Source organism: Marmota flaviventris, chromosome 6 (assembly GCF_047511675.1).
Source record: "Marmota flaviventris isolate mMarFla1 chromosome 6, mMarFla1.hap1, whole genome shotgun sequence".
Lineage (NCBI taxonomy): Eukaryota > Metazoa > Chordata > Mammalia > Rodentia > Sciuridae > Marmota > Marmota flaviventris.
In genome coordinates, this window is record NC_092503.1 from 58,352,318 (window position 1) to 58,496,496 (window position 144,179).

Sequence of the window (144,179 nt, forward strand, 5' to 3'; positions counted from 1 at the left end):
CCCCTTTTAAAGTTTAGACCCCTGGAAAACCCTAGGCCTGGACTACATTACTTCTACTCTATGAATAAATGCCTAAAAAGGATTATGATTTGATATATAGTCTTGAATTTTTATAAACTCAAGGGTGTTTAGCAACAAGTAAATAGAGACTACTTCTGCATGTTTGTAAAAACTTCTATTGAGCATATCACTATTCTTTTCAACAATAAATTGTTTTCAGAGTTTGGAGTTTAGGGAAAACATCTCTACTGCTTAAACATGATACTTTCTATAGTTAGGCATTAATTATACAGAGGTAATTATGTTTCTATTTCTGTTTTATAATCCAGGAAACTCATGGGGCAACTACTAGGGCCACTTTTTGTTTTAGAATGATTTTATTTTCTAGAAAGACCCTTTTATTTATCTTTGTGGTAATGGTTCAAATACACTGCTCGGTTCAATCAGGAGTACATAGGTGAATAAGACAAGGTCCTTGAGCCCACAGAGTTGAGAGTCCATAGGAAAAATAAAAACAGGTTTCACCATAAAACAAATTGCTGAATATGTAACAGAAGAGCATATAACATAAACCAGAGATGTTATAAAGAGGAGGTCACATCTGAGCTAAACTTTGATAAATAAGAGTACATCACATTAATCTGGGAAAGAGAATATTCTAGGTGTGAGAATCCATGAGTAAAATAAAAGCAATGTGAGAGTGTATGATAGGAAATAAATAACAGTCCACTGTAGGGAGAACTATGAGGATCTGAGGAATGTTTGTCTGGAGACTCATTGTAAAAATGTACTTGGTCTTAGCTGTAAACCCCTGACTACTCTGATAAGCGTAATTGGATGCTACCTAGTTGGTTCCTACGTGTTGCAGATATCTAGCCTTGGAAAGTTAGAGTTAGAAATAGTTCTCCAAGCTCGTTTATAAATGGCCACAATTTCACATGTTGAGATACTGACTGTCCTCTATCTGGATGTTGACTGATTAGCTTGTGGCCATATCCTCTTTACAGACTCACCAAAAGCTAAAAATAAGATAAAAGTATGTGAGGCATTGTGGAAAGAGGCACCCGGTTGGACATTTTAATCTTTTTACCTTTGCTTTGATTTTTATCTGTTTTGCTCATGACATGAATTTCTAAGTTACTATGGATAAGAAAGTGGGAAGTTTCAAGACTAATTCTCATCTGAAATATTTGCATAATCTCAACTCTATCTGCATAGTGATACAGAATATAGAAGCAGATATAGCTTGGTTGTGGTGAGATTTGGCCAGTTGGTTTGGTACAGAAAGCATTGTATGACTATTTTCTACATGACTAATTTTCTAGGCACTTTTCATTCTTGAGAATTTATATTCATTCCTAGAAGTCCAGCAAAAATATTTTTTCCTATTTTAGATACCTTAGCAACTGGTAACCAGTATTCTCTGACTCTGTGAGACATTAAAAATAATCAGTGTGCATGCTGGGGATAGACTAACAGCACAAGAGCAGTGTGGCCTATTGTTTCTAACCATTTGCAAAATTTTTGGCACAACTATTGCTGGCATCTGGAAACAAGGCCAAAGCTGGAATGGGCTTGGAGCCTATACTGCTTTTAGGCGCTGGCTGAAACATAGTCTTTAAATCACACTCCAAAGTACAATTCTCAACAATGAATTGATACATCATAACAATGGCGGAAAGCAGAAAGTGACTTTAGAAAAACAGAGTGATCTTTGGAGATAGTCTGCTACTCCTAAGAAGCTCTGAGAGCATCGTCTTGGGAAAGCTCCCTACATGAAACTGTCACCCTTGATTTTACCTCCTTGCCTCTAGCTCCAGCTAGCACACCTCCTTTTACTGTGACTATTCCATAGAGAAGCAAAATATTGCTTTATTTTTTCTTGGGTCTGTTAGGATCCTGGTTTAGCATAGACATAGCAGAGTAAGTCTAGTTTCCAAAGACCATTCTGATTTCTTTGGATTTCTAAACCCACTTGATTATAATCACAAAGGAAAAGACAGTGATGCACTGTGTTGGTTCTGAAGAAGAACATCGACCAGACAGAAAGTCTTCCCCACAGCCAAACTCAGCTATAATGACTGTGCTTTTTATGTCTCCCAGGAAAGAGTCATGTAATTGGTCCCTGTAATACAGTAACCAGTTTGTTCATTCTTTGTTCAGTAGAAGATGTTTATTTGGGAGATATGTCTCAGAGAATAAACTGGCTTCAGAATAAGGACTGGGAATTGTTTCGTTTCTAAATAAATCTCAAATACATTGGTAAAATGAACACAGTAGGAGGAGTAAACAATGTGACCAGGGATATCTTAAATACATTTACATATGATAATTAACAAGCGATCATTACATTAGAACACTGTTGGGCTGATTTTTCTCAAGGGCATTTGTGTGAAAAATGAACATTTTCTGAATTAGAATTTCTGTCATGGAATAGAAACATGTTTTCGAATATGCAGTAAAAAGATCCCCCGCTCCTCTGAAGCTGACACTGACATTCATCTTAGTACATAAAAGAGAAAATATGCTGAGGATTGGAAATGCAGGAGTAGGAGCTATAACAACAGCTGCAGAGGTGACTGTAATTCTAACGGATTGCTTGTCTGTGACATCGGGACACCACTGAATTTGGCGGGAAAGTAATGCACAGAATTAAGACAGCAGCATGAGTGCTGTGTTCTCTTATTAGAAAATGTCAACAGCTCATTGCATGCAGGAAAATTTTAGGGATTTTTATTTTGCAAGAAGCCAATGTTGTAGCTGCAAAAGTAATATCACCAAAATGGAATGCATTAGAGAATGTGAGCAGCACAGGTTGGTACATTAGTTTGAGTTATTCAGCTAGTTCTGAAAAGGGTAATGTCCCAGTTGAATGATGGGCAAAGTAATTCAAAAGGATAACAGTCATTGTATTTTTTTTTTTTTGTTATTGTTATAGTTGCTTGTTCGTCGTTTTAAAATTAGCTGTGAAGTTAAGGCAGCATTTTAAAGCAGTTCAAATGTGGTTTTATACTATTGTGAATCTTTACTTTTTCATTCATGAATTTTAAAAGATGTATCCTGTATGTTGGACAACCTGCTCAAAACAGAGAAAAGTAACTTGTACTTTAACGAGTAAGCTCATTGTAAGACATCCTTGCACATTAAGATGGGAAAAAATATATATAAACAACACTTGATAAAATTGCAAGAACTTGTATTTAAATTTAATTTTCTCTGCAAGTGCAGTTAGCATTATATTTTTTCCCCCACTGGTCTCTGACATACTATTTTTGAGGGAGGAAAAAAAAATGTTTTTGCTACCATGGCAACAGTATCCTTCTCTTGCTTTCCATCACAAACCATAGTTTCTGAGCATAACTAGGAAAATTGAAATGTGGGTAGCTCAAAATGATAAGGCCAAGCTTGGTAAGCATTCATCTAAATGAATATTTGTGTCATTGTTCTTGCACTCATGGGAAGACTGGAACTTTCAAGGTCAACATATTTGTTCATAGTGTTCACAGCGGCACTCATAAAAGATTATTGCCACTTACTGGGCAACTACTCTTTTCACTAAATGTCTTATTAGCATGATTTTCCAAAGACGATAGGAAATTAAAACACTCCATAGTGCAGTTTATTTTATGGTGTTAGGAAATGTATTACAAAGAAAGGGCACACATTCTAGGTTTTAGGAAAGAAATGATCTGCTACTTGACCTGGAGCGTGTGTGAGGAGGGAGCACAGCAAAGACACTGCTAGAGACACCGATTAAGCTAATTCTATTATTTGTTTCAGGGGTGATTTCAAAATGGTGCTTCTTTGTGATGCTCTTGCAATAACAATATTCTTTTTATTTTCCTTGATCTTTCATAGCCTGTGGATATTTCAGCTTGCAAGGTAAAATAATGTTTTTGCTCCATGGCCAGATTTTTAAATCCTCCCTGGCTTTGCCATGACACTAGATAAAAAAAGAAAACAACAAACACAAAAATAAACTTTGTTGACCATTGGCACTGAGTCACACCTCCTCTCTCTTCAAATCCCCTTAATTTCTCTCTACACTGACTTTGGTTTGGAACCCTTTACCTAACCAATTTGGAAGAGCAATCAGATTCCCAACTGGCTGGCCAAACTTGCCTCAAGTAATTGAGTTTTATGAACATAGCACACCTACTCGTGGTAATCTTGGAGATACTAAGTGTTCTCTCCAGACATCTGGGACATAACCTGCTGGGCTCCATTGTGCTTTCTGAATTCAGCTTGTCCACCCAGGAGACAGAGAGATGCCCTGTGGGCTGCCAGCTGACAAGGACTTCCAGCAGAGTCGCTTTCTTAAGAAGATGGCTGTATATTTGTCTGCCTCATGAAGAATACCTTACTACGTTTGGAAAATTCAAGACAGAATGGACAAACCAGGTGTAAATTGGAGTTTACTTAATTGCCCTTCACTATACTCCGAGTTCAAAATAATCATTCAATTCCACTTCAATATGTTAACTTGTCCGGGGAGGTTTGTTGTTCTTAACTCTTGAATTGATTCTCTATGTCAGAAATAAAGGGGTACAGAGCTCTCGTGTGAGGCTTTTGGTCATCTGGCTTCAGGAATTGACTCTACATGGCTGATTTAATGGTCCCAATTAGATCTTGCTTTGGGTCACACTAATGCTTAATTGCCATATCTGTCACTTACTAGGTGTATCACTTTGGGTAAATAATTAAGTTCTTTTAAAATGGAGCTCTGTAACTTATACCAGACTAATCTGAGATGCAAAGGGCATAACTACACTAGAGCAGGATTTAGCATAAAGGACACACTCAATGCATTGCTTTCTTCTAAAAGGACTGAGAGGGGTTTGAGGAGAGCTGCAGAGCAATTGTGTTGACGTGCTTCTCTTCCTATCAGAGTTTCTTCCAGGTAATAAACTTTTCTTACCCAAAATAGAGCATATAGCAGATGCTCAAGTTTTATTGGTCAGACTTATTAAAAATCGAAACAATTTGATTCTTAATTTTCACATCAAAATTGCTTAAGCAGATGTGGAAACTAACAAAACACAGATATGATATGAGAGACTGAAAAAACAGAATGGGGGTGGTGACCTTGTTTTTTTCCTTCCTCTGGCCTAATAACTTTTGAGGCAGAATGGGGCATGTCTATGGATGTGAAATGGCTGGCCTATGGCACGGCCAATCCATTCCTTTCAGCCTTCTAAGAATTGATTTGAGTTGCAGCCAGATCAATTTGGCTGTGGCGATTGGTATCGATTGTGTAGACGGGCAAAAAGAATGGATTTGCCATGTCACGGAATAGTTCATTTGCCTCTTGTAGATACTATAGTAGTCCATGAAAAATTGCACAGTGGTGAAAATCAGGAAATGAGGCCTTTTCTTCTGATCCTTTCTTATCCTCATCTTGTCCTGTGTGACCATGAGCTACAGAGCTACATGTAGATACTCCCATGGAGCATTTCAGCCTGTTCCTGAACTCATCTTCTCTCTAAAATTACTTCTTAATTTTCCTTGGGCACTATGACATACACTTGAATGGTCAACATTCTTTAGCTTCCCTTTCATTCGCCTTCTTTCCACCCTTACTTCTGTTCTAATTGTGTACCAAATTTTGTTCATACTTAGGAATTTATCTTAAATTTCTCTATTTGGGTTACTTTGTATGGATGAACATTTCATCTTTACTTTCTTGGCTGACTTGGTGTGGCACAGATGAAGAACAGCTCATCAAATTGCATGTTGTTCCTTCATAACCTAGAGTTGTCACTGAGAAATAATAGCTTAGCTGGGGGCTGCATTCTCTAATTTCTGTTTACATGTAGATGAGGCCAGGTATATAGTTCTAATTAATGAAGTGTGAGCAGAAATGATGTCTGTTCCAGGCCAAGGTGCTTGAGAAGTGGATGTATCTTCTTCAGTCTCTGTCTCTGTCTCTGTCTCTGTCTCTCTCTCTCTCTCTCTCTCTCTCTCTCTCTTTCTTGCCCCCTGTGGCTAGATGAGAAGACTGAGGCTTTGAGGGACAGTGGAACTCGCAGGTGGAATGACATTAGATACCTGAGTCACCATGTGGAGGAAATATACCAATATACCTACTAGGAATATCTGCATTGAACTATTATATGAGCAGGAAACAAATTTGATGGTTTTATACCACTGGAATTTTGGAGCTCGCTGCCATCATGCCTTTCCCTATGTGTTTCTATCTTTCTAAAAGAAAAACAACAACTTCCTTATTTCTCTGTACTAGTCTCAGTTTTACCATACATATAGATTCAGTTCAAGCTTTATTGCTAATTAGACTTTCTTAATTATCTAAAACCAATTTGTTGTCTCCAGTTGTTGAATTTCTTCACTACTTATTTTCCATATCCTATTCAACCCTTTTATGTAATTATCTTTTTGTTCATTGTTCCAACAATTACAGAAGTAAAAGTCTGCTATGTTCCCAATTACTACTAGATACAAAGTTGAAAACTATGTGTGTCCTTTCCCCTGGAATTTAGCATGAACTTGTTAAAAGAAAAACAAGTATAATGTCTTTTATTTTATTATAGTCTCCACAGTGCTTCATGTGCAGGATATTATTATTAAATGCTGTACGGTTTTATTTCTTATAGTTATGCTAATTAATTTAAGAGTACTTTTAGTATCTTAACAGAAAGGTCTACAAAAACTCTAAGGCTGTGATACCCCAAATCAGTAAGAGTGCTGTCTATCATATTGAAGGGAAGGATCCATTTGTATCATTTCTATGGAGCAGGCTTGGGAAATTTCCAGAAATCCATCTTCTGGTTTCACTTCTAGGTAGAATTTACCTACACATGTCTAGGAAGCAAGATTTAGCTCTCCCCATCCTCACAAAAAAGAGTCAATTTTTTAATAATAGAAGATCCATATTTTTCCACCCTTAGGCAAGATAAGTACTAAAACATGAAAAGTTGAATTTTTAACTTAGAGTTTTAAAGGATTAGATGTTTTTCCTATTATTAAAAATAAAGTAGGTGGTAAGAAACATGAGAATGTTGGAGACTAATTCTTTCTTTATTTCATAGTTTTATGATATTTGGATACCAATGAGCTCACTTCAAATGACTAGATAATGACTCACATTTCCTTTTTATCCTTAACAATATCAATACTCTTCTTTCTCCTTTTCATAGATTTTTTTTTCAGTTTTACTTTTGTTGTTGGCTGACATTGAAGAATAATTTCTTTTTCGTACAAAGAACAATCTGAACTTTTGTAGCATAAATACTATGTTAGAAAAAAAAATGCTGTGATTTAATAACAGAGAGGCTGCACCAAGTAATACAAGACTGAACAATGGTCTTGCTTGAATTAGGATAATCTATGTCTCCAGATAGGGTATAAAGAAGTACAGAAAAGTCAGAAAGATATATTTACAATAAAATTGACTAATGGAGAGAATGGAATTTAAAGTAAATTCAGCTTCACTGTAACCATATTGGTATAAAATTCTAATAAACTGGTCAAAAAGGAGATAAACTTGAGATCATTACCTCATTAGAAAAAATAAATTCCTCATATTTTTGTTTTAATTAAGATAATAGCAGCATTATGGATTGCAGCAGTCATTTTGAAGTGGAATGACCAGAACAGATTGTGATACTTTAATAATCTAATAAGGAATGCAATGGAAAGATCTTTGAAAAGACAGCTAGCTGCCTGTCTATGAACTGATGCATTCTAAAATGAATTTTATCTCTGATGCCAGAAGATGTGCCCAAACATAAAAGGGAAAATTAAATTTGAGGAGGAGGGCATCCCCTCTGAAATAATGCCCCAACTCCATTTAGTTTGTGGCACAGTTCATCAGAATATTGAAATTCTCAAATGTATTGTTTACACAGAATTTATATGGGCTGGAGCATGGAAAAAAATTGTTTTTCTGTTTATCCTGTGTAAAATTAAAAGATGGCAAACTTAATTTTTGAAAATAAGTTCCAAAACAAGGAAAAATGATTGTTACTGAGATTTAAAAAGAGAACATCAGAAGCGTCATTGTCAAATTACAAACTCCTTTTATGAGGACAGGTATAGAACGAACTTAGGCTGCTGCTGGTAAGATCAGAAACATCACTGGAACATACTGGAATAATCACCTTTTGGTAGAAATCATGTCCGTCTTCCTACCTGATACTTGTAAAAATGAACAAATCTGCTGTGCTTGAAAGAAAAATAACAATGATTCACATTCAAAGCTGTGTGCCGAAAGTATTGATTTCTCTCTGGTATGTTTTCTGTAACTCTTTACTAGATGTCAACATTTGTTTCATCTTCTAATTTTTATAACCTAATTGTTCCATAAGGCACAATAAGCCTTCCATGACTGGAGTCTTTGCCTAACGATCTCTACTGCCTCCAAGGTGGACCCACCATTCACCCCCCACCATTCACTGTCTCATAGCTGTGATGTTTTTTACTTAGGTATTCTCCAAAGTCTCTTTTTCTTTTAAAAATCATACATTTTCAAACCTTGCTGATCTGGTTCTTGGATCATGGCTCTAAGTCCCTCAGTTAATGTGGTAAAAGTCAGTTTTGAATACCTTAGAAACTTTCCCATTCATCCTGAACACAGAATTATTTCAAAAGTTCCATATAATGAAAATATTCACAACAAATATTTATCCTCTGGGCAAGGCAAGATTTTTCAAGTACTCTCTCACCAACCAAATTTTTTGTCAATCATGGCTTAATCACAGAAGTAGAATATATACAACATATATGTTATTTAATATATGTATACACGCTCTTATGAAATGCATTTGTTATTATTTTGGCTGTGGGCTGTTGTCTTTTACATGGGAGCTTAGATCCACAGGGTAAGCAGTTAGAAAGGGAAGATCACCAACCAGCTGGAACCTATAACATAAAATGGAATCCCACAAGGATGACCTGAACCCTGCTTGTTCCCTTCCAGGGAAGGTAGATCAAGATCAATGGTGGTCCAGATATTGCTATGTGTCAACGAGGTGAGTCATGAGAGCAGTCGCAGAAGTGCCTCATGGTTCCTTCTTTGCCTTCATTCACTCGAGTAGCTCAAGTGGAGACAAAGTGGTGTGTGGTTTATATTCTCAGCACAGCATCATCCTATAGTGATGGTGTGCTTGGTATTCAACACGTATCTCTTGAATGGCTCACGTGGCCGTATCCTTCTTTTAGAGAATGCATGTTTGCTCATTAGTGTTATACCTGTGAATCTATCACCATCCCGCATTTCAACAGTGGTTAAAGCATGTAGATTCTAGCACATACCTATTTTTGTTTTCAGATAGGTGAGTCTTGATATATCTTACAAAAATTAATAGTGCCAATAGATTAATCACTAATAAGTTTCACAGTGGCCTTTGATAATGTAGCTTAAATTTAGGGACGGATATCTGGAGAAAAAAGTACAAATGGAATTATGAAAAGTAGATGAAAATTTTTTGTTTAGCATAGAAAATATGAGGAAAGACAGAGCCATACTGTTATAGCTCCTGCTTCCAGTAAATCTCATTTCTTTTAGCCGTAATTATGAAAATCCTCTTGAGTATTTCAGTCTGTTGTAAGCTGCTTCGCTGTTTTTCACAACAGAGACAATTTCAGTTATCTTAGAAATCTGGAGCTGTCTTCAGCTCGATGCCCAGAAGAATCCGCTAGTACTGTGCTCAGGGTCAATTGTTGCTTAAACTACTTTTAGAGTCTATTCAACATGACAAGCAGATCAATCTTTTCAATTCAGAACTGATGAAATTCTACATTTTAGAAAGCATTGCCTGGAGAGTATGAATTCAATAGATGCTTTTTAGGACCATTTGGTATTTCTTTTGGCTATTTTACTAGGGCTTCTCCAAATGCAGAATGGTAAACTCATTTGGAGCTTTTAAACAGGCTTCTTTATCTCCATATATACAAATTGTTCCAGAGTATAAGGACTAATTTAGAGCCTCATCCTATAGTATAACCAAGTATTGATGTTTATTTTAAGTAGTTTGTGTAAAATAAGGAAATTGACATTGCTTTTGTATTTATACTTTATTTTGAAAACTTTCTCATCATATGCTAAGGTATGCAGAAAATAAAAAGCTAGGCTAAAATATACTATTTCTAGGCCATGGCAGGTAGGCTGGAAACTTAACTTGGTTTATCCATGTAAATTTGTATTACAATCAAAGTACTTTCATACTAGAGTTATACTAATTATATTTGGATATATATTGGTAGAAGAGCAAATATACTTTAGACAGAGAGTGGAAGAGAAATAGACAGATGCAGGATGAATGACTGTACTGTAACCAAAAGTAAAAAAAAAAATCAATTTTTTCTAAATGTTGCTAAAATAATGATTTATCTACTGAATGAAAGAATTTGCAGAAAAAACTGGATTTTTTGTTATGTTTCCTGAAATTGCTGAATTAATTGACTTTTTGATAGATTAACACAGAGTACACTTATCTATTTTCACCTGGAAGTTGAGACAACAATGTGAGATTTCAACACATGAATACAATGTATAATGATCAAATAACATGACATTTTCTTTATTCATCTGTTGATGGATGTGTTGATTCCTTTCTATTTCTTGGTTATGATGAATAGAGCTGCTGTAAAAATAAGTATGCCCAAATCTCTTTGACATACTGATTTTGTTTCCTTTGGAAATCTACCCAGGAGAGGGATTCTGGATTACATGGTATCTATATTTTTAGTTCTTTTTGGAAACTTCATATTGTTTCTATAATGGCCATATTAATATACCTTCCCACCCAAAGTATATGTGTTCTCCTTTCTCTCTTCCATCACCAGCATTTGTTGTTATTATTTTTTTGATAATAGCAATTCTAAATGGGAGAAGATAATTTTTCATTATTATTTGATTTACATCTCCCTGATGACTCAGTAGTGTTGAGAATTTTTCCTCCAGATGCTTTCTGATCATTTGTGTATGGTCTCTTGAGCAATGTCCATTCAGATCATTCATCTATTTTTTTTTTTTTTAAATCAAATCGTTTTGTTGTTGAGATGCAGAAACCTCTTGTCTTAATAGCTGCTGATTTGAATATCAATACCTTTATATATTTCATTATTTTTCACAGAGTTGCTGTTGTTTGCTTTCCATTATATGTAAAGTGTCATTAGGAAATGTTGAAATATGTGTCCAACAACCCTCTGCCTGTGGATGTATCAGCCATGTCACTTAAACCTGGTGGCTGGCAGAAGGGAATGCTTTGAACCGTTTTTTTATACTCTGCCTTTTGATTGGTTGATGATCTGCCTTCTTTTCAGGCTGCTGAGGCTGCAAAAGGAGTGCAGAGAACCAACCAGCCACTAAATTTTGAAACACTGAGGAGGTCAGAGAAGCTGAGGTTATTATCATCTCTCAGCGAGCATGTAAAGCATTAAACTTTTTCAGCCTCATTTTTGCGACAGAGATTTTGACAAGAACATAAAATAAAAACCTCACAAATTCATGCTGGTGACAATGATTATAACATGACCGGGGAATGGTATAAATGTCAACATTTCTTGAATCATTTGAAGATTGTGATCTCGCAGACCTCTGCAGACACTGTAAATGACGAGAGTAGAATTTCCCCACTTATGATTATATTATTGGAAGAGGTGAAGGGATTTCAATATAACACCTGACAAAAAAAGAATTTTAAACTCGCCACCAAATTCAAAGGAGTAATAGATCTTCACAGAATTGTGACGCTTATATCTAAATCCTCCGGCAATGTACATAATGCAAGCCTGATAATTTTTGAAGATCCTCTTTCATAGAGCAACATTTTGACTCAAATTTAATGTTGTGATATTTGTTGATTTAAAAGTATTTTACCACACTTCTCTGTAGCAATTATGTATGTTATTTAAAATGTATAGTTAGCTTCTCTTTACCAATGGTTTTTTTAATGGAGTCATTTTTGGTTATAGAGTAATGTTCTTTGTGCAGAGTAGCCACACCTTTTCTGGCTATTGCAATGAAATGGATTCTTTTAAACACTGTAACAGAATTACCAGATTAACAGAAGTCAGTGTTGGGGTGAAACTTGAACCAAAGAGAAGCTAAGTTGCACATAAAACAAACATGAGAAAGCAAAAATCATTCATTATCCTTAATATTGACATTTAAATTTCTTGAAAATGAGCATTTTTTTTTTTTTAACTGCTCTTTTCTGATCTTGGAATGTTTATCTGAAAAATCAAAGGAACCACTAGGTGTTGCTCTAAGACAGTCTCCTATCCACAAACCAGCAAATAGCTTTATGGTCTTGAGATTTCATCGGTCATTATGATTTCCTTAAAAATGCTAAGATTAAATCTGAGGCTTAGAAAATTAGCCTTAAATAGTATCATGATCATCTATTAAAATATGAATTGCATACACACATGTACCCCTCCCCCATGCCTCTGAGATGCTTTATAAATGCAAATCAAATGCAAAATCCTGGGCAACACTGATACTTTGGTATTAATTTGATTACCAAAACAACCAATTTTGACCAAAGCAATCACCTATTTTTTTTTTCCTTTTGGTTTACTTAAGCAGGCCTCCTCAGTTGATTTGGTTGTGAATTACTGGCATTCCTGAGTTGAGGACTTTTTCTAGCATTTTTGTTGTAGCTGAGCTTTTTTATCCTATCAAAAGGGCTTTTGGATCTGGTAGTGTGACACCCATTCTCTTTTCTCCGTTCTCCTAATAATCCAGTAACCCATCTGGTACTCTGTGACACTTGGCACACACGCGAAATGAGTTTTCTTGCTTCACTGATGCTTCTCCATAGCTGAAAACAACTCTATGCTGCAGTCTGGCAAATTTAGACTGATCATTGCAAAATCCAAGACTAGGTTTTTAGAAATGTTGCAATATAAAAGGGGGACGAACTAGAAGAACTTTGGGGAATGATACTGAATGATACCTGGCTCCTGCACAAAGTTCTTGTGGGTTTGCATTTTACAGGGATCTCTAGTGTTGTGAAGGAGAAAAAGATGTCTGTGCTAGTCTGGTAAATAGCACATGAAGATGGCATTAAAAGTGAGCAGTAGCTGTCTCTTTGAATCAAATAATTCATGATTTCTTATCTTTTAATTAGTATGTCAAAATATAAAAACTAAACTATGGTGAATTATGCTTTTCTTTCCATTCCATTTTTTATAAATACCTGGGTAGGCTGTTTACCAAAAGAGCTTGTGGAGATCCTTCCTGTATCATTTTTGATTCCCATATTTGGCTTAGATCAACAATTGAATGTATACATGAGGACTTTAATCTTTTCCTGTCAAGGAAAAAGGCCTATTGATCTAATACTTCTTTTATATCATCAGTGATTATATTGTCCAACATTATATAGATTTCTTGAAGAATTGTAAAATAAAACCTTTGCAACTTAAAATTTATTAGATTCTTATTTTGGGGGGATCATTTTGCATATATAGTTATTCCTCAGTAAAATATTTACAGTGAGTCTGTATATACCAATACGTTTGGTGTGAAAACACTTTAATAGAGAAAATGCACATTTCTTATTTATCTTGAAAGTTACCAGTGATGGATACTAAAAGACAGGAAGCTTGTCAGTTATATAGTTATTAAGGAAATGACTTCTAGAATTAGGGAGCTTGGGATGGAATCCTAAGTGCTATTTTCTAGTAAATTAATCCCTGTAAAGCTTCAGTTTTTCAGCCGTTAAACTGGGAAAACAATAGCACCAGTCTCATGGTGCTATTGCAAGAATGACAAGAAATGAAACTATTAGAACCTAGCTCAGTGCCCATATGATGGAAAATGTCCAATAAATATTATCTTGAACTCCATCTCTCTGTGGATCTGTGTACTTGGTCTCATGGAGAGTCACAGTGTTCCCCAGAAGTGACTGTTGCAAATAATTGAATTTTATCTCCTTTAAAGCATATTTTCTGTTTTACTCCTTACTATTGAATCTTTTGAGATATAGTACATGTTTGTAAGGTTTGCTGTTCTGTATAAACTCAGCACAGTTCAAGCATTTATAGATAGCTCAGGACCAACAGAATGGAGAAAGTTTACAATATTCTTGCTTTAGTAAGATTTCCGGCATTCCTGCACAATAAGGTATCTTTGCCTTCCCACCAGCTCACACCACGTTGAGGTACTTTTTTGTGTTCTTACATCTGCTTTGCAATATTTTCCTCTCTTTTTACTATGTGGGAATTGGAGATGGAGAGGGGAAGTGGGCCAATGTGTTGAGTGGATACAATAGCCTCTGGGGAACCATTGCTCTCTTTAGAAGGCAGGTCAGGTAGAAGGAGAGGAACTAGTTCTTAGCATCCGTGTTGGGTTCTGCCGTTCTCCGGAAGATCTTCTCAGAGGTAAGGCCAGGGCTTTATCTTCCTGGAGAGTGGAGAAGGGAAAGGAGAAATAGAATTGCATTTCCAAGTGCAGTGTGTAGGTGTCTGGCATGCTCAGCCTCTCACACCTAACACATCTACAAGAATCTGTGCCTTTAGCATTTGGTGCATGCATTTTTATCTATTGTCACTGATGCTTTAGGCAGTTTTTCTCTCTTTTCTGGAAGTTGGCTGTGTTCTGGATGATGGGGTTTGGCAGGTTGATAGCTCTGGGTCAGTGTGGTGTCTCATTCTCTTCTTATGGACCAAAGGTGAGAGACTTGATGCCCACATACTGATTGAGAAGACATTGTCATTGCCAAGAAATGCTACACCTTCATCTTCACTCCTGTGTCCCCTTCTTTGGAACCTCTTCTTTCACCACTGAGCTCATCCCACTTCTGTCTCTTCTCAAACCTCATTGAAATTCCAGAGCATTGACCCTTCAAGTTTTCTTTGTTATCATCTTCTTTTTGTTTGTTTGTTTGTTTTTATTTCCTTACTAACTCAAGCAGCCTGCATGGTGTTGCCATAATTGCACTATTTAAAAAATTAATCTCCTATCTTTTCCATATTTCTATTTCACTCACCTAAACTATTTCAACAGTATTTCAGTGTAATTGTTTTGACTCGTTATTGAACAACATCAGGGTGAGAGTCTGAGTGCAGGAAACAGATCTAACAGATCCAGCTAACTGTACAGGCCGGGGACAGGAAAGACACCCCTACAAGGAGCAGTGATTCCCTTATTTGTCACCAGCAGCCAGCTGCTGTTCCACACCACCTGTCACTGCTCTTGTTTGGCTTCCTGGCCTCCCACAGCCTCTTCATCCTAGCAAACCATTTCATCTCCCACCCTCCAGAGAACACAGAGGCCATTACATGCTTCTTAACCTCCCAAGTGCCGCCTTGCCCCATCCATTTCCTTTAGTTCAATGGTTGAGAGTTCTCTTCCCCTGCCTGAAAGTGTTCTTCTACCTGTGCTCTACACACCATTCCCTTTTGCTCTGTTATGGTTGAGTGTGTCCCCACTAGTTCATGTATTGGAAAGTCAATCCCAACTGAAGCAGCATTGGGAGGAGAGGTCTTTCAGAAGTAGTTAAGTTGTGTCCCACCATCAGGAATGGGTTGCTATTACTGTTTGGGGAGTGAGTGAGTTTTGGAAAGCATGGGCTCGTTCTAAAAGTAACTTTACCCCGCCTTCTCTCTTATTCTCATAGTGTCTTTTGCCATGTTATCACACAGAAAGAAAATCTTGGCCAAATGCAGTCCTTTGACTTTGAACTTTCCAGTCTCCAGCATTGTGACCCAAATAAATATCTATTCTTTAAAACTTACCCCATTGGTGGGATTCTGTTATAGCAACACAACATGGACAAAGACACACTCTTAAGCACCTCTGTTCTGAGTGGTATTCTTTCTTACCTCTTTCATCAATTCTTCCCTACTGAATTTCTTTTTTTTTTTTTGCTCTTTTTTTTTTTAAAATTTCAATATTTATTTTTCAGTTTTCAGCGGACACAACATCTTTCTTTGTATGTGGTGCTAAGGATCGAACCCGGGCCTTCTCATGGTTCTCACTGGCCAAGACTGGGTCAATTGGAAAATCAAATTATGAGAGTGACCTGTAGAATAAAATAGGAATTCATGAGTTCAAACTGGTCTAAGAAAATGCATGAAATAAATAAATAAATTGAGAAGAAAAAGCTCTTTCTTAGATCAACAAGTAGAAAGCAAAATTAAATTAGAAAAATCAGAATTTGGTAGCTACCTTAGTAATTGTTTCAGGTAAAGATCATCTGTGGATGAAAAAATCACTGGGATAATGTTCTTAGGAATAACAGTATATTTATGTAGTCCCAAGGAATTTTTTTCTGCAAGACAAAAAGGGAAAATTAGCAACATTACAGAAAGGAAAATGGGCAGATTCCACCTTAACTGAATGATCACAGCTAACATGGCCACTGGTGGAACAGATGGGTGTCTGTGCTTGCTTCTAGGACCCAGGGAAAAAGACACGCCTCACTGCTGCATTTTTTCTGTTCAAAATGCAGAACCTGAATATAATAACGAGAAAACCTCATATAAATCTAAAGTAGGGTGAAGTTTATAAAAAGAAATGATCTCCAGTCTTCAAAAGAATCAAAGTTGTGAAAGAGAAAGAAGGGACTTCTAGATTAAAGGAGAACGAGGAGGCATGACATTTAACTAAAACCTCTATGCATTTCTGAGTTGGAGTCTGAATCAGAATTAATTTTTTTTCTAAAAGCTTATTAGTAAGACAATTGAGATCAATTTGTATGAGTTCTTTAGCTTTGGCAATAAATACAGTGTCACTGTTAATGTCCTGATTTCAATAAATGTGGTTAAGTAAGAGAATTTTTCTTTCTTATGTTTTTTTTAAGGAAACACATTAAAATATTTAGAATATTTTGTGTCGAAGGGGTATCATGCCTGCAAGTTACTCTCAAATGGTTCAGGAAACTCACTACACATATAATAAAGCAAATATGAGAAGACGTTAACATTTGGAAAATCTATGTGGAGAGTAGGGGGGATACTGTGTACTATTTTTACAGCTTTACTGGAAGTCTTCAGTTGTTTTGGAATACAATTTTTAAAAATCCCTACTATTCTACATTTCTCTCCAGATACTACACATTTAATACATATTCTCTGAATAGCCCAATTTTTTGAGAAATGTGTTTTGTTCTTAAGGCATCTACCTCTTTATGGCCACAGTCTAGATAGCAACTGTAAGCTTGTGAAATTATTTACTTCAAGGTAACCAGAGATCTCCTAGCTGCAAACTCCAAGGAAAACTTCTCAGTACAAGTCCCACTTCATTCCTTGATAGAGTTTCCTTCTTGAAGACTTCATTTTTTTTTTTTCTGAACTAGATTCTTGTAGTTAAGTCTGCATGTACTCCTTCCATAAGAATCCTGTCATCAATGGTTCCAAACTCAATGTGTCCCTTTATCTTCCCTCTCTAGTCCCTACCTGCCTAAATATTTCTCTTCCTTCTTTCTGTACTGGGGAGTGATATTGAAGTTCATCCATTTACAGGATCAGAAACCACTTCCCCCTTATTCCATATCAAGTTGGTCACAATTCCTAACAATTCTTCTCATGTCTATCTTTTTATCTTTATCTTTATTTTTTTGTATGTCTATTGTTTTTAAGTTGTTTATTTTCTTGGCTAGCTTACTTAACTATATGAGAGATTTTGTTGTTGTTTTGAAAGTGACATGTCTTTATTGGCTCAGTCTATACCTGGCTGGGAGGTGGCCTTGGGTCTAGGAATTTTGGGTTGTAGATTTTGAACTCAGAGGATTTTGACTTGGGGTTCCTACCTCTGTAAAGTCAAGTGGGACACTGCTATGATCTGCATGCCTTGTGAATCCCCTAAATTTATATTTTGAAACAGTCCCTAAAATCATGGTATTTGAAGATAAGAAATTTGGAAGGTAAATAGGTCATGAGGGTAGAGCTCTCACAATAGGGTTAGTGCCTGGGTAGGGGGAGCCCTAGAGAGAGCCCTTTCCCCTTCTGCCATGTGAGAACTCTGCAAGAAGATGCCTATCTGTGAACCAGGAAGCAGGTCCTCACTAGACATGCAGACCACTGGCATCTTGTTCTTGTACTTCCCAAATCCCAGAAAGGTGAGAAATAAGCTTCTGTTGTTTTCAAGTCATAAGGTCTAAGGTATTTTGTGTAGCAGACTGAATGGTCTGATAGTCCTCATATCCCTGAGATGCAGATTTCCTTGTTTGCCACAAATAAGTATAAAAATGCATACGAAAGGACTTTTGTGCTCTTCAGATGAGATAAGGAATCATGGTCATTGTGGAGGATTATGCCAGTCCTAGTTGCTGTATTCTGCTGACTGATCTACATTCTGAAGTGCACTTATTATACTGGCTCTTTGCATTTACTAAGTACATCCTGTCACTGTGGTAGGAGAGAGTGAGAATATAGCCAGATATAAGGAGTAAGGATATTCTGCTGGTTCAGGTAAAATGTCTTTCTCTGAGCACAGAGATCACAAATGTGCTCATGTCTACCACTTGGCATTAAGTAGTCAATAACCATGTCAACTACACTTTTATTTACAATAATATGTAGCATCAAACAGGACCTCTACAACTCCTTTCTTGTATTGTATGAAAGTAGCTCTTCAGCTCCTTAGCTTTTTCACTAGTTTACCAAGGAACAAATGTGCCTTGGTGGAGATTCAATAAAATCAATTAATTAGGCAACCCTTTTAAGCAACAATGGAAACAGGAATCAGGAGCTGTGTTAATGCCTTGTCTTGGGCAAGACAATGCTCAGCACTTGCTCATGTACTAAAAGCACAGTCATAGGTCAGTATTATGTTTGCTGAGAGACTGAATGGTTATTTTACTGAATGGATGTTGCAGCTCTTGTGTCAGGTTTTATATAGCTAATTTAATCGTCGCCAATGGCAACAGTGGGGGTCATGTCAGCTGCTGATGCCATTTATGCTGCTGAAGCAAAGTCTGTGCCAGCGTTTCCATTAGAAATCTCTGTTTAAAAGAATTATGACTGGATAAAGAAGCAAATAAAAAGAAAAGCTTTAAGAGTTTTGAAGATGTGTACATAGGACCACTCGTGAGTAAATTTGCTCATTCATTTGTTCCACAGATTTTTACTGAACACCTGCTATGTCCTAGCCACTGTGCAGGTTGCCAATGAACCCAGATCTCTGTGGAACTCACAGTCTAGTCTGGAAGACAAACACTGAGTAAATAGCAAGTTAAGTAATACAATACTAATTGTGATTAAGAACAATGAGGGGAATAGCTGCTGGGAGAGATTGAAGTGAATGAAGAGATGGAGGCAATAGATAGAAAAGGTCAGGGAAACCCTCTCAGATTGTGATATCCAGACTGAAAATTGAAGGTGGAAAGAAGTTGTGAACGGTGGGTGAGTCCTAGGCAGAGACTTGCATAATGGAAGCTTCTCAGCCTAGCAGGGGTTCTGGAGTGTTCAGGGACACACTGAGCTGGCTTGATTGGCAGCACTGGGGGTTCATTTTAGTGGACATGAATTTATAGTGAAGCCAGGACATCCAGTTGTTTGTCTAGCTTATTTAGAAACCCAGGTATAGGCATGGACAAGATGGAAAGACAGTTGGGTTCATTCAGATTTTTTAAAAAATTATTTTTCTTTAGGTAAGTGTGATGGCAAAGAGAGAGGTAGGAATTTGAGGGAAATGTAAGGAAGGGCAAGGAATAATTTTATGAATCGATCTTAGGATCTAAAATGAAGGAATGAAAGCACAGCCAGGAGGTATTGTATACATTGAGAGTAAGCAGCAGGGCAAATGAAATGATGCCCTTGGCTGGAGAGGTAAAGACAAGAACCAAGAGGAGGCCATGAGACAGAAAGAAAGGAACATTCTTGGTAACGAGAAGTCATGATTATGGACATGTATATAAAATAAAGACTTAGAGGACCTAAGGTGATGGTGTGTGTCTTTTTGCAAGTCTGTCTACATACCAGTAACTTGGGAAGCTGAGGCAGGAGGATTGCAAGTTTGAGGCCAGCCTCAGCAACTTAGCCAGATCCATCTCAAAATAAAAATGAAAAGGAATGAGGATATTGCTCAATAGCTCAGTGGTAAAGCACCCTTGGTTAAAAAAAAAAGTCTGTCTACATAAGTGGTTTTATTTTCTCTACATTTGTTCTAATCCTTTCATGTGCCCTTATATTTTACTGTTGAGGATTCTGGCCACCCCCTCACAATCTAGTACTGAGCTCCATCTGAGTCTGTCCTTCCAAACCTTGAAACCTTTTCAGAAAAATCCATTCTCATTAACACTTGTTTCTTTGCCCTGTTCCCTGGATCCTTACCAGCTGATATGTTAGTTAACAAGAGAAACAAATTCAGTTAAATATTAATTTGGGATGATAGTTTAATTTGTTATTCCAGATACCACATTTGCATTTTAGCAGAGGCTTTTAATAACAGAAAATTTCATCTAATGTAGGAATTCAAGCCGGAGAAAGAAATATTTTGGTACAGAACTTTTTTGGCTTTATGTCAAACCATGGAAAGAGTTACTGAATTCATTTATGTGTAGGTTTAATCCTGAAGATGATCAGATATAAGGGTGTTTGTTTTAAAGCTGTAGCAGAATTGAAAACATACTAGAATTCAATTTCTTTACTTTTTTTTTTTGTGGTAAGGGAACTAGGCTTAGAAAACAAAATGAGTTGCCTCATCTAGTTAACCAGGCAGCTGTTTAGACATTTAAGCTCCAGTATATGCCACATAACACTATGTGTATACTTCTCTATCTTATCTACCAGAGGTATTCAAATCAAACCTACCCAAATAGACAAAAATCCTACAGTCTTCTAAAAAATGCCCTGTATAATGTTTATAAATCTGTAAGGCCAGGAAATTATCCATTACAATTCAGTAGAAGGTAGTGGAAAAAGCACCAGTTTTGAAATGAGACACGTGTCTGATCATGGTTATGGGTGATGGCCTCTAAGATGGTACCCTGTGGCCCTCACTTCCTCCTCTTCACGCCTTTGTGTAATTCCCTGCCCTTGAGTGTGAACCCAGGGACTTGCTTTTAATGAAGAGAATACAGAAAATATGGAGGAATGTCATTACACTTGAGGTTATGAAGACTGTGACTCCCATCTTGGGAACCCCTTTGCTCCCTGTTGGAGGGCTTTCTCTGGGGAACCCAGTTGCTAATTTGTGGAGTAGCATGGGGAGAAGTCTACGTGGTGAAGAATGAAGGCCAGCTAACAACTACATGTATGAATTTGGAAGTGGATTTCTTTTCTTTCCTCCACCTGTATCTATTCCTCTGAGCCTTCAAATGAGATTGAAGCCCTGGCTTATAGTTAGTTAAGCTTGAGTGGAACCTCACGAGGACCTTGAGCCAGTGGTACACCATAAAATTGTGCCCCTATTCCCAGCCCACTGACACTGTGAGATAATGAATGTTCATTGTTCCAAACTGCTTTAGTTAGTCCTGGCCTTTCTGGACTTCAGTGTCTTCATTTATATATGTTCCAAAATTGTACTAGATCACCTTTGAAGCCATATAATTATCTATATTTCTTGTGCATTACCACTTTTATCAATTCTATCTTCAATGATGATGATTAGCCACAATTTTTCTAAAAATAAACTTTGAAATAGTAAAAGACTTTAAGAAAGTCTGTAGCCTCCCCTCTGATACATTGTGTGAAAATAATCTGAAACTCTTGATATCTAAGATTTGATTTTAGCTTATTATTCTCTAATGCTAAATTTACTTAATTTCTTTGAAATTAAGTGGAAGTTTTGCAAACACTATCATATGAAAGTGTATTTTCCTTGCCTCTGCTTAGGGCTGCTTCAACAGGGAACAAAGCATAGAGAGTGCACGGAGATCTCATTGAGTAACACTACATTGTTAAACCCTGTTCACTCAACATTTTATTCTTTATAAAATGCTACAAGAGAAAACTGTATAGATGCATTTTTGCCAATACAATTTGACAGTATCTTTGTAAAGTTTTAATTTTAAGGATATGATTGGTTTGTATTTGACAAAACAATCACAAAGACTCAGGCTATTTACCTCAGGAAAATTGAAACTTGAAGATTATTTCAGAAACTTGTTTTCTTTGTCTATTTGGACCAGGAAATTCTGACATGGGGATGTCCATATTCTCAGAAATTATTTCCCCTAAACTTGCAGAGGTCTTTCACAAGGCACCCACTAGATGGCCAATATGGTCTTATTGATTCATTGATCTAGGTCCTGCATATGTTTTCTAAATACAACAGAACCACTCTGTTGGCATGCTGGAAGAATGATGCCAATTAGCTCTCAGAGAATCCTGGACTCTGTTCTGTTGTGGTAGTTCTATATGACAACTCATTAAAAATAATGTGAGTGCTATGTAAAACCTTCTCTGGGTATTGATTTCTACTTCCCAATATGTTGTATTTGAATTGGAGCCCTTATTTTCTCCACTTTGTGGGATACTGCTTTATCTGTAAAGCCAAAGAAATGTGTTTGGTTTGGTGTGTGCGTGTGTGTATGTATTTGTGTGGCATGGTGGCTAATTTCCAAAGACAGGGTTGTGATGTCTCATATTAGCTTTGCCATTTCTTTGTGTTATTAAACTCAGGAAGTTAGCCAGGGATGGGGATCACATTATAAAAAAAAATGTTTATAATTATTAATGCCAGAATGGTTTCAAAACAGATATTTCAAAGCCAAAAAAATATAAATACAGTCTGTTTTTAAGCAGTGTATACACTGTTCTTTATTCTCCCTCCTGTGAGCTCTCCTCATTTTCAGTTTTCTGCAATATGTTAAAGATGCTAGACCTTAGCCACCAGGGTCCCAAATCCTTTTGGTTGTTCAAGAATGTGCTTCTGACCATCAGTGGGTGCAGAGTGCTGGGGTGCCCAGCAGGCCTGCTTTCTTCCCACCCTGTGCTGTCTCCACCATGCTTCTGTGCCAGCTCAGGCTGCTCTTGTCCTTGACAGAGGCCGTGGACTGAGAACACTAACTGCTTGCTGTGATGGCTCTGTGGGTGATGAGGTCACCTGTGGCTCAAGGCTCCTCGAAGACCCCCAACTGCTTTCAGCTGGGTCAGCGACCAGCTGTCAGCTGGGAAGAGTCTCCTGTCAATGCCAGCTTGGGGGAGAGTCAGAGTGCTGACCCAGAGGGGAAAGGGCAGAGCTGCCCAACACTCGCCCTATTTGCATCCTAAAGACAGAGAGTGAGGTGACTTTGGGAAGCAGCCCTTCCCCCCCACTAAGAGGCAGATGCATTTAAGGGGGTGGCAGCACCAGGCAAGGCAGAATTCTCCTCCTCTGTTGATTCACTGCCTGACTTTAATGCCGCTCTAAATGCCGAGGCTTGCCTTTATTAGGAATTGCGGCGAGGGCTTAATGCTGCACTTCGTTGATTTTTTTTTTTTTTATACTTGGTCTCATGAATCCTTCAGCCTGATAGGTAATTTGGAAATAAGAAAATAAATAACTTAGGTTTCTTTGCAGAGATAGAAAGAGGCTTTTAATCCTATAATGTTTTCCTCAGTCACCACCAAGCCTAGGGAAGAGAACAGCCTTAAAGACAGAAAGCTTTTGCTGTGATTTGGCAGCATGTGTCGGAGGGAGAGAGCCTGAGAGCATCATAAACAGGAGGGGAGAGGTGCTCCATAAATATGCGGGTAGTTATTTATTACAAAATAAATTATGTATTGACATGAGGAATTACACCATAATTTTCTGTTTGAGATGGTACCAAAGTAAATTGGTTTCTATCTAAAAGGTCACATGGAATGCTGGCTTTGTGTTCCCGTCATGACATTTGCCTTATTGGCATTCAGGTGCATTCCCTCTGCTTCATGCAATCACTGTCTCCTTTCACTGTGTTTACAGATAATCCAGCAACTTTGCAGGCCAAATGGCTTTCTGAATATGAGCCCACAAAGCATTGAATCAAACAGCCTCCTGCTTAGAGAGTTTTCAGCCCAGTTCAGCCATAAGGCAAACATCAATAATTGCTTTAGAAGGGAAAGTGACAGGAAATTGTTCATAATTTGCCATCACAATAATTAAGAGTGGCTAGGACTATTGCAACCACTATTTAATTTCCCCTTCTTTAAAATTAACTCTGTTATCATCACCAACTGCTCTGTGGTGAGACCCATTAACATTGTTTGTCTGAGGGCTTCTATTCCTAGGAACAAATCATTCACTCACCTCCATGTGGAACCTAGGATGCATTTTGATCTGAGCTATTTTACTTTTACAGTAGGGATGTACATGGGTTTTAAAAGAGTATCCTGAGTGCTAAGCTATTTTTGAGTACTCTGCAGGCCTCTCCTGAAACATACAGTCCTGCAAGTGGCTTAGAACAAATAGCCATGAGACTTAAAGCCAGGGTGAGAAAAGAAGGAAAACAAAAAATGTTTTAACCATTGCTCAGTGGTCTTCATGCCTGATTTGGTAGGTAAAGGTTATCAGAAAAGTCAGTGCAAGTGTGCTTAGAAAGCTTAATGACATCTCTCAACTCCCTTGGCAGGCATCTCAGAAAGGGAAACAGGTTATTAGGGGCCAAAATTAGAAACCTCATCTTTGGTAAGTGAATTAATTAGTGTCATCCTGGGTTTTTACTGCCCATAGCTAGAATGGCTGGACATTCTGTCCTGGATGTCATACTTAAAGCACCATCTGAGGACTCCAAAGTCACACTGTTCTCGGTACTCCTCTCAGGGTGCAGCATATCCTGCCCCTCATTGCACTAAATTGTGCGTCAGAGTCATCTATTTTCCAGACTTTAAGTCCCTTGAGGTCAGAATTTTGAATGTTCATAGTGCCCTGCATGTAGCATAAAGCAGTTGCTGAATCAACATTTGTTGACTGACTGATTGAGTGGGGATGATTGACAGTGCTAACATAGAAGCTGGGAGGAAAAGGCTGTCCTTTCAGTGTGGTCCAGTGGGCTGTAATCAACTGTCCCACCCAGCTCATAAGCACATTGACGGCAGAAAAGCAAATGAGATTCTATTAAAAGAATAAGGGAGACTATTATTATTAAATCAAAGTTTTTCTAAATTCCTCATTTATTAATTTAACACGGTTTTTGAGGGCCTAGCACCTGCTGGGCTGTGTTTCAGTTACTTGAGATTCAAGGTGGGCAAAATAATCTATGCAGCTAGGGAGTTTAGATTTTAGTACAGGCAGGCAGACGATTAATAACAAGCATAAGTAAATTGAATAGTATGCTAGAATGTGACCCATGGATGAAAAGAATGAGGCAGAGGAAATGGGGTTGGACATGCCTGTAATCCCAGCAATTTGGGAGGCTGGGGCAGTAAGCTTGAAGCTGGTCTGGGTGACTTGATGAGACCCTGTCTTAAAATAATAAAATAAAAAAAGAATTGGGATATAGTTCAGTGGTAAATCATACCTGGATTCAATCCCTAGTACAAAAATTAAAAAAAAAAAAGGAGTAAATGGGATCAGAGTGCTAGAGGTGGATGTTGTGTTGGGTGCTGATAGGTCTTACTTTTAAATAGGGTCATCAGGGTAAGCCCTATTAAAGCATTTGGGAAAAGACTTGAAGTCAGCATGGGAGTTGCTATGAGGTGGTAGAAGAAGAGCAGGCAAGATGTGGGAACTGCTTGAGCAAGACCCCACATTGGTGGCAAGCTGAGGTGTTGCAGTAACAGCCAGGACACTTGGATTGAGGTCAGAGGGGTAATGGAGCGCCTGATCAAGGGCTTGGTGGACCATTGTAAGGCCTTTGACTTTTACTCTGAGTGACAGAATTAATTTAATTCACTCCCTCCTTTGGACTTGGAACTCCCCTAGCACATTTGTACTTATATCTATTTCAGCCAAGTAACACATCATGTTAAACGGTTTGTGTCTTTTTCCCTTGCTAGACTCTCAGGTTCTAATGTTATTTTCCAATCTCATTCTTCTCTGTTTCTGGCCCAGAGAATGCATGCACATTATAAATGCTCCATTATTGTTTGTTGAATTGAATTATAACAACAACCAAATCATAGTAGCAGGAATCGCACAATGTTATAAAATGAATATGACTCAAACTACAGATAAATTCTGGGACAAATGAGTTGGTAGAAGAATGCATTTATATTCTTCAGCTATACAAATGCTTTTCTGATAAAGTCACTCTTCTTTCTCTTTGGTGCTGTTCCTCACCACTCTGTTTTGCAGCATTGGCTGCAAATACAACATAGCCTCCACCCTTCTCCCTAGGAAACCTCTGGTGGTTAAGTTGCTGGCTTCATGAGGTAGACCTGTGGATCTCAATCTTGAGAGGAGATCACTGGAATTACTGGAGAATTTTATAATATGCTGTGGCTTCATCACACAAGCAATTGAACCAGAAGTTCTGGGGGTGGGACTCAGATGTGAGTGTACAGATGCTCTCCCACTTATGATGGGATTATGCCCTGATAAACCATCATAAATTGATGATTTATGCCAACAATGCCAACAATGCATTTAGTACAATTTAATGCCAACCATGCATTTAATACCCTGAAGATAACAAACATTGTAGCTTGGTGACAACTGCGGAGACTTGGCTGGAAAAGGGCCCAAATTCAAAATTCAAAGTATGGTTCCTACTGAATGCATATTGCTTTGGCCCTATCATAAAGCCAGAAAAAAAAGTAAGTTGCATCTTCATAGGATGGGGCACCTATATTTTAAAAAATTTCCAGGTGATCCTGATGTCCAGCTAGGGTATAAAACCATAATCAGGGGCTGTTGTAGGCTTTTGGATGGGATGCAAGCTCTCCATGAACACCTTAAATACAACAAAGGGAGTATTCAAGTTGCTGAAGCACTTGATTTCTGGTAGAGACATGGCTTTTGCATCATGGTGACAACTCAAGAATGTCTTGTCATGTAGATGTGGAGTGAGAGAGGAGAGGTTTGAAAAAGGTTTTCTGTTTTCTAGGACAGTAATGTATTTGTAAATTAAACTACCTGAGATTACTTACAGAAGTTGTCTTAGGTCTTCTCTGGGAGGAACACACAGTTGAGTGGTCCTGTCAAGGTGAATATCTATTCTGAGAAGCAGCATTACTGGTCTCATACCCTCATGGATGATTGAAACAATCTTGTACCTCAATCGAGTACCTGCCACAGATTGAGTACTCTTCCCCAGAGGTTTAAAACATTCTAGTCTAAGGGTTGGGAAGGTATGTTGATGTCCCCCAATGTAGGCAACTTGTGCATCATCCAGTCACCTTGGACTTGGTATAAAGTGTCAGCTACTCCAGTGTAGCTGGTTCTCAGCAGCTCTATGGTCTTGCTTTGTTTTAGCCTGAGAGTGAGCCCTATGGTCTTCACTGGCAATCTTGTTCACACATATATTTTCTCCTTGCAAAGTGTTACAGCAGAATTCTAAATATACCTGGGAGACATTGTCCTTAATATACTCATAGTTTGAACAATTATTCTTGCCAGAGTAGGACCATGTGTTATAAGGCTCTGTGATTATGTGATAAATTAATTCTCTGATATCTTCCGTTTTCTTTTTTGTTGTCACTAACCATTTTAGAGTATCTACTATGTACTCTATTATATCTTGATAACACAAGAGGAATAATCTTCTTTCAGCTTACTTTCTAGGCAAGGAAATGGACAGCAGAGCAGATATTCAGAATATAATACACGAGATAACCAAACAGGGTGGGAGATGGGCAGTAGAGGAGGGTCTTTTAGCCTATGGCTACCATGAAAAGCAAGGAGTTAGAAAATGCATCAGGGTTTGGAAAACAAAATATTTTTGAAATGGAGGGAGTAATGTGATGGAGGTAAGTCTAAAGGCATAGATCAGAATTAAGTTGTACAGTGTCTCTGTGACATGTCAAGGAATTTGAACTTGATTCTGGAAAGGTAAGGTGGTGTAAATGAAAAAAGAATTACACACTTGAACTCTGTAGTCAATCTGATTGAATTTTGGTGCTGCCATTTTTATGTAATATCGTGCTAGTGATTACAAATAGCTCAGTTTCTGTTTCTTCATCTATAAAAATAAGCATGACAATACCTAGCTTTCAGGATCAATATGAGGGTGAGATGGCACAATTCTCATGTGACAGTAAGGGCAGCTGTATGGTAGGTTCTAGAGCCTTGCCATCCAAATACAGGAGAAACTACTCACATATGGCCACTTAAATTAACTAAAATTAAATAAAATGAAAGGATTTATTTCTGGGGTGTGGCAGCCATATGTCAAGTGTGTGATGGCCATGTGTAGCTAGTGGTTGTCATTCTGGAAAGGTCTTATATAGAACATTTATATCGCCCCAGAGAACTGTATTAGACAATGCTCTTTTTTGGAGAGATGTTTCCATTGCCTTCCTAAAAGTGTCAGTATTCTAAATTATGTAGTTAGTCTGTTGATAGTATGTATTTTATAAAGTTTTTAAAAAGCAGTTTGGAAAAATAGGCTTAGATTAAAATTGGGTTTTGCTCTGAGTTGTCAGTCAAGAGTCAGCACAGAGTGTTCTGTTGTCATGCACCAGCCACCCCTAAATCCTTCCTGCAGCCGTGCTGCCCATCCTGACTCCAGGCTTGGAATTATACTTGGCTGTCTTGGAAATGGTCAGTGAGGCAAGCAAGCTGCTCCAGAGCTGAGACACAAGTTTCTCCAGGGAACTTACCCTGAGATCTGAATGGTATTCTTTATGGGATTGCCCATAGGAGCGACTCATGCCATTTCAAATAACAGCTTAATACATCCTGTTCCCTTTACTGAGGTTTTGTAACCCAGAGCATCAGGGATGATGGCCATTTCTGGTGACAGCTAGACACCTGCACTGAATTCTCAATTCACTTCAACTTAGATCACTTGCCCAGAAAGAGTGTATTAACTTCCAGTTTCTAGTTAACTTTGGTATTGCTCAGGGAGTTAGCTAAAGGTATAAGCACAGATCCTATTTCCACATGGAACAGTTATTTTCAGGATTAAAAAAATTCAGAGGGATTGTTCAGAGGATCAAAGGTATAAAACTTGGTTGGTCAATTAAAATAAATAAGTAAATAAAGGTTTTCTTAATCACTTTGGGGAAAAAGAAGGGTTCTTGCTGGCAATTGTATCATGGTACTATATTACCGCATAATTTATTTTGTGTACATAATTGACTGTTACTTGGGAAGTAAGAAAGCCATGTGGAAATATTAAAAAGAAGTCAAGTGAGAGATCAGCTGGGAGAAATTAAATCCATCATTGTGTAAATATAATAAAGGGAAGGGAACCTGGCATTTATTGAGGCGTTTATATGCAAATGAAGTTAGCTGCCAGGAGGGAAGTTCTCTGCACCCTGAAGTGACTTGGGGAATTTTGAAGAATTGGCAGAGCTTCATTTGGCTATGAAAAAGTGGTTGGGAATAAGGTAAGAAGTTGGGAAGGGTTTTGGACACAGGGAAGATTGGCAAGGTTGCAGAGATGCAAATGTACATACTCTAATGGGAAATGAGCAGCATATTCTTAGTGAAGGTGCCTGTAGGATGCAGATGGCAATGAAATGTGAAGTAGGTTTAGATGTTCAGCTCTGACTGGCTAGAAAGGCACAGGCTTTGAATACTTAATTAAGTAATAATTAAGCCTAAATTGGTTTACTCGTGTCCTGGGTCAGGAGATGGACTAATATTTCTTATGTATATTATTTAATTTAATTCTTACAATAATCCAGTGAGTTAGATTTATGTCTTCTTTCAGCCTCTCTGATTCTGTGACGAACTAACAGGTTAGCTTGCAAATAGGGTAATGTCTCAAGTTATCAGAGTTCTTAACTAAACATCTACCAAGTGGTAACAACTTTAAAAGGCCTCAGAAGTCAACCATTAGGTGATAAGGGCCTGTACTAGAGCTGTGTGAAAGGAAGAAATAGAAAGAAATAAATAGAAAGGAAGAAACAAGATTAAGATGAAATATTTTGGGATGTAGTGTAGAACAGAAAGTATAAAATATCAAGAGACTAAAATTCTGACCTTGAGCCAATGAAAGCAGTGATTAACAAAGCGAGTAACAACTAGAAGAAATTCTTGGAAGAACAGGTGGATGATTGTTTTGTGCATTTTAGAATTTTACATCTCTGAAGTTAAAAGTTGGATATTTAAAAATTCTTTGCTTAGGATCTAGCAGAGAAAGCCTGCATAAAATACATCAACTAGATCTCTGCTCTTCTTATCTCCTCTTGACTCTGGGTCAGTAGAGCTGGTGAGAGGATGTAGCACTTATCTGGTTACTGTTAGCGTGTGTGTGTGTGTGTGTGTGTGTGTGTGTGTGTGTGTGAGAGAGAGAGAGAGAGAGAGAGAGAGAGAGAGAGAGAGAGAGAGAGGTTGCAGAGAGGAAGGGGAGAGAGTGGCTGGACCAATGGTCCTGATACTTTTGAGGCCATGCCAGATATTTTCCAGCCAGTTGAAGGCTGTGTCTGTCTCCCAAGGAAAAAGCTTGGTTCCTAAGCACTGATAATGTGTTAGTAGAAATACATCCAGCACCAAAGATATGCTGAATGAGTGCTTTCATTCTTATTATTTTCATGGGTGAACTTTTTAATAGTAAAAGTACAGAATATCATCTAGAACTGCTCCTGCAATATACCTGTGATGACAAAGGTTTAAATATTTTCTGTCTTTGTGGCCTATATACATAGGCAATAAAATATTTTCCAAGAAACAACAAATGACAAATGAAAAGAAAGGCAAACAAACTCCATCTGTGTGAATATGATCATTTCCCAGGCCCTTGTCTTAATCAATTGTCAGTACAGAAAGTCATATCAGATTGTATTTTAAATATAAAATATTCTGCCAGAGAGTTCAAATTGATGGAATCTGAGGGCCACAGTTGCAAAATACAGTGTATTGTATTCCCTAAGGGAAAAGAAAATCACTCAGTATTTTTTTATTTCTGAATCAGTTGCCGATGCTTATTGAACTTTGTCTCCTGCCACACATTCCCTTAGTGAGTGGCAAATTGTGCAATAACAAGATTATGTTGCTGTCTTCCCCAGGAATTCCGTGGAGGCAACACTTTATGCATCTCTGACTGGAGCCCAGGTGATGAGGGAATGCAATGCTATCATTTAGTGGTAAAATGATTTTAATCATTAAAACAGATGAGATTGTCTTTATTACATCATTTTAAAAGCTGTAGGTTAGTCAGCCATAAATGAACTCTGAAGCTTGAATCGGGTTTTCTTCCTTCTTGTTTTTTGTGTGTATCATTTTTAATATCTCTTGTGTCTGTGGATACCAGGTTCTCAGGTGAGTGCTGAGCATGTCACTGAGAGCCCAGTGGAGTTAAGTGTGCAGAGTCGGTCTGGACATATGCTGTAATGGATTTGACCTCAAACATTCTACAAAAAGAAATTGCAGATAACCATCTGAACTGACTTCTGAAGCTTGTAGTTCTGACACATCTTGAGATACCAAGAGAAAAGGGAGACCAAACAGATTGGAGAGAACAACTCAGTGAGAGTGGAGTGAAGATGTGTCTGATTTTAAAAGTAAACAAAGTTACATAAACCAATGGTTTGCTCTCTAGCGGTTTTTCTATACACTTCTCCTTGATTCCCACAAAATGTCCTTGAAATAAGTAATTCGCAATATGTTATGCTTTTCCTGATCACACTGGCCTCTTTTAAAATGAACATTTGATCATTATGTAAACAAACATGTCAAATAGTAGATCACTGAAACCTTAGATCCTAAACTGGTGTTGTACTGTAGAGGTGATCTGCTTTACCAAGGCAAAAATATTCCAAACAGTTTAGGTTAAGCCTTGAGAGATTCCTGTGATGGGCACTTCAATTATTTATGATTGATTTTGCTATAGTGCTAAAGACAAAATGTTTAAACTGCTCAATATTATCTAAAATTGCAGGTATTATGAAATATTATATTGAGCATTACTTTTTATTTTAATTAATTAATTTTGGTACCAGGGATTGAACCCAGGGCGGGCACAACCATTTCGCCAAATCCCAACCCCCTTTTTTTCCAATTAAAAAATTTATTTGTTTTAATTAGTTAGACATGACAGTAGAATGCATTTTGATATATTATACATAGATAGGATATAATTTCTCATTTTTCTGAGTGTATATGTTATAGAATAAGATTGGTCATACAGTCACATATATACATAAAGTAATACTGTCTGTTTCATTCTACTATCCTTCCTATCCCCACATCCCCTCTTCTCCCTTCCCTTCATTTCCCTCTATCTAATCTAAGGTAACACTATTCTTCTCTCATACCCCACCCCCCGCCTTATTGTGAATTAGCATCCACATATTAAAGAAAAGATTCAGCCTTTGGTTTTTTGTGATCGGCTTATTTCGCTTAGCCCGATATTCTACAGCTCCATCCCTTTACTGGCAAATGCCATAATTTCATTCTTCTTTAAATCTGAGTAATATTCCCCCAATCCTTTTTATATTTTATTTTGAGTCAGGATCTCACTGAGTTGCTTAGGACCTTGCTAAGTTGCTGAGGCTGGCTTTGAACTCAAAATCCTTCTGCATCAGCCTCCGAAGAGGCTGGGATCACATGTGTGCACCACAATGCCAGGCTACATTGTGTTTTATAACCAATGGCTAGTATTTTTTATACAACTAGCTGGGCTGGAGGCTGAGCATGTGATAAGGAAACAGCTCTGAACTCAGTGGCCTGCATTGAGTTCATATCTGTAATCTTTATCTTGTTATCCAGGCCTATAAACAACATGTTCTAATCAGATAGGCCATAGGAATTTTATGTGCATACTTTCACACATATGAATGTAAACACAAACAAGACCTCCCTGTTTGGAAAATTATTCAAATGGTTTTAGAAAAGTGACTACAGAAATTATATAAATTATATGATTTTTGGATTTGGCTATAGTGTGTGTGTGTATATATATATATATCAAGATTGGTATATATATGGCAAGATTGCTAATAAAGGAGGAAAAAATAACACTGTATATACGCACACACAAAATAGCCAAATCCAAAATCATATATATATATATATATATATATATATATATATATATATATATATATATATAAATACTAAGGAATGATGGGAATAACAGAGCAAAAGTCCACTTGCCATAGAAGACAGTTTTTGGCCAGACAAGGTGGAGATATATTAATAACATAGATTAAATTTGAGGTGACAATGAATTTTGACTTTTATCTTCCTTTTAGAATTTTTTCTCTAGTAGTGGAATGTCTGGGTTTCCACAGGAAACATTTTTGAAAATGCTTCTACCTAGTTGCAGCAGTAGTGTCAGATGATACACCAGTGATTATAGTTGCTATGCTGAACAGTTATTTCTAAACAATGCTTGCAAAATACTCTACTGTGTAATTTGTTGGTATAGTTACAAACCTACTGATGGCACCCTTTAGAAAAATGTTTCTTTACAATTAACTCCCACGGTGAAGATGGAGCAAAATGATTTCCAAGTTGTCTTGTGTTGTACTTCTTTTTTCTGCTTCTTGAGGTTTTCCCTCCTGTTGTTTAGAGTCTGAGATCAGCGCAAATATAAGATCATGCCAGAAGTGTGATGACTGTCATGAGGCACAGTTGTATGTATCCTGAATGTCAAGCCCTAAGTCACCAGATTTGCATTTTAGTTCATAAATGGTCAGAGCCAAAATGCTGAGTGTACTATGGTGGGCCTGAATTTTCGGTTGCTAAAATAAACAGATAAGCTGGAAAAAAGGGATAAGATAACCTGGAATAAAGGGAATGTTTTATATAATTGCCAACAAAAATATTCAATGTTGTAAAACAGCAATGTGAAGGCACACATATTTACAACTAATATCGTTTGGATAAGTTGTGTGTGTGTGTGTGTTTCTTGGTCTGCTTTGGTGACTCAGGGGCAAAGAACCAACAGTATGTATAGAAACATCTCAAACTGATGGTTTATGATTGTGTTTGGTTTTTTTTTTTTGCCTGTCTGAGAATGAAGCAACTCAGCTCCAATCATTATAGTTTTGCTGGGTTTTAAAAGTGGTTTCCCTTGTTTTATGGAATACACCAAGCTGAGCGCAGCAGCATGAGTGACTCTATGTCTGTGGGGTGGGAAGTTGAAGCCGTTGAACATTCTGAATTTGCCCAGAGTGTCTAGTGGCAGAACCCCTTGTGCTAAGTGTGTGTGTGCTGTTCCACTGAGAAAATGCAATGTTCGATAGCTCTCTGCATTTCTCATTTCATACCTATGGAGAAGAGGCTCAGTGGCTGCCTATTGAGTTTCATTGTGAAGCACATACAGATAGTCTTGTTCAAGGTTCTTTAAAAGGCACAGAGGAAGAAAATTATGTTTCTGCTTATTTTTTCCTATTTTATATGCATTTTTTCCTTAAAAATGTATATTTTGTACAATTAGTCCAATGTGATTTTGTACTTTTAATGCAGGTAGAACACATGAAAATTTTCACAGAGGAAATGTACCTGAAGACTCCTCTACGCCACTCAAGCAGTATATATAAATTAACTTGTCATAGTCTTTCTAGTGTCTTCTGAATAAGTGCTGAGTTTGGTTCATATTTGAGCCAATAATAAGAATATCAGGCAGTCACAGAGTTGCACTTGCATATTATGTGTGTGTATGTGTGTGTGTGTGTGTGTGTGTGTGTTTCTAAACACTTCTAAGAGTCTTTTAATTTACTCTTTTGAAGGCATTGTCATTGAAAGTCTTAGTCTGTGAAATCTCAAATTAAGGGACTAGCAGAAAGATAACTCTACAAACAACATTTTTAAATCCTTCAAAACATTAGGAAATGTCTTTGGAATAATTAGCTTACATTTCATAGCACATTTGTTAAAATGGTTAACCACTAAATGGAGAAACGTGCAGATTACTTCATAAGTGGTTTTTGGCAAATGATTTTGCTTCCTCACAATTATACTTTTGTCATTGTATAGAACAGGACATATTTTACAATATGGTTTTAGCAACTAAGAAAGAAGGAATCTCTTTAATCATTAAGTGAAAGGATGTCTTCTGTTGGAAGCAGAGAAATTATATGCAACTTTTCTTCTTTTATGTGGTCTCTCTCTCTCTCTCTCTCTCTCTTTCTTTTTGTACTAGGGATTAAACTCAGGGCACTATACCACTGAGACTTCCTCAGCCTTTTTTTTTGTTTTTTTTATTTTGAGTCAGGGTCTCACTAAGTTGCTGAGGTTGGCCTCAAACTTGTGATTGTCCTGCCTGAGCCTCCCAAGTCACTGGGATTACAGGCATGTGCCATTGCACCCAGTGACATTAACTTTCTTGCAAGAAAAATGTAATTGTGTATCACATTACAGAGTATTTAAGTGGAGTTACTTGTGAATGCAAATTATGAATATTACATGAACTACAACTGACTAATCTAAGAATAGAAAGGGAAAAGGGAATGTACAAACAATGTAGAAGTGGGGTACAGCTTTAAATGGAGAACCCATTGTAGTAATGCAAAGCAACTTATACTGAGTCCATGTCCTTTCTGAAAATAACATTCAATTTCATATGTAATTGCTAAAAATTAAAAAAAGATATTATGTTTTGTCCCCTCATTTCAGAGGATAGTCCAAAATAAAAGATGGATGAGAATGAGATTTTTTTTGTATAGAAGAAATTTGACTTGAAAAAAATCTGTGCTTATAAGTACAGTTGAAATTTGAGTACCTTCATACAGAAGTTTCTAGAAGCCAGTTGCAGACATTTTAACCACACCAATCACCATTTACAAAGTGAATCATAATATGCTAATAGATTATTTATAAGTCAAGATTTACTAATAAAGAAGGAAATAACATTTTGATAATTGATGTTGATCATTGGATATATGTCCCTACCAACTTTGAATTACATTTGCTTTAAAAATAAGCAAGAGTAGTAAATTAAAAAATTTACATGGATAAATTAAAAAAAAGAATGCAGATGCCTGGATAGGAATGAACAGTATGAAAACAAATAAACAAAAAAGGCACAGCTTATCACAAATAAATGTTAAGATGTATGTATCTGACTCTTTTTAGATTTTCCTGATTATTAAGTCAAATAATTAAGCAGATTTGTGAATGTAAGCATAAATTACATTCATCATTGTGGTACTTTTGTGAGAGAAAAAATGCTGTTATGTTCCTAGGTTATGTTAAGAGCAGATGTAAAAGGAATAAGCCAGAAAAATATCTTTTCTAGATTAGTCAGAAAATTCTTAGGATATTGTGCTCCATCTTGTTTCTTGTGCTTTTAAAGTTATGTAGATAAAGCAGTAAGTTAAAAAGAGAATTTCAAAGAGGCTTAAGGTTGGAAAAAGGTCAAGTGAACTGAAATTGTAAGGTGATATAAAGGTTTTATGTGGTAAATGCATGATAATTTTTTTTCTCTTATCCATAAACCAAACTTACTCATGAGTTCATAGAACATTTATGAAAGTCTAATGTACTGGTACTTTGCCAGGCATTGTGCAGGGTCCAAAAAAATTCTCAGCTGTTCCTGTCCTAGAAGGAGTTTGCAATCTTGTCAAGGAAGACCAATATAGCAAGCATTAAATAATTAAACATAAAAAGCATGTGTTATTTATTATAAAAGCAATAGGCTTTAAGAGAAAGGTATATTAGAGTGATTTGTTAGAGACAGCTTCTTGGAGACTGGCTTATATGGGGTTTCAAGATGAAGAAGATTTGGAAAGACAGTTGAGAATAGAGCTTTTTGGAGAGAGATGCAAAGTGGAAAAAGAATGTGTGTGGCAAGGGGACAAGAGCATGGTAAAATGTTTGCGTTGATTGCAACCTGATATAAACACAGCTCTTAATTCTGATGTTTCATATTTGTTTCTTTGGGAATTAATGTATTGTGCAGTCAACCAATATGTTTACCAATGCTGAATTTTTAAATGAAAAAAAAAATGCTGGCCTTAATATATTAGAATTGAAGATGACTTAAATATGTGTTATTTTCTTATTTTACATATGAGATTTAGAGAAATTAATTTAACTGATGAAGGAGATCCACCTTGTTAGTCCTAGGGTAGGGACTAAAAGTCAGATCTCCTGGGTCTAGGCTAGTATTCATATGGTTAGAAACTGCTGGGATTCCTTCAATGAAGTGAAAAGACAACTTTGATTCTGTTTTTAAAGACTCCTTGGGTAGTTTCTAAGAAAAGTGATGAAATTTGCAAGCAATTGCTTGCTGACTGAGGGTGTTTATGAACTTAATCCACTGAGATTATTCAGGGTGAAAGTTCCTTCTGTTGTTAGTAAAACTCTTAATCAAGCATTCTGGAGGTTGTCATCAGAGCAAAGAAAAACGAATTTTAGATTTTTTTTTTTATTGATACACATTGACTTTTTAACCCTACTGATTGACAAAGTCATTGAAGGTATATTCTTTCTTGCATGGCTCTGGCCCTGGCTGTGTTCCATAATCATGTCAAAGGTGCTTTACATTCTGCTGCAGCTGCCATTTTTCACTAGCTGGCAATGTGCTTGCCTGTCCATTAATGTTTTAGAAAATGATTAATCAGCTCTCCCATCCCATACTGAAAAAGGGGGAGTTTCAAATTGTTCATAAATGCACAGGGAAAACATTATGAACAGGAGGGCTGAGTGACCTCTTTTGCTCCAGTATCCCCATTTTCACATCTACTTCCACCTGAAACAGAATCAATTTTTCTTGTGATAATGTATATGAGAAAATGCAAAATTAAATGTCACTTATCAATGTGTGTACTTACAATTTAATGTTATTTTTTGCAATTCAAATTAAGACCAAGAGATACAATGGACTACCTTTTTAAGTTTTTGAGTGGATTCAGTTTTTAAAAATTTATGTTAATAATGTCAAATGCTATTCTAAGATTCACTCCCTCTGAGTCTGCCCATCTGTTATGTGACAAGAATGACCTTCCTTGTTTCTTCTTCATTGGTAGAATTTTTTTCCTCAGTTGAATTAAAGAAAAAAGAAGGAAGAAAGAAAGAGGAAATAAAAAAAAACTTTCTTTCATTTTAAATGGTTAACAGACAACTTTAGTTGTATATATACAGGGGAGAAAATTGTTCTTTTTACAACATACTTCATATCCTTAATTAGTATTATAGGTTACTTTAGGGCATTGATATGTATATTGCATGAAAAGGGTAGAAAATAAAAGGTAAAATTATAAAAATATGGTCACAAATTGATTTCAGAAATTATTTAAAAATATTTTATACTTTAAGGGAATTTTTAATTATGCTAAGTAGTTTAAAATCTTTACTACTGAACAATTGAAGAATTGCTATTTTTTAATTAAATGCACTTCAGTTGATAAAAGCACTTTGTTGATTATATTCTTTATAGATACAATAGTAGTCACCATTTGATTCTGTAATAAATCCCATGAAATGGATGAGTTGGGTCATGTAAAAATTACTGGTGAAATGACAATATTTTATTTTTGAATTGATTTTTTTGGTATTATTTTTATTCACATTTTAGTTTCTTTAGAAAGAGAGTGATATAGAATAGATAAATTTTCAGGCCAAGTATTTGGGTTTTTCTATGATATTTTCTTTAGTTTTCTGGGAAACATTGTAAATTTCCATTACCTCAAGTTTCCTATCTGTAAACTAAGAGGAGAAAGATATAAATACATAAATACATAAAAATACACATGTAAAAGATTTTGAAATGTAAGATATAAGACTATGTATGCACTGTCAGTATATGTGTCTGAATTAATTTTAGAACATTTTTCTAATCATTCAATTTTCAGAATTTTTTTCTTTCATTCCTTTTTTTTACACTCTGAAGTGCCTCTTCTCAATGTCCATATTTTCTTTCTTTTATTTCCTGCAACCACTTTGTGTCCTGCCTTTGGCATTTCTTTTGCCATTGGAAGCTATGAAGATTCCCTCTCTATGAATGTTCTACAGCCTCTGTGATCTTTGCCCTCTTCATTGACTTAGATAGTCACCAGCATCCTTAAGGATAGCTTTTAATCTCTTTGAATGACAGTGGTGTGTCTGGACTTAAAATTTTGTCTTTAGATTATCATATAATACCATACATTTGAACTTCTTTTGTGAGTATGCATCAGGTCTAACTGTGATATGTGGGTGCAGTTGGGGAAGGGGAGTGTGCTTTACGTAAATGTGAACATTTACATGGGACATTATGGGTTTGGTAAAATGCATTTTGGAGTTCAAAGAACCAAACTGATTCTATTTATTTAAGTAACATTGTGAAATTATGATGCTCTTGAAAAATCTAGAAAGCAGAGTCAGGTCTAGAGAGTCTGGCTCTTTTGAAACCCTATGAACAACAGGCACAGTGACTTTGCATATGATGCCTTATCTTTGATCTATTCTGTAAAGGAATTCAAGATGTCTGACCCATCTGGGAGAGGCACTGAAGAGACACAGGGAAATTAAAATAGAGATTTATTCTCAAGGCAGCTCTTACTGAACTTGTGGCTGCCCTGACTAAGCCTAATATTTTTATTTGTGAAGAGCTGCTACAGATAATTCTTTCACATGTTCTTCTATTTGCTTATTAATTTGAAAATATCTATTGAGGACCTATGATAAATAAGTTACTGCTCAAGGTGCTAAGGATATAGCTATGAAAAGGGAGGCTTATAGTATAGAATCACGTAGGAGATTATTTCTGATTTTTTTTTTTTTTTTAGGGAAATTGTATTTCACATCCATGGGAACTTTGCAACTCTATTGTGACAAACAATTTCTGGCAGTGGATTAAAAAAAAAAAAGGAACTGTTTTCTTGAATTTCTTGATGCATTTAGAATCCACAATAAAATTGCATTTAAATGATTTTTGAAATCTTCCTCTGTGAATTTTTAAATTTGTATACTTACAATTTTCACTATGTAACATTTAAGAGCTACAAAAATACGTAGCATTTTTATACATTATTAGAAAAGCACAATAATAAATAACTATGAACACATGCATTGGGGCTGATCACGAGTGGATGCATACTTTACTGTCTGCTCCAGTTGTTTCTGGCTGTTTCTGTTCTATTTGACTTGGGATTTATGTCCTACTAGTTTGCTAAATACTTTGGATAACTCCAACATCACCACTCAACTCTTGAGCAAGGGCATCATCCGGTACCATTAGATATATCTTTTGCTCTTTCCCTATGCAGATTCCCTTACCTAGAGGTAAATACTGTCCTGAGTTTATGTATATGTAATTTCTTTGCTTTTTAAAAAATGTTTTGCAACATAGGTTGTATCATCCGTAAAGCAAAGGGAAAACCATGTCTCTGAATGTCTCTCTGTTCCCCCAAAGCTCTCCAAGTTAAGGGAACAATGAGAACAGCTCAGATACATACTATCTTGCAGAACACTGGCTCTCTCTTACGCACACTGGGAACTAGGGCAAATTAGTGTTATCTGTAGAAGCTAATTTCTTGTACATATGCTGGGACAGTTATTACTTGGCATACTGGTCACACAAGCTAACTAAGCAAGCTAATTGTGATGATGTCACTGCTTGTGCAGCATAAGATATAAAAGTCCTCTTTGAGTGGAGATGGGTGCACAATTGGAGTGGAGATGGGTGGCAATTGAGGCCACCGTGGAAAAGAGATATGTGTCAGTTTTCTAGCTGGCTGCCACTGGACAAAACAGCATGAAGGAGAGGAGGCACTACTTGGCAAAGCACCATAAGCGTCATGAGGGTTGGAGGTGCTGTCAGCCTGTACCACTGAACTCTTGGAGCAGTATGTAATATTTTGTAAGCTTTCCTCAATTAACCTTATGGACACCTGGCCTCTCTATAACTTACCCCACTGCTCTGAGACAACTGGGCTGTTGACAAAACAATTATATAGATCTCCAAACAAGGAATTTAGTTTTATTGTTTTGAGTTTATAAAAATTGTAAGTCTTGTATATATCTTAAGCTGCTTGCCATTTTCACACCGTATCCTGAGATTCTCTGGTATTACTTGGTAGAGTAGTTCGTTCTTTCTCACTGTGCTCGGCAATGACACTTCTGCCATAAATCACATTTCCCTACACCTAAGAGTCTGTTTCCGAGCTTTTTATTCTAATCCACTAGGTCAAAATTTCTTTGAAATCCTCTGCTTTAGATTATCATAATTGGCCTTAAATAAGTGTTGGAATCCAGTAGGGTAAGACTCCTATTTTGTGCTTATTTTCTCAAGAATATCTTTGTATTTTTTTGAGCTTTTGTTATTCCGTAAAATTTTCAGGATCAGTTTCTCAAGTTACTTGAAATCAAAATTGGAATTTAAGTAAAATTTAACTCAATCCAAAAATGATTTTGGAGAAAGTTTATGCTTTATAAAGTTTAGCCCTCTTTGTATCAGTCGGTATCCAATCAGAAAAACAACCACCAGAAGATATTTACTAAGAAATTTATTGCAAAGAATTGGCTTACAGGGTTATGGGGCTGGAGAGGCAAGACCAAATCACAGGGCAGGTTATCAGGAAGGGCAGCTGGTTCTCTTGAGACAGGCTGAAGACATTCTACATATGGAATTTCTTTTTCAGAAAAGTCTCAGTTTTACTCCAAAGGCTTTTGAACTGATTTAATCAGGCCTACCAAATCATGTAAGATAATGAATCTCCCTTACTTAAAGTCAATTTATTATGGACTTTCAAAATTTCTTCATAGAAGTACTTACGTTGTTATGTTTTATTAAATAACAGTACTGTAGACTAGATCATAAAACTCACCATCATGCTGGTCACTGACATGGCTTCTCCATTTATTTATATTTCCATAGTTAATGCTTTTTCTTTTCTTTTAAATTTTTTTTTTGGTTGTAGATGGATGCAATACCTTTGTTTTATTTATTGATTTTTATGTGGTGCTGAGGATTGAACCCAGTGCCTCACACGTGCTAGGCAAGCACTCTACCACTGAGCTACAATCCCAGCCCAGTTAATGCCTTTTCTTAGACTAATTTTCTCTATAAAGGTCTGTTTTTAAATTTGTATTTTCTAGTAGTAACATTTTTTGGTGCAGGAAAATGCAATCAACTTTTCTATTTGGATATCATTTTCAAAACTTACATATTTTTGAGAATTTTTCTGAAGATTCTTTTGGGTATTTAAGCATATATTTATAGCAATTGTAAGAATAACAATTTTCTGTTTTCTTCTTCATTGCTTATATATATTTTTTAAAATTACCAAATTACATTTGCTAAAATTTATTCTTTGTGGTAGACAGTTCTATGACTCTTGACAAATGTATGAAGTCATCTGTTTATTACTACAATAAAAATAAGGAAATGTTTCCTCACATTCCAAAATGTCTCTGTGCCACACATCTGTACCAATTCTTTGCTTCTTCCACAAATCTTGGAAATCACTGATCTGTTTTCATCTCCAAGTTCTACCTTGTTTAGAATGTTACACAAAAGAATCTCAATCTATATGACTAGGAGTTATTGCTTGTCTTACTGAAATGCCTATGAATGTTTATTTTACTTTATTTTTCATTTTATCTTTTTAGTTATACATAATAGTAGAGTATATTTTGACATATTTATACAAACATGGAATACATCTTATTCTAATTAGGATCCCAGTCTTGTGGTTGTGCATGTTGTAGAGATTCACTGTGTTGTGTTCATATATGTACAGAGGATTTTCAGATTTATTCCACTTTCTTATTCCCATCCCTCTTGCATTCCCTTTATTTCTCTTTGAACTTCTATTGTATCATCCCCCACATGTTGTGTGTTAGCATCCACATATCAGAGAGGATATTCAACCTTTGATTTTTTGGGATTGGCTTATTTCACTTAGCACAATAATCTTCAGATTCACCCATTTACCAGTAAAAGTCATTCTTTTTTTATGGCTCAGTAATATTTCATTGTACATATATATACCACATTTTCTTTATCGAGTCCTATGTTGAAGGGCACCTAGGTTCGTTCCATAGGTTAGCCATTGTGAACTGAATTGCTGTAAACATTGAGGTGGCCACTTCACTATAGCATGCTGATTTAAAGTTCTTTGGGCATACACTGAGGAGTGGAATAACCTGGTCAAATGGTGGTTCCATTCCAAGTTTTCTGAGGAATCTCCATAATGCTTTCCAGAGTGATTGCACCAATTTTCATTTCCCACCAGCAACATATGAGTGTACCCTTTTTCCAACATCCTCACCAATATTTATTGTTACTTGTATTCTTAACAATTGCCATTCTGACTAGAGTGAGATGAAATCTCAGTGTAGTTTTAATTTGCATTTATCTAATTGCTGGAGATGTTGAACCTTTTTTCATATATTTATTGACCATTCATATTTCTTCTTCTGTGAAGTGCTTGTTTAGTTCTTTTCACATTTATTGATTGGATTGTTGGATTTTTTTTGGTGTTAAATTTTTTGAGTTCTTTATATATCCTGGAGATTAATGCTCTATCTGAGGTGCAAGTGGCAAAGATTTTCTCCTATTCTGCAGGCTCTTTCTTCATGCTCTTGATTATTTCCTTTGCTGTGAAGAAGCCTTTTAATTTGATACCATTTCATTTATTGATTCTTGATTTTATTTCTTGTGCTTTAGGTGTCTTGTTGAGGAAGTGAGTTCCTAAACTGACATGATAGAGTGTTGGCCTATATTTTCTTCTAGTAGATCTAGGATTTCTGGTCTAATGCCTAGGTCTTTGATTCACTTTGGGTTTTGTGCAGGGTGAGAGATAGGAGTTAAATTTAATTCTGCTACATACAGATTTCCAGTTTTCCCAGCACCATTTGTTGAAGAGGCTATCTTTTCTCCAAAGTATGTTTATGCTAACTTTGTCTAGTATGAGATAACTGTATTTATGTGGGTTTTTCTCTGTCTCTTCTATTCTGTTCCATTGGTCTTCATGTCTGTTTTTGTGCCAATATCATGCTATTTTTGTTACTATAGCTCTGTAGTATAATTTAAGGTCTGATATTCTGATGCCGCCTGTTTCACTTTTCTCCCTAAGGATTGCTTTGGCTATTCTGGGCCTCTTATTTTTCCAAATGAATTTTATGAAAGCTTTTTCTATTTCTGTAAAGAAAGTCATTGGAATTTTAATAGGAATTGCATTAAATCTATATAGTGCTTTAGGTGCTATGGCTATATTGACAATATTTATTCTGCTTATCCAAGAATGTGGGATATCTTTCTATCTTCTAAGGTTTTCTTCAATTTCTTTTGTGTGTGTGTGTGTGTGTGTGTGTGTGTGTGTCCTGTAGGTTTTATTGTAGAGGTCTTTCACTTTTTTTATTAGATTGATTCTCAAATTTTTTTTTTGAGGCTCTTGTGAATGGGGTAGTTTGCCTAATTTCTCTTTCAGCTGATTCATCATTGGTATATAGGAATGTAGGAATGCAATTGATTTATGGGTGCTAATTTTATATCCTGCTACTTTGCTGAGTTCTAGAAGTTGTCTGGTGGAGTTTTTTGGGTTTTCTAAATATAGAATCATGTCGTTGGCAAAAAGAGATAGTTTGAGGCACTTCTTTTCCTATTTGTATCCCTTTAATTTGTTTCATCTTTCTGATTACTCTGGCTAGAGTTTCAAGGACTATGTTGAGTAGATGTAGTGTGAAATTTGTTTAATTTTCTATGTCCTCCTTGTTCAATTTGGTAGGTCATATATTTCTACAAATTTGTCGATATCTTCAAGATTTTCTAGTTTATTGGAGTATAAGTTTTCAAAATAGTTTCTGATTATCATCTGTATTTCATCAGTGTCTGGGGTGATATTTCCTTTTTAATCATGTATTTTAAAAATTTGAGTTTTTCCCCCTCTTTCTCTTGGTTAGTGTGGCTGTTTATTAATTTTATTTATTTTTTCAAAGAACCAATTTTTGTTCCGTTGATTTTTTGAAAAAAATTTTGTTTCAATTTTGTTGATTTAGGCTCTAATTTAAATTATTTCCTATCTTCTGCTTTGGTTTGATTTGTTCTTTTTTTTTTCTAGGCCAGGTTGGATGGTGTTGTCTGTTTCACTCACAGCAAGGGGTCGCTGTAGAGTTTCGTGAGAAGAGTTCCCAGAAGTGGGGTTTGAGTTTAGCTTGACCCCCCCCCCCACCATGCTTTGATGAATGATGATGGATCTGAAGCATTTAAATCATCACACCTCTAGAACCCAGTTGCTTCCCATCTGCTCTAGAAGTCTGTATTCCATCAGTCTCCCCTGGGTTCCACTCCTGACAAAGGAGCCAATCCTTTGCTTCCTCCCTCACCCATGGATCCTATATTTCTCAGCTTCCTGGGCTCAGTCCTAAAATGCACACTCAATTCTCTTCTGCCATACCTGGTCTTCCAGCTGGTCTTATGAATTCCCAGAGTCAAAGGGTGAGTGGCACCTGGAATCTCTCAGTTCTAAATGTCCCAAATTCCCCTGAGTACAACACTCTCCATGCCTGAATTTCACCTGGTTTTCTAGTCACACTATGGTTCTAGTGGTGGGCCTCGGCCAGATCAGGTTTTTCTCACCCAGCTGGAATTACCCAGGTTTGGGCACCTGGGTTTGAATTCATACCTGCCGGCCTCCATAGTGCAGTGGGAAATGATGGCGGCTGTCTTGGCGTTCTTTGGTGTACTAGGAGACAAGCAGTGTGTTTCCCACATGAGAATATAGTATAGCTAACCCACTGGATCAGTTCCACAGTGTTCTTGATCACTGATTTCTCCGTTTCAAGATATGCCATGGTGCTACCTGAAATGTGAGTTTTCTTAGTCCCCCTCTTGATTTTCCTTTGGTAGATCTGCATGGCATCCACTGGGGCTGCGATGGCTTTTTACTTTCTTTCTGTTTTAATTCCACCCCAACTTCCGAGTCTCTAGGCTGTTCTGAGAGTATGGTATGAAATTCTTGTTAGATGCCTCTTTTCACCCACCTCCATGAGAGGCTCTTTGTCTGGGTTTCCTGGTCTCATGGAGCAGCTTGGAAATCAACCTCCTCTACTCCACCATGTTGACCTCCTCCAGGTTCTGTTTTCTTTTTGTAAATAGATAATTATTTAATTGTTCCAGGAGTATATGTGTGTCAGTATGTGTGTGGGGGTGTTTGAGACAAAATGACAAACATGCTTGTTTCTACTACTCAATGGGAATTTGACTGTTTTTAGGACAGGAGTAAAAGAATAATATCTGACCATTTTAAAATCTCACATAGGAAATTAACAGCTTAAAAATATTGAATACAAATACCCCAATTACAAGGCCATATATGCACACTGTCTCTGAGACAACCTGGCTACTGGTAGGGATTCAAATAGAGAGAAAGTATTATTTTATATGGTAGAAGCAAAATTTTCTTTGTTTTATCACCTTCCAATAATACTGCATTTTAAGGTATCTAATTATTGCAACAAAATTTCTAAATATTTCTAAATATAAACAGCAGTTTGCGTAATTTGGTCAGATGAACCATTGGGTTTCTGAGCAAGTGTGACATCACCAGTGGCACAGTACCATTTTTTCCCCCCAGAGGGAATTGGGTGAGGAAACTGTATGGACTGATGGCTCAACTCTATAAATCAGATGTTATCAATTCCCTGAAGTCTATGCCAGTAAGCAAAACTTCTCTTCCCACATGTTTAGGAATAATAAAATATTTGCATCTAGACATGGTGTCATAGAGTAAAGGGAACTAGTAGTGATTAGTTTTCTAAAGGCTAACACAGAATACCGTATTTTACATACATCTAATTCAATCTACCTTAATATAAATCTAGTGTGGTATTAGAGTTCTGTTTCCATAGGAAAGAGTTTCAGAAATGGAGCCCACTCACAGCCATACACCTACAAAATGGAGGAGCTAGGTATCAAACACAGTTATGCCCCAAAGCCCAAGTGTGAAATCCAGGAATGGTTCTACTCTGTAAATCTTCAAATCCCTTTTTTATAACTACACTCTCATTGTTGGTGATAAATGACCTTTCCTTGCTTTAGAAAGCTTTTTGCTTAGTTCAAAGTCTTCAATATTGAAGTCCCTTTGGCTGATGTGGGGCAGCTGGTCTGGGTTACTTCCTCTTTATGCTGTTTCAGTCTGTTCCATTATAGTTCTTCTAGGCCATAGAGCCAAACAGCCATGGCACTGATGGGACTGAAGAGGAATAATGGGATCTTCTTAGAGGTATAAAAAGATTTTAAAAAAATCAAACAACTGAAAAATAGTTCTTGCTTACTCTCAGTAAGGAGGATTGATTATTACTTGTTCTGTTTTCAATTAATTTACCTAATTTAACCTTTAAAAATGTCACCTTCCCTTCCAACCTCAGTAATAAATATAATTTTTTCCTGATTTAATTTTAGAAACCTTCCCATTTACTTTGAGCAGCTGCTGCCCTTTTGGGTTGAGGTGAGATATGGAGGGAGATAGCTATGAAATGAAAACTTATAGAACATGCAGTGTCTTTATTTAACTCCTACTAGCACAGGTTTCTAGAGTGTGTTGATCTATTAAGTGTGTGTGAATGTCTTCCTCAGGGTTAGGGTAGAGTGGTGGGGTTGAGGGAAAATAATAAATCAGTGAAAAGTTAATAAAAACAAATACCACAGTAAGTACCCTAGTTATGGAGGATTTCCCAAACTTGAAACAAATGATTTTAGAGGCTGAATGAAATGCACCCTTCTATGCTGGATCTGCTGGTATTTGTGTCTGTGCACGATACCACCATTCAGATCTCCAACACCATCCTGCAGACCATTTCTTCTCAGATTTTCATGTGTATTCTGATCCCCTGGGATTCTTGTCAAGAGGAAATTAAATATTCATCCTGGTACATCAGGTCTAGAAGGGGGCTCCAGAGTGTGCATTTCTAATAAGCTCTCAAATGCAGCTGGTGCTGCTAATCCTCAGTTTATGTTTTGAGTGGTAAGGTGGTAGATGTTTTGATTCCTGAACAATTAACCTTGTTAACAACCTACATGGAAAACCTGGCTTGAGTTTATACATATTTTACCCATGTAAAGAGAAGCATTTAGGATAAAAAGTTTGTTATGATTGAAAGCTTACACTATCATTTTTATGTAGAAAAGATAACAAGACCTATGATTTATGGCTATTTATTAAGCACTGACCTAAGGATTTTAGGCATATTATGGTATTTGATTCTGATATTCTCTATGAAGGATCTGAATTATTATTCACATTTGTAGATAAGTCAACTAAGGTATAGAGCAGTGGTTGCTTGATTCCGTGAGACCACACAACTAATAAAGTGATAGAGGTTCCAATCAGATTTTGGTGTTTTGCCTTTAAAACCTGTGTTTTAATCACCACCCTATTACAAAATATTGGGTGATAAATTTAAAAACTTATTAAAAATGAAATTAAGAGCATAAAATTTACAGTCAGATATGGATTTGAAGGCTGAGTCCTCCATTTACTGGCTAGCCCTGAGAAAATCTTGCAGCTCCTGGCTCCTTATTAGAAAATGGAGATAATGCCTGCTCTGCTCTTGTCTCCCAACTGAGGTTGTGAAGATCAAAAGAAATCAAGTTATGATACATTATGTGACCTGTTAAACAGCATGCAGAAGTAGTTTCTTCTTCTCCCCAGTTATTGTTCATCATTTGTCAAGAATACGAGTGATGGCTTTAAAGTAATTAAATATTCATCCTGGTTTCATTTGATACTTGCAGGTAGAAGAACCTTCATGCACACAGGGAGGTTTCTATGCCTCTATCATAGCACAGAGTTAAAATGTGTATAGTTCAGGACACTCAGTCTTCTATCCAACTGGGAGCCTGTTTCCTTGTCTTCCAATCGAGAAAAATGGAGCTGGTGATTTCTAAATTCCACCCTCCTGTGGATCTAATAGCTGACTTTTTGATTTTGCCTTTCAGTTGATTTATTACTGCTGATTAGTTAGGTGTTTTGTAAGATGTGGATATGACAATGATGATGAGGAGGATTATTTTGCAACTTAGCCTCAGTGCCTTTGTTTATATATTTTTTCTCAAATTCAAGTAAAAAGCCAGGTACAATGGTGAATTCCTGTAATCCCAGGGATTTGGGAGGCACAATTTCCAACCCTGCCTCAGCAACTTGATAAGACCCTATCTCAAAATAAAAATAAAAAAGGGTAGGGGCATAGCTTAGTAGTAGTGCATCCCTGGCTTTAATCCCTAGTACCCTCACCTTCTCCACAATGTCAAATTCAAGAAAAAAAATTAATTTTCTTAGAAGTTGCAGAGTTTTCATTCTGAGTAAATTCAAAAATAGGAGAGAACTTATGGGAATGATAAAATAAGGTGCAATTTGCAGGCTGGGTGTTAAGGAGTTTACTGGTCAGTACACCATATTTTAGAGGCCTGTTTTAGGGAAATTTAACCTGTAACTAAGCTTTAGTGATATTATAAATCTCAGAGCTGAGAAGAAGCAGCAGAGACAAAGTTATGTGCTCTGCTAGTATGGAGTTAGGGGAAAACCAGGAGCAGAATAAATTCCTGAGCTCCACAGGGAGAGTGTAGAAATAAAAGTTTGCCATGATTGAGTGGAGATCCAAAAGCCAGACAAGAGCTTCAGAGGAAAATTGAATGACTCAGCAGAGACAGCATGAAGAAGGGGTATGCTACTTAGAAATAATAATGCCATTTAATCCTTTTCAATTAAGGCATCTTCATTAAGTTTAATGCTGAATTTTGGGACAGAAATATGTACCTGCATTCTACAAATGATGAAATTAAGCATTAGAGATGTTAATTTATGTACTTCCAAGGTGGGGAAACAAGAAACTCTAAATTCCATGCATTTCCCATTATTCTCTGCAGTCTCTTTGGAGTAAAGGTGTTGGGATGAATTCATTCCACAAGGCAATGAGACTTCCCATAAAAATTCTTTCATATATATATTCTTGTTCCAAAAAATTAATTCTCTCAACTTAACATTATATAAGGCTGGAGTCTCGATTGTGCTCTAGGAGAATTCAAAATTTCTCCCTTCCTGCATTGATGATGACATCCTCTTCTAGACACATTTTAAAGGCTGGAAAAACCCTGTGTTCTTGCTGGAGAGGAGAAAAGATCCTTCCCTGAGTCCCTGTGGCCTGTCACAGAGTATTTTCCACAAGGTATCAACCAGCTAGAAGAGGATATTGGTATGATGAAGCTACTGTGGAATGACTAAAATTACAAAATATATAAAAACAATTTTGTGACGATAATATAAAGGCAAAGCCACATAGTTGTCCTTTGGTCAATCATATAGTAGCTATCAAATAGTGAATCATTGCCTTCTTGAGGATAATGTCTCATTCTCCCTGTGGTTCTTTTGTTCATACTTTCCCTGACTTTCACTTTTACAAGTTTATAAATCAGTAAACAATTTTTTTTGAAGAGCTTCATGATTGTTTGTGTTTCTTGCAGTGATCATCTCTTTTTGTTCTTGGTGTGGCTGTAGAATGTCTGACACTTGAGGGCTTGGGTCTGCCCCTACCTTTGCCTTTAGAGGAAGAATGTCATGCTTCTGCCCAGCCTGGCCTGGATTAGAAAGTAGGTACCCAGCTGTGATTTTGACTGCTGACCCTGTCATCAAACCTCTTTTGGGACAAGGATTTTCTATCTTTTCATGTTAAAAAGGCAATGTAACTTTATTTCACACATTTGAAAAAATTAAGATAATTTTTTTTTTCAGAAATAACCAGTAAAATAAAAGTAAGAGCAACAGGTACTTTTCACAACTAAACTCCTTATGATTAGGTGTCCTTTTTCTGCTTGGCTACCTTTGATTCCCCACTCTGTATTCTCAGGCTCAGGTGAGTACCCAGAGCCCTAATATCCTGCCAATGTCAGCCTCTGGTGAGTGTACTAGCTTATTTGCCTTTACATTCTCTCACTTTTTGCATTGGATGTGGGCTTCTAGAGCACTTGCTTGTTTTGGAGAAAAATAAAATAAAGGGAAGTAAGTGAAGTATTAGGATCTAATACTCACTTTCAACATGTGTATCTTCTACTTCTTTAAATGCATTATCAAAGAAAATCGGCCCCACAGTGGTAAGCAAAAACAAACAATGAACATACTTTTTCCAACTGGAGATTTAGCTATGTATTCTTTTGAGTTTTCAATGCTGAATTTCGATGAGAATTCTTAAAATAAAAGCACTGGGATAAGACATATTAGAGGGTAGAAGATTCCAGGAGTGGAATGGCAGTGACCTGGTACTGACACTGTTTCCATTGTGTTCTGGCCTCCTTTCCTCAGCTATTTCAGCGGTGCTCTCTCCCATAACATGGGCCCAGCCTGTTTCCTGTAGTTGTAGATTCCTGGTAATTGGTAGGAAAACCTGAGTTCTTACCTATTTCTGGATTCCTAGGAGTAATGTACCACAGTGTTTTTTGGATTTGTTATAATACCTTTATTTGGAAAAAGAAAATCATATTGATTTTAACTTTGGTTTAATCAATTATTTGCTTTGTAATTTTTTTCTCTATCTGAAAAAGAAAAATAACATACATCTATAGGTGGGCTGAGGAAAATTTCAATTCGATTAGAGAAAGAGTCATAGGACAAACAGCAGCTACTAAGATTAGATTTGTGTTATAACACATGGTTCTGATACTGTATCTTGTTCACAAATAAGTGCTTCAAAATAATCAGATTTATAAGTATTCATCTTGATATAGCAAAGAAGCCTTTGCAGTTCAATGCTTTCCACCTATTAGTGGCATGTACACTTTTATTATTGTATCTTTTAACTTATTCTAATAGTTTTAGAATAATATAAGACATGGAAAGATTTCATTAATCTTCATCTGATTACTTTTGAAATGAGATACTGTACAGTTAGTTCTCCATATCCATCAAGTCCCTTATAAAAACTGAGATAGTGTTTGCAAATAAGCTACATATATCTTCTGATATAATTTAAGTATTCTTTAGATTATGTGTATTGATGCAATATAAATGCCATGTAAATGGTTGCTGTACTGTATTGCATAGGGGACAATGATAAGAAAAACATGACTATACATATTCAGTACAGATAATTTTTTTAAACTAAATATTTTCAACCCAAATTTAGTTGAATTGAGGATGTGTAACTAGTGAATACAGAGGTCAATTATTTTAGTACAATATTTCTTATAATGGCAAAATGAACTATGGTGACTGAGGTCAGAATAATGGCTTTGGAGAGGTTGTAGGCTGGGAGGAACCCAAGAGAAACTTCTGGGAAATGTTAAATGAATTAAACTTGAATACACAAATATCAACTTTTTCTTTCCTTATTGGCACCCCACTTCCCTAGGTCCTACAAAAAAGTTTCAATAGTAAAATAAAAAACCACATAACAAAATATTAATAAATGAGGTGAGAAAGGTTTTATATAATTTAAGTACAAATAGGTAACAAAAACTTATAAGAAATGTATTAATATTCCAAAATTAGAATTGCTAGAAGACAGGGAGTGAAATTTTTAGCAAAGATGGAATTCTGTGATCAATATACAAATGAAAAAGATGTTGAAACTCACTAAAAATTAAAGAATTGTAAGTTAGGAAACAATTAAGAACTTATTTACCAAAGGAATAAAGACAATTCAGAGATTTTATTAATTAATGTTGTAGAAAAGGTAATATCATTCTATCTCACACATCTGAAAGAATTTAGATAAATATGCGTTTTAGAAACAAAGCACACCAGGTACTTTGCAATACAACTACAACTCAACCCCTTGAGACCAGTTCTTTAAAGTTTGTGTTTAACTGAATTTCTTTGATACATCTAAGACTTATAAATTCTTGTGTCATAAAATATAAATTTTATTTTACATTTTGATGAACTTGTGAGCTTCCTATAATTTTTCTGAAATCTAAAAGTTGAGTATTAAATCACCAATTTCTCCTGAGTTATTGAGCTCAGATACTGTTCCATAAGACACCACAGTTTGCCATCCACTAAGAAACTTTGTGCTATAAGACTTTACAATGCTGAATCTTGATGAGAATTCTTAAAATAAAAGCATTGGGATGAGACATATTAGAGGGTAAAAGATTCCAGGAGTGGATGGCAGTGACCTGGTACTGACACTGTTTCTATTGTGTTCTGGCCTCCTTTCCTCAACCATCTCAGCGGTGTTCTCTTCCATAACATGGGCCCAGCCTGTTTCCTGTAGTTGTCAATCCCTTTTTCCTGCAGTCCACGGGGGGAACTAATCCTTCCTAAGTCTGCTGCCTTCCATCAGCCCTCTGCCTGGAGCTGGGCACTCCTCCCACAAGCTCCTAGGACGTGTTCCACCAGCCCATTCTGCTCAGGGCTGCCATTATGTGTGTACACCATGTGTTACTTATGAACTATGTGTGACTCAAATGCAATCCTTTATTTCCAGGATTAGGATTAGGGTTACTAACTTCATGTATGTTTATGGAAGGCTGAGAATTATTAAGATCACAATGGAATGTGGTGTGGCAGAGCAGAGAGAACCTTGGAAAGAAAGGATGGATTGGATGTGCATGTTGGCAGCGGGATGATATGAGAAGTCTTAACTTCACTGAGCCTTAGTTTCCATGTATTTAAAAGGAAGATAATAATTATACCATTTTAAGTTATAAAATGAGACATAGTAATTGAATGAGAGAACAGATGTGAAAACATCAGTTCCAGCACACAGTGCCATTCACCTCTCTTTATTCCCTCTTCCTTCCCACCCAGTAGAGGGCTTGAAATACTTTTTAATTTTTTTTTTTTAAATTAGCAAGAGGGTCTCTGGCCAAAGATAAGGAGGAGGACTGCAATGCTTGCCTGTGGGTACACACACACACACACACACACACACACACACGGAAGCACTTTTCCATACATTTTGTTACAGAATATTTCTGTCTTGGATTCTTTCAATGATATTTAGAAGAGGATTTCAACATTAACTTCAACTTAACTTGAGAAATAAATAATTCATAGTCCAGTTTAGGTTACAAAATGACTTGTGTGTGGGGTCATCAGTAATTATTCTAAAAATCTAGATTCTTTGAATATTTGCCCCACATTTATGCCTTTCTTACAGAACATAGTGTCATAATGCTCTTGCCAATAAGCCATTCTTCATTTTAGCATTTTCATTATACATTCTGATTTTTAACCTTGACAGTTTTTAATGGAGCTATATAAATTTGCCTAAAGATGACATGAAATATTACTAGATCTTTTCCTATATAAGTCCTTATCACCTATGCAAATACAATTTTTGTTGAAACCCAGGAATATGTTACCCACGTTAAATCAAGCAAATGCTATACTGGTGGCATAAGATTTTTCTCTTCTATTTTTTTACTGTTATTTAACTGAGTCATAATATTATTATTTGTTGCAGAGAGGTTCGTTACTAAAGATACTAGCTGCTGTAAGATACTTAACTTAGCCTTCATGTACTTTTTGAAATGGTGATCTAAATAAATCCATTAAAATTTTTCTTAACCTCATGAGTTCATGATAAACTATCTTTCTACCAGGTGTTAGTACTTGTTGAAACTTTTTTTTTGCTAAGTTCTTATGCACTGAGATATAGCTCTCTGTGATTATGAATTCTATTATTCCAGATTTCTACATCTTTCAGTTACCCCTATCTTCTTTTTATCATGAACTCTAAGCCTTTTCATTGTACAGTTCTGCATGTCAACAAATCTGTATACCTGGATATCTACAACTGCAATCAAGACACACACTGCTCCGTCACCCGAGAAGTTCCCTTGTGCCCTTTGTAATCCACTCTCCCCTGTCCTAGGCATCCAGGGATCTGCTGTCATTATAGACAAGTTCAGTGTGCCTTTGTAGAATTTTATATAAATAGAATCATATGTATGTAGTCTTTTTGTTTGTTTGCATTCTTTCCATCAGCATACTTGTTTCGTGATTCATCCAAGTTGCTATGTATATAATAATTCATTCCTTTTTATTGCCAAATGGTATCCTATTTTGTGTATATACTCAGTTATTTTTTTTTTTACCCAAAGTAAGCATTTTTTTTTCTGGGCCATTGTCTTTTAATAATTTTTCTTTCAGAAAAAAAAAATAAGGGCATACAAATATTTTAATTTTGAGGCAGTTATTATTATTTCAACATAGAATTCTTTCAGAATTTTTTTTTCACTTTCCAAAAAGAAAACATCATCTCTACTTCTGACCTTGGCCTACTTCACTGGTTTTAGAATTTTATTTAAAGCTGTCTGCTCAATAGCTGTTTCTGGGTTGCTTAATTGCAATTTAACCTTATAATTACCAAAAGAGAATGTCTTTCTTTTCCAGAAAATACCCTGTATCTGATGACTCTGTTTCTTTCTTTCTTTCTTTTTTTTTTGTTAGAGTGGGGGATCAACCCCAGGACCTCACGTGTGCTAGGCAAGTGCTGTATTACTCAGCCACATCCCCAAGAGTGGTTTTGTTTCTCTTAGTGCTATATTGTTTTTGGTTACCCAAAGTAAGTTCCTAACTCATTGACTTGATTTTCGAGCTCTGTTCTGTGTTCTTTTTCAACTTCTTCTATGCATCCCTCTCTTTTTTCTTTTTTATTTCTTCTTTTTTGAAACTTTCTGTTCAGCCTCTTCCCAGCTGTCATATTCATCCATGAAGGCACAGCTCTCGTGATTTTATGTTTTGCACAAGAAACTTGTACTCTCCATTTGTCACTGGAATAAGTACTAGTAATAAGTACTGATTATTAACTTCTGCATTCCAGTAATAGCACATTCTTCGTACATGATGACAATTACTTATGAAGCTGTAGCAAAACATTTGGCATGTCAATTGCAAAAGCAGACATGATAGATGGTCTCCAGTTTCCCTCTTAATTTTGAGCCTTGACTCCTATTTATATCCCTAAGTATCTTCCCTGCCTCATGAGCCTAACTGACCAACAAATCACAAGGCTGGAAAGACCGATAAATACTTTCTATGCTTTGGATCTTAAGTTTCTCCCAAAGGTCTGTGTGTTAAAGGCTTAATCTCCAGTTTGGACCTATGGAAGGTAGTGGAAACCTCTAAGAGGTGGGACCCATTAGGCAAATTTTAGCTCATTGGGGGCATGCCCTCAATGGGGATTGTGAGACACTGGTTTTTTATCCCATCATCTTTTGCATCTGTCCATGAGATGAATGGGAATCTTCCTTTCCAATCCCCTGCCACATTATTCTGCTTTTCATCATTGTGACAATAACCTGAGAAAAACAGCTTAAAGGAGGAAAGATTTATTTTGGCTCATGTTTCAGAGGGTTCAATACATTAACAGCTGACCTCCTTGCTTTGGGCCTGTGCTGAGACAGAAAATCATGGTAGAAGGGCATAATGGAGCAAAGGTGCTCACCTCCTGGTGACTAGGAAGCAGGGTAAAAGAGAGAGAGGCTCAAAAACAAGGGGGGCAAACAAATCCTGAACTAAAATCTCCAAAACTGTGAGCTCAAACCGTCTCTCTTTATAAGTTTATTATCTCAAGTATTTTGATAGTAATGGAAAGATGATCCATGCAATACTGTTCTGAGAATTATAAGGATGGGTTTGCACCAACAATTATGACAGAGTCCTTGAAAACTAAAATAACTTCCAATCTATTTTAGGGGGATGGGATAAATAGAAGCAAGAGATACAGAGAGAAGGGCAGCTTAACGCCCATGACTACAAGAAAGCAGAAAGCAAGTAAATTTGGGGTGGGGTGGGGTTGGTGGTGAATTTTATTGCTAACTTCACCAATGATGGATATGGAAATTATGTAATGTTTCAATATCTAATACAACTTGTGTTTTTCTTAAACTGTGTCAACAGGAAATAGGGTTAGAACTCTGCATCTCCCAAGCAGAGCAGGTGCTCCAGCATCTAATTCAAAGGTGGGCCTCAGAGAAAATATAAAAGAAAAAAAATAACTCAAATAACTCTAGAGCAGGGGTTGGCTAACAGTGGCTCTCAGACTACATGAAAGTAATAAAAATAAATGAATTGATTAATAAATCTATGGCTTCTTATGTTCTAGGAGTTAAGAATTTTTTTTTTTCAATTTTATGGTTCTATACATGTTTGGCAATCCTTGTCCCCGAGGGCAACACCAAGTATCTTAATCAGTGGCAAAATGTTTTGCTTCAAGAGAGTAAAGGGAGAGTTGGAAGGACTAATCAAGGAACTTAATTTACTGCTGTTGTGGAGAGTTATTTGTAGTTCCTATTCAGGGTTCGACAGGTGCCATGATTGATGATTTCTACATTCTTCCCTTTGTGTATGGATGACTGTTGGGGCTATCACATTCCTGCTCTTCATTGCTTCTTAGGTATTGGGAAGCAGATAACTTGTCATTTGGTATATAGGACTAAAGATTGAGAATGCTCATGTAGATGTTAGGAGAAGGATAGCACATCACCCAATATCCTGGATTCTGAACTGGTTGCAGTGTTGGAAAGGGCTTTGCCCCTCCCTCAGGCAGGGGCTGAGTGGCGTGGCCAGATGGGTTACAGAGAACAAGTCAGAGTCAATTCCCTACTTCTTCCTTTTGGAAAATTTCCTTCTGGAAATTTCTGTATTTTTTGCTGGGCATATGGTTGCACAGATAGGGACATTTTTCCCAGACACTCTTCCAGCCAGGGACACCCATGTGATTGAACGACTGAATGCTATGAATATGGCGTCTTTAAGCTCACTACTTAAAGAGTGTTGTTTGCTGTGAACTTGTCTTTCCTCTCTCCAACTGGCTGAAAAATGATAAAATCTGGAGCAACCATGGAGCTCTCGAGCTATGGTTAATGGACTTCCCTGCTTAGCCCTGGTCTTTAATCTGCAGACTCCTAAAGGAATGAGAAGTAAATGATTGCATTCAAGCGTCTGTATTTTGAGATCATTGTTGTTTCAGCTCAGTTTATATCCTCACTAATACAATGTTAAAAATCTTATTAATCTCAGATATCATCTCATCTCCCAGATCAATGTAATTTTTATCTTTTGGGCGCCAGTGGCACTGTGTTCTTCTTTCACAGCAGTTATTATATTTTCTTTATGGTCACTTTTATACTTTTTCTCTGCAATTAAATTCTAAGCTCTTCAGAGGTCATAGAGCAAGAGAAAGGCAATGCCTAACAGATGCTTTAGACTTTGTAGTTTCATACACAGGGCTTGCAAATTCAAAAGTTATTAAATAAATATTCGCCTAATTGGATTGACTTTTCAATCATTTTCTAAACAATAAATCTGTATTCACTAGCTGAATGGATATAGGAAATATTGGAATTATGAGCCTAAGCCAGAAATCTTTCAAATAAGTTGGCAAAAATAATAATAAATGTTATATGCATAATTCTTTCCCCTTGGCAGTATCTTATCAGTCATAGATGATTGGTGTCATTGCTAAATATTTTGTCTTCCTAAGTACATTGCATTATCTTTACTCTCCTTTAATCAAAAGGCCATGGCTTCAGATCATAATTTTGGACTGCTTAATAAAACATTTCTTAGTGCATCAAAGAAATATTTTATTTTGTGGTTATATTTGTTTAATATATCTCAGTGGTGAATATGGTATTTGGTATCAAATAGTTTTCAGTTTGCATCCTAACTTTGCCAGTTACTAGTTGTGTGACCTTGAGTGAGAAACTTAATCTTTCTAAGCTTGTTTCCTCATCTACAAAAGAAGCAAAACAGCATCTAATTACAAGGTGTTCTGATATTAAACTAATGTATATATAGCACTTTTTAATTATTTTGAAGTAAATTATAGGTATAATTCCATCTATATGTATTTAAATACATGTAGAAGATAAGAGCTTTTACTGAAATATAAACATAATGTTATTATCACAGTCTTCCAAATTGACCAAAAAAAATTTTTTTTAAATGTCAAATATCTTCTCAGAATTCAAATTTCATATTCTCACATTTTAAACAATTCATTTAGGGGGGAAAATGTTATAAATTATATAGAATAAAAAAATTGCCAAACAGATCATTTATAAAAAAGTTAGCTCCTTTCAAATTTCAGCCCCAGAAAGTGAACACATTTCTTTGTATTGAGGAATGAAATATTCTGCAACTCATTCTCTCAGTAACTTGGGTTATGACAATTCATCAAGATGTGTAGCAAGTTTTCTGTCAGGGATCACAACTGAGATTCAGTGCTGAAATCCCTACACATAGTTCTTTCTGTTTAAATAATTTAGCTGTTGCCTGCTGCATATGTGGATTCATCATTTCTCATCCTCTTTCAAGATGACATTGTAGATATTGTTAGCTCCCGTGGCACACTTCTGTTATTGGTAAGATTAACGCTTGAAATGATTATCAAGGGAACAGATTGCATTTTGCACTATCTGATTTTACCCTGAGCACCTCCCTTCCTCCCTGGGCATGTCCTGGGTCCCTACTTCAAGGGCAGTTCAGAGGTAGGTTCTGAGGGTGGGATATATAGGATTCCAACATGTGCTCCTCTCTCCAGGAGCTCACCTTCTAGCTGGGGAGAAAACACGCAGAAAATGTCATAAATCCAATAAAAGCATCACAATTGCAACTGCAAAAGCAAGGGACAGAGTTTTTAAGTTCTGATAGGGTGCAGCATCCTGGAGAGATCAGAATCAGGTGGATTTAATCAAAGACTGCTTTTGGGAATAGGTAATCTTGAAATCGGTTTGGAAGGAGCTGGTAGACACAAATCTGAGTTGAATGAAAAAGGTATCCTAGGTGAGAAGAAAGAAACAGAAGCAGAAACTGGGAGTCATCAGTGGGGAGTGAGTTTCAAATGAGTGGGGTTTGGATTAATGAGTTTTTATTGCATTGGTTTGATGCTAATATAGAATGTATATTAAGGAAAACATGAGCCATGAATGGATATGACTTATGCAAATTTAAAAAGCCATCATTTCACTATTACAGAACTTTTCAAATGTCTCTATTTGCAGGAATTATTATTGTGTAGGCATAGATGTTCTGGAAGCGAAGATGAAGCAGGCATAATAGCCTCTAAAATGAAACAGGCGCAACATCTGGGGTAGCATATGGGTGTAGCATGGAGGAAGCTGACTTGGGCGTCAGTTTAGAAACAAATTCCAATCTATGTGTGCCAGTTGGTAGCTGATAGAATTTTCTTTACTCTTCCTGGAAGTATATAACAGTAATGGAGCCATAGACATGTTGAGCTCTGGGTGTGACTGTAATTCAAATGCAAAGAAAATATAAATCATTATGTGTATCAAGGGTTAATGATTAAGATTCTAATTTATATTTCGTATAATTTATTTTTTCTTTCTTTCATTTAGCTTCTCTGCAGTGACTACCTATTGGGCTTCACTAATCAGTTGCACTTGTGTGAGACTTCAATTCTGAAGGAAGCAATTCAGAGCTAGAGGTTTGTGTGCATGCATTTTGCTGGCAAAGGAGAAAGTAACAGCACTGAGATTCTGCAGGCAGCAGTGTCTGCAAGGTGAGTCTCTGGTCAGTAGTGGCATTGGTGTTAGTGTTAGTGTCCTTGTGGCATAATTGAGTTCTTGACAGGCATGTGATGGATGATGTCGCCAAAGCAGCAGCTGCCCAGGTCTGCTTTTTTTTTTTTTTTTTGGTACTGAGAATTGAATTCAGGAAACTCAGCCACTGAGTCATATCTCCAGTCCCATTTTGTATCTTATTTAGAGACTGGGTCTCACTATGTTGCTTAGTACCTTGCTAAGTTGCTGAGGCTGGCTTCGAACTCACTATCCTCCTGTCTCAGCCTCCTGAGCCGCTGGGATTCCAGGCATGCACCAAGGTGCCAGGCCCAGGTCTGTTTTTAAAGACGGTCTTGGGTTGCTGTTTTTAGAAGATTTGGCCTCTGTCTAGTTCCCTAGCCCTTCAGAGTTTCTGTCAACCTCCTTATGTCCTTTTAATTAATTCCTTTTCTGTCTTATTCACAAGAGTTAACTTCTAAAACTTGCAACTAAGAACCCTGATGTAGAAACTGGAGGGAGAGGGTTTCAGGAAACAGGTGTAATCTTTGGGGTTGTTGTTGAAGACAGTTAAAAGTATTGATACTTGTGTGGAGCAGAGGCCAGACACTAATGTTTTGAACAAAAGGCTCTGAAGAGGAGAGGTAAAACACAGGTTTGAGGAGGAGAGAAATTAAAGGAAGCATTGCAGATAGAAGGATCCGGGGCAACTAGATACAACAAGGAGTATGTGTGTGTGTGTGTGTGTGTGTGTGTGTGTGTGTGTGTGTTGAGTAGGACAAGGAGGGTGGATGGGGGCTTCAGGCATATTTAGAAAGTGTAATATTAGAAAGAATGTGAAAACCCCTTCCTTCCTTCCTTCCTTCCTTCCTTCCTTCCTTCCTTCCTTCCTTCCTTCTTCCTTTTATGCTGGCTTCCTCCTTTCTTTCCAAAAGAAGGCAGAGGAAGAGAAGAAATTGATGTGGCTATGGAAAAAATCTTGAAGTTATGAGAGAAGGAAGAGGAGGAAACACAGTAATATAAGTGATAACAGGGTTTGCAGGGGTGGTTTTGAGGGTTATGGAGAAAAAACCTTTCAGGAACAAAGACCACAGAAACTTAACTAAAACATGAATTGAAAACCACTGAGTGGCAAGATGTTGTAATTGAGGTTATGGAGAGTGTGTGTGTGAGGTGGTCTCACCTAGCCAAGCCTGAACATGCTTGAACATGTTAAGCAATGGGATAAGGGATGGGGAGCAGTCTGTGTGTCAGGCAGGAGTCCAGTGCCATGGTGTGGTTTACAGAGATTCAAACTGGTGATGCTGGTTCAGGAGAACAGTAAGGAATAAAGCCATGTTGAAAGCTTTCTGTTCCATGTGAACTTATCTGTTTACCATTCGTCCCTCACCCTTTCCTTTCCATTCTATTTGCTCTGATACCTAAACGATTCCCAGCTCATTTCTCCAGTTTTTATGCCTTCTCTTGTCCTCCATGACTCTTCCTTGTTCACTTACTGTCCCTTCTCCTGTCACTTCATGACATATCTGCCTTAGGTGCTTGAGCCTTTTCTTCTCTTGCTATTTCAGTTTCTGATTCCTTGGCCTATCCCCTAAGTTTATTTTATTTTTCTCTTACACTTTCTCTGACTTTCATCTTTTTGTTTTTATCAGCTTATATACTTCATATCTTCTTAAGCATCCTAAGCCTTCTAGTCTTTATCCTTTGACCCTTCCTTTTCTTTTTCTTCTTAAGAAAATCAATTTCTGCTTCATTTTTCTCTCTTGTACATTTCAGCCTGTGCTCTGGCCTTATCCCTCCCCCTGCTCGAGGTGACTTCAGGCATCATTTGCCAATTCTCTCTGCCATTTCCCACTCATTCTCAGTAGGTGCTTTTTGGCCTCCAGACTGGCACCACAGTACTTCTTAGCCCAGGTAGATTACAAATAAATAGATACTTCCTCCCTATTAATAAAGATGTTTGAAGTAGAATTGGGGGGAAATAAATAATAATAATAAACCACAACCCATCACTACCCAATATTCAAGTGTAAATGTCCCTGCTGAGTCTTTAAGTTCTTCCATGCTTTGACCAAATTCCAAACCTCCAATCTTCTCCATCAGTCAAACCTCCCTGAGTCAACTGAGTACTTCCACCAACTCAGGGAATATGCAATCCCTATTCTTAAGTTCTTGCTGTTCATATTATTTGTTTGCTTGGAATCATTTCTTTTTCTTCTTTTCTTCAAATCTGTCTTTAAGATCTTGCTCCTGTAACTATTATAGTTTCTATTGATTTTTCTTTTCTGGAGATTCCTATACCACTGGTTGTACAATTTAACCTCAAATTATAGAGTATCTCTATTAGTTGGCCAGGGATGCCACAACAAAGTGCTTCAGATTTAAAGGTATGTGGTAAAAGGTAGCTTAAAGAACAAAAGTTAATTTTCTCATAATTCTGGAAGCTAGAAATCTAAGGTCAAGTTGTTGGCAGGGTTGGTTTCTTCTGAGGCCTTTCTCCTTGACTGTAGACACTCATATTCTTCTCATTGTGTCCTCACATGCTCTTAGATGGGTGTGTCCATGTTATAATGTCTTCTTCTTATAAAGACACCAATCATATTACTTTGGGACCTCTAAAGACCTCATTTTAACTTAATTACTTCATCTTTAAAGTCCCTGTCTCCAAAAGTAGTCACATTCTGATGTACTGGGGGTTAGGGCTTCAACATATAAATTTTGAGGTGACAGGATTCAGCCCTCTAGAGTGTCCAAAGTACTTTTCTATGTGTTAGTTTATTTTCACCAATTGTAGGGAAAGCTCTTTGAGAGCAGAACTTATATCTTTTAATTTGGCATCATCCACAGCATCTAGAATGGTTTGGAGTACATAGTAGGCATTTAATATGGTTGCTCTTTTTGAATTATATCCCTCCGATGGTATAATTCACATTACATTTTTAAAGCCTGCTTAAAATATAAATTTTTCTCTGATATTAAATGACCAAGAGGCCTGCTATCATTTATTCCATGCACCAATGATCTGTGCAACATTTCCTCTGGTGTCTTCCTGAGCTGGCAGGAGCCAGCCATTCATTTAAATTGGCAACGGACATGGAAATGAATTTGTGTGCTGTCTTACTTGGTAATAAAACTTAAAGTGCAGTGTAATTTGTGATGGTTTGAAGCGGTAATGCAATTTTGGCAAGTCTGCTATATCTCTACAAGACTTACTGTTCGAAGATTTTCAAGCCAGTAGGTTATAGACTCTCCTCTTAAAAACAATTGATTAAAACCACCTCCTCTGGACTTGATCCAGTCCTCGTTGGCAATAACTAAAGCACAGGTTACATTTTTGGTTGATGTTTTCAGGATCAGACAAAGTTGGCCTTACATACAATACTTTTCCTGGTTTGTTTTTCACCAGCAGATATAACATTTATTCTCCTAATTTAAAGGAAAGAAAATAATAAAAAGTGTGTCCAATTCAAGTTGCATTTGGGACTGAAGCAGCAAAGGAAATAACCTATGATCCCCCCAAAATGATGGGAAAATGAGGATAAAAATCACTTCAGCTTTTTTCTCTTGAAATATAATCCTTACATTCTTGGATATGCAAATATGAAGCAGTTGGATGTCAGTATGCTAAATTAGATAGCTTTTCAATAGCTAGCTCTATCTGGAATTTTAAATGAGGGAAGTAAATATTCCTACACATAATATTCCCCAATCCAGAATTTATTTCAATAAAGTGAAAAATAAAAATATGGATTTATATTGGTTCTAATAAAGGTTTTTCTTAAATGATTCCCAGGCTTTCTATTACATGATTGTCTTTAGTTCTAATGATCATTCTTATAATGATTTATGTTTTAGAGTTGCAAACCAAGTTTACTAGAATCCATCTTTTCTTGCTGGATAAAATATATTAGGCTCCCATGACACATTCATGTGTTCATCAAAAGGAGTAGATTTATTACCCACCTCCATAGTAGTAACTCGCAGTGACAGAGTAGTTCTGCTAGAAGTCTCTTCTGGGAGGTTTACCAAAAAGAGCATGCAAATCTTGCTTGATTTAATTGGACTCCTATAAACAGCTGTCATTATATTTTCAAGGGATTTGCTTTATCAGGGAGTCTAAAAAGTCATAAGTTTCATTAGGGAAAAGAATGTGGTCAATACTCTCTCTCCTCCCAGTTGGTGAGCTATTTTTCTGGTTTATCCCCTCAGCTTCTTTCCCATCAATGCTCTTAACACCCCCATCCTTTCAAGTGCCTGTTTCATCTTCCCTGAAAATCCTTCATCTATAACTGATCCAACCCTCTAGGTTACCCTTCCTTCACTCTCACTGCTGTAAAATATGAGGCAATCATCAGTTGGTGCAATTTTCAACTCTCCTACTGAAAACATCTAGAATCATGCTGTTATCCAGAAATTCCTTATTCAATTGTTGAGCACTGTTTGCTTGAATTACAATTCTAACTTTGCATCAGATTCTTAGTAGCCTTACTCTAAACCTGATGCTGATACTCTTATACTTATTGATTTTGCCTACTTCACACACTTAAGAAAAGGTGATCAAATATGAACTGTTCATAGCCATCTTCATCCATCCCTTCCTCACTCCCTTCACATCCTGAAGACAAAGAAGTCCTTCCATGAAAGCTCTCCCATCAACCTGTGCTCTATACTGTCTGCTTCTTTCTTTCAGGACTGTGCTCTTTCAACTAATGCTTGTCTCTGTTCTACCCTTAATCTCTCCCTTGCCCTCTTTATGATTCTCTTGCTTTTGACTGGGAAAGTCTTTCTTGCCCATAATTGTCAACAAGTCCATTTACAAATAGTGATATTTCCTATCCATTCACCATAAATGGCTGCCATTCTCATAACTTCATTTTGAAGTTACATGTAATCATGTGACTTGCTCTGGTCTAGAACAGGTAAGCAGTGGTGATATGTTTCACTGATGGCTATGAATCAAGGTGACAGAGCCTCTATACTCTGGGTCCCCAAATGCCTATGATGAACAGAACAGGCCCATACTGACCTGCTCTGGATAGGTAATGTTCAGGAAAAATATAGCTTTGATGTTTTTGAGTTGTTTATTACCACATTATAACTTAACCTGTCCTAACAAAGATAGTCTTCCCTCTTAAAAATAACCTTCCTAAGACTCTGCTTACATTCACTTACATTTATTCTTAGCAACCAATTTTCTTGAAAGAACCTTGCCTTTATTAACTTTTCTACTTCTCTTTGATTCCTTAGCTCTATTTAATGCATTCTGACCCCATCACTTTATTAGAGCCTTTCTTGCTGAAACTACCAATGAGCTCTTAATTTTCAGATCCAGCGGACTGATTGTATTACCTTACTTGACCTTGTGCAGCATGTAGCACTGTTGACTTTTGGAAACTTTCCATGGTACCATTTACTTCTCATTTTCTTCCTTCTTTCTTTTCTCTTAACCTTTTCACTTGGCCTCACTTCTATTCTTTGCTGTTCAAATGTTGGTGATCCTCAGTGAATTTAACTTTTCCTATCTCTATACTTTTATTCTCTCTTTTTTCATACAGGTTCAATTAATTTTCATTTATTTAGCCATGATTCCAAACCTAAGTGCAGTTAAGGAAATATTTTGAAAAATTAAACTAGAAATTTTTATTTTAATCATTAAATTATAAACTTTTCTCTGCTATCCTGATTTATGTAGAAGCCATTTCTCAAATGATGAGGGTCAGTCATTGTTACGAGACAATATTTTCCAAACATTTCCAATTTTGTGTAGAGCGGCAACGTACTTCCCTATGGCCTATTACAGAAGGGAGTTTAATACTTGATGTATTTGCATGACAGTGAGCTGGAAAGCCAAGACATATGTGGAAAAGGTGGATTTGCTAAAGTTCTTTAGTCTTCCATTTAACTTAGAAAGGGTTAAACCCAAAGACTCTGATCACTGAGTTTTTTTCCTGGTTTAGAAACTAAACTCCATTCTTTCTTAAGGCAAAGTCAGGAGTCTGAGCCAGGGAGGATTATACATAGGGAAGATTTTTTTTTTTGAAGTATCTTTTCTGTTTCTGGGGACATGTTAAGCAAAAAAGACTAAAAGAGAGGAAGTGAATACATAGTCAGAAGTATGTTCTGGTCTCACCCCAGGCTTCAAATAAAGAAGAGATCAGCCAGAGGCAGGCAGGCTAACTTAGTCCCCACTGTGAAATTTAGGAGAAAACTGCTGTGTTAGGTAGATCTCCAACAACATATAATGGGCTTGTATATTTAGGCAGGCAGAGCTTTGAAATCAGGTGGAGAGAAGAGTTTTGTTTGCCCTGCTACACCTTCCTTGGTGCAGACCCTGAGTTAGAGTTGAGGTCTGCTCTCAGACCTGCTGATGTGGGCCCAAAGCAGAGACTGGGAAGAGATTGCTACAGGCATGGTGTGCCAGATGGAGGACAGGGACATGAGTCAGGCATCTATGGCCATGAAGTGACAAAATGAGGCTTTGTCAGGAGAGGACCATCAAGCTATGGCAGAACCCAAAGAGGGACCAGGTAAGAAGTAGATGACATAAATTGAAGACATTAACAGAAGATACAAATATACAGAACTTGGCTAACCATACTTCAGAGGGGAGAAGATTGGCCCTTTGCTTCCAAGGCCATGAAGATCCAGAGAATGCTCTAGAGGTCTGAGGACTCTCTCCACTCTCCTGCCCTGAATTTCCATGAACTCCATTCCTACACCCATGTTGTTATAGAGAAGGCATAAGGCAGGAGAAGATGGGTGTAAAAAGCTTAGATAATTAATCTTAAAAAAGGTTTAAAATTAGTGTTTGCAAAATACTTGAAATCAGATGATCTGTTTAGTTATTCCTGCATGTCCCTGCACCCTGCAAACATAGTAAATAGAGGTTGTGAATAAGGCCATTGAAATATGCACCATTTGTTTTTTAAGGATTGGCTAGCTTCACTTAGCATAATCTGCTCTAATTCCATCCATTTCCCTGCAAAATCCATGATTTTGTCATTTTTTAGTGCTGCGTAATACTCCATTGTGTATAAATGCCACAGTTTTTTAATCCATTCATCTATTGAAGGGAATCTAGGTTGATTCCAAAGTCTAGCTATTGTGAATTGTACTGCTATGATCATTGATGTGGCAGTATCCCTATAGTATGCTCTTTTAAGGTCCTCAGGGAATAGACCGAGAAGGGCGATAGCTGGGTCAAATGGTGGTTCCATTCCCAGCTTTCCTAGGAATCTCCATACTGCTTTCCATAAAGAGAGCAACTAAGATCAGAACAGGGAAGAAGAGCATGAGGAAAAGATTAACATTAAACAGAGACGAGTCGGGGGAGAGAAAGGGAGAGAGAAGGGAAACTATGGAAATGGAAGGAGACCCTCATTGTTACACAAAATTACATATAAGAGTTTGTGAGGGGAAAGGGAAAAAAAAAACAAGGGAGAGAATTAAACAACAGCAGATGGGGTAGAGAGGGAAGATGAGAGGGAAGGGGAGGGGGATAGTAGGGGATAGGAAAGGTAGCAGAATACAACAGTCATTAATATGGTATTATGTAAAAATGTGGATGTGTAACCGATGTGATTCTGCAACTTGTATTTGGGGTAAAAAATGGGAGTTCATAACCCACTTGAATCAAATGTATGGAAGATGATATGTCATGAGCTTTGTAATGTTTTGAACAACCAATAAAAAAAAAGAAGTTAAAAAAATAATATCTTAAAAAAAAGAAAAGAAATATGCACCAAATAAACAAACTGAATTCTATGTTTATTCAAGTCATAGTGTAAATTAAATTTATGATCTTTATATACACACATACATACTCCTTTTCTGTTATGTGATCAATGATTTAATTATTTCTAGGTAGAAGTCTCATAATTGCTGCACATTTAAGATCTTTTAAACTCCCCAGGTGCTGTGGCACATGCCTATAATCATAGCAGCTTGGGAGGCTGAGGCAGGAGGATCCTGAGTTCAAAGTCAGTCTGAGCAACTTAGGGAGGCCCTAAGCAACTCAGTGAGACCCTGTCTCTAAATACAACACAAAAAGGGGCTGGAGATGTGATTTGATAGTTAAGTGCTCCTGGGTTTAATACCCAGTACCAAAAAAAAAAAAAAAAAAAAAAAGATTTTTCTAAACTCTACATTATCCTTATCAAAACCTGTCCTGTTCTAGCAAATTTCTTGTTTCAGTCAATAGCACTATACAACAAAAATATCACACCAGTGACCTGTTTGTCTTCTATAACCTTGTTTCCTCCTACTCTCCTTACTCCCTAGTCACCAATGCTGTAAATTCAGTCTCATAATCATCTTTGATTTCATTGGGCTCACTCTAGATAGACAATGATATTTGCAGCTCTAGGCAAATAGATACTCTTTATTCTTTCAGAAACGTGTAACTGGTGACCAGAGATTTGTAGAAACTGCTAGAGGGGAAGGAGACTGCCATAAAGTTTCTGTCATGAGGAACAGAGAAAGCTGGACCTTTAGAGGTAAATATGTAGTGAAATTCTGAAGGCGCGATGGCATGCAAACCACTTGTGGATAGCAGCTGAGGAAAGAGAAAAGGGAGATGGAGCTTGAGCAGCCATAACATTCTGACTCTTAATGAACAAAAGAAAACTGATGTGGCACAATATTTGCCCATGTTAAATCTGGGTGATGACATAGTTGTCTATTATATTAGCTAATGCATAATTCATTATGGCAGGGTATTTCATAAATAAAAAACTTTAAAATCTTGATATTGAATTATTGAATAATGGCAGCTTTAAAGATAATTACCTACAATTATTGTTAAACAATGGTTTCAACATTTATCGCAACATTTGGCTGACAGGTTCTAAATAAAATTTTGTGGTATGAATAAAGAAATAAGAAATTCATAGGATGGGAATGGTGTCGGATTCCAGAAGGGGAGCTGCCTTTCCTAAGGCAATTTGATGGGCTAGAAATTAAAAAAAATTTGGTGTCATGCAGACCTGGTGTTGAAACTTAGGGGGACACTACTGCTTATGTGACCTCAGGAAAATTTCTTAAGCTATTCCTAATATAAAGTATTCCTGGGCCGGGGAGGTGGCTCAAGGGGTAGCGCGCTCACCTGGCATGCGCGGGGCGCTAGGTTCGATCCTCAGCACCACATACAAATAAAATAAAGATGTTGTGTCCACCGAAAACTGAAAAATAAATATTAAAACATTCTCTCTCTCTCTCTTTAAAAAAATAAATAAAGTATTCCTCACCAAATATGAAGATCCTCTCTACCACATTAAAGAGGTTTGCCAATTCCTTGAGGAGAAAAAATTAATGTTCTGGCAAGGAGTTTCATTTTGGGAGATATATCACACTTTACATATGGGAGTGGGGCCATGAGAAGTTTCAAGCCTGAATGAATTCTCTCCTTAGTTTGCATACTGAGCTTAGAATATAAATCCTTACTGAATAGTTTTCTTATCTGAAGGATCCAAGTGGTTAGGAAGCTGTGGCATCTTAGAGCAGAGATTCTAGGTTTTACAGTCACAATTTATTTTAATAACAGAGTTAAGTTTACAAATAGTTAGAATTCTTAGTACATATGGATCCAACTGATCTAAATCAATGCCTTCCCCTTTGTTGTAATGTCCCCAGGAGAATTTCTCTAGGTACTAACCAAGACGTTTGGTCTAGGTGGATCCAAATGAAAGTTCCATTATCTTTAGATTTCCAGAGAGAACCAACTAGCACTCTCTGACTATCTAATTTACCTTCTACCACAGAACCAAGCCTTAGTAATGCGGAGTTGTCCAAGTGTTTAGAATTCAAGTTAGTCTTTTAGATCCTAAGGGCACAATAACCATTGGTCTGAGCTCCCTTGCTTTTCATATTTCCTTAGTAGTGTAGCATCTCAACTAAAATTTAAAAATCCCCAAATCAGATGAAGAAATTCACCAGAATCCAAAACCAGCTTGGGATCTTGTTTCTTTGACCATATTCAAATGGGAAGCCTTCTAAAATTCAGGAAAAGGAAGGTTGGAGATTTTGTTGATCCTTATTTAGGTTGATAGACTTGGTACCCAACAGTGCTTGACTGAGCTTTGAATACTCCTTAAATGAATGAATGATTGGATTTGGAGTCAATGCAGAAGCAGTGCAGGCAGCAATGTGCCAAGTTCAGCTAATGGGGAGAATGGGAAAAACACAGGCAGTTTTCCTTCTGCAAATGAGTGCAGAAAGAGAATCTTTGGTGCTCAGGTAAAATAAGCAAGCATGTGTTTTGGGCAGATATGTGTGTATACCTCCTGTCTTTAGTCTAGGTATGGGAAAAAGCAGATTCTGGTGATATTTTCATATAATAGTTGAAAATGTTTGCAGAATTCTCCCTCATAAATGGCTTACAGTTAATATTTTTCCATCACTCATTAATCTCATGATCATAACGATTAACACATAGTGGTTACACACGTGGAAAATACCTCAAGCATGTAAAAATTCCTTTGTCTTATGTATTAAAACTCATCTAATGCTACACCACCCTCCATGGTTTCCATTAAGGTAGAATCCCATAGCATACAGCATTTCCTTAATGTTCCCGAGGAATAAAACACTGTGTCAGATAATTCTCAAAGAAGCAGGAAAAAAAAATACCTGAAAGCAAGCACTGAAAGGCTAGTATTGGTTGTGTTTTAGAACTATGTGTATTTTCCCCTATTATCACAATCCTGTTTAATGCATTATTTTAAAGAAAGATGTTACTTTAATAACAAGAAAAATAAATATATTTGAAGATCCTCCAATATTGTTTTATCAGGGATTCTGAATGTCCCTCTCATGGCATGTTTTTCTCAGATATACTGTCTGCTCCATGGGGAAGTCCACTGAGTTGAATTTGCAGATGGTGGGATAAATCTGCCTTTGAAAGAGGGGAGGACCTGTTGAACTAGGTTCTCCCACAGAGAACCACCAGTTATTCCAAATCATTCTGCCCTGCTGTGTGCCAAGAAGTTTATTATTGGAACTTGCTTTTTAAGGAAAGCACTTATTTACAGACCAGATCTAAAGTATTGTAACCATGCAACACAAGCCCTATTTGGGTTTTCTGATAAATTCTTTCCTTAGCCTGGTCCTTTCTGAGCCTGGTCTTTCCCACCCTGCTGGCAGCCCACAGCTGTTCTTGACGACCAAAAGTTGCAAGATGTGGAGCTTGAAGTTATTCAGCCATTCTAATAGTCATAAAATGTTTCAAAAAAGAAAATTCCGTTAATATAATTTTATTTATGATGACAATAAAATTAATTGATTTTTATGATTTTGCATTACAAAAGTTAATATTATTCATACCTATCCCTACTGAGAACTCTCAAGTATGATCCTTCATGTAAATTGTGTCCATTATCTCCATCAGAATGTCAGTGGGAATAATCATCCGTGTTGGAAAAGTTCCCACCTCCATTTCAGACAATGGGTCATGGGTTCATCCAGTGAAACAGCCTGTGCAATTGTACTGAAATCATAACTTTTAACAAGCATCCTTTTTATAGACAGAAGAAAACTTTAATGTATCGACATGATCCTGAACTGTGCCCTTGAAGTGTTTTAGAAAGGCATGCCTTTGAGAATTGAAATGCGGTGGAATCCACGATTAACTACTTAATATGTAAATTATCTTCTCTCTTGTACCACCTGTAATGACTGCCGACTGGTATTAATGAGCTGGTGGTACAGTAAGAAGCAACGGTGCCCTTTCAAAGCCATAGGTGGTAGCTGCAAGCTGATTTATGATCTAAGGCTTATCTTTCTCCATTATCTGCATCAGTTGACAAGCATCCCTTCTATCTCCCCTCCATTGCTTCATTTCTAACACCTAAGCTGCAGGGACATCTTTTCCTCTACACCGACAGCACCATTTACTTTGTAAAAGCATCGCCCCAACCCAGTGATCCAGAAGTCGAACTCAGTCACTCTGCACAATAAAGATAACAGCTCCTGGCTGGGGTCCTATCTCAGAGCTTTCTAGTCCAGTTGTAAGCAGTGAAGCTTCAGATTCCTCTTTATTTGGCTTTAGTCTGTGTACTTGTTTAGGGCTGAAGATACACCTTGAACAGAGATGCTCTAACGACCGAACAGAACAGTGTGTGGTTTTTGACAAAAACTAGATTGCTGTGTTTTTTATTCTTAAAAAATGACAAACATTGAATCCTCTTCGCATACCCACTGAGTGAACTATGACAAACGCAGGAGTCATGTTTTAGCCACAATATCATTTAAAAACTGACCTCAGGAGGAGGAGGGCTCCAGACCACAGTTTTAAACATGCACATTTCTCATCTCCTTTGTTCTCTTGCAGGAGGGAATTTTCAAAAGACTAACCCAGCACTTTTGTCTCATGTATACTGTATACTCAGTTAATTCCACAGGTTCAGCTTTGTTTTGGCATTACAGTGCTTAGATTAAATCAGAATATAAGGTTTAACTCCAAACCACCCCTTTTGGCCTTTCCCTGATTAGTTTAGATGTTGCTCTTGCTCTATGGTGGGAGATAAGCCAGCCACTGGCTAGGGATGTTCTACTCAGGCCTGCTTCCCCTTACTCTCAACAATTCTCATTTGTATTCCAGCAACATTCTAAGTCAAGGATGCTACAAAGCAGTTCTATCTGGCCGTCCACAGGCAAATAAACCTGAAATGAAATCTTTCAGCATGGACACAAAGTACTTTATTATCAGAATGCATTATAGGCAAATAACAATAGTGCCTCATTAAATATGCACTTTAATATGAGGACAGTTAATGTTCTGCTGGAAAGATGTAGTGTATCCTGACATTCCAATCCAGGCTGGTTTTATTATTACGTTTGGAAGGAGCACTGACTAAATGGAGGTGAAGGAGGCCTCTGCATGGTAAAACAAGAGTATGAGTGTTGCATCCTGTCCTAAGGCAGAATTAGTCCCAACGCATATCTGCAATTTTAGCTTGCTGAATTGGGTGACTCTCACTTACCTGGTTAATTTCACAGGCTTCTTTTGACATTGTTTGACTGCCTTTCTGTTCCCAACGAGTCAAAGATTAGCTAAGGGTTGAGAAAAAAACCTGGGCAGGCAAAAATGAGAAAATGAGGGGGGGGGGGGAAGGGAAGGGGGAGGGAGAGGGGGAGAGGGAGAGGGAGAGGGAGAGAATATTAAAATATTTGTCATCACTCCTCTTGTGTCTTTTAGTTTCAGTTACTTAGCTCACAGGGAAACACTGAGTATTTACTGATGGCCAATGAGGCCGTGAACTACAGCATGCATCTGTCATTCCTAAAGGTAATGAGGTCCCAAACTGACCCATCCCATCTTGACACACTGATTTCAAAGCCACAACTTACCTTTTTCTTATTTTTTCTGAGAAATCCCAAGTTACCATTAAATGAGATTTATGGGAGGCCATTATTTTCAACTGAACTCCTGCACTAGGGTCAAAAGACCAGAATAAACAAACCCAGAATGAAGGCACTCATGCTAGGTGCTACATAATCAGAGTAGACTTTTAAAAAGGTCATTTTTAAAAAAATCAAACAACAACAAAAACAAAAATAAAAAGTCAAAAGAAAACAAAACACTCAACAACCCATTAGAATAGGCCCAGTTTGCCTGAACTAGCATGATAAGGAAGCCCTTTTGCTTTTTTAACCCTAGCAAGAAAATATCTTTAAAATGGCCCGTTTGGTTTTGGGTCCCTATTTTTGCTTCTTTAGGCTTTTTCTGCCTATAAAGCCTATTGGAGTGCCTTTTCTAAATTATGAGGTGGGATGCTTCCTAATTCATGAATTAATAATAAAAGCCAGTTGGAGGGCTGGAGTTGGGGCTCAGTGGTAGAGTTCTGCCTCACACGTGTGTGGGTTCAATCCTCAGCACCACATACAAATAAATGAATAAATAAAGATATTGTGTCCATCTACAACTAAAACAATATTTTAAAAGGCCAGTTAGATCTTTCAACTATAATTGTTGAAATTTTATTTTTTAACATTGTTGTGGGGCAGGTTGCTCAGAAAACACACCAAGTCCCATTTTTGTCCAAAGACTCTTCAATCCAAGTTGAAGAATCTTTATTTAGCCGTCTGGCTGGCGACTGCTCCCCACAGGACTCATAACTGTCTCTGCAAGGAATATCCCTAAACCTGAGCATTTTAGGATATTTAAAGGCAAAAACCGCAAAAACAAAATCAAACAAACAAACAAACAAAAAAAAAAAAAAACACATACAGGTTAATGTAGCTGGAAGCAAGCAGGTACAGAAGCTGAATTGGGCAGTTAGCGAGACAATGCAATGGGTACATTAGTATTTCCTATGGGACTTTCCAGGTTGGCATAGCAGCAAGCAAGCAGAAGGGAAGTGGGTCAAAATGACCCTAGTTGAGTACAAGTTAGAGAATGATTATTAACTTCTGGACAAGATACATTGCCCAAGAAAAATGGAAACCAAAGAGAACAATTTTACATTGTATAAGAATTGTTATTTTCAGTTGCCAAATATACTATGCTAGGCAATTATTAATGGGTACAGAGGTGGGACTTTCCAACTGGAGGAGCATTTCTTACATGATATGGAGTCTTAGGTAAAATGGAGTCTGTTTGGTCATTGCCCATATAGCCTGGCCCATAACAAACATTATTTACTTTGAACATTAAGCTATAGAGTTGGATAGTTTACTACAAAACCAACTGAGCTGGACTAAATCTTAAGCCTATCTAATTTCCCTTACAACCCTCCAAGTACAAAGTTGGCAAAGGAGCTAGTTTATCTATACTAGCATCTAAGGAATTAAGTTTGCAACTTTGGCTTTTTAAGAACAACTGCAAAATTCCACATCTATAGTATTAATTTAGGAATCTAACAACCGATTTAACAATTATTGAGTGGGTTTTTTTTTTTTTTTTTTTTTTTTGTACCAGGCACTGGTCTTAAAGCCAGGGATATAAGAATGAATAAAACAGAGGTTCCTATACTAGTGAAACTTATTTATTAGCAATTCAACATTCTGATAAAGAAGAAATTTGAGACCAGCTCTCTGCAAAGCTCTCATGTGAATTGATTCTTTTAGCAGATTCAGAAGCAGAGCTTATTGCTTGGACTACTGTCTACACAAGGACTTTGCTGTTTTATTTTAATTATTATAAAATGAGCAGCTCTTTCAAAGAGCTGTGTAGTGTTGTTGGAAAATCTGAGGGTTTGTGAAATTTTCCAAGTATGTCTTTTGAGAGTTTGGGCTCACGCTTTATTTTTCTTTTATAATGCCAGAAGTTGTTTGGGGCAAACACTTATTTGTCACTATATGGTAAATATTCGTATTTGAGTATTCAATATCTTATTGCTTTTTTCCCCTCACATCTTCAAAATTCCAGCCCAAATTTCCTAGAACAAAAAGTGTCTGATTCAGAATTATTTGACAATGAAAACTCCCCTCTATCTCTGGATTGATTTATCTGTATTTTATGGTAAATCTTGCCTGCCTTCCATTTTATTACAACTAAACCTATTTTAGATAAGTATTGGTTCAATAGTCTCTTTAAACTCTATATTCTTTGTATATATGGAGGTAATTTGCTACCCACATATTTTTTTGAGTTCTTATCAGTTTTTCTCTTCCATAGTGGACTTCTACCTTTCATCTCAATCTCCCCAGAAGTTCTATAGCAGAAATGAGATAAAGGAGAGTCAGTTTAAGAAAAGTGAATGCCACCACATTGTGGCTCACCAGAAATAACTGAGGGGCATGGCAGGGGAAGAAGTATATTTCAGAAATAGTAAAGTTGAAGACACCAGATCATTTCCTTATTGTTTTAAGGTGAAGTTTTTCTTTGGCACCTTTTGTTGTTTTGGTTATTGTTTATTTTGAGTGAATTAATAGAAGAACTAGTATTCAAATGAAATACATTCAGAGTGTAATACTTATTTGAGCATTATCCATCTTTTAGATCATTCATCCTTTTGGCCTCTCCTACAAATGTGAAAAACAAAATCACTGAACAGATCTATACCCATGAATAGGCAGATACATCTGTGGAAACCGAGTCACAGAGAGATTAAGCTGTTCAAGTCAAAGAGCTAGTGAATGACAGAGTCATTCATGAAGCCGGGTCACCTGGATTCTGTACTATGTTTTGAGCTCTACTACTTGCTGTTTCTTAAATGCTGTAATTTTTCAAATATATATTTATGAATGTTTTAAAACCATGTGGAGAGTTTGTGAAAGTGCTATTGTCTCTGTCCCATTCCTATAGATTCTGAACCAGTTGGCTTGGAATGAATATCAAGAAACTATTATTATTAACTTTTTTGGTTTTGGTTTTGGTTTTTATTACTAGGGCTTGAACCCAGGGGCATTCTACACTGAACCATAACTCCAGCCTTTTTATTATTTTTATTTTTTGAGACAGGGTCTCACTAAATTGCTTAGGGCCTAAGTTGCTGAGGCTGGCCTTGAACTTGTGATCCCTCTGTCTTAGCCTCCCAAGTTGCTGGGGTTACAGGTGTGGGCCACCACACTTAGCCCAGGAAACTACTTTTAACAACAGTTTTAAGTAACTCTGATAGGCACATTCCACATATCATTCTTTGGAAAACAATGGTTTGTCATCAAGTGAAGAAGTTTGGCAATGTCGTTAAGGACAAAAGCCCATAAATTGAACAGCTTGAATTGATATTCTAACTCCTCTCTCTGTGTTCAAGTTGCTTAAACTCAGTTTTCTAATTTATCCAATAGGGGGAGAAGTATGGGGCTTTGGTGAGGATTAAGTTTCTTAAACCATTTAAAATGCTGAGTAAAGTACTGGCACATAGTAAGTTCTCAATTTATGTTAGCTATCATCAGTGCAGCATGAGTAACTAATAATTAATTAATTCAAGTGTTCTGTGCACAGGTACCACAGAAAAGAAGACAGGAAGGCTTTCTCCTGATTAAAAAAAAAAAAGCTTATGATCTGACTATCTTATGATTCTACTATCTCCTGTTTTTTTTTTTTTATTTTTCCTTTTTATTTTAACTTTAAAATCATTTCTTCCAAGTCTTCAACTTTAATTTTTGGGTTCCTGGCTTTCTCTCTCCATTTGGAAGAATAGTAATCTATTTTTCTGCCTTCTGTATTTCCCACTGAGTCGACCTGATTGTGTAGCATTAAATTGGGTCAGCTGGGGGAGAAAGTGGGGGTAGGAGAAGATAAAAGGCTTTTATAGAAATCTAAGATTAAATTCCCACCAACCCGTGGCAGTGTCATCCAGCTCTTTGTTCTCTGTGTTTTCTTTAGTGCTAGCGTGGTTACATGACATAAAGGTGAATTATTTAAGTAATGCTATTTTACTTCTCTTGGCATAATCACCGTTCTTTCACTTATTTCCAACGATGACAGACAAGCGCCTCAGAGAATATTCGGAAGCCTTTGTAGTAGAAGGGAACATAAAATGAACCAACGCCTCTTGTTAAAAGAAATACTGACTGAACTGCATGGGGAGAGTGTGGAGTTTATCTTTGATACTCTGATATTCTAGTTATCAACAAGGAAGGCAAATTCTCTATCATGTGGCTGGAAATTTAGTGTCTCTTGAAGATCGAAGGAGAGATTTACCACGGAGCCTGAAAATGCTGATTTCTGTCCTGTGGCTCCATGTCATGGTCCTGATAGGTCCCTTGAGCCCTTGACCATAAATGGCGCCCTCTTGAATCGAAGCTATATCTGGAACTGTGAAGCAGAATTGTGAGTTCTCAGCCTCCTTTTAGCAACTTCAACTTCAGGATCCCTTGATAACTGATCCCCGTTTTGTCTTCTTGGCAACATTCTGGAAGGTCAAAGATCTTCTACCTTTTTACGGGGTCAGATTATGTCTCAAAGCCTGATGGATGCTATCTTAATTTTTTTTTTTTTTTGTGGAGGAACAAAGTGCAGAAAGCTCTCAGAGCTGTCCTCGTTTCCCATGGTCACCAAGTCCAGACACTTTCACCTTTCAGTTTTTAAAGGAGTACCCATTAAAAAGAAGTGCTGTGAACTGATTTGCTCAACAGTTTGACTTAATCCCTGTTCCTATTCACAATCATAGAAAAATGAAGCAATTCTGGAATGTGTTGAGCATGTATGTATTGTATGCTATTTAAACATGAGAAAAAGCATTTTTTAAAAAACAGAAGAGCCAAAGAACTGAAGCTAATTATATAAAGTAATTAGGGTGAATTTGCAGTGTTTATATACCTGTTATATGTGTATTGTATTTCATATGCTGTTTACTTGAGACTTTGAGATGATAGAAATGTTTTATATCTGTGCTGTTCAACAGAGTAGCCAAGTATCCATATGTGACTACTGAATTCTTGAAATGTTGATAGTGTAATTAAGAAATTCAGTTTGTTAAATTTTGATTAAGTTAAATTTAAATAGCCACATGTGGTTAATAGTTGTAGTATTGGACAATGCAGGGATAGACTGATCTAATTGCAATAGGATGAAAGAGGTTATTATGGTGGAATGAAGACCCATATTTGGATGGGTGGGTCCACCTGGAAATAGTCTGCTCATTTATAAAGAAAATGTACTTCCTATACTTAGCTTGTTTATTCAGAAAGGACCAGGTGACTGAAAAGGAAGGACAAAAGCCTTAATTATTGTTTTGCAGTGATTTTACTATATTTATATTTAGGTGAAACACATTAACACACACTAAAAGCCACATATGTTCATGTATAACAAATAGAAATAGTATTAAGCATTGGGACATTTTTAGAAAGTTTTCATCTCTATTTTATTTTTTTCAGCTTTATTGAAGTTTAATTGACAAAAATTGTATGTATTTAAGGTATACAATGTGATGTTTTGATTTATATAAACATAATTACCATAATGAAGCTAATTAGCATATTCAGGTCTACATTATTTACTATTTGTATATGTGTGTGAATGTGTGGTGAGAACATTTGAGGGCTGTTGCCTTAACACTTTTGAAATACACAGTACAGTTTGAGTTATAGCCACCATGCTGTACAAATAGATCTTCAGAATTTATTCATCTGGTCCAACTGAAACTTTGTACCCTTTGGTCAGCATCTTGCCAGTCTCTGCCACTGTCTCTATCACCCTGCCCTCCAAGGTCCTGGTAACTACCATTGTATTCTCTTTTTTAAGATCCTATTGCCTATTTTAAAGATTCTACAAATAAGTGAGATCATGTGATATTTGTCTTTTGGTGTCTACTTATTTTACTTAGTATAATGTCTTCTAGGTTCATCCATATTGTTGCAAATGGTTAGATTTTCTTCTTTTGTGAGGCTGAATAATATTCCCTGTGTATATGTGCCACATTTTCTTCATTCACTTGTCCACTGACAGACACTTAAGTTGATGCCATATCTTAGTTATTATGAATGGTGTTGCAATGAACATAAGAGTACAGATGCCTCTTAGACATACTGATTTCATTTCCTTTGGAGATATATCCAGGAGTTAAGATTGCTGGATCACATGGTAGTTGTATTTTTAGTTTTTTGAGAAAACTCCATATTGTTTCCATAATTACTGGACTAATTTCCATTCCCACCAACAAGGTTAAGGATTCCTTTTCTTCCATATCCTCTCCACTGCTTGTTATTTGTTACTTTTTTGTTAACAGCCATTCTAATAGGTGTAAACTGATGTCTCTTTATGGTTTGATTTGTATTTCTCTGGTGGTTACTGATATTGTCCATTTTTCATATACCTGTTGGCCATTTGTACATATTGTTTTGAGAAATGTCTATGTTGATGTTTTGTCCATTTTAAAATCAAGGTATTTGTTTTCTTGCTGTTGATTTTTTCAATTTCTTATATTTTTGAATATGATATTATTTAGAAGAGAGGTAGAAATGGACTAGTATTTTCAAAAGACACACTATCTTTGGATTGGAATTTAAATAGGGCTGGTCTAAAAGTACGTATAGCAGAATAATGGTTCTCCAAAGATGTTCCACATTCTAATCCCCAGGAAATGTGAATGCATTAGGTTGTATAACAAGGAGGAATTAAGGATGCCAGTGAAACTAAAAGTTTATTAATTGACCTTCAAATTGTGGGTTTAGATATGAAATGTCTCCCAGAACCTCTATCTGTGAGACAAGGCAGGAATGTTCAACAGTGAAATGATTACCTTATGATAGCTGTACTGTAACTGGTAGACTAATCCATCTGATGGATTAATAATTTGAATGGATTAATGGGTGGTAACTGTAGGCAGGCAGAATGTGGCTGGAGGAAGTAGATCACTGGGATCATACTTGGGGATGACAGGGAGCTCCTTGCTTTCCTGGCTGTCAGGGACTGAACAGCTATATCCTCTGCCATGTTCTTCTGCCATGATGTCCTGCCTCACCTTGGACCCAGAGCTATGGAGTCAACCAAACATGGATTGACCCTTTGAAACCAGGAGCCAAAATAAACTTTTCTTCATCTAAATTGTTCTTGTGATGCCTTTTGGTTCCCAACAATGAAAAGCTGACTAACACAAACAGGGAGATTATCATGGATTACCTGTGTTGGACCAGTATAATCACAAATGTTCTTGAAAGTGGAAGAGAGAGGAAAAACAAAGTCAGAGACAGATGAAGCTACTAAAGAGTAGTCAGAGAGGTAGCAATGTTGCTGGGTTTTTTTTATATCTTTTTTTAATAATTTGTTTTAATTAGTTACACATGACAGTACAATGACCTTGACATATCATACATTTGAATCAGATGGGATAAAATATCTCATTTTTCTGAGTATACAAGGTTGCAGAATCACATTGGTCATGCATTCACATATATACACACAGTAATAATAATGTAACAGACATTATTATTAATGTTGCTGTTTTTAAAATTGTGGTAAAGACATACACATAAAATTTACCATTTTAACTATTTTGAAGTATATAGTACAGTAGTTTTAACTATATGTGTTTTTCAACAGAGCACTTGAACTTTTTCATCTGCTCAGTTTAAACTATATATATCCTAAAAATCATTGGTTTTACTCTAGTAACTAGTGAGGTTGAGCATTTTTTCGTATGCTTATTTCCATTTGTATATTGTCTTTGGAGAAGTGTTTGTTGAAATCCTTGTCTTTTGCCCACTTTTAAAACCAACTTATTATTATTGTTTGTTGTTGTTGTTGCCATTGAGTTGTAGAAGTTCTATATATATTGTGAATGTTAACCTCTTATCAGATGTAGGATCTACAAATTTTTTTTTTCACTTCATATGTTGTCTTTTTACTCTGATTGTTTCATTTGCTGTGCAGAAGTTTTTAAGTTTGATAAAATCCCTATTGTCTATTTTTACTTTTGTTGCCTATGCTTTTGGTATCATATCCAAGAAATCATTGCCAAATCCAAGGCCATGAAACTTTTCCTTCTAGAAATTTTATTGTTTTAGATCTTATGTTATTAATACATTTGAGTTAATTTTTTGTATGATATAAAGGCTTTACCCTTTACCCTTTTGCATGAGAATATTCAGTTTTTTTCAATACCACTTGTTGAAGAGACATTTTCTTTTTACCTCATTGTATAACCTTGGCACCTTTGTTGATCATTTTACCATATGCATGAGGACTTATTTCTGGGCTCCCTGTTCTGTTCCATTGATCTACATGTCTGTTTAGTTCAAGTGCCGCATGGTTTTGATCGTAGGGAATAGGGAGCCCAGAAATAACTGCTATGGACTGGATGTTTGTCTCTTCCTGAATTCATATGTTGAAGCTTGAATCCCCAATGCAATTGTTTGGAGACAGGGCCTATGAGGAGGTATACATGTTAAGTGAGGTGATAAGTATGAGATCCCGATCAGACAGCTGGTGCCCTTAGAAAAATAGGAAGAAATACAAAAGATCTCTCTATATGTGTATAAAGAAGAGGTCTTAAAAGCCACAGGGAGAGGATTTCTGCCTGCAAGCCAGGAAGGCAGCCCTTACCAGGAACTAAATAGGCTGGCACCTTGATCTTGGACATTTCAACCTCAGAACTGCTGGAAAGCAGTTTTCTGTTGTTTAACTCCATAGCCAGTGGCATTTTGTTATAACAGCCCAAGCAGTCTAAAACTAACTAGAAATCACTAAGGGTGAGGCTTCCAAATTTTTTACTCTTAAAGATTGTTTTTTGATTCAAGGTCTTTTGAGATTCCATGTGAATTGTGAACAGTTTTCATATTTATGTCAAAAAATGTCGTTGGTATTTTTGATAAGGATTGACTAGATCTATAAATCTCTTTGAGTAGGATGAACTTTTTGACAGTATTAAGTCTTTTAATTTATTTGTGTCTCCTATAACTTATTTTGGCAATATTTTGTGGTCTTCAGTAAAGAAAATATACATTTTTTAACCTTTTTTAATATTTATTTTTTATTTTAGTTATTGGTGGACATAATACCTTTATTTTATTTTTATGTGGTGCTGAGGATTGAACCCAGTGCCTCAACGCATGCTAGTTAAGCCCTCTAACTCTGAGTCACAACCCCAGCCCTCACCTTCTTGATTACATTTATTCTTAAGTATTTTATTTGTTTTTATGTTATTTTAAATGAAACCATTTTCTTAATTTTTTCAGATTATTTTTAGTGTTTTGAAATGCAACTTATTTTTGTATGTTGATTTTGTATCCTTCAGTGTTGCTGAGTTCATTTACTAGTTCTTGTGTGTGTGTGTGTGTGTGTGTGTGTGTGGCGGGTGATCTTGAGGGTCTTGTATACATAACCTTCTCATCTGTGAATAGAGAACATTCCACTTCCTCTTTTTCTATTTGGATATGTATTATTTCTTTTTCTTGCCTACTTGCTCCTACTAGGACTTTCAGTACTATGTTGAACAGTAGTGGTGACAGTGGGCATCAATGCCCTGTTCTTGATCTTAGAGAAAAACTTTCAACTTTCCACCATTGACTACAGTGTTAGCTGTGGGTTTGCCATATGGACTTTATTTTGTAGATGTCATTTCCTTCAATTCCTAGCTTCTTGAATGTTTTTGATCATCAAAGATTGAAATGTTACTGGTTTTGAAGATGGAGGAAAGGGTCCATGAACAAAGGAATGGGGGTGGTTTCTAGATCAGTCAAAAGAAAGAGAAGATTCTCCCCTAGAGTTTCCAGAAAGGAATGCAGCCCTGGCCCAAAACCTTGATTTCAGTCTAGTGAAACCATGTTGAACTTCTAACTCACAGAATATGAGAGTAACTTTGTGTTGTTACCAAGCTACCAAGTTGGGTGTAATTTGTTACATCACTAGTAGAAAGCTAATATATTATGGCTATCCCCATGTTGGGAGTTTCCTGCCAATCAGTAGACTCATGTAAAGGAATAGTCCAAATACACAGTGCTTCTGTAATGTACTATTTGTGTCCATCAACCTATCATTCATTTAGCCAAGTGATATCTAATCTTGTCTACCATGATTTTTACTAAGCTTTGGGGAAATGAAGTAAATAAAATAATATTTACTTCTTACTAGATACTTTGAGGTATTTACTTTTATTCCTTTTTCCAGGTAAAAAGTAATGAGATTCTGATAAATTTAATGACTTGCCCAAGGTAACACAAATAACCTTTTCATTTCAAACTCAGAACTACTTCCACTTTAAACTCTTAGAAGAATAGCTGATTATATTTAGTTGGATATCTGTTCTGATGTAATGTGAAGTTTCATTGTCATTTCCTGTCTGTTAAATGACTATGGACAAGTGGTTATGTTGTCTGTGAAATGAGAAATAAATGCTTACGTGAATAGTGCAAAAACGAGTGAGGTACAGGTAGAGCTTGCCGGCATGTCTTGGAGGAAAATGTTTACAAATAAATGCTGTGTCTGTGGCTATTATTTTAGACAACAGGGTATTCTGGGATACATGTGTATTGCTTTTAATGAGCATGGAATTTAGCAAACAACCATCAGTAGGCAGTGGTATCAGTGCTATTAAGTGCATGAAATAGTTACACTAACAGACAGGCTATGGTCATAAAGAATGCTGACCTTAAGTATCATCTGCTTATTATCTCATTTGCTGTAAAGTTATTTTGCATCATTACAATTCTACAGATGTTTCACAGATGTCTTTAAGGATATATTTCTATGGCTTGTTATTAAGCTAACTTCTGTGCACTATGGCAGATTACCATAGCATATTAATGAGAACATTATGGAATTGTAAATAAATATGTTTGTAGCAATCGAGATGAAGAGCAGAACTATAAAAATGGTTATAAAAATCTAATTAACATTTTAACAGTAAAAAGGCTGCCTTGATACTGCAAGAGAATGGTCTTAGTTATAGATAAAATGAAGAATTCCCAAGTGGGCTTAAGAGTGGATGAAGCATTGCTATCAATATTTAATGGGATGTGTCAGATTTTACCACCATTTGAAAGGATGCAAATAGGGGTTACCATAGAAATCACCTTGTCAGAAAACTGCACAAAATGCAACACAAACTATCCTTCAAGCAGGGGTTATTGTCATGTCCAACTATATTCTTTTCATATAATCTCTTGATAATGGGGGAAAATGACAGTGTGTGTGTGTGTGTGTGTGTGTGTGTGTGTGTGTATGCATGCACATATATGCCCAATACAATTTGAAAATTACAAAATTTATTTTACATGGAAATTCCAGAGGCAAGTATATTCCTATTGCTCTATATCATAATTACTCTTTGATGAAGCTATAAGTGCCAAAGTTATTCATAGTTTTAACAAAGCATCCATCATAACCATGCTACTGAAAGACATGGCAACCTCAGAGATGCTCTTACTATTTAAATGTAATGTGCTGTTTTACATTCTAGTGACAATGTTCTTTTGTGTCATAGCTCTGGAATATTTAAGCATTGCAGTTTAGCAATCTCCTCTTGAACCGGTTAAACCAGTTGCTTTCCCAGAAACAATTTTCTGCTGCTTTTTTAAAGATTTTTTTTTAATCTTGAAAAAATTAGCCACACATGCTCCCTTTATTCTACAATTCCAACACAACACAAAGCTAGAAAGGGATCACACTTATTTCACAGAATCTTTCAGTAAAAGGAGATGGCATTGTAAATTCCCCTGCTCTTTAAAAATCAGTGGGATCGAAATATGGGGTTGCAAAAGGAATTTAAAAAAAAATTATTAGTCATTGAACCAAAGGGAAAAAAGAAGCAATTACAAACATATAAGTGTTAAAAAAAATCCTAGTGGTTATCTGAGAAGGCAGAGAAAAATTTGAAATAGATTTTTGTTTTGCCTTAAACTATTTAAGCATGTTTAAATTGAATGAATATTATTTTAATCACATAAATATAAACATTATTCAATAAATAAAACAAAATTCCTCAAGTTCCTTTTTATGATCAGTTAAGAGAGAAAGAAAAAGGGAAAGCAAAATAGAAATACTTATGGGAAAAGAAAGAATGGGCAATAGAGATAAAGAGAAGTCAGTATGAAGCAGGAATAATAGAGACAAGAAATCTGACCAGGAAGAGACAGCTGGTAAGGGAAGAGAAGAGAAGATACATAAATAAAGGAAGGTGGAACTTCCTCTCCACAATTTCCCCTGAAAATATTTTGCAGATTTAAAAGAAGAGGGTTTCCATCCCTCAGAGGTATTTAAAATAGATAGAGGAGACTGAGGAAAATCAATGGGCCTGTGTCTTGTCAGACTAGTGTACTTTGTTTCTCTCTCAGGTCACCTGGACAAGGCCTTGGGTTTTATGGTAGGGCACCCTCAGTCTCTCCCATGGTTCTGTAAATTCCTAGCTCATTTTGTTAATCTTCTCAGTTCGGAACTCATAACCATAAAGGGTGAAATATATAAAGAAACTACAAAGAGGTACTCACAAACCCACAAACGCTGAAGGTTTAATATGCTTCTCTGTGAAACACAGAACAAATAGCCAGAAGAACTGAAGTGAGAATAGAAAATTTGAATAAGCCATTGAAAGCTTGATTTATTAAATATGTATAGAAGCTTCTATCTGACACAGAGTATGAAGAATGTTTCAAAATACAGGTTATTTCAAAATTCCCTGTGTAGGGCTGGAAAACTCAACAAATGTGAAAAATATAAACATCATAAGACAATAATCTCAAGGACAATATAAAAATATTTTAGAAATAAGAAAATATTTAAGAATTTCCTCTTTCTCTATTCTTCATGATGATTTTGGGGAGAGAGAACACATACTAGCAATTTGTGGATTAAAGAGGAAATTAATTAAAAGTCAGAAAGTATTTATAGCTCAATAATACTTAAAGCATTATGTATCAAAACTTAGAGAATGCAATTAAAGTGAATCTCAGTGATTGATAGTCTAAATTCCCATGTTAGGACAATATAAATGTTTAAAAACTATATAATAATTAGATTTAAAGTGCATAAAAAGAACAACAGTGAAAATTAAGAATTTAGAGGGAAGGAAACTAAAGAGATGAAAATAAAAATTGGCAAAATAAGAAAAAGACTCCAAAAGAAAAAAAATCAGCAAAATTGAAATTTCCTACAATGATGAAATAGACAAAACTGTCAAATCTGATCCATAAAACTCTGCAAAGGATTCAGTTCTCATGGTACCTAATTAAAAGATCCAAAATAGGAAACTAGTATAACACCAAATAAAGGATATTATCTGTAGAAAAATAGGTAGATATCAGTTTAAATATAAAATATAGGTAGAAGTTCATTAATCACAGAATTTCCTATAAGAAACTTTATGCCTATAGATTTCAAAACTCAGAAGAAATGTAAATATCTTTGGCAAACACATAAACAATAGTACTTAAGGAGAAATTGATAACAAGGAAGAAGTGTTAAATTTGTTAAAAACTCTTATTTGCTCATACAACTCTGTGAAGGATAGTTTATTATTATTATCATTTTGTCTAGGAATATCTTATATAAACTTCTCATATTATTTTACAAGAGGAAAGCTACCACACTTGTATCATTAGGTTAATATCAGCTTGGTGCTGAAATGGAAAGACAGATTAAAAATAATAAGTCAATTACATTTATAAAAAAGTGAACCCTTGAAGTGAAATATTAATAAAGTGAATCTAGTAATATATTAAAACAACATATCATGACCATACAGGTTTTATTCTGGGAATGCAAGGATGGTTCTTCACTTAAAATTCATTAAAGAACATCCAGTTAAAGATGGTAAACTGTAGACAAATATGTATCTCCATTCCCTCTGAGGAAACACACACACACACACACACACACACACACACACACACACACTCATACAAATGCCACTAAAAAAAAAAAAAAAAAAAAAAAACAAGTATAGACCCATATGGGAACAGTTAGTGAGAAAGAAGCCAACATCAGATGAGAGAAGTCAATGAAATTTTAGAAACATGAAAGTGAATGAATAAGTGGTTGCTGACTTAACAGATTTGAGAAAGTAGAAATGTAAATCTGCAAGGAAGAAACAGAAGCAGCAAGCAACTTCAAGAAGATGAACCTTAAAATCTCAGAAATTGGCAGCACTAGGCATCTGTGAGTTAGGAAAATTGGCTCTAAGTCCATTCAAGAAGCAAAGCTATATGTCCCCTTCCCTGTTTGATATAACTGTACAACTGTCTCTCCTCCAGCGTGTGGAAGACTGGAGTTTGCCTGCAGAGTGGTTAAATCAGAGGTACACTCCATTCACAGGTACAAGGCCTATCTGAAAGATTGGGGCAATTATTAAAATTTGATGAATTTGGGAATCTTAGGCCTCTTTTCCCCTTAGGCTCAGAGAATGCTGTCATTCAGGCTTATATCTTTTGGATGGAAGATAGGAAGAATTATTGATGGGGAAATTAATCATTGTGTGTGTGTAAGTGTGTGTTCGCATGTCTGTGTACTTACTGCATGCTGCATACTAAGTATTATCTAACAATTTTTATTTGAGAACATACTAGGATAAAAAAGGATGAAGCAAAAGTCTGCAGGTTAGAGATTCTTGTTTTTGCCTAAATGTGGGAAACAATTAAAATGATTCTAAATAAGCATAAGGGCATTTATTCATTTATTTTTCCAATATACAAATATTGACCACATGCTATATGCAATTAAAATTCCCTGGCATTGCTTTTTTTATAGGATGTTTGACATGACCTTAAAGTACAGGAAAAAATTGAGTGGTCATTGATCTTGTTATTATCTTTATGGGAATTGGTTAAAAACAGATTCAAATAAAGTAGTACAGATACATTCTGGGAAACTTGATATCACTCTCCATGCAATATTACCCTGCTTCTATCGAAAGTTTGCATAAATAGAACAAATTATAAACTTTCATATGGCTATGTGGTTTTTAACTAATAAATTAGACATTACAGTAATTTATTCCTATCTAACACAATTTTATTTTAATCCAAAGAATTGCAGTGGTTTTTAACATCAATACCTTTTATTTGTGGTGAAATAACATGGCTTAGAATTTGAAATGAGCCACAAACTTTGATTTTTTACAATAAACCTTTGAGGTAATTGGGGGAAATAGCAGCATCTTTATTTCCAGATACTAAAACAGTTGTAGTGGCAGTTTTAGAGAGTGGACTTGAAATTGTGAACCTCTGGTGAGGTTTTAGCTCTGCTTCAGCTAGCATGGTGAGCCTGAGTAAGCCTGCCTGACCTCAGTATTCTTATCTATCAACTAAGAAGTTCAAAATTGTGTTTTTCATGGCATTCTTGTATCTTGTCTGAGAAAGAAAACTTCACTAATGAGAAATTGTTCCAATTGATCTCTGAACTGTAACTTAAAAATGTTTTATAAAGTTTAAGAATTCTATCATTATCTTGGATCATTTCCCTTCTTTTTTCCCTGCCTGCCTTCTTTAACTGTTTTCTCCCTCCCTCCTTCCATTCCTACTTTCTTCCCCCAAAGTTAAATTTAATGTATTTCAAAAATGGAGATGTCTAGGGAGAGGAGCTTCTTGGTTGGGTGATTTAGTCAGTCAATGATGACTTCATTTGGAACTCATAGTCTTATCAAATTTTCACTCTGCTGTCCTCAGTATAGTCACCAGTTTTTAGCTACTGTCTCTTTTGTTCATAAGATAGCTGTGACAATTCCATTGAAATATGGAAACATATCTCTGTTTGTATATAAAGTATGTTGACGCCCAATTTTGTCTTCATGCATACACTTTGTATAATGATGTCCATCACATTCCACCATTTTTGCTAATCCCCTGCCCCCTCCTTTTCCCTCTCACTCCTCTTCCCTATCTAGAATTCATCTATTCCTCCCATGCTCCACAGAGATGTGAAAAATTGTGGTATGTGTGTGTAATAAGAATTGTAATGCAAAAAAATTACAAGTATAAAGATATGAATTGGCGTAAACATACTTTATATACAAAGATATGAAAAATTGTGCTCTATATGTGTAGTAAGAATTGTAATGCATTCCACTGTCATGTATTTAAAAAAATAAAATCAATTAAATAAAAAAATTTAAAAAATAAAAATAAAGAAAAATAATTAGGGAAAAAAAAGAAATATGGAAACATGACAATGTTTAGCAGAAGACAAGAGATAGCTTTTCAGTATATCTATCTCATTGTGTGAGAAAACCTTTTCCCTCTTGTTAGGGTCTGTAAACAAGTCAAGATGGCGCCTGGCATTTTGCCAGAAGGAGTGGTTTGTGAAGTAATGCCAGCGAGCCATTAAGTGTGGAGATTCCTTATTGGTTGACTGCTGTATCTAGTTTATGTTAATTAAGATAAGCTGTGTGGAATGTATATATACCCCTCCTGTCCTACAAAAAACGGCTCCTACTCCTGCTGTATCAATGTACACAAGTTGTTCGTCACCCCCCCCCCTCCCCCCGGTTATTTTGCTGCAGCCGGACTACGGCACCCTCTAACACCTCCTCCAGAATTACCATGTGTCATTGGCCAGAACTGCTTCATATGTCAATGCCTAACTTATCACTGGCAAGGAAAATGGGATCTTTGTGAATGGATTGGTCTCCCTGGAATCCATCCCTCCACTCTAGAGCTGGGACTGAAGCTCTGTTCTTACTGCAAGTGTCTCGAGGAGAATGATGACTTTTCCTGTGGGCTTTGCTTCACTATGTACTTTAATATATCTTCAGGTGTGTGACTTTAGACCTGGAAATTCCACTCTCAGTTTTCTTCTATAAAATCTTTATTCACCTTTTAATATCTTAGGAATTATTTTTGAGGAGATTGTAATGCTGAGGAGGAAAACCAATGTAAGTCAAATTTAGGTAGTATTTTAGAAACATTTTCAACACTGAAAAGGAAATAAAGCATGCTTGCAATTAAAAGATTTAGGAGTACAAGAGCAGTGAAAGAACAGGTTATTGAACATCAACTATTGCCAATAAGATGTAATGGTAAGTAAGTATTCTTGTTCTTTACAAAATATGGATTACTAAAACAAGCTATTTGCACTCAATTTGAAGGAAACCAATTAGCATTTTGATAAATTAATTCACAGACTTAGAATAAGGAAATACAGAATATCAAAACACTCCTTACACTACAAATAGGTGAGAATCTATACTGATATATATACAAGCCCACTCTGATACTGTAGGCTTCAGCATGGAATGCGTAGGGTTGGTATCCTCCAACTCTATGAAGATTCTTAGCTGAAATTTGAGAAGAATCCAAAGAGGGAACAAAGACCCAAGGAACCAAATCATTCTCTCAGATACTTATGAATCTCAAAGGGGTCTTATATTTATCAGGATTCTTCAGAGAAACCCGGGGTGAGAAGGGGAGAGAAGAGAAAGAGAAGGAAAAGGAATGAGACATTAAAGGATACCTTAGGGAATTGTCTCTCCTGATTGTATAGGCTGAAAGTCCCACTATATGCTGTTTGCAAGCTAGAAATCCAGGAAAGCCTATGTTATAACTCCAAGTCTGAGGCTGAAGGCTTGAGAGACCTAGGAGTTGGGAAGTGGGATAAAGGTCCTATGTAACTCCCAGAGGTTAAAGATTCAAGACCAAGAGTTACAAGGTTCAAGTGCTCAAGCAGAGAGGGAGGGAGAGAGAGAGAGTGAGTGAAAGAATTTGCCCTTCCTTTGTCTTTGGTTCTAAATGGACCAACATCATAGTGTACCATGTCCACCTGCATTGGTGAAAGTAGTTTTTCCTTACTGTTTCCTGATTTAAATGCTAATCTGTTTTGGAAACTCAGAAATAATATTTCAGCAGCCATCTGGACATGACTTAGCCCAGTTAAGCTGACAGATAAAATCAGAAGTGTGAAGTTACCTAGTACACAAGTTAGGGAGGGAGATTATAGTAATGTTCTCCACTTGCCTCTCTGATTGCCCTGCCATGAATGCAGCCACCTACTCCCTCTGGACATTCTCCATAATTATTTTGTATTGTCTTTTTTTCCACCTATGTATTTTCCCTCAGTGTCCAAAGATTGTGAATACGATGAAGTTCTACTCATTCTTTATTCCTAATGTAAAGCCTTTAATAGAGTGGGTGCTCAATATGTAGGCTAATCTCATTCTGTTCTGTGGCTACATCCATGTAACTGAATGGAGCTGGAAAAAAATACAATCATAATGATTGGCTTCATTTTAAATTTATTACTGCAAGCCTTAGGGAGGGCTTTTAGTGCTACTCAAGAAACCTACTACAGTTCCCTGTTAATTCACCGAGTAAAGGATTTTATGTTTTTTCTTAAATCTCTAATGCCCCCTCTACTTTTCACTTTCAGCTGATAACTTCACTTTTAATTTCACTGAGGAAAGCAAAGTAAAATTGGAAGAGAACTTCCACACCCACCCTACAAATTATACCAAATTACCTGCATCCATATAATGAGCATTCCCTTCTCTCACACCAATAGAGTGCCTGAGGCCTCGCCTGTTCTCATTCACTGGATCTTATCCCATTCTGCCAAAGGAGTCATTCCAACATTTATTTGTCTCTGTATCATCAATGTTCCTCTCTATTCTGAACCTTTATTCATAGCATACAAATATGCTATAATAGCTCCCATTAAGGTAAACTTACTTTCTCTGCATTCTCCACTGCATCAGTTCTGTCCCTATTATAGCAAAACCCTTTCTCCTAGAAAATGCTCTCTTCTCACTGCCTCTGTTTCATTTCTCTCTCACTTAGATCATATTTCTGTCCCCATTTCACTCATGCTAAATAGCAGCCCCATGAAACTTGATCTACCAGCTGCACTTTCCATAACTGATAATCCTTCCTTCTTAACCCTTGCATTCAGCTCTCTCTTGTTCTACTCCTCTCTGACCTACTGCACCTACTCAGTCTCCCAAGCTGGGTCATCTTCTTCCAGCCTTAGCTCGAGTCCTTCAGGCTGTGTCCTTAGACTTTGTGTCTTTTCTAGCAACACTTGCTCCTTAGGTGACTTATTCAGACTCACATTTCCTGTTTTAGTAAGCTGGGCCTGACTATAACAAAACAGTAAGGTAGACTACAGATATTTACTTCCCACAGTTCTGTAGGATAAGAAGACTAAAAATCAAGGTGGCACAGACTTGGTTCCTGATGCGAGCTTTCTTCCTAGCATTCAGGTGACTGCTTTCTTATTGTGTTCTCAGCAGTGGAGGGAGAGCTCTAGTATGTATTCCTCTTCTTATAAAGCCATTAATTCCATTGTGTAGGCTGCACATTCAGGACCTTATCTAAACTTAATTACCTCTACATACCTTCACATTAGTGGTTAGAGCTTCAGCATATGAATTTGGTGGTGATGGTGGTGAGATACCAACATTCAGTCCATAACAATTCCCATATGTGTATTTCCAGTGCAGAACCATATAATTAATTGTTTATTTGCAATTGCCCGTGTGGTTCCTAGTTGACATTTCAAACTTCACAGCAGAAATTTTAATTCTTTCATAGACCCCCAAATGTTCTTCCCACAGTCAGGCACATTTCAGTCAATAGTACCTCCATTTTACCTGTTGCTTAGTCCAAAATCTTCTTATATCCTTTATTCTTCTCTTTGTATCATGTCACATATCCATCAACAAAGCTGTTTAGTCTACAGATGAAATGTTCTATCACTTCCCATGTACTGATCTGCTACCTTTCTAGTTCAAGAGTCCATTATCTCACACTTGGATAACTGCAACAGCCTCCTAATTGTTCTTGCTGCTCATTTTTCAAATAGCTGCAAGAGGGAACCTTTAAAAATATGCCATATTATGTCACATATGTGTTCACAACTCTCAAATGTTTCCTTTCTTAATTAGATGAAACTTCCCGACCTCTTGCTACTTTTCCAACCTGATCCTCAACCTCTTCAGATCTCTTGTGACTCTTTGAGGATGCCAACACTGCATCTGAAACTGTCTTCTACCACAAAAGTATGTTGTACTTTTTCCTTTACTTCAGATCATTGTTTAACTATGTGATTATCAGAAAGTTCTTTCTACCAATTCTGTATAAAATCTGTCCCTTTATTGTTCCCCTCCCCTTGTTTTTTTTCTTCATCAAGATTTTTTTTTTCTCATTTAGCATTCACACTTTTATCTTTCTTCCCCACCAGTTGTTGGTATTAAGAACTTTGGATATTTGTTCATTTTTATGTCCTATGCTCTTTGAAAGGTGCCTAAAACAAAACTGGTGCTGAATAAATATTTGTTCAATGAATGAATGAAGCATTGAATAGCTATATAATTGATGAAGTAAGGGATTGTGGATTACTGAGAAAGTAGAATGGCAAAATAGAATCAGAGAGAGGAACTTAGGTTGTCTAGCTGAATTCCCTTATTTTGAAGATTAAGAACTTACTGCTTCCAAGAATAAAATTCTGATGTGTCTTAATGTGCCACAATATGCTTTTAATGATTTGATTCCTGATGACCTTTCTAGGTCCACCTCCTTGCTGTTCCATTCTTCCTTCCTTACAGCAATGTGGAAATTTGCGGGTATCTGCAAATTATATTTTTTATATACAGTTGGTGTTATTCTTGGGACTCTCACCTCTCATGGCTTTTGGTTGGCTGCCATGTTTACTCCTTCTTGCAAGCCAGGGACAGTCTCTTCCTAGGAGTCTCCTTGATCTAACTCTTCCTCCCCCAGACCAGATTGGATGCTGCTCTTTGGTGTTCTCCTTGTGCTTGTACAGGCAACCATAGTAGCACCACTGAAGTGTGCAGTTGTTGCCAGGTTACCTGTTGAGCTCTTGTTTATTCAGCATTTAGAAGGCTGGCACAGGAATGTTAGTTGAACAAAGGACTCGGTGAGATGCAAAATAACATCTTGTGTGTGCACTGTCACCCAGCATATTTGATGATAATGAGTACAAAAGCTCATCACATCACCTCTGGTTTAACCTAACTCTGATCTAGCCTCACTCAGTGCATTCATGGCTTAGATGTCAATATCATAGTCAAATTATGGTTGCTGCTTTTATGGCATTCAAATTTTACATAATATCTGCAGATTTTTTTTAGGGTTAACTCTCAATCATAGACAAAAATTGTGAAATGATTATGGTCACATTTATATAAAAGGAATAACTGATGAATGAAGGAAAATGGACCTGTCCAAGATAACCAGCAAGTCATGAACAGAGTATTTGAATCCAGTGTTTCTGAGTCCTTGTTACGTATCTTATAAGCAACTCTGTTTGATGTTATGCACTATACATCCTCTCTTTATAGTGTTGTAAAAGTCTGCCTCTTTTCTTTATATACTCCTCAGTAATCCAGGCAAAAATATCCCAGAGGAAAAAAATCCAGTGTCACCTGATAATATAAGAGCAAGAGGAAATGGATAATAATTTCACATAAAGATATTTTTGTTTAAAGAATGCTAAGAGAAGGAAGAAGTGAAAAGATGAGAGGAGGAAAGATCATGTATCTGAAAGGGAATTGTTTTAGATTTGAGGGATTCATGAGTCCAATCTCTGAATAGTTTAAATTGCAAAAACAAAATTGTCCTTAATGGAAACTTACAAGAACATAACATTTCCTCACTGGCTTCCCACCTTTTGAATTTCTTAAGTTGTTTTAGACAGAATAGAATACCTATGCACTTGAAGATGGTTACTCTGGTGGCATTTTAGAACAATAATAAATTGAGCATCAGAAATATCACATAAAAATCTTTTTTCTTGTGAGACTTATTTTTTTTCAGGGCAGACTTGCAGGTTCTAAAAATTATTCAGACTTCACATCTAAACAAGTGCTCAAGCCTTTGCTGTGTTTTAGTTGTTCAAAGGTTAAATCAACATTCTGCACAACTTCTGCTTTTATTTTTTTATATATAGTTGGTGTTGCCACCTAGGACCCAATTTCTAACTACAAGGTAGGGCAAAAGGCTTGCAGCCACTGCTACAATCAATGCTAATGTTACTCTTTAGCTTGCTAGAAATTGGACCTGAGTATTTCTCTGGAGTCCCAAATCCTCAGGTCATAACACTAACATCTCTTAGCACACAGTCCAATCTTATTTAACCCTGCTTCTGGGCATTGTACATTTTAAAACTATTTCACTTTTCTGAACAGGTCTCCAACTGACTTATGCTGTGGGCTTGGAGTTCTTTTCTTTTCTTCTTCTTTTTAAAATGTAAAATAAAGTACATCACAAGAAGTAAGCAATAAGTCAATAAGAATTAGTCATATGCACACACATTGAAATACATGGCACAGAGACTTTACCTTAATTTATTAAAGGTGCAGACTGCTGATTACAAATTGATGCTATGGGTAATTGAGTCTTAAATGTGTTTAAAAACTAAAGGGAAGGTATAATTTTATATTTTGAAGTTTTTACTTTTACTGAAAAGTCATTATCATTTTAGAGTATAAAATGGATTTATGGGAACCTTTATATTACAGCAACAGCTTCAGTGGGTCTTTTCTGACATTGAAAAAGGTGTTTGGCAGTCATCTCCAACTGACTTCAGGAACAGAGTAGGTATTTGTATATTGACTGCAACAACAATCTGATGAGTCTAAGCCACATCACTGGTGGATCAAGTCTTCCTATTGGTCCCTTCCACCATATTCTTTCTTGTATTCATCTAGTCATTGCAGTTTGTTCAATTAACAAGGAGTTAATTGGAGTTAAAAAGAGTTTGAGTTCTTTTTCAAAGAGGAGTGAATCAATCTGGAAGGTCATTGGGAAAAATATTTTTCATAGCGCTATTTTTAATAATGTTACATATGAAGATCTCTTGACTTTGTCTCCCATGGTAGAAGAGATTTATTTGGATGTTTTTTCTTATCAGTCAAAGAGGTCTTGATTGAAGTGTAGCCATATTGAAATTTGGAGTCCTAGGAATTGAATCTGTGATAGTAAGATGAGAGGGAAAAATTAGCATTTCATTTATAAGATCCACTCATTTAATAAGTATGATCTAAGAAGTATATAGTGAATTTCAGAGTTTCATTTGCTCAGTACTTTCTCTGGTACATTTTCAATCCATAACTCTACTCTCTTGAACAGAGAAGTAGGTGGTTGCCTCAAGCAGAGACAATCTGAATCTCCCTCAGATAGGAATTCAGCCTTGAGGAAGGTAAGGAGGAATGAGGTAATGGGATCAGAACCAGTTGATAGCATCTTCTCCAAGAGTCCCTGCCACAGAAATTCTTGGAGATGTACTATATTTGCCTTCTTAAACCAAGAGAATCCACTTCGTTCCCCTTTAAAATTTTCTTAATTTTAACAGGTCTGTTTCTTTTGCTTAAAAACAAAGAATCTCAACTAGTTCAACCTATTTCACACCTGGAAGGCTAATTATGATACTTCATTTACACATATTTGGGAAAATATTTTTATTTGAAAGAAATATTACCTTGCTGAAGATTGTTTAAATGCAGGGCAATTACTCATAGAATTTTTTTTTCATTTCATTGTAAACAGAATATCTTTATTTGTTCATTTTTGTGTGGTGCTGAGGATCAAACCCAGTGCCTCACACATGCTAGGCAAGCACTCTGCCACTGAGCTACAGCCTCAACCCTCATAGAATTGTTTTTAAACAAAACTTGTAAGCTAAGTGTTTTTTTTTTTTTTAATTGAACTCAGGGGCATTTGACCACTGAGTCACATCCATACCCTATTTTGTATTTTATATAGAGACAGAGTCTCACTGAAGTGCTGAGCACCTCTCATTTTTGCTGAGGCTCGTTTTGAACTCATGATCCTCCTTTTTCAGCCTCCCCAGCTGCTAGGATTAAAGGTATGTACCACCATGCCTGGCAGTAAGCTAAATTTATCCTGGAAATTTCTCTGTCTTCTTTTGAACATTCTATTATTATCATCATTCTTATCCCTCTCATGCCTTCTAAATTTCTTTCTTTTTTTTTTTTAACACACAAAGTGTAAAGTGTAACCCCACACCTCAAGTTGCCAAGATAACCCAGGCTAATTTCTATTGTACTGGTGTCATTACTAGTAGCACATTTTTTCCTTCAGTAGTGCCTCAGTTTATGGGCATTAATAGATACTTTTACCAGGAGGAGAAGTTGAAGTGAAAGTTATTGAACTTTCATATAATTTTTTAAAAGAAAAAGGTATACTATTTGATAAGTTTAAAGTTTCACTTATATAGTGTGAATAAGTTTTGGAGAGCTGCTGTAGAGCATTGTGCCTGTGATTAGTAATACCATGTAGAGCACTTAAGCTTTTGTTAGGAAGGCATCTCTCATGTTAAGCATTCCTATTACAATAAAAAAATATGGCAGGTCAGAGGAAGTGTTTGTTTATTTACTTGTTTTGTTTTTTTCCCACTGCCTACATCATTTTTTTTTTCTTTTAATCATCCCTTCTTGGATCTACTTATTGCTTTAGTCCATTTTTATTGCTATAAAATACCTGAAGTTGGGTAATTTATTTATTTAGAGATAGGGTCTCACTGAGTTGCTTAGCACCTCATTTTTGCTGAGGCTGGCTTTGAACTTGTGATCCTCCTGCCTCAGCCTCCTGAGCCGCTGAGATTACAGGCATGCACCACCATAGCTGGCTGGTTCATGGTTCTGTAAACTGTAAAATCTGAGAGCATGGCACCAGTGAGGGCCTTGTGCTGCCTCAATTCATGGTGGAAGGTGGAAAGGGGAGAGCAGGTGCACCTAGAGGAGAAAGCACAAGAGAGATACAGAGGCTGAACTTGCTCTTATGGCAACCGGCTCTGGCCAGAACTAGGCCAGTCCCCCAGAACTAGGCCAGTCTTGTAAGAACCACAGGTACCACTCTTAACAACATAATCACATCTGAAGGGTCCCTCACTGTTTTAGTCAGCTTTTTTGCTGCTGTGACTAAAGGATCTGACCAGAACAACTATAGAGGAGGAAAAGTTTATTTGAGGGCTCATGGTTTCAAAGGTCTTAGCCCATAGATGGCTGGAACCATTTCTTGGGGATTAAGACGAGGCTGAACATCATGGTGGAATGTGTGTCAGATGGAAGCAGCTCATATGGTAATCAAGAAGCAGAGAGATAGTCTCCATTTGCTAGATAAAAGTATATACCAAAACCATGCTCCAGTTCCCACCTGCTCTAGCCATACCCTACCACTTCATTTACCACTCAGTTAATCCCTATCAGGGGAATAAGTCACTGATTAGGTTAAGACTCTCACAACCCAATCATTCCTCCTCTGAACCTTCTTGCATTGTCTCACATGTGTGTTTTTTGGGGACACCTCACATCCAAACCATAACATTCACTTTACAACACTGGAACATATTAGGAACTAAATTTCAACATGAGTTTTGGAGGGAACAAAGCATATATGAACTATAGTACTTCCATTTATAATCAGTCTAGATAATTTATCACATAAGTTACTCTTGTCATGTACCTTACTGTTTTGTCCTTTTAGCCTTCTCTCACTTGTACCTAGGAAACCATCAAAGCCAAAGAAAGTCAAGCATTCCCTTCATACCATACAAACATCCTGGCTACACCATATTGCCTGCAAAATCACCAATCTACCATATGCAACCTCTCAAAATAGTCTCCAGCTAGCATCAGGCCAGTCAATGCTTCTTATATATCAAAGAAATTCCCTACATCTTTCCTCCCCTAGCCTTACTTCTCTTCAATCCCCAATCTGCCTCTCCCCCAGCCCCTGCTCCATTCACGTAGGTGTTCTCATCAACTCCTTCACAGCAGAGACAGAGACCATCAGGAGAAATCGTCGGCTTATCACCTTGCACTGAAATCTTTACCTCCTCAATATTGCTGTATCCAAATTTATGACCAGTATCTTCTTCCCATGGACTCAGGGGAAAAAATAATCTCACTTTGAATTTTGCTTCTTTATTCTAGAACCTTGATCATTCTGTATCCTTTCTCTCCTATGTCTATCATCTTTCCCTTACTATGCCTTTTTCTCTGCAGCCTCCTTTTCAATTTTTAACAATTCCAGATCCCCAAGCTTCAGCCATCTTAGAAACTCACAGACCTTCAAACCCAGCAAAGTCCACCTCCACTTTTCTTATCCTTAAGTTCATTCTCTTTGAAAGTCATCATTCCAGTCTTATTTTGCTCTTCCAAGAAGATTTCCTCCCTGTGTTCTGCCTTAGTCTGCTCCCCACATCTCAGGTGCACATCAGCCTATGTGGAGATAATTTCCTACTGTGCCTTACCCCCATAGGGTGAGCTTCCTGAGAAAAATCTCTGTCATCATCTCTCCATCTCCAGTGGTCTACTCCAGAGTGGTGTTCTTCATTAGTCTGAAATGACATAAATTTCACAAAATAGTTCTCTGCATTCTTACCTATTCAAACCAAAATCATTATATTTCTACAGGATATTTTAGAGTAAAAAATTCTTTTCCTGTGCTCCCTAGTGAGCTATTATCAAGGGTGTCTCTCTGAAAATAGAGAATTGGTTATAATGATGGAGATAAGATTTGATCAAAAGGGGTGGGGCTGCAGCTCAGTGGCAGAGTGCTTGCCTACCATGTGTGAGGTACTAGGTTTCATCCTTAGCACCACATAAAAATAAATAAAAACAAGGCATTCTCTCCATTCACAATTACAAAAGAAACTTTTTAAAAAGATTTGATCAAAAGAGTAAGAATGAATGTTGAGCAGCAGAAAAGAAAGATGGATCAAAGACAGAACAGAGATGGTGACAAGAATCTTCCAGTAGGGGTATTAAAAAACAATAGTTGTGTGGTGCTTCCCATGTACTAAGCTCTCCGTACATATTCAACCCCTACCACCCATCAAAATTCAGTGATATAGACACTGTTATTAACCTCATTTTGCAAATGAAGAAATTAAGACTCAGGTTAACATGTGACATGTTCGAGCTCATATAGGATGGGGTGAAGTTGGAATTGAGCTGACACAGATAGACTCCATTGGCTTGGCTCTTAACCACCTATTTTCTAAGCCCACAAACCATATAGGAATGTTGCAGGGCAATGAAATTGTATGGTCTGATAATAATTCTGTTATCAAAATAGCTAAAATTATAATTCAACATGAACTGCTTTCTTTACTGAAATATGTGGAGTTGTTTTCACCCATGGTAAACTGGTTTTGTTTCCTTTGTTTGAAATTTTTCTGCACTAGCTTCATTTGTAAACATGTCAATATTTTTCCAGGGTCCAATAATAGCTTTTTAAAATATTTGACTTTAAAAATACAGAAGCTCTAGTTATATAACCATTAAATTTTGAGTACAAAAAAAAAAGCAAGAATTTTTCTTTAAGGCCACAATCCCCATTTAAAATAGTTGGAACTTCTGTACTTAGAAAAGCACATTTATGTGCATTTGCTAATCTGCAAGTAAATCCACCTGTTTTTATCCTTAGTGGGGTTTCAATGTTATATGTATACAAATAGAATCACAGTACTTCTAGAATGTTGCTGCTCAGTTCTGTGTTATTATTTTTATTGAAGATGTCTACCTTTAAACAGATTCAATGAGTTTTGTGAGATTTTCACTTCAAAAGGGGTTCTTGAATTTTTAATCATATTACTTAGGAACAATGTTTTCTTGGTGTGCCTTCCATTTTTCTCTCATGTAAGGAAATTATACACATTTTACTAAGTCATCAATTCCTACTTGAAATTCTACCCTCAGTTTCATGAATGCATGGCTGTATAGAAGTGGAATAAGTTTTATATGCTTCAGGGACTGTGCAGTGAAAGAAGGATCCAGCAGAGATTTGGCCATATCCGACAAATGCCTGCTGTCAGATTTTCCCTTCTCCTCTGTTTGACACGATGGAATCCCTTACAAACATGTCGATTTTGACCAGCATGCTGCATACTAAATTATGAAAACAGTATTCACGTGTTAGCATCAAAAAAGTGGACTCATCATGTGGTATTGCTCTGAAGCGAAACCTTGGTGATGAGACAGGAAAGACTTTCTATCAATTATCTCGATATTTTGCAAGCCATGGCGTAGTGTGGATGTTTGACTCTTGCTGCAGGATGGCACTGTGATTTATGTGCATTTGACTATATGATTTTGGTTTTGATGACAGATGTTATAGGAATAATATTCAAATTTGTGATGTGCTGTAATATCCTTGGGGGTAACAATGAATCTATGTAGAATTGAATAATATTGTAGTTGTATTTGTTAATTGAAGTTGCTGTGCTTTGTACTTGATTTCAGATCATCATGCCTGAACAGACACAGAAAATAGCAATTATTTTTAGCAAATGTGAGACTGGCTTGCAGGATCCCTGGCATGTGGCAAGCCTCTTGAGACACAGGGAAGCAGTAGGGGGGGAGGCAAAGGCCAGGGTTTCACTTGCTGGGTGCACTTGTCACTTCTGGAAACTAGTGATATTTTACATATGTTTTTTCCAACACTGATCACAACAATGCGATGGAATTAAGTAAACCAGTGGTGTCAGTGACAGTTGTAAGCTTTGCAGTCATTCCCTTGTTTTTGTGTGATTCCACAACTTGACCACTTCAAATCATATGACATATTGTAGATTCTACCTTCTTGTTTCACATTGAGACTGCAAATCATTAGAAGAAAAAAATGTTTCAACATATACCCAGTGGAAGAGGCTCAATGACATATAACAGATAGACAGTCTGTGGGGAGTGAGTGCATGTAAGTCAACGTCTGAGCAACTGAAACAGTCACACTGTGCTCTTTTCTAAAACTGGTAATGGGAAATGAATTTACTGAGATGTTCTTTGTCCAGGCCATTTTGTATAATATTTAAAGATTAATCTCTTAAATATATTTTTATCAGCCCCTGTACTAATAAAACAACTTAAAGGGCTTGGTATTGCCTACAGGACAATGGCCACATATTGTACTGATATTCAAGATCTTTTTCAAACAGGCTGAGTGATTCTAATTCCTTAGGTAGACTCTCTCCATCTTAGTTTTTGCATATCTACTATCAAACTTCTGCCATTTGGTGTCTAGCCAATTGGAAATCCTCTTCATTCTTTATGTGTTTTCCGTTGTTAATAAGAATTGGTGACATATTTGGAGCATTTATTATGTGTTAGGGAGTGCACTGAGGGCTTTCCATGTATTATAACATTTACTTCACACAAGAGCCTCCTGCAGTAGGTTCAGTTGTTCCATGGTGAAAGACACATGTAAGAAACATCCTCTAGGCTGCAAAGCTAGCAAGAATTTGGGGAGCATCCAGTCTGACTCTAGATTTAAGAGTGAACTAAGGGGCTGGGTGCGGTGCACATCCCTATAATGCCAGTGGCTCAGGAGGCGGAGACAGGAGGATCGCAAGTTCAAAGCCAGCCTCAGCAATTTAGTGAGGCACTTAGCAACTCAGCAAGACCCTGTCTCTAAATAAAACAAATAAACAAACAAAAAGACTGGAGATATGGCTCAGTGGTTAAGCACTGGGTTCAATCCCCAATATCAGAAAACAAAACAGTGAACTAAACCACAGAATTGAACCACATCTCTTTTGCTTTGTATACAACTTATTTTGAATTCTGCCTTAGGTTAATCTCTTGGGCTTGCTACATTGGTAGGACTGGGTGTCTGGCTTTCCATTTCATTTTGCACCTGAGCTCACACAAACCATGGTTTCCCATTTCCTACTCGGTAAACTACCCCACCTCCTCCAGTTCTGATTTGTCCATTACTTCCCTCAGGGTTGCCTTCTCTGACAGTCTCCCAAGAAAACATTAGATTAAGTTTCCTCTGCATCTTTACATTCATTGACTTTTTCTTCATCTGCCTAGAAGTCTTAGAAATTCTTCCCAAGATTCAATAACATAAATTTTGCTTCTGTGGCTTTCTGAACGCAGCATGAGTCTGTTTCTTCCCTTACATTGTAAGTTTCCTGCTTAACTGTCTGCAGGCTCCTCCTTCTTTTATCTACTACATTTGTGTACTCTAAGAGGCTCTGACCTTTCAATCTATGTCTCCACTTCCAATTCTTTCTCTTTAGACATTCTATCCATTTCTGCAGCTTCTTGTTGTTTGTAGGTGTCTGATTTTAACTCAAATCTTCCCTTAGGATGTATCATGTAGTACCTTGTTTTTATTGTCTGCTGATTATTTCCACATTAATCCCTTGCTTCTATAGTCAACCTATAGGGTCCACCTTTATATTCTCCTCTTTGCCTTAAATATGTTCCTCCTTTTAATAATGTTCTTAAAAGTATCTCAGATAAATGGATTCCAAGGGTTTCTCCCTCTCTATGTCCCATATCAATAATAACAGGAATAATTACTTAATGCTTGTTCTATACCATGTGCTAGACAGTGTTGTAAGTTTCTTTCTTTCTTTTTTAATCAATTATTATTATGGTTTGAATCTCAAATATCCACCTGAAGCTCATGTGTTGAAGGCTTGGTCCCCAGTTCAGTAGTGTTTAGAGGTGGGGACCTTGGGGGAGGGAGTGATAGGATCATGAGGGCTTTAATTTCATGAGTAGATTTAACCCATTTATGGATTCATAACTTAATGAGCTACTAGAAGGTGGTTGAAAATTTAGGAGGAAGAGTCTATTTGCAGGAAGTGAGTCATTAGGGGCATGAACGTGAAGGGTCTATTTTGTCTTTACCCCTCCTTTCCTTCTCTCTTTGTCCCTCCTTCTTGGCTACCATAAGGTGAGCAGCCTTGCTCCAATACATATCCCCACCATGATGTACTCCATCAGTTTAGGCCTAGAAACAATGCAGCTAAATGACCGTGGACTGAAATCTCTGAAACTGTTGCATTAAAATAAATCTTTTCTCCTTTAAGTTGATTTTCTCAGGTATTTTTGTCACAACACCAATTGACTAACACACTTATTTAAATACTTAAACTATGATGTAGTTTAAGTATTTACTTGTTATTAAACCTACTTTATGGCAGAGACCTCATTAGTCATTTAGTCTTGTTGAAATCTTGGTCATAAATAAAAAAAGAATCCTCCCTTATCATCCATTTCTGTCAATGGCATCCGGAGCAATAGTTTCTATTGGTATTTTTCTGAACTCGTTTTCCTTAATAATACATTGTACATATTTGTTGAGTGTAATTCTTCCTAAAACATTGCTTAGATAATGCCACTGTCCAGTCTCAAAATCCTTTCATGACTTCTCTTGTTTTGCATGCTCAAAGTTTTGCATGTCCAAAGTTTTCACTTTGTAATTCAAGGCTGCCACCTCTATGTCCAAATCTATTTTCTATTCCCATGCTATGAAAGCTATAGTCACATTTCTTTGAGCACCTTTTCAATTCTCAAAGTTATTTCTTTCCAACCTCCCTACTTTTTTCATACTGAGAGTCTGAATACCAGTCATCTCTGTTGTCGTTACCTATTTCTGCCTATACATAGCTTATACAATGTCACGGCTTGGCCTCAATGCTTGAGTGCATCCAAGAAAGGGTTGTCCTGGCTCTGAAATTTCATGGGGCATTTATTTATACCACTCACATAAAACTCATTTACTGCCTTGTTTGTGGTCATTTTGGAATTTTCTTTTCTCTCTGCTAGGCTGTAAACCCCTGGGAGAGAGGCAGTTGTCACATTTGTCTTGAATTCCCCTTGGTGTAAAAGAGATACTTTTAAGGAAGGAAACCTTAGAAAACAATTGCAGAAATGCGAGTCCTATTAGGATGTATCAGTTATCTTGGTTATTATTGTTTAGGTGCTTGATTCTGTTTCAAATCTGATAAAATGAGAATTTCTAGCCAGAAAAAAGAACTACATATCGGGACAAGTTTTTGTATAAGTTTTAATGCATTCATGGGTACCCTGAAACCAATCCAGGTTAAGAAATTTTGAATTTGACCATCTGTGCATTTTATGTTCTGTAATTAGACAGTGTAACAATTAGCCTCACCCAAACTGGGAGGATTCCTTTCACATTTATGTGTCAAACTCTCCAAATGATAGACAAAACTGCTGTGTCTGCTTCCATGGGATGTGAATTAATAATAGATAAATACATGGGGAAGTATTTATTTGCCTGGACTTAGGATATATGATATGTATGGCATTGTCTTAGGGATCTGAGAAATTATAAAGATAAAAACTCCTATTCTATAATGCTATAATTTTTATGTTAATAATCAAGCACTTCAACTAAATATGTGGGGTACATTTGTGTACTTTATTATAAATAAGGATCCTATATACCCTTCTCTTTCAGGATCCTTAATGGAAAGAGGCAATGAGGCTATTTAACCTTCTCAGTGCTACATCAAAATTATACTTGGATGTTCCTTCTCCCTTTGTCAGCAGTACTTATCTGTGATTTTTTGGGAAAGATGTAGGTGCATCTGAATTATAGATTCAGGATCACTAGCCCATCAGTGTAGGTGGATCAGAAGATGGATCAAAGTTCTAGATAAAGAAAAACAGAAGGCAAAAAATAATAAGCTAGCTTCTTTGTAACTCTCTGGGTGGCTGACTATAGCGATTACACCAAAAGTGTGGCTTTTTTGAATTGTGTCTTAGCTTCATGATAGTGGTCACAGAGTTACTACTACCTTAATGGTGGCCTAAAGACTCTTTCCTTTCATTGCTTCTTTCAACTGCTCCTGACCGTGCAAGAAAGTCATATTAGAAGCTCTATTTTTAATGAAAGAGACCAATAATGAAAATCAAGCATCTATTTGAAGACAGAATTTGTGTCTCTGAGGTGGTCAAAATCCAGAAAAAGAGCTAGATACTTCTACATATAATAATAAGTCTTTTATAAGAGCAGTGACTGAGATTCACTGGGCGTTGTAGGAACACAGAAGAGTACCCAAAGTTTACCCAAACACTTTATGAGTTAGGAGTGATTTCTTGAAAGAGTTACTATCACCATCATCATCCTCAAAATTCATTTGCTAGATGCCTAACATTTGTGAGTTTGTGGATGCCCTGCAGATATCATAAGGGATTCCAGTCTTCTGGGACTTCAGAGGTTAACATAAATACACTGACTTAAAATATAAGAAAACAATGGAGCACACAGGTTTATGGCAGTAGTGCTTTGCCTAGAGACTTTTATTTAGTGGAAGCAGATAGTTCAGGGTTGTGTGTGTGTGTGTGTGTGTGTGTGTGTGTGTGTTTGTTTAGTCTTCACCCCTACTTCTGCCATCAGTCTGCAAATAAAGGTCTTAATTAGTGAAAATTTTTATGATGTGGTGGAGGTCACAGAAATGGACAACAGCACAAAGGTCAGTTCAGCTGTTTTCAGATAAGAATGACTTTAGCTCTTTGATGAGTTGATATGCATGTGAGAGAGTCAATGTCACCTTCCAAGCCTCTGGAGCAATCTATCCCCCTGTCATATCTTTTTTTTTTTTTTTGAACCATGACATTCTGAAAAAGTGATTGTAATTCTTTCTTCTATTATTTCACAAAGGTTGTACTGTCAAGTACTCTCCAGGATGTATATTTTTAAGATTTGGCTTCCTCTCTGGGATTGAGAACTCTTCAGATGCTATGATAATGGAGTTTAAAGTCATCTGAGCTAGCAATTCTATTAATATGAATAACAGACACTCTAATTTTCAGTTATAATGTTTTTTTTAAAGTGATTATGTCTTTCCACACTTATCCTGGAAGATGAAACATTCTAGTTAGAGAATGGACCTCAAGGAATTAGTAAGGTAGCCCTAGAAACTTTTAATTAAAGATGGAAAATTTGGGATAATAGGGTGGGAATATGTGTAATAAAATCACATAGTTTTAATTAAACATTAGAAGAATAACAGAAATCTAGTAATTTGAATTGATTTTAGAAGAAAATGCTGCTTAATCTACTTAGAATTTAAACATCTACATAAATGCTGTCTTGCTGATCTTATTGTATGTCTCATTATTTGTTATTAAGTTTCTGGCCTTTTTTGTTTTGAGAAATTATCTATCCAGGTACCCATTCTGAAAATGTACTTGTGCCCATATCTTGTGTTAAAAACGTTTAAGAGGACAATATGCATTCTGTGGCATTTCTTTAGATAATAATTATTACAATTTTAACTGTCTTTTCAAAAGGTGAAAATTCACATGTTAAAATTATTCTTTTGTCTCTGCTTCTCTTTTTGTTCATTTTGGGATTTTCATTTGTATTGCAGTTGATTAGAAATGAACAAATTTACATTTTCAATCCTTTAACTTCTCAAATATGAAGAACATGATCATAAAAGATTTTCAAACAATATATCCCTTGGTAGGAACATGTGCTAGGTCAGTGTCTTTGCTATATTTTGAAAAAGGTCTAATTCAAAAGCTTTTTAGAGCAGAACATTGTGCATTTGACAGTAATTGTGACTGATTTTCATAATGCACTGATGTAGCATGTCAAATCTTATGCAGTTAGTTAAGTTCTGGGAAAGAAATTAAATTTGGCAATAGTTGAGATTTTTTTCCCTTACAATTAAAGAAAGTTCTCCTTGTTATGTTTCATCAGCAGTAAAAACATTGCTTTCTTTAGCATCACTTACAGATACTCTAATTTTTCTGTCAAATTCCAACCAACGTATTTTATCATTTTGTCAGTTTCCATTTTCAACCCCCTTTCTTCCCTTGAAACACTTGTGCAACCATAACATGGAATCAAATGCATGAAAGAAATGTTTTTCAACTTTTGTCCTTTTTTTTTTTTTAAAGGAAGGATTTTCCTTACTTAAGGACTATCTCTTGCTCAAAGCATGTTTTATAGAGTTGCGAACAATATAAAATAGAAATTACAGCTCTCTTTAAAAAAAATAAACATTTGATATTGCCTGGAAGATATTTTTTAGTTATTAAGTAATTAATGAAACAAAATGCCCAAACTGTTTTGAAGGCCAGTTATGTCAGACATATATTTTAAATAAACTATGAAGTTTATTTAATAAAAATTTATATTTTTTTTAAAAAGGGAAACAAAAACCAAAGTCAAATTACACATTATGTCCAGAGAATGAGGTTAGATTTGTGTATGTTGGTAAAAATAAATTCTTTAAAAAAATATTCCTATCCTGGCCCCCTTACCCTATTTTGTGCATGCTCCAGAGAGTTTAAAAGTGGACACAGCCTAGTCAGCTGCAGCAGGGCAGGTCAAGTTGGTGCAATAGAGCTACATGACAGGAGTCTATCACAGTAAGTAACACAATTCCAGAAATAACCAATGTGGAACATATTGCCTCTGCTACACATGTCAGAAAATGGACTTTGATCAATGGTGTCAAAACCACATACTAAAACTTTTTAATTATGATGACAGTTTAAAAGTGTACACAGCCTTGCCAGCAGAGTGTCAGTAGCTTTTATAATTAACAAATGGACAAAGCCTCTAAGTTCTGCATGTGCCTTATGACTTACAAGTATTTCTGATTACTGACATCAGCATGTATGTAAGCGGGGAGGCATGACAGGTCTGGCGATCATCACCTCTGAGAGCAGAGGCATTCTTGGAGGGGGCGGTGATTGTCTACGGTAACCACACCACCTGGAGTTGCCATATTGCTACGCTAAAAATGCATTAATGTGGGAGAAAAACGTGTCCATTTGTGCTGGAAGATGAAGTTAGCAGTTTAGAATACTAAATAGTGGTATGTGTGGTTTATACAGACCAAACTGTATGGAACACTCACCCCTAAATTGAAATACATTGTCATTTAAACTTCATAAACTTAGGAAAAAAATACACCCAGTAAATGTTCACAGCCTTTCTGTAGAAACATTTGCTGACAGTGAAAGTGGCAAAATTGCTAGATTTTAGATCATCTAGAGAAGCGGTTTGCTTTGAAAGATGAGTGATCGGATTTAAAAAATAGTTGGCCAGGAATTCTGGTTTTTCAAAAACTGAATTTTTTTAAATGAATTTAAAACATATGGGGCATTTTTATTTGTTCACTTCTGTTTATTCCAATTTGCCTTATTAAGGGAGAAAAGGACACTGTATGGAATATCACTGAATAGGCACAATTTCCCCCCATATTTCTTTGCTTTCTTGGCCCATAAAGTTTTAGAAAAATTGAATACAACTTTTAAAATAACTAGTTATAATAGCAAATTCTTGCCAGTAATATATATATAATTTCTATAATTAATGACCCAATTTCTATAATTAAAGTTTTTGTGGTAAGTAAATCTTTATCTTCAGAATATATTTTGCCAACGAATAAACCCAAATCATTAATTATTTTAATACCTTATGGAACATCCCTGGCCACAGGAATTTCTCTCTCTCTCTCTATTTCTGTCTCTGTCTCTCTGTGTGTGTGTGTGTGTGTGTGTGTATGTAAAATTTTAATTGTATATAATTGCAAGAATTTCATATGATAAAATATTTACCAGATTCTGTGAACATAATAATATTATTGCCATGGTGACAACATTGACTTTCTCCTGGATAAAATTTAGATTTTGTTAAAGATTTAGATATATTTTTAAAAATTAAGAATTAGCTTAGAGGATAGAAAATGATAAAACCCAACATATTTCTTTTCTTCTCTTTAAATCAAATTGTATACCATCTATTTTCTTTTTTCAGATTTAGTTTTTGTTCTTTTAAGTTTTAAGCACAAAGTAAATAGTAATACTATCTTTGGCTTATTTCTAAGTCAAATTTTGTTAAACATACACAAACACTTAAGTTCTGTGAGGTGTAAGACTGCCTCTTGGTTTGCCAATGGTCTTTCTAACAATGGCTAGTGTTTATCAAGATGTTACTCCCTATCAGATTAAGGTCAAAGTACCTGCATGCAATACCTTATTTGGTCTTCTTGACCATTACTCTTCTCTGCCTCAGCACAGCAGAATTAAATGCTTCAAAGTCCTTTGCACTGAGAAAGAATATGTGCCTTCCTTCCTACCCTTTGCTATATGAAATTCGTATTTAAATTAAGAGGTGGGAGGAACAAAGTAAAATCATAAAATTTTCACAAATACGGAATTGAGTGTTTTCTTTGAGAAGTTAGATTTTTCTGTGGCCATGTTCTGGGAAATTTTCTCAAAACTGGGCTTTACTAATTTTTAATTCCCCCTTAACTAAGGTGTTTGATACATGCTTAATTTTTCTGCTATGAAATTTATCTGTGACCTTCAGTGCATAGAATCATCATAAAGACATGCTTTAATATCAGTTGAGATGGTGAAGGAAGCAAGTGTATCACTTATCTTCAACTAACTGGGGAGACAAGACATATTCTTATGGAAAAATAATTTTAAAAGGAACACTGACAAGAACTCACCAACAGAATAGCATCCATTTTTATCTTACTTATTTGTTTATTCTTTCCTTGCTTTTCTTTTTTCTGTTTCTAGATTATGTATTGTTCTATATAGGGAGTTTGAGAAAAGAACACAGAGCCCATGCAAATAATTAAATGTGGGTGGAAAGCAAATGATATGAAGCAAATGAAAGAAAATACTTATTCCAACATAGAAGTCAGAGAATGGGGTTTGGATTCTGGTACTGCAACAAAGTAGCTTGAAATAAGTTACTGAAATTTACCTAGCCCTCAGTTTATTTATTTGGAAAATAATATGTCTGGGGTGGATGATATCTGTAGGGAATTCTTGTGTTCTTTTTTCCTTTATTAAGTAGTTTCTTTCTTAAGATGTATCATTCAGAAGCATCAGGATTATCCACTCAGAAATTGACATTTAAATACAAATGGGTGAGAGTTGGGTTATTTGTGCAATGATTTCATTCTTCCTCTGTGTGCTGAGTCTGCACCTATTGTGTGCAGAACACTGAAGCAATGCAAAAATGAAGAAGGCTCTGTGCTCAAACAGATTTCTATAACATGGCCAGTGAAGGAAGTCGGGCTGTGCTATGCACATTCTTTTAAAAAAGTTTTTATTAGTACATTATAACTATACATAGTAGTGAGGATCATTGTGATATAGTTGTACATATACATAACATAATTTGTTCTAATATGTTCCCCAGTGCTTCCCTTTTTCCTCCCCTTCTCCCTCTTCCTGTTGCCCTTCCTCTGTTCTTTTGGACTTCTCTTTCTCTCTAAACACACACACCTACACACACACACACACACACACACAAACACACATACACATGTAAAACCATTGGTGTATTATAATTTTGCATACAAGTGAAATTCATTGTGATGTATTAATACATGCATATAGCATAATTTGGTAGATTTTTTTGCATGTTTTTTCCTTTTTTTCTCCTCCTCCTCCTCTTCCTCCTTCTTCTTATTCTCTCTCTCTCTCTCTCTCTCTCTCTCTCTCTCTCTCTCTCTCTCTCTCTCAGAAAAAGGAAAAAGGATTCCTTTGCTAGCAAAGAACCAGCACAGGGGACTCCTGTCCCAAAGTCTGTGATTTTGGCCATCAGCAGGACGGGGGACTTTTAAAGAGGTCATTCAAGGGCTATATTCCATGTGTTCTCTGTCTGGAGTTGTAATTCACTTTCATTTTGGGAAAAAGTCATTTCTAAGATCTTCTGGTGTCATCCCCAAAGTCTGAATTACTTCCTTCCTGTGGTGGGTGTGTGCTCAAGGACAGATAACCCTGCCTAGGGTGGGGAAGAAAGGTAATCCTGTTTCCCCTGAGATTAGGGATGGGGCGAGATTAAGGAGGAGCAGGGAGAGGAAGAGAAAGAAACATGTCCAATTAAAAAATCAGTTATAGTAGCAGAGCAGCAAGGGCTATATTCAAAGCATAAAGTGGACCACTGTTACATTTCCCCACTGTCAATTTCTACTTTCCATTTCTTGGAAAAATGAGTGATGACATCTCCAAGCTGCTTCCTGCTGGAAGAGGGTGAAGTTGGGGAAGTGACTCAAAGTCCTTGTTCTGTATCAGGTGGAACATGGACAGTTAAGGGTATTCCCATCAGGGCAGTCCAGAGGTATACAGTGGCAGTTGGTAGGTGAATGGACAAGGCATACATAGGGCAGGAATCTTGCTAAAACAACACTAGACAAGACAGAAAAGCATTACTTTTTTTGTAAACAATTATCACAGAACAATTAGTATTTTAGCCAATTCTCTGAAACCCATGAAGTCAGGAACTCATAATTACATCAGTGAAAAACAGATTGAGTTTATCTGTGTATGAGGTTAGGAAGATTTGTAGGCCTGTGAGATCAGGCTCAAATTGACTCAGGACAAACCTCTGACTCTAGAGTCCTTTGTGATCATTATTAGTGACTCTTACACAAGAACCCTTCCTTTATAACCTCCAGCTTTACTTACTTTTGGTAGGGGTGCCACAAGTATACATCTTAAGTTACATTAAAAAAACCAAAAAACATTGTTTTTCCTTTTAAAGGTCCATATAGGACTGTGCTTTTGCTATACTCTCCTGACAGGTGCTTAATACCAAGTTGATCAAAATCAATCTTGCTCTTATCTACTGTTAAGAGTCAGCTGAGAAGCCAGGCCTTATGACATATGCATGTAATCCCAGTGTCTCAGGAGACTGAGGCAGGAGGATTGCAAGTTCAAAACCAACCTCAGCAATAGCGAGGCACTAAGCAACTCAGTGAGACCCTGTCTCTAAATAAAATACAAAATTGGGCTTGGGATGTAGCTCAGTGGTTGAGTGCCCCTGAGTTCAATCCCTACCACCACCTCCCACCAAAAAAAGAGTCAGCTGAGATTCCTCAGAGATCACTCTTGGGAACATGTGAATCCTCTTAGTTCCTTTAGCTTCCTCTACCCAGTGGTACCATCTGCCAGGATTGATCAGAGTCTTACTGACCGTGATGCCTACCTCAACTCTACTGATCTCCCTTCTATTTTTTTTGTGAGATTTCCCCACTGCTTATTTATTTAAAATTCCCTTTCTTAAAAAAAATTTTATTTATTTTTTAGTTGTAGTTGGACGCAGTACTTTCATTTCACTTATTTACTTTTATGTGGTGCTGAGGATCGAACCCAGGGTGTTGCATGAGGCAACACTCTACCACTGAGCCACAACCCCAGCCTCTCCCTTTCTTTTATCCTATGCAGGTTCTACATATGAGAGAAAGCATTATATCCTTGAATTTCTGAGTATGGCTTATTTCACTTAGCATTGTGTTTTCCAGTTCCATCTATTTATGAAAAAATAACAAGATTTCATTCTTCTTCTTTTTAAAATATGTTTATGACATCTATTTATTTATTTATATGTGGTGCTAAGAATCAAACCCAGTGCCTCATACATGCTAGGCAAGTGCTCTACCACTGAGCTACAATCCCAACCCTCATTCTTCTTTATGTTTGAGCAAAACTCCATTGTGTGTGTGTGTGTGTGTGTGTAATATTTTATTTAACAATTTATCTCCTGAGGGGTACCTAAACTGGTTCTATAACTTGGCTATTGTGGATTCCACTGCTAAACTATGCTGAGTTCAGTTCTTTAAGATAAATTCTGAGGAGAGGAATAGCTGGTCATATGGTGGTTCTATTCCAAGTCTTTTGAGGAATCTCCATATTCACTTGCATAGTGATTGTCTTAATTTGCAATCCCACCAACAATGTATTCCTTTCTCCTCTACATCCTCACAACATTTATTATTCTATATTCTTGATGGATAACATTGTAACTTGATGAAATCCCTGTGTAGCTTTGATTTGTATTTCCTTGATCACTAATGATGTTAAACATTTTCTCCTGTATTTGCTGGCCATTTCTCTTCCTTTGAGAAATGTTGGTTCAGCTCATTTACTCATTTAATGATTGGGTTATTTGTGTGTATGTGTGTGTGTGTGTGTGTGTGTGTGTGTGTGTGTTTTGAAGTAAGGTAGATGGAATAAGGTAGGACTTCATGGCAAAGTGAGCATCTGAATTAGGCCCTTTAATCAATCATCATAACATCTGCATGTAACATTTAATACATATAGCATATTGTGTGCCAATAAGTATAGGAAATGTAAGTTAGAAGATACAGACCCAGTTTTATTTCTACCTAGTGAATTTTCCATAAAAGTGAAATTAATTTTGGAATATATCATCTCTGAATTTTCTTGCTATTTGACATTCAGATAAAGACATTAATAAGTTCATGGTCTTTTTAATAATTCACACTTTACTGGGAAAAGTACACAGTCATTCCAACCTAACAAAATTCAGCACTCCCTTGGATTATTGTTTATTCAAAAATACAGGCTCAAATTTCATGTTATAAATGTTACCACATCCAATAGTATATTTCTTACTGTTCTCTGTTCTTGCCAAAATCATGCTTGCTAGAAACTTTTGGTTTATGGGCTTTTCCCCTGTGAGAGTACTAACTTGAATGTGTTCTATAAAATGTTACATTGTACAAAAAAATTCTTTTTTTTCCCCAAGCTTTTGTGAAAATTATATGGTCCATGTGTTCCGCCTGGTCAATTTCTCACTGTACATCTCTGCTCATGGTGAGCATCACAGACTGCAAACAGCTCTACTTTTGATGGATGTTAGTACATTTCTTCAGTGACTGATTTTTATTACTTTCAAAAGATAACAGTATATGCATGCACACACGCTGATGTCTTTGAAGGGCATTGATGAAAGATTAGAATGCCTCATGTCCTTATCCTGATCAAACAGTGTGTCTTAGAGAGCATGGGTGCATTTAGTTTTGTGTCACAAAAAGAATAAAATCTGTTGACATTCTTACTTACTACTCAGCTTCACTCATTATTAATGCCAGTATGTTCCTGTTTGGTCAGTAAAGATTAAAGTCATGAGGTTAGATATCACATGAAGTTCAGGATGTTCAGAATGCAATGTTAATCCAAAAATTATTTCAAGGTAAAGAGGCATGGAACCCATGATTGAAGCACAGGTGTTTAATGACCAACTAAGGAATTAGGTTCATCTCATAATAGTGAAATACTCCATGTGGGGAATTGAAAATTAGCACAGAATGTAGGCCTTTATTATAATGAATTCCAATGAGAGAGTAGAACAAATCTGACTTAACAAAGTTAATTCAGTTACACGTGGCCAGTTATATATCATAGAAGACTTTAGCACACACATCAGCAGTAATGCAAAGAAGCAAAAAGAAATCACTAGGTGTGGCAAGATTGGAAAATTAAACCTCCATAGCATCCATCATCAAGAGCGAGACAAGTTTTTCATAAAAAATTTCTCCTCTTTCTAAGAACGATGCATCACAGTTTGATCTTAGACGCATCACAGTTTGATCTTAGACATTGAGACCTGAGGGATGTTTTAAGCAGTCAATTTCTAGCATCTATCAGTGTTTGTCTGCATAGTTACACTGAACAATCTGAGTATAACAATCAGAGTATAACACCAGTCAGATTCGGGTGAGGGATTAACAACTCTGGCTGCAGAAATATAAGGGTTTTGCTTTGAAATCTGGAAATGTTGTCTTAACTAGGTAATGTGTACAGCCCCTATGGAGAAACTTGTCATGTCATGTTCATTGAATAAACATGTATAGTGCTGTTTTAATGTGCTACATACTCTCAGTAATAGACTCTGTCAGTAACCTCAATAAAATGCTTAAAATGGGGTACTCCCCCTAAGCTGTTCACGGTGTGATAACCTGGGATATCTGTCAACACCTTCTGGCTAGACAGAAAATGATTTGTTTGGGTGTGAAAAATGCTGAGAAGCTCCTGCATGGCCAGTTTAAGATAATGTGGCAGTGGTTGGAAAGTCTGGAATTCACAACTTGAAGGGTCACTGAAGAAGTGGTAATTAATAGTTAGGGAACATCTTTTATGTGACAGAACTTCATCTAGTTTCTTCACTCGTTTTATTATGTGATATTTAGGACATCTTGGTGAGAAGCAACAAAGGCCAATATTTTTCAGGTACAGGGTAAAAAACCCTGAAGCCAATCAGCTTAGATAAAAAACAGTTACTGATTCTTATTCCTGAGGTCTGGATGCACACTGTCTCTTCTTATTGTTGTACTTTCCAGGGACATGGTCTTCAATATATGGTGATCTCTGGTCCAAAGTTAGAGGAGTGCCTCTTCTGAGCTGCAGCTAGGTGGGTTCTTGAATTCTATTTCTGTTCTGGCTGCTCTCCTCTCCTTTCTTCTCACTCCATACTATTTGTGATTTCATCTGTACCTTTCAGTTCAGGTCCCACCTATATGCTCATGACCCACAAGTCTACATTTGCAGCTCCTCTAGTGTTCCTGAGTCATAGACCTATATGTCAAACTTTCTACTAGAGATCTTCATTGGATGCCCCAGAGGTCCTCAACCATGAGAAGTCTTGGCCGTCTAGATTATCACTTGTCTTATTCCAAATATGGGATGGGACTGGGCGAGGTAGGTTTTGAGGGCATGGGTGTGTATGTGAAATTATAGAGCCTAAAAGATGTGGTATTCTATTCTGCTTCTATACTTAGTACAGTATCTTTTGTAAAACTGAATATGATAAAATATGTTTGTTGGAAAGGTTAATATATATATATAATTTGAATCCTGGCAACCTAATAAGTTAAGGATGGCCAAGAGATTTCCACTGGCATCATCAATAGTAACTGGGATGTTCTGTTAAGGATTATGAGGCACTGTTCAAGCTCATCAAGGATATTTGTAATTGATCAGCAATATGTAACCTGGGTATGAGAAAGGGTGAGGACAACCTTCATGCCTCAGACTTGCTTCTAAAATAGGCCCCCCAATAATAGAGGCCAGTGTTTGAATGTTCAGTTGTGGTTATTATCATTATTCCCTTCTTATTATATAATGCCACCAGGTTTCTAGGCCATAATCTTTTCTTTCCCTTTTCAGTAATTTGTGTTCAACTTGTGAGGAAAGCACATTACTTTTGCCTTCTTCTGTCTCTAGCTAAACACCTGCCTTCTATTCATAAAGCCAATGACTAGTTCAATGCAATTATTGGTGTTTCGAAGCTCTCAAGTTAGACATTTCTTCTAGGGAAACTTTTTAGGCTGCAGAAATTAGAGAAATTTGAATTCCTTACTATAGCCCATAAGCTCTTTTCTCACTCAACCTTAAACTATTCTTTTGAGTACTATTAATTCTGTTGCACAGCCTGTTCTTCATGTTGATTTCTCTGCAACCCACAATCATCCCAAATCTCTTACAAGGTGGCCAGTTTTTCCTCAAAGATGTCTCTTCCTATTCTTGTCGAGTTAATGCTTAATTACCATTTAATTTGGCACAGAAACACCTCTTCCAGGACCATTTCCCTCTACCATTGGTTGCCCTCCTATGTTAGATGATAGTTATCAGCAATCCATTCATTCATTCATTGTGTCATATTCACTCATTTATCCACTAATTTGTTTAATATTAACTAAGAATCTAGGTACTAGAAATACAGCAGTGAATAAGATAGATGATATCCCTTTTTAAATGAAGTTTCCATTGTACTGGTGGTAGCGGTGGGGATTGTATAATATTAGAGGTTATTTTTAAGAAAAGCCATGATCTCTGAGGAGGAGTGCATCAACTTCAGGGGCTGTAAAAATGAATAATCTGGGACTTGGAAGAGAAGGGTTAGAAGTTCTACATTTCTATCTCATGCCTTTTTAATTTCTGTCTTATGTGCATTTTATAATACATTTTCCATGTTGTTAAAAAAACTTTGTAAAATAATTTAGTATTTATGTAATACATTACAATTTCTTAAAGTATGCTCTGGTCAATTAATTTTGGGTTAAAGTGGATGAGGCAATGTTAAGCAGGGTTCTGTTGTGACTTTTTTTTTTTCATAACTTATTACTTTCTAAGAGATGGACAGAATTTTCTTGCCTCAGTAATGAAATACTAGATTTTAAGAAGCATCTCAGGATATTAGGAGTCTAACCATACACAGCCTTCTGAACTGCACATAAGGCTATAATCCACTTAACAAATTCCCTACTGGGCCTAATAGGCTTTTTTTGTTTTTCAATTCAGTCCTTATTTTTCACTGTGGGAACAATATTTCCCAGAATTTTTGATCAGCAGTGTATAGGTATCATTCTGCCAATGAGAAATACAAACAAGAGACTTGAGAGTTGAAAGAAAAAGAAGCCATTATTCTTGAATTGATTCTTAGAGTGGATTGAATTTATGTTAATAACATTAATTATTACTAATAATTATGAATACATAATTAAATGATAAAATATGAAACAATAAACTAGATTATGAAGAAAACATGTGGTCTCTATATTTTGCCACACTGATCTTCAAAACAGAGCTTTAAATTTGTATTCCCTGTGGTAGTAAAGGAAACAAAGTGCACATTCCACTTTATCGTAGTCATTAGTTTTATTTCTTAAAAGTTTTTGCAGTTTTAGATTTATAAAGAAATAAAATATTTTTGTTACATTTTACTATTCTTTGATATTACATATTTTTCAAATTTGATTAGTGTACTGGTAAGGAATATCCTTGGTAAAAATCAGCAGGACTCAGCATCTACTTATTCATGTATAACTAATGAGAACAAATAAAAAAGAATCAAAAAGAAAAAAAAAATAGCAGGACTCAGTAATTGTGGTTTAAACAAATATGAGTCTTATTTTCCTCAAATAACATTGATTTATGTACTGAGTGTGGAATTGATTCAACTGGTCAACAATAATCTTAGAAGTGCAAGTTCTTTCTGTGTTTTTGGTTTCCCATCCTAAGTATCTTGCCCTCACTCTCATTCTTGCTGTCTTATGCTCACATTATGGCAGTTGTATGAGCAGATCAATTTTATAATTACCAGGAGAAAGAAGAGAGAAGTCATGAAGAAGAAAAGGGGAAAATAATCTGAAAATTGTATATTATGGTCACCAGTAACTACAAGGGTGGCTGGAAATAATAGTTTATGTTTTTGAAATCAAACAGAGTAGTTGAAAAAAAAAGAATAGAAAATGAGCACATTTGCTTAAGTGCATTTCTCTTTTACAAATTATTTAAGATTTTTCCCTGTATATTTACTATAGTTTCAGTGTCTTTCTTACTTTCATGTCTATAAATATTAATCATATTAGCCATTTCTTATATTTGCTATATTTTCCCATTTTACTTTATCATCTTAAAAAATCATGATTTTCATATTTCTATATATTATCAATGTTTGATGATTTTTTCCTATTGGTTTTGATCACAGGCATTTAAAAAAATCAATCACACTATTTTATTGTGATAAATTTGCATATAAAGAAATAGCAAAAATTTTTGGTTAACATGTTGTGTGTAATGAGTTTTACTTTTTTGTATGTATTAGAAGTCAATTATTTTTATTGACAAATAGTCCTCCACTAATAAGAATACATCATATTTTGTTTGACCTTTTATTGATGGACATTTGGGTTGCTTTCAGTTTTCTACAGTTCTGAGTATTGGCCGCTATAAACAATGATGAACAATATATTTTCTGTGTATGGATATGTATTTTCATTTTTTTTGGAAACAACTGAGAATAAAATTGTTAGGAGATGATGTAAGTATATATTTAATATTATATAAAAGCACCAAATTATTTTCCAATTGAATCACTTCATACTCCCATCAACCATGCATGGGAATTCTAGTTGTTCTTATCTTTGCCCACAATTATTTTAGTGCATCTCACTAGATTGAGTTGCATTTACTTTATGCATAATGACATTAAACACCATTTTGGGTGCTATTTGCCATTAATCTGCTTGTGAAAACTCTTTATATCTTTTATACATTTTTAATTGGGTCATTTATTTTTATCATTAATTTATAGGACTCCTTAACAATATTCTGGGCCTAAGTTATTTGTCAAGTATTTGTTTTTTGTAAATATTATCTTTCAGTTTTTGGCTTGCCTATTCAGTTTCTTACTTAGAATTTTAAAAACAGAAATTCTTAAATTTTATCAAGCACTGATATTGTGGTGAGTCCCCTGGGATTTTATGTTTGCTTATATTTATTTATACCTCCAAATCTTGCAGCTGAAGGAAACAGCAACACAGAAATGCCTAAGGATATAGATAATAGGAGCCTTAAAACCAACCAACCAACTAACCACCCAGCTAACTTCTTATTCTTTAGCCAAAAGACCAGAAAAAAGGGAAGTTTATCATGGTAAAAACTTTTGAACAAAAATAATCCTACTGCAATAAAACATCACAGAACAATCCTTGACTCTCCCCATGCCCACTCAACCTAGAAAGGAGATTCAACTCTCATCTTTATCAAAGGGTAATGAGGCATTCAAACTTATCCTCCAACTCCACTATCAGAAAGGGTCAGTAAGGAGCCAGGATTTTTATTCCTATATCACAGAAAGAAGACAATTCCCTCATCCTTTGGTGTGTCAATGGAGAGCATTTAGGTGCACCACTCAGTGTCAATGAAGTATCCCCTGCCTCAATGCTAGAAGGGTGTCAGAGAAAATCCTCCTGTATTGTCAGTGGTAGCCATGTTGGAGGCAGAAATCACATTCCTGCCCAACAATTATGAGGTGTCTTTTGTGTGTTAAGAGAGACCAAGTGGAGAAACTATACTTTTACCCTACCTTGCAATGAGCAAGTAATAAACCTCATTTTAATATTGGTGGTGTCAGAGGAAAGCCAGCTACACTGCAGATATAAATAAATCCAGAGTCTCATAAAACAATGCCGCAGTCTGGCTGGGCACAAATCATGAGCCACTCAAGCAGGAACAAACTTTATTTCTGAACTATACCAACACACTTCACACACGCTCCCTGGGAACTCTCCCGAATGCCACGCAGCTCCTCCTGGAACCACCAACCGGAAATCCCTCCTCCAGAACTTCCCCAACCAATGCGAACTCTTCAGGAATCCCTGCGAGAGCTCAACCGGAACTCAATGGGAACTCTGCAAGAACTCAAAAGTCATCATCTTAATGGCTCGCTGGTGTCACCTCTCAACCACTCCGTTCTGGCAAAAATGCCATGTATCATCCCGACTCGGCTGTGGCCCTCAACAAAAGAACACTCATAATGTTGAGGTTTTAATAGAAAACTACTCATCATATCAACATCCAACATCACATTTGACAGTGAACAAGAAATGACATCAAATAGATGCCAGTGATAATATGATGTACATGTTAGGATTATATAACAAATATTTAAAAATAGCCATCATAAAAATGTGCCTATTAGCAATTATGAACATATTTAAGAAACATGTTTAATAAATAAATAAAGCCAATATAAATTCTCATCAAAGAAATAAAAGCCAAAGAGGAACCAAATGATAATTTTAGAAATGAAAAATGCAGTAATCAATGAATGGGTTAAATAATAGAATTTGAAGAAACAGGAAAGAGAGAACTAGAAAACATAAAAATAGAATTTACCTAGTCTTAACAACAGGAATTAGTGACATTATTTCAAATGACAGAATTTTCTTCTTTTAGAAGGCTAATATTAGTTTTAGTATGTGCATATGGGTGAGTTTGTGTTTGTGTATGAACACACAGTGGCAAATATAACATTTTATTTATTCATTTGTTAGTGGAGACTTAGGTTGATTCCATGTCTTGTCATATTTATTTATTTATTAATTACCAGGGACTGAACTCAGGGGCACTCAACCACTGAGTCACATATAGAGCCCTATTTTGTATTTTATTTAGAGACAAGGTCTCATTGAGTTGCTTGGTGCCTCATTTTTGCTGAGGCTGGATTTAAACTCTTGATCCTCCTGCCTTAGCCTCCTGAGCTGCTGGGATTATAGGAGTATACCACTCTGCGCCTGGCCCATGTCTTGGTTATTGTGAAGAATGCTGCAGTAAACATGGGGGAGAAGATGTATTTTAACATACTGCTTTCATTTCCTTTATATTTATAGTATTAAGATTGCTGGTTTATATAGTTATTTGATTTTTAGTTTTTGGGGTACAGTCATAATATTGCTTTCTGTAATAGTTGTCCTCAATTTACATTCCTACTGATGAGGTGTAAGGGGTTCCCATTTCTCCATATCCTTTGCAACACTTGTTAATATTCATCATTTTAATAATATCCATCCCAATAGGTGTAAGATGATAATTCATGGTGGTTTTGATTTGCATTTCTCTGATGACTAGTGATTTTAAACATTTTTCAAAGACCAGTTGAACATTTTTATGTTGTTTTTTGAGAACATGTTCATTCAGATCCTTTGCCTATTTTTTTAACGGAGTTATTTGCTTTTTAACTATTGAGTTGTCTGAGTTCTTTACATAAAGATAAACATTAAAATTATTAGATAATATTTTAAAAATTCCAACCAGGAAATAAGGATATATTGTTAATTTCTAAATTAATATGTGGAAAATTGTTCTTTTTATATCATCTCATAGAATGAATTTGAGGGAAGAGGAAAAAAAATGTGGCTTACTTCTGAATAGTTTTTACTCTTGTGTACAAAATGATCTCTTTATCTAAGTAATTCCCATAGACTATTAGAGACAGGTTAATTATTTTCTTTGAAGGGACCATAATGACTGGGACAAAATAAATAAATAAATGTACGATATAGCTAATCACTACTGTATTCAAAATATTTTAAAAAATCTATACATGAAGGTATTAAGTTTTATGCCAAATTGTTATTTACTTGGCCTCAAAAGACTTTCTTATTTATGATGGTTAATTTTATATGTCAAATTGATGGATCCAGAGAATACCTAGATATTTGGTTAAACCTTATTTAGTGTCTGTGAAGGTGTTTCTAGATGAGATAACATTTGTATCAGTAGACTGAGTCAAGCAGCTTTACCTATCCAATGGGTCTGAGCTTTATCCAATAAACTGAATAGAATAACAACTGAGCAAGAAAGAACTGTCTTTGTCTGGTGGGCCTTGAGCTGGGGCATTGGTCTCTGAAGCTGTTGGACTATATCTTATAATATTAACTCTCTTGCTATTTATATATAGTTAATTCTGCACAGAGAGATAGATGTATATATTTGTATACATTTGTATATATTTATCATATGATTAATTCTGTATTTTTGGAGAACTCTAATTAGAATAGAATGGACATTCTGTGATAACTCGTATAACTTTATAAAGACAATGATGGAGGCATTCCTCAAATGAATGTTTTTGTATTGAGTTTGTTTATTAAGGAGTTTTGAAATAATGTGTTTTAAACAAATCCTCACTGATGTGAACCTTTACAGGATATTCATAGTTTTAGAAACTCTGGTTGACCCTATGGAAATGTTCCTGCATTAAAAAATATGTAGATTTTCTGATTTACTTAAAGATTTTGTGCTTTTAAGTGGAAAAGTCAACTTGGATGATAAACATGTGCCATTGAAGACTAACATGAGTGTATAGTGTCAAAATCCTAATAAAACCTTCAGTTTCAATTCAAATCTTTTTAAAAGTCAAGATTGATAGGGTATTTATTTTCCCTTCTGTGTTTTGAAGATTTTGCAAACTATCTACAACACTGCTAAATATACATGTCCTTTAATTCAATTTAATTCGGGAAAAACACGTTTTCCTTTTTTGTATGTTTGTATATCTGCTATAGCTCATAATGGCCATATTGAGATTGAAGATATTCATCATATATTTTTTTAACTTATCACCAAGAAATACAAAGCTGTGTTGCCTTTAGCACTAGTGAAAATTGTCTAGAAAATGCCAAGTCCTCAGAGAAATTATTTTGATGAAATGAGAGAAGAGATTTGGCTTTCTGAATTACTTTGCCTTTTGCATATTTGAGGTCTGCATGTATTTCTCTCTCTCTGTTCATTATGTATTGGGTGTTGGTGGCAATAATCTAATGGAAAGCATCTGGTTGGCATGTGACTTGCATTTCCAAACTATTTAAAACTAAGGAATATGTGATTCATTATTGTCATTTTTTTTTTTACTTTGAAACAACATTCTACATTGTGTTACTGAAAAAAAATGCCAATACTAGACTTTATTAAAGTTAGACAAATGGAAAATTGATTTTGGGGATTTAAATGAAGATAACAGTCCTGTAGGTATAAGGGGAAAATATCATGTTTTTCATGAGAAAACAATGTTAACACTTAATTGATAAGTCAGGGATGAAGATGAGAAAAAATTAGATGTTTGATAATAAAGGTGTTATGGTTTGGATAAGAAGTATTTCTCAATGACTCATGTGTTGAATGCTTGGTCCCCAATGCAGCAATGTTTAGAGGGTGGAGCTTTTGAGAAGTGACTGGATCATGAGGGCTCATGATCCCACTTCTTCAGTGGATTAATCCATCGACTGTGGAAACTGTAGCAGGTGGGACATGGTTGGAGGAAGTAGACCCTGGGTGTGCTCTGGAAGAGGAATTCTTGTTCTTGCATCCTTTGTCTGTCTGTCTGTCTGTCTCTCTGTCTCTCTCTCTCTCCTTCCTGGCTGCCATGAGCTGAGCTTTTCTCTGTCATGTCCTTCTACCATGATGTTCTTCCTCCTCTCAGGCCCCAATGGAATCAGCAGTGAATGGACTGAAACCTATGAAACTTGAGCCAAAATAAATCTTTCCTTCTTAAAGTTGTTTGTGTCAGGTATTTTGGTCACACCTACGAAAAGCTAACACAAAAAAGAATTTATTAAGCGTTTATTATATGTCAGACACTGTGCTAGGCACTAAATCTTTTTCCCATATATAATTCCCAAATAAATTCTGTGATCTTTATACTATTATTATTACTGTTTTTGAGTCTCAGAGAATGACTTGCTCAAAGATGAGATTTATTTACAAAGTAACTTTAGCATGAACAGAAACTGATAGAACATCAGAAAGTGACTATGAGATGATCAATCAAATAACCAAAATAATAATGGCAATAATATCAGTAATTTTAATTGCTCATTTTTATTGTGTCGTTAACCTGTTTATATCACTTACTTTATAGGTATTATCTTGTTTATGGACGCAGTGAGTTTTTGAAAGAGGCACTGTGATTAATATGATGATTTTATAGGTGGGAAAATTAAGGCACTGACAGATTTTGTTACTTTCCTGAGCATCAGAATCTTAGAGAATGTTCTGCAAAATATTGCCACTTCTCCCTGCCCAAATTCAGAACCAAGTGGGAAAGAAGTCAAGAGAGTCAGCAAGTGGAAAATCAAACTCTCAAAATACATCATTTGTGAGTGACATGTTAGAATGTGGCTTATTTCTGTGAGCTGTTGAACCTCCTAAGAACAAACCTTAGGATTAGTTTGCTAGCCTGGGTAGACCTGTCTAACTAGGCAGTTGAGCTCTTGGAAGAGGTTGAGCATGGGTGGGCAGAGAAGAAGGTGGTGTCTGTTGGTGGCTCCTTACTCCCCAGAGCAGTCTGGTCCCTGACAATACGACCTGTTTTGTGATAGTGAGTAGCACTCTGAGAGTTTGCTGAGCCTTGCACTGCCTTTCTTCTCTAAAGCTAGCTTGCTGTGCTAGAGGAGACACTCTCAGACTCAATCCCCGAACTGGATTTAAAGCTTGAACTAGATTTCTCCTGAAATTAGGACTGCTGGTCTGCAGCTATTACTGGGACTGAACACCCTCTTGGCCTTACCTTATGCGTGCAGTGTCTGGTTCCTCTCCCTTGCTGGGGACCCAAGCCCTGAAACTTGCTTTGTGCTTTTCTCTCCAATCTCCTGCTGCTTGGATTTCTGGTCACTTCACTTTTTGTTCTAAGAGCTTTCTCTTTGTTTCTCTCCTCTGAATGTAGCTTTCCATCCTTGCCCTGATTCTTACTCACAGTTATGCAATTCAAACTTCTATTCACTGTCTTGCCTCTTGTCTAATGAACTGACATTTCTCTTTTCTAAATGGGGGGCCCACTCTTGAGAGAGAGAAAAGGAAGGCATTGAGACTTGAATTCTCCCTTTCTCCTACTAAATTCACCAGATATGGCATGTGCTCCTAGGGTTAAGTGAGGCAATGGAGAGAAGGAAACAGCAAGGATATAGAAGAAACGTTTCCCCTACGAGCTTAGTGGTGCAGCAGATCCCCTCCCAGATGTACCCTGGAAATCTCTCATGTGTGTCAATAAAATAATAAATCCAAAGCACTTAGTATAATGACCGGCACTTGGAAGCACACAATAAATGGTAGCTGTTAATATTATTATCAGCATCAGATTGTTGCCCAGTCTCGGAGTCAGGGTTTTCTGACTCCTGAGCTCACATGCTTAACCTCTTATTGCTTCCCAAGGCAGGTTCATGGGAGGTGAGTGTGATTTTATTGTATTGGCTGGTGATCTTTCAACAGGGAAGTTTCTTTCATGCTCAGCCACCTAAAACAGAACAAACAAGAGGTAGAAATGCATAGCATACATCGATATCTTCCAGCAGTGGAGCGGGGAACTTTTGGACATCACTCAGTGGGAAGAAGTCCATCCTGCAGGGGCCCAGCAGCAGTTTTGGAAACTCAGGCTTTGTTCTTTCCAAATCAGCCTTAACTAGGTCTTGAGTAAAAACAAAAGTAATGGTTTTTTTATCAAACTACTGCTTCGTCCATGAACACCTTGTCAACTTCAAAGAGTCACTTCTGTGGGAACTAAACAGCTTGAGCAGAATGCTGCCAATTTACAGGAAGTCTGAAGATTCTTGATGATTCTTTGATGGTGGCAACTACTTTTTCGTTAATTTGAAAGGTTATTTTATGAATAGCCGGCACTTTTAAGAAAGAAAGGTAAAGTGAAAGGTACTTTGACAAAAAGTTCATTTTTTCTTGTGAATTTCTGGGATGATAGACTCTAAGCTGTTAAAGATTTTTAGGTATGTGTGAATGAGATAGAAGACATAGCAGGGTGGGGGAACTCTGTGTGCTGTATGCCTGCACTTCTGGGCGCCGTGTACCTGTTCTGTGACTTATCCTGTGTGCTAGGCACCAGGCTATTTTCATGAATTATCGTATTTAAGACTGTGTATCTTACTCAATTTCATATCCCCAATGTCTGGTACAGTGCCTTATACAGAGTAAGCACTCAGTGAATACTTATTGACTAGTAAATGAATTAAATCCTAAAATTAGAAACCTTTAGTTAATGTGAAAGTATTAAACCCGTCAAGGACATGGTTTTTGATATTTTATAGTTTTAAATTTCTGCCCATAATTAAACAATAAACCATTATTAAACAGCTACTGTGTGACAGGAAGTGTACAAAACTCTGAAGACAGTTACACAATCCACAGTCCCCAGATTGAATAAGCTCTTTTTATTGCCCAGCATATACCAATATTAACTGATAATCCTTGAGATTAATGACATGACAATTTTTTGATTTATTTGAGACTTTCTCTATTAAGCAGATTTGGCAGGTGGTACCTTGGTGCTTAAAGTGGACCGTAAATGCTGATTTTTAATGGTTCTGAATTAAAGATGTGGTGGTGACAATATTTCTAACATTATTTTGTCTTCTCAGTAATTTAAAAATGCAACATTCTAATTTTGCATTTAACTAAGTCAAGTATCCAGAAATTGGGTTTATTTTTTATGGAACTTGAAGAGCCTAAATGAAGGAGGAGAGCAGGAGGAAAAGGAACTATTATTATTATTATTATTATTATTTAAGAATCCAATTTGGTGCCAAGCATTGTGTCTGCCACTTGACATGCTATCTCCACACCACTCTGAGAGGTAAGAGTTAACATTCCATTTATACAGGGAAGAAAAACCAGTCCTGGAAGGGGTCTCTTGCTTGGTTATGCCACAAAACTGAGTGGTAGGCACAGGGACCTCGCACCCAAGTCTGGCTTTAAGAAACTCTGCCTCATATTGTGATCAGCCATTATACCATCAAGAATGCTTTACATAGTCCCAAGTCCTTTTTATGTCATTGATTTCTTGGGATTCCCAAGATTATTTATTAAAGTTCTAACCTTATTATTTAGAAATATAATAGTTAGACTAAAAAAATCAGAAAAATAGGTTATATCAAAGAAGTGCCTAATCATCACTAAATCCTAAATAGCTAAAAAATTAGAGATTAAATTAGTATACATTACACACACACACACACACACACAGTGCTTTTTGAAGCACACACATTCCAAGCAAATAGATGAGTACCTTTCCTTGTATTTTGGTTCAGCTTATTCAACTCACATATTTTTAAATAATTTATCTCCAACTTCTAAAAATATGGCCTTTATTCTTTGATCTTAAATCCTGTTTTTCATTCACAGGAAAGTGATATTTTTATTGGCCAGTGAAGCTTATATACCATTGAATGACATTTAGATACTATAGTTATTTCCATGTGAGGAGAATTAATATCTTAAAGAAGGAGAGTCCTTTCCTCTGTTCCTGGGCCCATCACTGACAATCTCCAGGTACATTTGCTATGAAAAGAGCATAGTCTTCAATAGTGTTTTAAAATTTAAATATAGAAAACTTTTGATTAAGAGTCAGTGCAATATTTTGTTTGCTGAACCACCTTTGTATCCTCTTTTGTGACAGATGAGATAATTAACGTATCATTTTAATGTTTTGATTCACTTTTATTAGAAATAGAGTTTACTTGTCTCGGAAGATTATGAAAATATTGAATGAGATAGTGTGTGAGGAAGTGATTAAAACATTTTGCAGTTGTCAACAAATGAGAAATACACTAGAACACACTTATGAAAAGGGAATTAGAACTTTCAAGTGAAATTAAATTAATTTTTATGGATTAAGTAACCTGGCTGATTCTATTTACCATTGATTTGATTTTTTTTAATGGTTTAGTTTCATTTTAAGTCCTGGCTCAGGGAGTCTTTTCTTTTCTTTTCTTTTCTTTTTTTTTTCAGTAGAGCTGTCTGACTTTCCTCAGGCAGTGGCACACCAGCTGGTTAAATGTGGGATTTTTCTTTGTCTGCCCTTCTCCTTTTTTCCCTCCTACCTGCTCCTTCTTGAAGCCTGTTCCTTGCTTCCTCTGCAACAATACATCCATTACTGATGGCAAAACAGACCTAATATAAACAATACTGGGATTGTTTCAGGTTTTTCCCCCAGGGTTTTCAGGATTTTTTTTTTTTTTTTTTGACTTTGTAGTTTGGCCTTTGGCAAAGGTCCATGACAGACAGCCCAATGCTCTATGAAAAAATGTTAGTTTGTTGGTTGGTAATTGGGAGTGGATTTGACCCAATGGACTTGTTTCAAATTTCCATAGAATAGAGAGGTCACTGTTCCAATTGGAATCAGACTGGCATTGAACTTGGGAGTCCTCTGCCAGAGGAGCCCTTGGGATCACTTTGTCTGCCTCTTTACCTTTTGGTATCTGTTTTATAATAGTGATCACTAAGCTCTGTTGCAAATTTTAATATAAGTGAGGTGGTAAGATTGAAAAAAAGGGAGGTGAGAATACAGAGAACAGAGAGATTCAGTTTTGGTCGTGAAAATCCCAAAGGAAGCTCAAATTCAGCATGAACCCACATTTGCTTGTTAGCATTCAGCTCTTAGATAAATGACAGCAGTAGGACATTTGAAGCAAAGAGTGGAAGGAGATGATGGAAATAGTCCTAATCATTAAGGCAGGAGACAAACACAGAATAAGCAAGGGATCTTTTGTGTTGGGAGCAGGTGAGGCTAATATATCTGTTCCTGACAGTTGAATACATCAGGTTGCACAAATTATAGGCTTTTACTGTGAGAATTTTGGTGCAAGATTAAGGTTTTAATATGAATTCCTTCTGGTGACAATTATCAGTTTGAAGGAACTGTATTATACATTGCAGGAAGAGGGCACAGATCTCAGGTCACTGAATGCTCAGGCTTTTCGTTGTGCTTGAACCATCCAGTGCAGCCAAATGCATGCCTGATTTAAACGACAAAACGGAAAGCAGACAGATATTTTTAGTGAGAGAAAGTGGAGGTGGGAATAAGCTCTTAAGACTTTAATCTTGCAGAGGTATCATGGGAAAAAAAAAAAGCTAGCCCAAAGAAACGAATACTAATGACAGGTCCTATTTACATCGGTGTCCTTTAAAACATAATTACTATATATAGTTCATATTCATTCTTGAAGCAGGAGAATTTTTACATTGTCAGCTCCCTACTCCCCGCTTTCTTTCCTCAATTTCAGGGATTTAATATATGTGAAAATCTTCAGTGTTTTAATTTCTTTGTTGTTATTGTTCTGTTGCTTCAAAACCAAAGGTTTACTTTGAAGCATTTTATATTTTATTTCCTAACCATTTTAATGGGGGCATTTATGCCTTGCAAGGAGACTACTGAAATGAAATGTATTATATGTATTTTTATATTTGGGAAAGGAGGGGAGGGTGGAAAATAGGAAAACCTAGAGCTCTATTTTTTTTTGTTTAAAAATAAGAAAATACATATTAGACATACTTAGAAATAGTGTAGGTGAATGTAGCTGTGTGTATGTGTGTGTGTATATGCGTGTGTGTGTGTGTGTGTGTGTGTGTGTGTGTGTGGTGTGAAAGAGAGACACATATTATGAGCTTGCTGTTGGTTTATATACACTTGGCTTAAAACAGCCCAGGGTTTCATTCTTCCTGCATTGAGACCTTGTTCTAAAGCTTCCCTTTCTGCTCTTGTTGATTAGTTGGTTTCTTTTCTTAAGCTGGTTTCTTGTAAGTCCTTCATGGCTTGTTAGTGTTTTTCTGCCCTGGTACAGTAATGAGGACATGTTTGGAGTATGGATTTTTATTGTTTAAATTTTAAAATTTTGAATTTAAGGTGGACAGGAAGCATTTTCTTTCAATCCTTACTAATGAAGCCCAAGTTTTATTTTCCAGGGTGTTTTCAACATTGTGTTCTGGCACATGAGCCATTAGGAGTCAACCTGCATTGGAAAACTCAACTTCTCCATTGAGTCAATGTCTCCAAGTTTTCTTTAATGACTAAGCTCAAGGCTCAGTGGTGAGGTGTAATGTGGTGCTGTTAGCTGTGCGACTCCCTTACTAATTCCTTCCAAGTAAAATATTGGAAACAGGAAACAATGCTGTTTGGGTGCAGATGTAACATAGCACCACATGTAGGGGAGAGGACATCTTTGAGCCCTTGGTCAGAACCCAGCACGGTGTGCATTTGGGCACTCTGGAAAATAACACAGCTGCTGCACATTCCTGGTTCAGGCTCCCAAAAGTGATGCATTCCCCCATGTGGGCAAGTTCAGGGCACAGTAGCAGCCAGCTTCCTGGCCCAGCAGAACAAGCACATCTGTGAGAGATTGTGCTTGGTACCTTTGGAAGGTACACAAAATATTACTCTTGGCACAGAAGTCAGAGCCCTCATTGTCAACAGGGTTTACATGAGACAGTAGCAGTTGAGGAAAGCCTCGGGGCAAACCAGTATGCCAGAGATTCAGTCCAATTGTTGGCTTAGCACCCTGTGACGTGTCTCCTGTTCCAGGGATGTCAGGCACCAGGCTGGGCCACCTGGACTGCAGAAGCAAATATCACCAAAGCGAGTGGGAGAAGAAGGAGGAGGAAACGTCAGATGCCTCATGGTGGTCTGAAAGGTTGATTTCTAAATATTTGGGGCCTTTCCTGGGGACTGCTTGAAATAACTTGGTGTGGGTTTAGGTGGGCTTGGGGTGGGGTGGTGCATGTCAGGGTAATGAGTGAGTCCTAGATACATGCTGCACATGTATCTTAGGGTACCTGAGATTGTGTGCCTGCCTGAGTCATTCTTGCTCCTCTCACCTCTACCCCATAAGACTGGAAAGACCCTGTGAAATGTCTCATGCAACTTTGATCACCTGGCACTACTCACATTTTAGGTGGGAACAGACATGTAATCCCTTTCAGTCAAGTTAATGGTATCAGGAAAACAACAACAACAACAACAACAAAACCGCTTTGCATTTTTCAATTTCTTACATAGGACTAATTTTCTGCGTTTGATTCTACACTTGAATTTAAATAACATTTCCCCAAATAGCCAGTGACATAATTTTTAGAAATATTTTAAAACACGTGGCTCTTCAGTTTTAGTTAAACCTTATTATAATAGGGCAGGAAAAAATCTTATTCACTATATTTTTTTTTCTACCTAAACAATGCCTGTGAACAGCCTGAGACAATATCATTTGTTCAGACACCTTCATCTTTGGTCAATGTTTAATTTGATCCATATAAAGCACAAAGACAGCATCTTACCTTTTATTTCAGAAATCACAGTTTGCTAAGCTTAAAATATTACTGAAATAGTCTTCTTTAATTAAAAGAAGTTCTGTAAGGTACAGTGATTACTTAGACAAGAGAGAGCATTATAACTTTGACATAAAGGCAGGGCAAGAATTAGTTAATTATCCTTTATTTTCTGGAAATCGTTTCTCATGGCAGGGGAAGAACAAATATTAGATAGACAGTTGGATTGTTTGCCTTTTTGGCTCAAGAACAAGCGCTAATGTCTCGCAGGAGGTTGAGCAATGTTCACAAGCCGTCCACAGGATGATTTATTTTTATGACTTACTGACATATGTTATGGGCAGTGGAATGGGATGTCTTCTTTTTTCCCTGTGGCTTGTTAAGTATTTAAATGAGCAGACAGAACCATGCATCTCCTTCCTCCAGGAGCCCTCTGGGTCATGCTTTTTCATCTTTTTCCTTATTGAAATAGACAAGAATGGAAATGTTTGCAAATGGGGCTTTCTTCCTAATTTAGCAAGGTTCAAGAAAGTGCTAACTTCTTTCCAAGTATTATCTCAAAATGCTTTTTGCCCGGATTTATTTTCTCATGTCAGACTTTATAGGGACACAGGCCCTGTAAGAAGTTTGGTGATCTCCACTTCCTCTACCCACAATCACATGCTGTCATCCTCTTCTCTGATATATCCAGGTTATAAGTTGCTGATTTTCCTGTTCTAGCACATAAGAATTAGGAAGAAAACACATAATAAAACCACTCAGAAAAATAATGTCCCCAAATGATTCAGTGTCAATTAAAGGGACTACCTGATGCAAATACTACATCAGCACCAATTTTGTCATTTAAGAATTTTAAGATCAGAAGCAATTACATTCAACAGCACCTTGTTTTTATGTGTCTACCCTTCATAGCCTTGGCTAGTAAGTCGGCCTGCACCATAATTTACACTGACATCTAATTTCAGCGGATCTGCAAGCAATCTAACAGAAGATGGAGATACTGAGAGGAGAGGAGTCCAACTTTATCACTGCAGACATAAAGATTCATTATTTTTGCCAATTTCAAAAGCGAACCTTATAAATATCTATGCTTTCTCCCTCTGTTTTGCATATTTCATTACTTGAATAATCTATATTTTTGGTAAATGATTTTTGCTTAAAACTAAATGATTAAACACTTTACCTGGTTACAAAAAACACCTAAGTATGGTTGTAGTATGGCTATAGCATCTATTCCAATTATACGTTTTTCCATTTTAGAGAATTTACTACAGAAAGATCCTTTTTACAAAAGTATAGTCACTGCGGAAGTTCTATTTTGTGGTTCACACTGTTTGAAATGCCTTCTCAGTTCCTTGCATTTTTCTTCTCTCTGGGACTGGCATGATACAAGGAAGGGGACATCAAGAAGCCATCCTGGGACCTGTGGTCCCATGATCATGATTGTGTAGTTTGGCAGTTGACTCAAATAAGTCTAATTTGGTTCCTTCCTGAATTAAAACAAACACACAAACAAACAAAAAATGGAAACTGGGGTGAATTTTAAGTCTTGTTCTAACAGTGAGGCCATTAGATGAGTAGATTAGGAATGAAAAGATGGCATGTGCCTGAACATGTGGAAGGCTGCAATATAGAGCAGATCAGGGCTTCTTGGCTTGGGTGTTGCTGATATTTGGGGAAAATTCTTTGTAGTGGGGTTTATCCTCAGCTTTGTGGGACATTCAGCAGCATCCATGGCCTCTGCCCACTAGATTCCATTAGTATTTCTCACTTGTGACAACTGAAAGCCTCCAGACATTGCAGAATGTCTTCTGGATGGGATCCTCAGAATAGAGGGAACAGAGGTGACAGGTGGGGAGAGGCAGAAACTGGAAATGTCAGAGCTTCTTACAGATGCTATCTTAAAGACATTTGGATTCCTTTCATTGTTTCTAAGCCTTAGATATATTCCTGCCAACATTCTTCAAATTGGTATGTTTTTCTTTCTCCATGATTTTTCCTCTAAAAATTTGGGTTGTGTTTCTGCCATTGGCAAACAAAATAGTTCTAATTAATGATAAAATAGACTGTGGTAGATTAAACTTCTTTGGAAAGGCCATTTTCAAAAAGAAAAGATGGCTACTAGAGATATGTTCTTATCCACAACCTCCTCTCATTTGAGGAACAACCATAGTTTCTTAATAAATAAGTTAATAGCTGTTCTCCCCCTAACTCCCTGCCCCTGGTGCTGTGTATTAAATCTGAGGCTTTGCACATGCTAGGCAAGTGCTCTACCACTGAGCTCCTGCACCAACAGGGTGATTTTAAAAGGTATATGTGGGCAGGAGGTGAAATATGGAGCAAGTGTTTAAAAGGTGCAGTTTTAATTTTTCCAGATGAAAAGAATTCTGTAGATAGATGTCAGTGATGGCAGCATGACAATGTGGATGTCCTTAATATCATGTAACTGTAGTTTGACAATAATGAAGATGGTTACTTTTATATTATGTATATTGACTCAGTTCAAGATAAAAAGGTAGGTATGGGGAAGAGAAAAGGAAAGAAGAGGGAGACTGAGTTGGGCCAGGTTTGGCTTATGCTTTCCTGATGAACTTATTGGTCAGCAATTCATCTTGTAGTGGATTCACCACCCACAGTTTACCAGACTGACAACATTTGGCTTCTGCCTGTGATGGTATTATTCTTTCAGTAGTGCTTTTGAAGAAGATGTATTGAGGCATAGATGAAAACCTGCTGAATTATTCTCTGTCAGTTCTTTTTTTTTTGTTTTAAAGCTGCTTCAGGTCACCTTCAGAGATCTCTAGTACTAAGTACAAAACTGCGTGTTTTGTCCATGTGTGGGTTTAACCCATTTAGGATACTCCATCTTGGGATTCATGCTGCAAAGACACCCCCCACCCCCAATGTTTTGTCTTCTAACTACTGAGATTGATCATCTAGAGGCATTCAGGGATATATCAGTAGAACACTGGAAATGTGCACTTGCTCATCTGGTTTCTTAATTTAGAACCTGGGTTGGTCCTGACTGAAGAGAAAAGAGATGTCTTCAGGCACACATTGGTAAAAATGACCATGTCAAATGGGTAAGAGGACTAAGAAGAAAATGGAATCTGGTAGGAATAATGTGCTTCAGGTGAAGGGCATGTTTATTTCATTCTGAGTTCTTCCTGAAGTATCTTGCCCTGTAAATGCAACTTGAAATTGAATTTATAATTTCAGTAGGTACATATTTTACAGATAATACATGCTATACATACAAATTCCTTGTTTTGGATGGCTGATTAAAAACTATTTGAATTTAATTGAGGTGAAAAAAACCCCAGTAATCCAGTCTCTAAATAAAACCCTTTTTTTCTTTTACAAGATGTGGGTGGGGAGGAGAATTTATAAAGCCATATAAAGTCCCTTTCCTCTTTAATCATTTAGACAGGTAGTCAATTTTCTCAGCACAGGCCGTCTTTTGCCCTTAAATTTGCAGATGGGGTTGGTAATCAAGCAGTAAGTAAGGCAATAATAAAATTCTTTACTCTAAAAAAAGGTGAGTAATATGGAAAATTTTTAATGAAAGTTAAGACAAGAACAGGAAAAACAAATACTGATTATATATCTCAATCAAGTTAATATTCTATAATACATAAGTGTTTGGAAGGGAGAAACTTTTGGACAACTAAAATATTTATATATTCATCTTTAAAATATAGTGATACAATATCCTGAATTTTCTTATCATGTTATAATCCAAAGCTTTAAAAATAATTGAGGTCTTATTATTATAAACATCTCCTAAACCAAGAATTCTTTAGTGCAGGTTTTTCTAAGAAATGTTAGAGAGTTCACAGGTACGCTGGTATCATTGAACAGATGGTACACATTATCACATTTAAAGTAGTGTGGTCAAATTCTCAAAGTCACATATCTGGTTTTATACCCATGCCATTGCTTATATATATAATTGTAAACATGTTATTTTGGTGAGATGGTTAATTGTAAGTTTTAAGGGTCAGAGTATACTTCTTGTTCTTTGTCTTAATTGGAAAAGTGTTCTCAAAGCACACATGCATATGTGCTCACACACACGTGCATGTGTGTGTGTATGTATTTGTGCGTGTGTGTGTGTGTGTATATATATATATATATATACACACACATACATCTATTCATATACATTTAAATATCATCCTGAATAAAATCCTGAAGAGGCCAGAGGGTTTTACACAATTGTTGAATCATGGATAGCTTTGGGATTCTAAATAACCTTGCAAAATAACCTTGCAATTTATTTTATAAGCCTAGAAACCTTGAAAGGGTAACTGAGCTCCATTGAATAATTATGCTGAGAGAAGAGATATAAACAAGGATTTTCCCAGGTAAACTGTGGGGACTGATTGTTATGATTTGGATGTGAGGTATCCCTCAAAAGCTCACATGTGAGACAATGCAAGATGGTTCAGAGAAGAAATGATGGGGTTATGAGAGCCTTAACATAGTCAGTGAATTGATCACTTGATGGGATTAACTGAGTGGTGACTAAAGGCAGGTGGGGTGTGGCTGGAGGAGGTGGGGCATTGGGGGCGTGGCTCTGGGGTATATATTTGTATCTGGTGTGTGGAGTTGCTCTCTTTGCTTCCTGATTGTTAAGTGAGCTGCTTCCTTCCACCACACTCTTCTGCCATGTTATGCCTCACCTTGAGCCCCAATAAATGGAGTCTGCTGTCTGTGGATTGAGACTTCTGAAACTGTGAGCCCCCAAATAAACTTTTCCTCTAAAATCGTTCTGATCATATCTTTTAGTCATAGCAGTGAAAAAGCTGACTAAAACAATGGTCATTTAAAGAACTTTGTGAAAACTTTGGGAGAAAAGTGCTCATGCTTACAATGCTTTTTGGGGCATATCATTTTGTAGAGTCCACGTCTTCATGTTAAGAACTCTTGAATTAAGCACATTTATTCAACAGTTATTTGTTTGTTTTCTTTATCCAATGCCAAACTTGTTGTATGACTTAAGAGACCTTCAGAAAATGACTCCCATTGCTTCTCCACCTCATCTCCTGCACTCTTCCCCAAGTTCACTCAGCCCTAGGCATCCTGGGCTTCCTACCACTCCTCTCACATGTCGGACCTGCTCCTACCTCAGGACTTCACTTCTCTTGTCCCTTCTGCACTGGATGGTCTCACCCCAATAACGTCATGGCTCAGGTCTTGAATTCTCAAAAGACTCCCTTCTTAGTGAACCCTTTCCAGAAATTTTAACATAAAATTCCATTCTTTATCCCATTTTATATCTTCCTATATGTATTCTATTTAGCATTCATAATCTACTAGCAAATATTGTGTGTATGTGTGTGTGTGTGTCTATTGTCTCTTTTAGTTTCTAGTGCCATTACAACAAACAAGCAGCCTAAGCAAACACATTTATTATCTCACTATTCTATAGGTCAGAAGTCCTGTGATCTTTATTGATTTTCTCATAAGGCAAAATTGTGGGGTTGGCTGACTCATCTTTTTTTTTTTCAGAAGACTTTAGGAAAAAAACACCTCCAAACTCAAATTGAGTTATTGGCAGAATTCAATGTGGTTGTAAAATAATACCCTTCTCATTAATATCCAAATTAATTTATAATTGAATGACCAGAAGATGGGAATCTTGGGGGTCTGTGTTAGTCAGCTTTCTGTATGCTATAACAAAATACCCGAGAAAATCAAATTAAAAGGAGAAAAGATTTATTTTGGCTGTGGTTTCAGTCCATGGTTGGTTGACTCCAATATTTTAGGGCTTTTGACAAGACAGAACACCATGATAGAGAATACATGTTGGGGCAAAGCTACTTTCCTCATGGCAGCTGGGAAGAAGAGAGAGAGAGGAGGTACCAGGATCCCAGTATCCCCTCCTGAAGGGCACATCCCCAGTGACTTACCTTCCTTCAAGTAGGCCCTGTCTCTTTCACTACTTCCCAATAGCGCCAGAGGCATGCCACACAGCCTTTAACCATGATATTTTAGGGGACATTCCATATCTGAATTACTATTGGGAGCATTTTAATATTCTCTTGGTGGACTTAGCGTATGTGTATGTTGGATGTGTGAGAGAAAGATAGAAAGATAGATAGGTAGATAGATAGATAGATAGATCTTGTGTCCACATGGTACTTTGATTCCATTTGTGACTGGACAGAGGTGCTAGAGTGTATGACTCTTCTAGAACTCTGCTCTTCAGCAATGATGGAAGCCACAGGAGAATCTTCAGGCCCTGTACTGCCTTGCAGAAATCATAGAGGTGTTCCCAAAAGAAGACAGAGAAGACCCAAACATTTAGAAATGTGTACATGGAGTGGACAAACATAGTAGTAACCAAGAAGTAAAACCAAGCACAAAACATAGGCAGATAAAGTTTTAAGAAATTTGGAAACTCAGAAAGAACCAGAACATAGGAGTATGGTGGAATTGTCAGAGAAGGTAGAACTTTTTCACCTTAGAAAAGTCAAGTCACAGGTGTGGTTAGATAACTTGACTGAATATGTAAAGTATTATGGCTCAATAAATGGCAAAGTTCTCACTGTGCCTACAGGAGGTAACCCAAGAATTTTAGGTCAGCTATGAAGCAGAGCTGATTATTAAATAATGGAAGGAGCACCTGAAGAATCTCCATAGACGTTTTTATTGAAACAACTGAGGGACAAATATTCTGTTATAACAGTGATGGATCTCTCCACAAGATGGCAATCACGAGTTGACTCTAGTTTTTGTTTTCTCTTGATAATAATATAAAGTTTACACTTCGGCAGGAAAAAAATAAAGAACCGTGACTTATGTTTCACTGTCATATTTTGTATCATATTATCTGTGGATGAGTTATATTTCCCCAAACCTCCGTCTCCATTTATGAGTTTTTAAAATGCATTATGTCATAAGACTGGGGTAGGCAGGTTGCGATACTGGGGTGGCAAGGATCTCTCCTTACTTTCACATCCTACCACTAGAACATTGGTCTTCATGGAAACCTTGTGGAACAAGAAAGAGTTTGCCATGCTTTAGAAGTTTGAAATGAGGTATTTTTTAAAACCTGGTATGCAGAAGAATGTCAGTTAGAAACCTACGTGTTTCTTCAAACAATAAGAAAATGTGAATTTGGTGAAGAGATCTGGACGTTTGATGTTATAAAGTTTTTCCCTTTCCCAAATAAAACTATTGTGAGGATAAAACCTAAATCAAGACAGAACCATGTAAAGCCTGAATTTCAATAGTTTAATTCTATAATGCAGAGAAACTCCATGGTTTGAAAGAGGAATGTACAATCTGCTCATTTTGATGGCCTGGAAATAAACATTGTGTGTATAAAGAGTTCAAGGATACCTCATATTATTCGCCATCTAAAAGTAATTAATGTCATAAAAATTTCAGTTGAAAACAATATACTTTTTTTCAGTACATCTGCATGTATGATTAAATTCTACTTCTTTAATACGATTTTTAAAAAAGAGATTAAAGAAGAAGGAAACATGGATAAATTTAGGCAGAATGTGCGAACAACTGTTACTGGAAACACTGAATAAAATTGTTACAGATGGCACTATAGATGTCGAGAGGGTTCTTGATATAAATATTTAAGTTTACAAAATTTTTATGTAGCTAATAATACATTAGAATAATTAAATTAAATATTGCAAATTGCACTTAGGAGAATAACTATCCAGTACTTTCCTTTTCAGAGTATTTAGAGCAAAGCTTTGTTCCTTTTGGTTTAAATTGTCAACTTAGGTTTCACGAAAGATGCCAAAGGGGAATTTCACGTGTGCTTTGCAATATGCCAGTTTCCACGCAGTCCCTTCCCACTGTGCCCATGCATCACATGCGCGTTTGCCTCTGTGAGTAAGGCGGCAGTGCAGCAGTGAGGGGGCGAGTCACCTGCCCAGCTTGATAGAAGTGGCAGCTCAACGGGGTTTCACTGGAACATTTATAAAGTTTTGGATAGTGGTCACTGCCAGCCCAGAAGATAATTATAATAAGTGAATTTTGTCTGGAAGCCAAGGAGAGAAAATCTATTTGGCATTGAGATAAAAGTAGATGACTTTATTGTTTTACCAGCCCTTGTCCTGCAGTTGGAGTCTGTGGCCGCAGTAGGGGACGGAAATCACGCTCTCCCTCCCGTGCCTTTCTGAACCCAGAACAAAGCAATTACATTTTTAGACGAAACCATTTAGAGGACAACCAATTTCACTGCAAGCATCCTGGAATCCAACAGCTCTACATGGCTCTGGTTAGAATGACATCTCTAAAATTGTATCTCTGCTGCTGTGTAACTCCTAGTGTTTACTATAATTTGGTGGCTGAAACCCTACGACTTAGTGCCTACTGTGTGCAGTCCCCCACAGCAGGCTGCTGCCATCCTGGCCTTGTGGCTGCACTGTGGTAGGAAGAAAGCCAGAAAGCAGGGTCCGGGGCGGGAGGAGTGCAGGCAAGAAATTTCTTCACAGCTGGGTAGACAAGTGGCTAAGCTCCTTTCATGACTCTGATTGTCCATTGTGTCTCTTTTGAAATGAGATCCCTCATTCTTTTAACCAAAGTATGATTTTACTAGTAAACAGAATTTTCTCTACAAAGCTGGTCTCAAGAAATGGCATATAAGTAGCCCTGAAATAAATTCTCATGGCTTATTAAAGTTAATGCAATATGCAATTCCAATGTATTTTCAATTTCAGTACAACTGTTGCTTTGTTTTAAGTGGCAGTACAAATCACTTGTAATGGTATAGTAATAATATGTGATATGAAACAATTCATATGACAGCAGCCCTTTATTCGTTGGGATGCAAGTATTTGTTTTGAGGTTTTTTTTTTTTTTTTTTTTTTTTTTTTGGTTTTTGGTGCTATGCATAAAACCCTCATTTTAAGGGCAATGGGAATCATTTAGATCACCCAAATACCAGTAATGCTAAGAATAAGCATGAAGTATTTGTGTGTCTGAAAAGCTGGCTCTTGTTTCAGTTTATATAAATTAAACCTTTTCCACTCTGATTTGTTTTGTGATCTTTAATTATGGCTTAGGTGCTCAGTCTTAATGTTATTGGCTTCAGAATTTAATTAAATCAAAATTAAATATACAGTTAAAATTACAAATATATTGTTGCCTATATCTTTTTGATGGCTGTTTTTATGTAAAAACATTTTATATGTCAGACCACTGAAATCTCTTCATGGGTGACCACTGATGGATTGCTCTCGCCCTAGTGCCTATTTCAATCTGTGTGAGCTGCTTGTCTGCTTCTATTGTGTGCTGCTGCTCAAACTGTCAGACCATGCTCAAACCTTGGATTTGGTCAGGGAAGATCGTGTTGGTTCTTGTGTTTGGGAGCAGCTATTGTTCTTTGGCTTGCCTGCTAACTTACTTATATCATGCAGATAGAAAGAATGTGATAATTATAATATATTCCCATTGAGCAGTTCAGGAGACCTTGGGTATCATGATGAAAATGAAATGAGTTCATAAACATTTTTTTCTTGATGTAGCACAACAGGAGGTGAAGCAAGTGGAATCCTAAGTGTGCTTTCCTGAGTGTTGAGAAGGGTCTGGAATCCAGAAGTACACTTTGTACTTTTCATGTATGTTTTACTCTTACTTGAGTGGGTATGTTTTTTGTAACACTATTGGAGATGAAGCTTTAAAGAAGAGAAAATTAAGCCATCACACTGGGGATAAATGTGTGCTTTGAGAGCAGATTATGGCAGAAGGAAAGATGCAAATAGACAAAGAAAGGGAAGAACCAATGAACAGAGAAGAAACCAATGATTGGGGTGGGTACAAAGGGCACATTTGATAACTTCTGGGGTTATATATGATACAAAATAGTTTCAACTCCCAAAGAAGCTGTGTAGCAAAACTGTGGAAGAGAGTTGTTTGAAACTTGGTTTCCAAGGGAACAATATCATGTGTGGTCAGGGATAGTCTCTCCAAATACATGATACTTCCACATGGCCCAGAAAGAAGAGAAATAAGTCATTCAAAGTATAGGAGGAAAAGCCTATCTCAGGCAGAGAGAAATGCTATGTGCAAAAGTTGTGAACAGGAAAACATCTTGATGTGTTGAGAGGGCTGGAAGGTGGTCATTGTGGTTGGGAAATGAGGACATGGAGGAGCACAAGGTGAATCAAGAGAATGACAATGTTGGGTCATACAGGAGGTCTGGATTTTATGCTGTGTGCAGCAGTAGGCTATTGAGTGATATTAAACAGGGGAACAACTTGATCCTCTGTGTCTTGGGAAATAAGTTACAATTTAAGAGAAGTAAAGTTAAGGGCTCTATTTTAGGTATAACAATTTTGCATTGCCTAGACTATTGAATTTGTGATCTGGATGTTTGAATCTGGGAACCATCTACATAAAGATGGAATTTAATGCCATGGGACTAGATGAGATCACTAAGGGCAAGAGGAAAAAGAGAAGACAGGACAGGGTTTCTAAGGAGAAGCAAGCATGTGGTAGAGGTCATGGGAGTTAAAAAATAATCTGGAGAATGTGATGACAGAAGCCTAAAGGACAAAGACTTTTGAGAAGGGAATATTTACAAGCAATTGTGAGACTTGAATGACAAGGTCTCCATTTAATTCAACAACATGATACAGCCTTACACAGAACAGTTTCAGTGAAGTGGGGAGATGCCAGCTAGTTTGAAGTGAATTCTGAAGAAATAATCGGTACGCTTAGTTCTTTCAACTGTGGAAGAACGGAGAAGGCACGTTAGCTGAGGAAAGTTTGAAATTAAGAGAAAGTTTTTTTTCCTTTCCTTTCTTCTTCTTATAGTATGGGCAGTATTATAGTAAATTTGAGTGTAATTAAGAATGAGCCAAAAGATAGCTAGCATTTTATGAAACAGGAGAGAGGAAAAATGAAGAAGCAAAAATTTGAGAAGATGAGAATAACATGTACTCTGTTTCGGTACAGCCTGCTTTTGCTGGGCCTAGGAAAGGCCTTTTCTTGATGGCCATTAGGGACTCACAGAATCCTCAGGAGAGATAGGGTCAGGTTGTGATCCTAGCCCTCTGAGGAATGACCCTTCAATAACACCTTGGGCAGTGGCTGCTGCTCCTGCTGCTCCTCCTCCTCCTCCTCCTTCTCCTCCTCCTCTTCCTCCTCCTCTTCTTCCTCTTCCTCCTCCTCCTCCTCCTCTTCCTCCTCCTCCTCCTTCTTCTGTGAGCCTTCTGCTTTTATTTTTTTTTAATTTTTAAATTGACTTTTTAAAAATGAATGACAGTAAAATGCATTACAATTCTTATTACACATACACAGCACAATTTTTCATATCTCTGGCTGTATATACATATGTTGACACCAATTCATGTCTTCATACATGTACTTTGGATAATGATGTCCATCACATTCCACCATCCTTGCTATATCCCCCTGCCACCTTGAGCTTCTTTAGTAAAGTTCCTACTGCTGTCTGGACGGTCCCCAACATAGGGATTGAGCTAAAAAATCCAGGATTGCCTCCTCCAATCTCTGAAAGCCAGATGCCTCTGCTGTCATAGTCAACGAAACTGAAATGTGCAGGGTTCTTTCTTCCTGTCTACTGTCTTCCAAATTGAAGTAAACCTGATGGTTAATTTGGAGGTAATGGAAATCCATGCCTAGCAGAAACCTGAGATGCCACAGGCACATGCCTTATTTGACCTTGCTGGAAACTGTGCAGTTCTCT

At 36.6% G+C, this 144,179-nt stretch overlaps 1 long non-coding RNA gene across 1 annotated transcript; it reads right to left on the bottom strand.

The window, feature by feature from the left end:
• Positions 1-15,840: 15,840 nt before the first annotated feature.
• On the bottom strand, positions 15,841-91,121 carry LOC139706222 (uncharacterized). The gene is made up of 4 exons (XR_011707857.1): positions 91,027-91,121; positions 73,241-73,330; positions 16,139-16,241; positions 15,841-15,992 (listed from the first exon to the last, which is right to left on the bottom strand). It is a non-coding gene; the product is annotated as an uncharacterized lncRNA (long non-coding RNA).
• Between the last annotated feature and the right edge of the window lie 53,058 nt (positions 91,122-144,179).